We start from the raw sequence: 144,179 nt of genomic DNA, 5'->3' as shown, positions 1-144,179 counted from the left end.
AGCAAGAGACACAGGGTGCTGAGACTGAAGAGAAAACAATTTTTAATCGATTATGATAACCACCATCTAAATCAAGTCCCCTCCGCTCTCCCTTCCTCCCCTGCTGCACTCCTCCTCCTCTCCCTCACCTCTCCCACTCTCATTTATTCCACCCCACCCCAGGGTATTCTGCTTTCTTGGCAGAACACCGGAGCAAGCCACCTGCAAAACCTCCCCCCCTTCACCACCACCACCCCCCTTAATCACACATATTCACACACACACACACACGCACAAATGCACAACACACATACACACGAAAATGCAACTCGTTCAATCAGTCAGACACACAAGACAAAATGCACAGACATTGCAACATGCATTACGTGCGTGTGTGTGTAAGTGTGTACACAGTGTGCGCTGTTTCCTCTTGAGAGGCTCTTAACTCTCTTCCAAGATGTGGAGTTGTACACGTGTATAGTTTTTATCAGCACATCAGAGCCAAGCTACATGCTACTTTTTTTCCCTTTCCCCTTTTAAATAACTCCCTCCATTCAAACAGATAAGCCGTATGACACGCACTGAGACACACACAAACAGTGTGCAGTGGCTACCTCAGGCTATGACATGAGAAACACATCTGAATCTGCCTTCCAGCACATCCGAAAATCAACCTGTGAGACAAAGTGGGATTTTCCATCATAAATTACCTCTTTTCTCTCAGTGGCCATCCTCTGTTTTGCTCTTTCCCTCATCTTATCCCTATCCCATTAACCGTGTTTATCTTTTTCACTCCTTTTCACATTCATTGTCTGCTTTCTCTACTTCTTGTCCTTCTCATAGGCACTGATAGATGTCTGGATATTTAAAATCAGCCCTAAGCTGTCGAGCAAGGTCAGTTTTACCATTTACAGCCTGCTGGGAGAGTAACCCGATCGTACTAATATCTGTGCCTGCAGGTGTCTGAGGCAGAAGATCTACAATGTAAGAAGATGGCTGTTGATTTGATTCTCAACATCCAATCCAAGTTTCACATTGCAAGCATCAAGAGGATGGAGATATAATCCAGAGTTTTGTCTCTGGATTCAATAATAATCCAAACTGTGATAAGCACCATGCCACAGCTGCATTAGTCCTCCTCTACTGTCCCTGTGATGAATGTGCCAAATCCCATATGGCCCAAGTTACGAGAAAAATGAATATTACACTTTCCATGGTTTGAAATGTTTAAATTCCACACTGTCATCTCTTAGAGGACCTGTATCTCTGCCTGATGTACCAGAGGCGCTGAGCTGACAGGAACGGCTGAGACAGCCTCGTAAATGGGTCACGTTGATTTGCCGTGGGTCATGAGAATAAACTGACTCAATTTAGCAAAAGGCAAGGCAGAATGTCAGAGCACAGCGGGCTTTCGCCGAGCCGCCAGGCTCTGTGTAGTGTGCATAGCACAGTGTCGCAGGGCGCAGGGCTGACACGCCTGTGTTTGACTGATTATAAACCAGCGGTCACTGGGTAGTCTCACTGCTCTCTTTACTGCTTGGGACAGACACATGGGTCGGTGCATGGGCTCGTTCAGCAGCATTATAGCTCATCCTGGAAGACTGCCCCGTCTGAATGGGCGCCCAGGTTAGAGGAGCTGTTTACAAAAGACAGACGCGCACCTTTATTGTGTTTACTCTTGGTTCATCTGAAGTGTGTGTCCATGCACACATAGGTACAGATGAAAACTCATCAAGTGAACAGTTTACTGTTAATCTTGGATGGGTGCCTTTCTGTCAGAGCAGGTGGCGCTGGACTCTGTGCATGTGTGTGTTAATGTACAGTAGCATTATTTTTTAGCCTGCCTCAAGAGGCAAGATTTTTTTCTCAATATGTCCCACATTTGACTTGTTCTGTCTTAGTTTCAGAAAAATGATGCCAGTTATATAATAGACTAAAAACAAAAACACAGTTTACAGGCTGAAAGTGATATTTCTTTCATTATTAGTCAGTTGTAAAATTGCACTAATAAATTTTTCTGTTAGCAACAGATGAAATGACTATGTGTGATGTCAAAGAGGTTTATTGCTCCGATTGACAAAACTACAGAAAATTAACACCTCACTCTGCGGTTTCTCTTCAGCTCTGATAAACTTCTCTGGATACTATAACTGCATTTTACTCTTCATTCTAGAGTAAATCTTATCTTACATTCATCAGGTGGCCAGAAATAGGCTACAAATTAATGTTTCATGTTTACCTTATAGGTAAATGGACAGCTATTTGCTAACATGTTGGCTAATTCAAAATTTTAAGGTGTATGTATGTATGTGTATGTCAGTGCTGTGTTTACAGCTTGTCCTGCTGCCCTCATATGGCCAAAACAAATGACATCATGCCAGTTTAACTGTTAAATCTATTAAATCTATCCATCCATCCATTATTTAAACCACCTATCCTTAAGGGTCGAGGTGGGACTTGAGCCTATTCCAGCTGACTCTGGGCAAGAGGCGGGGCGCACCCCAGACTGATCACTAGACTATCACAGTTACACTCACATTCACAGCTACAGACAATTTAGAGCCAGTTAATCTAACTTGCATGTCTTTGGACTGTGGGAGGAAGCCGGAGAGAACCTACACAGGCACAAGGAGAACATACAAACTCCACGCAGAAAGGCCCGGCCGAACCGGGGTTCAAACCCAGAACCTTGTTACTCTGCCACCCCTGTAGTAAATCTGTTAAATATGTTTTAATAATATAGTTTTAAAAATAAAATGCCAATCACAATTTCCTTAAGATTTCTTGTTTTGTCCAAGCAACAGTTGATCCTCATCCAAATATTCAACTTACAAAAACATTCTTGTTGATTGATTTACTGTCAAATGACTGATTGTGGAATCCACTAATCATTTCAGTGCCAGTTGAGATACCAGCAAAACAAAACCGTAGCTGTAACTCCACTACCAGGTACTGTGTAATTTCTAGATTGAACCATCATTTCCACATCTCTGTCAGGATTTAAAAACACAGTGGGGAAACTTTAGATCCTGCAGACTTATGCATTGCCATTTCTCGTCCATGCCAGATGACTAAATCAAAGGATTGTTTCATCACCGCCTGCTAACCGTCTTACCCTGTAGGTCTTGATCCACACACAGTATGGCCAGAGGGTAGGGACTCTGGGGAGGGAGCAGGTTTCATCACTCACTCTGCTCCTCAGGTCCGCGTCCCACAGGGCAGGGGGGTGAGCGGTGGGGGTGTAATGAAATGGCTGTGGCTCGCATCAGTACAGAGAAAGGCCGGAGCACAAGACAGTACCACAGTGACTCCGGCATTCCTATTGAAGCATCTGCTAAGGTCATTCAGACTGGGCCCGAGTCCGAACCCAAAGCTCGCGAGCGGCTCAGGCTTTCATTCAGGGAAATCTGGAGGAGATTTCCCAGATCGGAATGTTGGGCCTGGAATCATCTCTCTCGGTTGTTTTTGTCCTGAGCCTGTACCAGCGCTGATTTTCTAATGTGTTACAGTGAGTAAGTATGTGAGGATGGATCTGTGATCATGAGAGCTGTTTTAGAAGCTTAGTGCTCGCTCTATGAACTGGAGCAGTTGCAACCACAGAAAAACCACATGAGACCAGAAGTAGTGACGCAAGACGCACGCCAGAGCAGAGCCTGGGAAACTGTGTCACTGAAAGTGCAGCAGTGCATCTTACATCCTCTTCAAGTCTGTTTGTGCACTGTAATGAAACATTTGGACATTTATGTTCACTGGTGTCAGCAAGTTACAGAGTTTATTTGCTGAGAGAGTGATCCCGGCTTTTGAACAGGTCACATCTTTTACTTTCCTTGTAATTGACTCTACATTAACATCATTAACATTAACAGTACATGACATTTATTAATTACTGAACATGATATGAACCATACTTTTTGGTGCTAGAAGCAACATAGTGCTTATCTGTAAGTCAGCGCTTATTTGTTTTTGTCCAAATAAATCCCGTTTGCCAGCAGGGTGATGCAATTCTGGATTTTTTTTTTTTTTTTTTATCAAAATGTGGAGGATGTACCCACAGTCATACTGGAATTTAAAACAGATGAATAATTAACCCTGGATTTATTTAGTCATTAGTTTACAACTTTTAAAAGAGAGGGCATTTAAGCTATAAAAGAGTGGTTGGTTACTTACAGCTATACAGCTCATATATTTATCCTATTTAATTAGACAGAGGCCATAAGCTGATGTGAAAATTCAAAGAAGAAAGCTACTGTAACAATTCACAGAGCAGAACCATGAGGTGTTTTCTTTGGAAGACACAAAACACTGTGAGTCAACATTGAAACTGGCAGGATCTGGGAATACCACAAAATCTGGTAAATTGTGTGTTATCATTGTTGTCAAGTCTGTGCCAGAAACAGTTTTAGAGTTTTAGGTATTTTCACAGTTGAGTGGGCACACTTCTTCAAATTCAGCTTCCTCAATTGTAGTTCTGTGCATGATTCTTCTCGATGATCACACTAAAATGGTAATTGTGTCGGGGTGTCTTTATGCGTATCTGTCTGTCTGCATGACATGTGGTTAGGTGCATATTTATGAACTCGTCTTGCACTTTGTAGTATGTGTGCATCAGTGAAGCAATTTTAAGAACTTTGAAGAAGTGAGTATGAAGTTTGATGTGAAGATTACATATTGTGCAAACAAAATATGTCAGAATTGGTTTTATTCAGCAGAAGCTGCATTATACAACAATACCATGAGTCGTATTATTCAAAGGCTGACATGATGCCAATTCGAAGATGCTTGTGTCATCTAAGAGCTGACCTAAAATTAAGTAAGTAAAAGCACTTCAATTGAGCAGAAAGGTTTTATTTAGGTGTATTTAAATATATCATTGATGACTCATGTCAGTGTTATCACCCACACACAAACACTCAGACTTTATTAGTTAAAGTCAGGCATGAACCCATCAGGTGTGACGTGAGAGAAAAAGTTGAGGGTGGGGAATACCACAAGTGCAGCTAAATTTGGTGAGGCACAAGAGGTTAAGAGTGAATGATGCACCACGGCTGAGATGGTTGATGTTTGGAGAAGACTGTGGTAATGGTAACCAAGGGATTGTCAAGTTATGGTTAAGGCAGGGAAACAAACACACACAAAAAAAAAACTTGGTTAAGATGGGGGATAACTGCAGGCCTGAAGTGAGTTGTGATTGTTGGGTTGGAAATGGTTAAAGCTATCACATGACACTCCCGGGCACTGCATTCTGGCTAAGCAGTTTTCTGAGTTTGGGATTAGTTTTAGGGTTCCAGAACTTCAAGGAGAAACTTTGTTATGATTTGGAATTTGAAGTTACCCAACTTAATTTTCTCTGGTCTTCATCTTAACAAATAAGTCCGATCGGGTCCTGTGTTGGTTTACCTTTGCTCAGTCTGTATGTCTGAGTTTTAGTGCAATGTCACGATCCTTCAGACCGAATCAAATCGATTTCAGAAAATAAAAGCAGTGTTTTTTTAACCTTGAGTGGAACAAGCAGAAAATCCAATGAGCAACATAAAAAGTGCGTGTGAGGTTTTGTGTGAGGCTGTGTGGTATGTATATCAGTGTGTGAGGGCATGGGTGTGTGTTTGCCTGAGAGAGGCCCAGTGAGTGGGAGAGTCGGGCTCTGCTGGGACTCACAGCTGCTTCATGGTGCTGTTCCAGGAAGAGCTGCTGGACTTGTTAGTGTTTACTGGCAGCCAGTTTGTGTGTCTGTGTGTGAGTGTGTATCTTTGCATCGATGTGTTGGGCTGGGTGTTGGTCCACTCTTGTTCGGCTGCTCATGCTCTCCTCCTCAGCTGCCCTCACACGGCACGGTTCTTCCTTTGAATTTCGCTGCAAAATTACACAGCAGCACTGAGCCATGACACATACTTACAGAACAGTGGAAGCTGTAGCCTGATTTTATCTAATAACATGGTTTAAAATTGGGCAAGACTGGTCCACTGGCAGCCAGCAGAGCTTTGGTGGCCAATTAGGAGAATCAGATTCTCCATATTCTGAACCTCTACAGTATTAAACTGAATTTTAAGCATGATATTTCATTAAACCATCAGGAAAAAAAATTTTGTCACTCACCACATCAGGGTGGAAGTACAGGGTCATCTGTAGGGCATTTCACACCAAGCTGATTCAGCATCTTGCTCAATTACATGTCAGCATAACCTTCAAACTGGAGAATAAAAGTGTAGATTTTAACAAGATATGCATACAGTAACACACACATATTCTCACATTCACATTTAAATGTCTCATTTGTTTGAATCTTTGACTCCGTAGCAGAGTGGAATATATTAAAAGAAATGTGGAGATACAAATATATTATACTAAATATAAATGTGCATTTTGAATTGTGTATGTAGGTGTAGACAGAAAAGTGTGTGTCAAGGTTTTTTTTTTTTTTGGTTTTTTTTGCTTAAAATGGTTGAATGTATTTTTGCAAGAATGAAGTGGGCAGATATTATTGCCTTTGTATTTGTATTGACCTGTTATTTGCTCAATTTTTGAAGTGTCTTTTTTCACATTTTCTGACAGTATCACATTTACACTCACCAAGCGATTTAAAAAAAAAAAAAAAACCGTATTAACACTGGCCTCAGCTTCAGTTCTTTGTGGCACGAATTCCCCAAGAATTTGGAGACATGCCTTTGAGATTCTGGTCCATGTTTTCATGACTAGACCACATCATTTCTGCAGATTTGTCAGCTGCACATTCATGCTGTGAATCTCCCATCCTATCACATCTCAAAGGTGTTCTACTGGATTCAGATCTGGTGCCTGTAGAGGCCACTGAAGTACACTGGTCTCACTGTCGAGTTCATTAAACCAGTCTGAGACAACTTTTGCTTTGTGACATGGTGCATTATTATGTTGAAAGTAGTCACTAGAAGATGATGAACTGTGAGCATGCAGAGATGCACATGGTCAGCAACAATACTCAGACAGGCTGTGGAATTCAGACCATGATTATTAAGTGTGCTAAGAAAACATTACACCACCACCAGGCTGGACTGTTCATACAGGGCAGGTTGAGTCCATGAATTCATGCTCGTAATGCCAAATTCTGACCCCACCATCTGCATGTCTCAGAAGTCCTGATTCATCAGAGCAGGCTAGATTTCTCTTCAGCTGTCCAGTTTTGGGGTTTTGGGCAGCCTGTGCCCACTGCAGCCTCAGATTTCTGTTCTTGGCAGACAGGAGCAGAACCTAACATGGTCTTCTGCTGTTGTAGCCCATCTGCCTAAAGGTTTGAAGCATTGAGACACAGTTAATTTAACCTTTCTGTCTGCTCCAACCAGTCTGGCCATTGTCCCCTAACATCTCTCATCAACAAGGTGTTTCTATCCACAGGCACCATTGAGAGTAAACTCTAAAGATGGTTGTTTGTTGTATTTTTAGAAATACTCAAACCAGCCCATTGGACACCAACAATCACTGTTAATGCCTCGGTCAAAATCACTGAGATCACATTTTTCTTCATTCTAATGCTTGATGCTTGATTTAATGCATTGCACTGCTGCCACATGATAAGCAGGTATTCAGATGTTCCTAATAAAGTGCCTGGTGAGAGTATATCAGCTCAGCCCACTTTCTCAGTGACAAAATATAGTGTTTACACTGAGTGACATAATTTCTTAAATAAATAGTTGAGTAGTTTTCCTTTAAAACCTTGAGATATCCACTACAATGTAAATAAAGTTCTGTGGCTTTAAATAGTGTTTGGCTGTTCAGCATGGTTTTGTACTGACTGTCCTGCCAGCTGTAAAGTAGGCTTAAGAAGGCTAAACTAGTCAAAGTATGGATTCTGTTCTTATTTCCTGTTTTATGTGCAGTAGATACAGTAATATATTGCAGGAATAAAATCAAAAACATGAAACTACAAACTCGTTCTTTTTCCAGCCTAATGCTACCTACAGTATATCACAGTGACAGAGTCAGAGTAAATATTCACTGAATATATGTCTACAGGAGAAGAGTTGTGAATCTATCATGACACTGTAAGTCACTGTAAGTTACTCCTCAGCCCCTCATGGGTCTTGTCACATTTTGAAAGGCCAGAAGAACAGACTAAACATGGTGAGACTGGCCTTTCTCCTCACTAAGCTCAGAGGTGTCTGGGCCAGGTGCAGATGGACTCAAACGGTGGAGTGTGTGTGCAAGATCGTGACTGCATCTGTGTGCCTGCTCTTCTCCAGGTGATGTGGTGGCGGTGGGGGGAGGTGGGGGTGCGATACCTAACAGGACATGATGTCAGTTGGAAGTCGGAGCGTCCGATATGACGGAGGGGCCTGCCATTGTACTGGTTCTCGTGGAATGTTGAATGTTTCTCTTCACTTACCGTCCGTATTTTCACTTGGTTTCATGTTCAAAGGAATTTCCCCTGAAAACCCTCTGCGTAACAAAAAAAAAAACCCACAAGGCTTGTGTGTGTATGTGTGTGGGAGAGGGAGAGACTGCTAGTGTGTTTAAATGGCTAAGTGGTCATTCAAGTTGTGTATAATTGGGGGAGTTTTCGAATTTCTATACTTTAGAAGCTATACCATTCTTATTTGAATAGAAAAAGGAAACACTACTCCACAGAAAGGAGATTCTTCTGTTCCTTTGGTAAGGTATGAGCCATAACCACACTTAATTGAAAGAGTTAGGATTAAAATTAGATTAAAGCAGCTATGACCAATGTTTTACAATAACAATGTATTAAATGACAATGTGAAAACAACGTGACAATATGAAAGAGGTTGCTATAATAAACCTACAGAGAATTGAAACCCAAATTTGCAGCTCTATTTCGCTTTTCCAAGCATCCTATTGAGCTGTCCAGTCCATGATTTTTCTGTTCTCAAAACATTGTTTGCAAGCTCCAAAAACGCACCCTACACTACCTGCTCAGCTCAAAACACAGTTAGAGACTATCTGGTGAGAATAGTGGAGTATTTAACAGCTAAAGAGTCAGATACTTCCCTCAGGAGATGGTGGAGACCAAAAACAGAACTAAAAGAGAGTGAATATTGTACTTACATACACCAGCTGGCCAGAAACATGACTCCACATGCTACATAAGCTAATGTTGCTCTATAACTGCTGTGTAAATAAGTAACTGTTTGCTAACCAGTTTGCCATATCAACTTAAAAAGTGACATCATACTAATGCTTTATTCACAGTTTGTTTCTGCCACCCACAAGTGGTCCAGAAAATTGTTTTAAAAAAAATAATAATAAAATAAAAAATGATATGCTGAAATCTAGTCACATGGCGACACCACTAAAAATAAGCTCAGTTGGGAAAGAGACACAATCATGCAGATTTTAAACAAACCCCTAAGGCTAGCTAAAGTTATTTGAAAGAGAAAGTGAGTGCAAACATTCAAATTATCTGTTGTTAACATCCGTTACTGTTTCCAGACCAACCTCTTGGTTCGTCTTTGAACTGTTGCGTTTGCCATACCTGTGGGAGCGTTATCAAAATTTCAGGTTTGCTCACTTTTGGTTTCACATCCAAATAAAGTGGTTTTGGGTATGTGGTTACACCGTTACCTTGTTTACAACCTGAAAGCCCATGTTTCTTCCCTATTCGGACTTCATAATGTTACTCTGTTCCCAGATCTTAACAATTACTTTGTTGAGCACAGTGTTATCATGACTGATACAAACAACCGAAACTACAACAGTATGACCCAAATTGTAATTCCTGAGGGGAACTGCAGAGTCAGGAGATCATTGTCTGTGGGTTTCTCACTATGAGCAACCTTGTTCATATTACATATGGCCATTTGATATATTATTAACATAAAATTATTGATTAGCGCTGCTTGAAGGTTTACAGTTTAGTCTAAAATTCATTTTAGGCTGTAATGTTGGTATGTAGTGAATAGGTTAGTGTTTTAAACTTAATGTAATAAAGTGCACTGTGATACAGGACCTCACAAGTATAGCAATACAAACATATATGTGTGTTCACTTCTGTGCATGCCTTCACGCTTGCATGCAAGTGTGTGTGCATCTGTGTGTGCGTGTGTATTGGGGGTATATGAGGTAGAGATTACATGGCGATAAGAGCAGCTAAAATGGCCTCAGGAGTCCTGCGTGGACCTCAGTGAGGGGAAGAGAGAGGAAATGGGTCCAGAGGCCAGACTCAGCTGTGTATATATTCTGCGGGGATCTGAAAGTGGCCATGTACCCATCCTCCCCTGCCTCCCACCACCCACTCCCTCATTCCCTCCCTCCCTCTCTCCTTCACTCTGTTGGCCAGCGCCACTCCGTGCGTCTCAGGGCAGATTTCTCCCACAGTTGGGAGTGCTGGGTTGTGTGGCGGCCTGTTTATACTGGAGCGTGGACTTCCTAGTGGCAGCCTGCACCTATCTAAACATCCCCCCGGCCGCTGCTCTGTGTTCCCGGCCTTGCACAGCCTCCCCCCCTCCACCCTCCACCTCCACCCGCCTCATCCCCACCCGGCTCTCTCTGCTCTCTCTCACACCCTCTTTTTGCTTTATCATTCCTACACTGTGCATCCCTACCCACTGTCCATCTTTCCCTTTTTCTCTCTGACCTTCTCTTTCTCTTCCTCATTTCTTGAACACTGTTTTCTGTCCTCTCCCCACTTCCATCTTTCTCATCATGCCCTTGCCATTGCTGCTTTTTCTTGGCATTCAGTTTCTCTTGCACTTTCATCCTTGGCTTTGTCTTTCTGTGGAAGAGAGAAGACACACTTTATTGTGAAAGACCTTTTTTTAAACTTTGACTTTACTTTTTTAAGGTGATTGCTTTAATTTGCTTTTACTCAGTTGTTGCTTATTATTTTTATTGCTACTATGTGTTACTTAATGCGTTTGTTTTTGCCATGCAACATACAGAGCAGTAAATAGGATGGGAATGTAATTTAAAACATTATAAATCAGACTACTGGGTAAATTGAAGTTAAGTAATCAACAAAGTTATTATCGTTCACCCTGAGGGGACCATGAATGTCTGCTCCAAAAAATAAACAAAATAAAATTGTTGTTGGCATGGTCAGGGGGTCAGCTAAGTCTATGCCTAGTTCTATCCCAATCTATCAAGCAGATGTAGACTGAGTGTAAATTTGACCTGTTGGTGGCACTAGACTAAAAGTCAGGGGATCAAAAGCATCATCCTCTGAGCACCATGAATGTTATGCAACATTTCATGGCAATACCTCCAATAGCTGTCAAGATATTTCATTCTGGAAAGTGGTGGAAAACATTGCCATCCTTAAAGCCTTTGTTTAGGTTTGAAACATCATGTAATCAGAAACTAGGAGTACAGATTTGCGTTGCTAAAAATTCACTCTATTCAAGAAAGCCGCAGCTGTGCAGATAAGATGTTTGTACAGAGTCATTTTTATCCAATAATCATGTAATTATCTTTTGATTACTGTATCTCTCTCTGTTTCACACACCCACACAGACACATACTCACATCAGACATATAACACACCTCCCCTTTGTTTGTTTATTTGTATGATTATCAGCCTCTGTCCAAAAGAGCAGCGGCAGGATATCTGGTGTAACACAATAGCAGGGTCTGTTCCCCGGGGAGCTCGCTCTGTCTCTGTACTCTAAGTCCACCCGAGCATTCAGCTTAGCATTATCGCTTTTTGTCTAGGGAACAGCGCACTCTCTGCAACAGTTGCCTTGAGGCGAGCTGAGAGTGCTGCATCGCAGGGTGTTTATGTGTGCAGACAACTAGTTTCGTTCCCAGCCTCTCCACCTTCTGCACTGGCGAGTCCTTATCTTAGTCATGGTTTTACGCTGTTGAAGAATGAGCTCTCTCAGGGGATCCCCCTCAGCCAGTTTTTGGCCTCTTTGGTTGCTGTGAGCAGTGGTGATTGAATGATTGGCTCTGGTGTAGTCAGGCTGAGGTGAAGTATATTGGACAAGCAATGACTGTTAAGTCTCCAGGGACCTGTGTGCATGTTCATGTTCACCCCGGGTGAAGAATGTATGTAGAGTGTGGGTGAATTTGCGAGTGTGAAGTATGGAAGTCCGGCGAATGCAGGGCCAGAGAAAGCACCAGTGAAAGCGCGCCCTTGCTGACAGATGAATTGCTCTAATTAGAAATCCATAACATCCTGCCACATGGCCGCCTTATCCCCAGCACACTTCCTGCTCTGGGCCAGGCTGACGACAGCCAGCCCCGCTCCTTCCGTCACTCCAAGCGAGGGAACGAATCGACAAACGAGTGTGGGTGTCTCCTCCAGCACATGCCCCAGGCACAAGTCTTATCTGTCAGTCCCCCCTTTTCTTGGACCACAAGTGAGCATATGTCAGTGTGTGTGTGTGTGTGTGTGTGTGTGTGTGCATGTGTGTTTGTGTGTGTCATCCCAGCCCTTTGTGTCTGGGGTCTTGCTCAGCTGGCTAGCTCTCTGTCTCTATCACTTCCTCTGTTTTTGCCACTCTCAATCACACTGCAGCTCTATCCCGACTGCCTCCCCCCCTCACCATTCCTCCTTTCCTCCCTCCCTCCTCCTCCACCTCCTCCTCCCAGGTGTCTGGATGGGGGGCATGAGTTGAGGGAGTCCAGAGACCAGCACAGGGAATACAGATAATAACAGAAGGTTGCAGGCCTGGCTTGTCTGTGAGGAGGGTTCTTGCTCTGGCAGGAGTGCCAGTGCCAGCTCAGTGGATACACAGCAGGCCAGGAGACAATCTGCTGTGCACATTAAGCAAGACATAACAGAGATCCATGACCCATCATAAACATTATGCAAAGCTTAATGGCCCTGCTGAATGCTCTGCACTATCTCTGGCCCATTATGAGATGAATAGCTCTAGAGTAAGTGTAATGGCCCTGTAGTTGCTAATCTCTCAGCTGATGAGGGGTTTCACGGCAAGTGTTTCTCATAAGATGGCGTTAATAGGTAAGCTCTTACAGGTAAGTGCTAAGGCTAAGAAAACAACCACATAAGGTGTCTTAATGGGGTGTCTAGCTGCTGCAATCTGCCAAAACACCTTCATTGCGCACTAGGGGGAAATTTACATGTGTCTGTAACACTTTAAGAGGCATGCAACATTTACTTCTGCACCTCACATCCCGTTATTTTATGTTTTATTGATGGTGCAAGAGAATGTCGTCTCAGGTGCAGCTCCTGAGTTTTGACACATTGACAATGGGCTACATGGCCAACACTGCCGGTGTCACCATTAACTATTGAGCTCTGTTTTTTTAATAGGCAGTATTTTCCTTTTATTATTGTTGTACATTCCTCACTACGACAGGAATGTGTGTTTATGTATTTCAGTAGTTGTGTTCACGCATATTACTGAAATTGGCAAAAGAAAATGTGAAACTATGTGTTTCCACAAACTTTCCAACATTTACAAATAAAATGTTAAAATGGCAGCTAACTCTGAGACATCGTGCTCATTGTAGTTATTTCCCAACTTATGTGGCATCATATTTCTGCAAAGATACATTCAAATGTCTGTTTGGATCTATACAGAAATTATGGATCAGTCAGGACCCTACACACACACTTCTCAAATCTCAGCATTGTGTTATGTGGCCCCGCTCATTGGTTGACCCAACTTCATGTCTGAAGTGGACATATTAAAGGTGCAAGTACAAAGAAAACCAACACATGAATGTCCCCAAACAACACCCATCCCCATATGCTTACATGCTAACGGATGGCATAGGATGGGATGGTATGGGCTTGATCCTGGGACAGTGTAGTTGCATACACCCCTGGCATCCTCATTTTTAGTTGACATTTTCTGACAGGTATCCTGTCTGGGTGAGTGCAGCAAGCAATAATCTATTTTGCATCATCACATCTCCTCTTATCAATATGCTAACTTTTGCACTGCAGCCAAACATCAAAACCTCTTCCAAATTTCTGGTCTTTCCGCTCAGAGGTGTTCTGCACTAAATTGAAAAGGCGTATGAAAACAGGTGGCCAGAAATGCACCTCATTACACCTTCCAAGTCACTCGTACTTGTTCAGCTGAGTTTAGAGCTTGTTGCTTAGCTTGCTGTGGTGTAAGGTTTACATTGTTTTCAGGCTCATCAAACTTTTCAGTGACCTCTTGTACCCTGTGGATAGAGACTCTGTCATCTTGGAGGAAAAAGACTCTAGACACTTTAGAAACTTTCCAAAGAATGGAAGTAATCACTGAGAATGGTATTGTATTTGTTGGCATTTATCGTGCCCTCTGAGGGGAAGATTAGACCGAAAGCAGAGTAGGAAAATTCACCCCACCTGCTTTCAATATACCTTTTTATCCTTCATTTTACACTGGCACTTATTATATTGCAGAGTATAGCTGGCATGTAATGGGTAGATTTAAAATGAAATGTCATGAGACAAAAATACTGAAGCTAAGCATCTTTTACAGCCCCATTACATTTTTGTGTTGATTGAATTGATGGAATTTCACACAAACACACACACACACACACACACACACACACACACAGATGTCAAATACAGCAGCAGCAGACATGCACACACATTCACAGAGATGTTGAGGCTCTGCAGTGGAACACACATACGATGCCGCAGTGTACAGTTCGCTGTGGTCTAAGCAGACTGGACCGCCACTATTGTTTTTATCCCTTTTGTCTTTTCAGTGACCCCGCTTACACACGCTCACACATGCAAACACGTCGGCTTACACACAAACACAACCATGATGTTTGCGCCCACACACATGCACACACGCACGCACACACACACATACTAGCATACATATACTTCTGGCTTCATGTTAAAAGTATGCAGTTTTTTTGTGTGTCTGTCAAGAAAAGTAACGGGAGGGGGGGGGCAGGCAACGGAGAAGGGAAAAGTGGGACAAGAGAGAGTCAGAGAAAGAGGGAGAGAGAGTTGAGCCACAGAACAACGCTGCTGCGAGCAGCTGTGGCACTCCCAGATTTCCCCCTGATTGCTTTCAGCTGGTACTTGAACCCTGGGCCTTTTGGGTTTTGGAGGCCAGCCCAGACCCCACAATCCCCCCAGCGCCCCATCCAGCTGCCTGACCCCTCCCTGACCCCGCGCCGAGGATAGGAAAATACGAGCCGTGCCAAGCCAGAGAGACTCTTTTATTTTGCCTGCTGGCATGCTGCCGGTGACCAGGGCTTACATAATGGGAAACATAGCAGGACCCAGGAGAAAGCAGCCCCTGCCCCCCTTTCTCTTTTTCCTCACCAATCGATCCTCCCCTTTCTCCCCCATCTCCTTTCTCCTCTTCTTCATTTCTTTTCCCACTCCGCTCCCCTCTCGCCCCCACTTGCTCCATCCTCTTCCTTCCCCTGTGCACTCTGCCTCCCCTCCTGTTTGTGATATATCTTTTTGGGCCCACTCGCCTGGGCACATTTATTACAGACAGCCTCGACACAATCCTGAAGCCGAGCCACCAGCAACACAACAGCACAGCGCACACACACAGACACACTCAAACGCACAGGCGCACACACGTGTGGGCGTGTGTTTGCATACTCTGAAGCATTTACAGCTTGTGTTGTGCATCCTTGTGTAGAGAGCTTTAATGGAAGAGTGCGCAATGATGTGGTAATAAAAAATGTTACCTCCACATTAGGACATAGCTAACAGCAATATATTATTGCATATAAGAGTAATTTTATGTTTTTACCACTTGTTTTATGTCCTCAGTGCGGCTATGAGATGTCTTGAGGTTTTTGTTTTGCTTTATTTTAGCTCACTAAAGCAAATTCCTATCAGCCTCACTGAAACGGCAATTAAGAACTGAATCTTAAATCATGAATGAGTCAGTTTTCTTTAAGTCGGACAGAGACATGATGCTATGTTTGGCACCCAGGTATTGTTTCCAATTCAAAATCAGAATCAACTATAGCTTCACTTTGGTAAAGGGATGTCAAATGGAGGGGCTCATGGTTGAATAACATGTTGATGTTTACCAATCTTCCTTTCACCTTGCTTTTATTTTAGTCAGCATACTTTGGGATCACTGTGGCCATTTATTGGGTTTCATTTTATGACCTCCCTCATAAGAATTCATTTGGAAGTACAAAGCAGTACCCAGTAAAAACGAGCACTTGGTACGTTAGCGCTCAGTTTTCTTTTCTGTCTGAACTAAAAATGGAAGAGCAGGGCAGTTTGTCAAACCTCTGAACAGCCAAGTAACCTTTTCACTCATGTTAGCCTCTCAATTTGGGAGCCAATTTGGAGGTGATCAGAAACCAATTAGTTGTGCAGTGTGTTTTTAGGATGACATCACCAGACCACAGTGCTCCGGTTAAGAGAAGTCTAGACCAGCTCGCCACAGCTGAAGCATACACTACAGAAATAGGTGGCTTGTCTGTCTGTAGGGACTATTAGTTCTATTTTAGCTTGATTCACGCTTGATTAAGAACCATTACAGTGCAGATGGCTGAAACAATGTGACAGTAAACGCATGATGGAAGCAGGCAGGCACTTTTTACCCAAAGGATAATTCAGATTTATTACAAGTTGGGCATTATTTTTATCTATTCATTTATTTATTGTTACATTATTGTTATTTTTGTATTGATAAGTCAGATGAGGAAAAAAAAACCCCTAGCATAATATTCAAATTGAGCTGTCATTTCATGTAAATAACATGGTGTTCGTGTTAGTGTTCATGTTCGCCACAATCATTTTCAGTTTTACATCGAGGCTGTGGTAGCAGTGATAAGCAGTTGTTCTCAAAGAAATAAGTCAGTTTAAAACCTGCTATTTCTATAAGTGTCAATCTCATTCAGACTTAGCTAAGCCGCTAGCTAGATATACAGCAAAATGACATCCCCATTCAAAATCCTATTAACCTCTGGTTGGCCAGCTGATTCTCCAGCCATCAGTACCAGAATCGAGGGCAGCAAATCAGATATTTGGAACCAGGCATACATGCAAGGTCAGAAGTTCAGATGGGTTGTGGACAAATAATTTCACATTTTACCCATGTTACCTAAAAAACCTTATCTGGAGGTGATAAAAGTGAAATGAAACCATGTCAGTAATCATTGTGTGCCCACAACTACAGATAGTACCATGAATAAACCAGGGAGTTGGAAATAGGTAATCATTTGCTGTTTGTTTGTTTTTTCTTCCAAATAACCTTTGCTAATGCGAACAGTGTTGCCACATTTCCAGATCTGGTGATATTCTGTGTTCTTCTGTTGTCAACAAATCCCATGAAAAGACCAAAACCAACAATGACTTAATCCTGCTAACAGGTCCATGCACCCAAAGTCTCCATTGTTATACAAAAAGCTTTAACACCTACGCACTGGGTGACATGTTCCTTCATTACAATAGGCTATTCATAGGCACTTAAGCCTATTTTGAGTTGACACTACCATAGCATCCTGCTGCCGTGCATCCTCGCTAGAAGACAAAATCCACAGCTGAAAACAATCCCCTACTGTACAATCCAACAAAATCCCTTTTAAAAAAAAAAAATTTTAAATGACACTATACTTTTGTGAACTGTTTTTAAAAAATGTACGTCTTCAGTAGGAAAGAATGGAACTGGGGCTGAGAGCCCAGATGGGGGAAGTCGAGACGCATTGATAGATGAACTAGTACATTGTTGGTTTTGGTATTTTCATGGGATTATTTGACACTAACAAAAATATAGAATATCATCAGCCTCATCCTCTGACTTGGTGAGTACAGTGTTATTAATACCAACAGGAAATACGGTCAAAAGGTGAGGTTCAGTTGCCATTAATCCAACAAGCTTTCTATACAAAATACTGCTATTCATTCTTTCGCTCCTCTTCTCCTTCAACTCCTCATCACCCTCCTCCCTCCATCATCTCCCTCTCACTGTTCATCTTTTTCTCTCCTTGTGTCTTCAACAAATCCTCGTTCCTGGGAAGGTCTCAGTAGAGCGGAATAAGATTAAGTCATGGACGGGTGTTGAGGGAAAACGCTGACCTCTTCTCCTCCCTTTTCCTCTGTCTTTCATTTTTCAGTCTCTCTTTCTTGGCTCTTTTCTCCCCTCGGCGCTCCTTTATTCTCACTCTCCTGTGTACCCCCCAGCCTTCCAGATTGTAATAATAGTAATAATGATAATAACGGTGATGGGCCTGGTGACGGTGATGTAAAGAAACTTAATATTAGAATAACAAACACTCTCTAACCAATGGCCATCATTTGACCTCTGTGGATGTGTGTATGTACGTACGTGTGCTCACACACTCACTCCTGAGCTTCTGAAACTCTGATTTTTGCGTGTGTGTGTGTGTGTGAGAGAGAGAGAGAGAGAGAAAACTGAGGAGAAAGAGGAGATAGAGAAAGACAGTGAGGGAGAGGGAGTTTGCTGGCATGCTGTATATACGGTCACTTCCTCTCCAGTTTAAACAGAGCAGGCTGTGCTGGCAACCTCCGCTCCCCACTCCAAATGGTTTGCATCATGTTTAAACCCCCCCCACCCCCCACCACTGCTCTCTCTTTCTCTCTCTCTCTTCCTTTCTCTATAAATCATCAAAATCTCAAACTTTATGTGTTTGAAAAAAACGACACCCCTTTGCTTTCTCCCTGCAGAAGGGCATAAGAAAAAGTCATAAAATGGTTCTAGGATCGCTTTCCACTTCAAACACCCCCACCCCTCCTCCTGCCTCCCTCCATCCCCCCAGCCCTCGGTCGGCCTCTCGTCACCCCTGTGTCCTGGTCATGGTGCTCTCATATCTGGCTGGGTAGACTTCCCTCCTCAAGAACCGACGTGGCTCCAGTAAAACACCACATAAGGGGAGCTGGTGGCCTCAGGAGGCAGATTATCTCCACAGACAAATTTCTGTAGCATGGTGAATCATGCTGGTCCCCTGTGGCAACTCACGAAAAACTGGGACATAAATGGCCCAAGTCTTAAACTCTGATAAGAATTCACTGATAAATGAAAACTTCAACAGGCCATGAACGGTCAACTGAAACATGAGCTGCCCTTTGGAGGCTGAGGCGGGGCTCAACAGTTCAACTGTCAAAATTATGTCAGGCAACAACAACAACAACACCCCCTCCCCCCAACACACACACACAAAAAAAAGTCTGCCCTACCAGCTTTAACCCAAGTTTATGTTGCAAAGCAGCCCTTTGCAGTTGTGCCAATGTTAGTTCATTCTTTTGACCAAGTGGGCCCAAGTTATTTCAGATTTCAAAAGTACAAACAAATGTTTACACTTACAAAGAAAGCCAGAATAGCAAGAGTTGATATGTGATACTGTGATACCACAGTTCAAAAAATCCTACATCTTGTCCTTGCCAGCCTAGTAGCAAAAGCAGCATGTCAGCATCCTAGTGGCACCAGCTGCAGTTGTCCATCAGTATCTACACTGGATCCATTCAGTCAGAGAAGTACAGAGGGGCTTTGACAGTGCTCACGCCTCAATTCATAATCACTGTGGTTAAAGCAACATTATGTAAATACTTGACCTTAAAATAACAGTTTCAGAATCATTTTGATGGTACACTGACTTGTAATAGGAAGCATGGTGCCTCTGTCATTCACCTCACCAACTTTGATGAGAGGGTACAAATTCATGTAAGAATTGCATGACCGAGTTATAGTTAGTGGTTTCAACTGCTAGGATCACCGTTCAGCCATGTTTCAGATCAGTTGGACTCTGCGGTCATAGCTCTTGTCAAGCGATTTGTAAGTTTTGTTTTCTGTTCATGAAAACCGCTTAACAACTCAGACTTGGAGCCCAACAGAATTAATTACCACTCATGGCTGCAGAGGCCACTGTTGCTCAGCAAAGTTCCATTTTGTTGCTTTAAGTCTGAAGAAAACAAACGTGGAGCATAAAAAGACACTCAGGTTTTAGTAATGCCGTTATGTGGCCACTGTAGACTGGTATTGATTCAAATTTTAACATGATCTCCATCTTCAGGGGCATATGAGATGGATGACAGAAAAACACAGTTATTTGACAGGAGGGTGCCATAGATGGCTGGGCAGGGAAAGTGTCTGACTATGCCTGCCCTGAATACCAGTATTTGTGTCTTGTCTTCTGCTACCAGTCAACACTTTTTTTGACCCTGAGAGTGATTTTTCCCAACATTACGCAAGCAGTTTTGAGTGCCTAAACGCAATTATATCTTAAAGAGAAGTGTTAAGTCAGGCTGAAAAGTGCTGTCCTTCTTTGCTTGAAAGTCGCAGTGATGGCCAGCGTGTACTGATCACACATCACTGCAGCAAAGTAAAAGTCGTAACCACTGGAGGTCAATAAAAACACAATTTTCAGCCGGGGTTAAGTTACTCTTTAACTATAGGGTGGGCAGATAACAAAACTCATTTTTCATTATGCACTTTTGGAATACTAATATGAATTGTTTTGGAAGTAAAGACATAGTATGAAGACTTATAGTATATGAAGTAGACAAATTCTTTCATTAAATCTTGACCACTGGTATACTGGAGTAGATTTGTGTGACCTGTTTATAACATCGAGTTTGATGGACTTGCAGTGCTTATACTGATGCTGCACCTCACTGCATGTGCACTCTCAGAAAAAAGAAATTATATGAGGTTTTTAAAATAAAAAGTGAGTAGACTAACCACAGTCAAGGCAGCCAAAATTTGTGGTTGACTGCGTGCGGTTTTGTATGCCAAGAGGATAAAATGTTCCTCAGTGAAATAAGTCAGATTTTACTTATCTATTCATTGTGCAGTCGATGTGTTACTTTGCTTTGATTTCTTTCTTTGTGTTTACGTTAAGTCACGTAGATATGACTGATCGTTTGTTTCGTGCTTGGTTGTTCGTGCCTACATAGCGTACGTACATACCTGTGTGCTTGAGTTGGCACCAGCTAAGTCATTAAGCTTGGCTGTCCCTGCACAGACCCCTTGCTGTCTTTAGTCATAAAGGGGATCTCTCCAAAGCCTGAGGAGACTCTATAAATCAGCCAAGATATTTTGAGTATTGTCCCAGCCTGCTGGCTGGCACACACACACACACACAAATACAAATGCACAGACACACATACACAGAGATGTAGTTACTGAGACAAAGCACACCAACACATAGAGCGTTGACTACATGGGTGGGCACACATTACTGTCAGCTCCGGCGGTAGAGCTGATAAAACAGGCCCTCAGTGCTGAAGATGAAGGGAAAGAGAGGCAAAGTGGGGACAACCACTATTAAACTAGTAGACACACATATTGTACACATACACACAAACACACATGCCTTGGGCTTTGGCTCTCCACTCTGTCTGGGCAGATCATATTTCAACATCTCACCTCCAGATAAGAATGTTTATCAAAGGTTTTAAACGTTTCTACTGAGCTCGAGTTTATACTCACACCTCACTGTAACACACTTTGTGCAGCTCCACACAAGCCTCTGATCCATTACAGATGGCATCCTTCCGCAAAAAAGAAAAAAGAAAAGAAATAATCTATTCATTTGGAATCGATTCACACTGATAAATTAGGAGGGGAATTACCATTGTGAGTCCTGGTGGTAGCTAGGAGAGGAAGAAGCAGCACTCATTTCCATTTCAAACAAGCTACATTGCCCTGCAGCTGCATCTTCACTGACTGAACATGTTCCTCACTCAGTGAACTGGACCTGAATCAAAACAAGTCTTTGATTAACACCATCCAAGGCCCAGGATCTCAGCTACTGAGGGCCAAAGAAACCACAGACCAAAGGTTGGGACCAGGTGTGAGAGGAAAACAGTATGAAGGGTGTGTGTGTGTGTGTGTGTATGTGTGTATGTTTGTGTGAACATGCACAAGTGCAATAATGTGGGCTGGTGTACTGGTGGAAAAACTAAGGCAAGAAAAGTGAAAGTGTTTGTAAAAGTCAGTAGATGTTAGTGGAAAAATCATCAGTGTACATGCAGAGATGCTAAAAGGGGGGAAGCGTTTTGAGTCAAGGAATCACAGACATAAATCTGACTCATGTGTCGGAAATGACAGTAATGTGAAAAAATAACAATTGCAATACAAATCTATTGGTAAATGGAAACTGGTAACCTTTTTTAACCATACATACTAGCATTTGGTTGACATTACTGTAGGACAATGCAGTGCTGCAGGACATATCAGTGCAGAGGCATACCATTCTATAAAATGAATCAGTGAAACCCTCAGCTTCCTTCTAAGTAACCTGGAACCCCATTACCACCCATACATTTATGGTAATGCTTAAAAACATAACACAACAACAGCAACTACAACATATTTTACTGTGAAAGTTTGACTTATTTCCTGACTGACTGAGTAAAAAGCATTCATAAACGGGGCACCCCAATAGCCGAATGGTTGGGGCGCATCCCACATGGGCCCTAGTGCCCTGAGCAGCTAGTGCCCAGATCGACTGCCGGTCTGGCTGGACCTTTATTGCACGTCATTCCCCTACTGTCTCTCCCTGTTTCCTGTCTCTCTCCACTGTCCTGTCAAAATAAAGGCGAAAAAGACCCCAAAAAATAATAAATAAAAATAGAAGAAGAAGCATTCGTAAAGGCTAGCTAGCTTTGGCATTTTTTCAAGTTAGTCGCTTAATTACTTCACCATATACAAACATGTTGGAACAGCACACCTTTGACATGTACACACACTCACAACACAGCAGAAACACAAAAAAATCATACTTGAAAAGAAGACTGTCCTGGAATGAAATTCCTCCTTAGGTCGTCTTTGCAAGCAGCTTTTTTCGACTCATAGTTACGTTGTAGCCTATTGTTAGACCTATTGTTAGGTGACCTCTAGTAGTAATTGTGGTGGGAGCAAACAAGGAAGTCAGGTGACACAGCATGAAGAGTGACAAAGTCTGCATTAGGAAGAGCTTGGGGTGGACAGATGGGTTGACAAATTACAGGCGACAGCTGTTCGTCTTATCTCGCTAGCCATAGTGCTAGCCTGGACCCCCTGTAGGTCACGTGACCCGCACTTTGTCCTTGCGTTCCCCCGAAAATCTCTCCACTGGGGAAATGAAGCAGATTTTTTCCGTAATGTAGCCAAAAGACTATGTGCTCCCACTACTGGAGACCTTAGGTATTAAGCCGCTGACTGCAAGAAAAATTATGCAACATTAAAACATATAATACACAATGATATTAGGCCATATAAAATGTCACTCAGTAATACATGGTTTGTTTTTTCAACCATTACTATTCCCTCTGAAGTTATACATTTTCTCTAAACCACTCATTTAAAAAAAATTGTATCAGCTGTACATATAATGCATGGCAAGAGGTTAATTTCAGTTGGTAAGACTAATAATATTTATATAATGTTATTCTTTTGGTTTTATTCCTCTTTGACCTTTAACTGTAGATCTTCTATTGTCCCTCTCTCATTCTCTTGCTTTCATATACTGTCATTCATGTCTTTCTTCATTCTCGATGACATTTGAGGTTAACAGGCGGGTGCAGTCTGATATATTTAGATGGGTCCCTTTTACTCCCAGAAAGAGACTGGTGGCATGTGGGAGCGCATCCAAAAAAAACTGTGACTTAAATAAAAAAGTATTCTGAGCAAGCAGCTTGAAAAATGACACACAGAACATGCACAAACAGACACACACCTCTGTATACTTTGCAGCCGTGTCATAACACACTACTGTGCTGAAGTTAGTGCCTGTTTTGTGTATTGCCTGCGGTGCAACTGTGGTGACAGGCTTCTTATTGCAATTATACCCTTGCTGCAATTGAGTCAATTGACAGTCCTGCTTTAATTAGCCAAATTAAATAGGAGTTTGTGCTCACTTTGCTCATGACTCCTCACTGATAATTAAAGGCGATGTGTCCAGAAACCACATGCATAAGCCTACTGCATGGTTGACTAAAAATAATAGTAGTGTGGGCCATTATTTTACAGTGAGAAATTTATGTAGTTTTTATGGATGCGGATACCACCGCAATGACCGGGTCAAAGGGTTAGTTTGTTATATATGTTTGTGTTCAGACACGCACATACGCAACCTCTCCTCTGAGGGGTTTCTCTTGAGTGAGTCAGAGCAAAAGGCCATCAATAGCATTAGTGTTTGTATCTAAACTTGGTGACTCAGCCAGGGTTAACAGGCTTTCAGTCTGCACCAAGTCAACCCCCTGAGTTAATAGAAAGCAGCTGACCTGAAACCTCAGAGAACTGCAGGTTACAGCCTTGTGCACTGACTAATGACCCCTTGTTTTCATAGCAAGCTGAGTGCCTGGGTGTTACATGTGGCCTCAATAGACCACGTCTACACACACACACATAAGGTCAGATGAAAGGAATCCCACCCTCCATTTAACAGCAAGTGCTACAAACTTTGGAGAGTGTTAAACGGGACCTCAATTGTCCACAGTCATTGTGAGATGATGCACAGTGTACAGTCATTGGCATTTTTAGATGCAGCATCCTATTATCCAGTCAGATGCTTGACTTGTGATATAAATATCCAGATGACACGTAAGTTTCTATGTAAGTCTGTTTTCTTCATTGCCCAATTCTGCATCTACCACTTCAGAGGAAGTGTTATCATCTCATCATGTTCTCGCTCTTTTTATCTCTTATATTCCAGTGGGTGGTTACTGATGCTGAGCTTGTATTATTTTCTAAAATGAGTGTTTTACTGCTGATTTATCAGTTGAGCTGAGCATTGCTTTCAATTTGATAATCTTTGGTGTCATGTCCTGAAAGGTTTGCAGAAATACCAGTCATGTACATTAACAAGCCTAAGAGCCCACATAAGCTCTTTGAGGGTGTAATGCTCAAGGGGGGAAAAACAAGTGTTAGGTCAAAAAAAGAAAAGGACAAAAGGACAAAATTGAAATTTTAACCTGATGGTGGTGCTAGATTGAATGTCAGAGCATCACCAGAGTTCACAAAGATCATGAATGTCTGCACCAAATTGCATACCAATTTTTCCAACTCTTCTCGAGACATTTCATTCTGATCTACAAATGTTGACCTGTTGGTAGCACTAGAGTAAGAGCCAGGAGATCACTAAAGACATTAGGATATATCATCTGTGGACCACAAATGTCTCTATCATATATTGTGCCAATCCATGTGGTAAATGTTGAGATACTGCACTTGACATATGACAATTTCGCCATTTGGATTCATCCTCTGGGCACAATGAATGTTCCAAATTTCATAGCAGATCATCCAGTGGGTTCCAAGATGTAACAACCTCATCATATTGTAAATCTATCAACCTCAAAGTAATGTAAGAGGCGATAGTTAAGGGATCACCAAAGCCAGAGGGATTCATCTTCTGGGGACCACAAATGTCTTTCATTACAGTTCATCAGGTAGTTGTTGAAATATTACAGTCTGCACCAAGACATAGAGTCATGCCATCAATGTGACTTACAAAAAAAAAAAGATTTTATCAAGGCATATGTGGAGAATTAATTTAAAGCTTTATCTGTTGATATCCACATCAATAAAAATGAGAAAAATTCACCACATTCAGGATCAGCAGCAGAAGGAAAAGATGACCTACCAAACATCAAATGTGAATTTACCTTTGTGTGTGTCCTGCTACGCTGAAGTCGGGTCACAGACAGACTCCTGCAGCCCTCATCTGGCCCCTCTGTGGCTACAGGTGCTTCACATTACAGCTTGTAAAACTCAGTGAAAGGGAAAAATTACTGCCACAATTTGTCAAAGAGGAAGGGGGAAGCATGGTTGGCGAGGGGTAGTGGAGTAGCACTGTATATGGATACAATATTGACATACGTGACTGTGTTGTGTCTGCTTAACACTTCAGCATTCCAATCCTGTGCCAGGAAAGGCCATATTGTTTTTGAATTGAACTCAAGTGTCATTTTCTGAGGAATGATTTAGTAGTGTGTTTGTGTGTGTGTGTGTGTGTTGTGTCACACGCCAGCTGGCACGCTCCTCGGCTGATGGTGTGTCTGCCATACGTTCTGGGAGGAAGGTTACAGGGTCACAGGGCCACAGGGTCACTGGGAGTGCAGTGCGGAGAGAGGAAACAGGCCTAATCTCAGAAAGGCTGGCAGCTTCCTGTTCTGAGTGGAGGGTACACAGAGGACACTGTCTTAGCTCGGGATACCCAGCTAGTGAGTTTACTATGTAATTCAATCAGGATTAGTCCACTCACTCACGCCCTCTAATAATAGTGAAAGGAGGGAGGCAGACTGTGCTTTAAATCAGTATCTCCTAAACCTGATTTCACATCCAGACATGGTTCTTTCTTGGCCTCACTGTATGTTGTTTTTCCATCTAGTTTCTGGTAAGCAAAGTCAGGATGAAACAATTTTACTGTGTAAGAAATGCATCCATAAAGATAAGTGTAACATAAAGATAAACAAGCCCATTATTTTTACTTTTTTTATTATGTACCCAATTTCAACAAAAGGTAAAATACCCTGATTTTTTTTTAAGGTAGTCGATTTTAATAAACAGATTTCCCTACAGATTTAATTATCCACCACAGTTGTTTCAGATTTCCTGCCACAAGAAGACACTTACACTGGAGTTTACAGTAAACTAGGTCCTCTTGTGGTGAGCACTGCTCAGAAGATACTTCCAGGAATAGAAAGTGAAATAATAGAAAATGCAAATGAGCTGCTGATTATTTAGCCAACTTTAGTGAATATCTGAGCAGACTGAGACTGAGCACCTCAACATTTTTCTATACTATATAAATTAATGTTTACAATATGATGTTTATACAAATGATGTTTATATATATGTATCTATCTATACAAATGACACTATGTATAGATAGATAGATAGATAGATGGATAGATAGATAGATAACTGCATTTTTAAATTCAATGTTACATTTTCTACATTAAAAAAACGCAAAAACACATAGTCTAAAAATAAGGACCCCAAAATATATTACCATTATCACCAACAAATTCTTATTCTAAATTAATAAATAAATTTTTCTAATCTTCACAATGTTATCTTGTAAAATTGTGGATAATGCAAAATACATATTTCAGAAGGGGAAGAACAGATTGGTACTTGGTGTGAGTTATGGCAACACAGTTATGTATTATGGAACAATTACAATTTCATTTTATTCTGTTAAGTTGGCTAACAATTAAGTATGGTCAGGGAAATTTGTAAACCCATGCCTTTTTTAGCCTTTAAGTTGACAATGGCTAATGTATACAGATTCAGTGAAATCCCATTTTTAAGAATGGAAGACCAACTGAGCAGCACTGCAGCAGATACTGTAATTTTTTCATTGACAAGAACTTCTCAGAACAGATGTTTTCATCTCTGGTTCTGTGTACAGTCATATGATCCAGTTTACTGGAGCTTAAATGTTTTGGCACTGTTTTTGTTCTTTTTGTTTGTTTGTGTTTATGAAATCTTATTCAAATTGTTTACAAACTAGTTAACTCAGTTAGCCATAAATAATTGGAGTATAGAGATTATAGCTCACTAACCAGCTAACATTACCCGCAAGAAATGTCTCTTCAGTTTTCAAAAGCAAGCAATTGTCAGTGACATAAGTCTTGTATAACTCTCTGAGTAAGCAGATGGTTCAGAAACCAGTGTTGCAACAGATCTCAGCTAAAATAAAAGATGTCTCTCTGCCAGTGGGATAATAACATAATAACAACAACAATCTCTTGATTTGTGTATGTGTGTTTTCATTTTGTGAATGTTTGAGGACATGCAGGATATGAACCTTGGTTCAAGGCTAACGGGTCAGGGTCGATTTGGAGGGATGGAGGAGGTCAGGGTTAGAGGTGGAGTCCAGGGAGATAGCTTTTCAGCCTATATCAGGATGTGGAGAGATACACTCTGCAGTTCTAACAAAACTGGGAGGAGGATGACCTAACAGAGAGAAAGAGAAAAAGAATTCAGACTGAACAGAGAGATGAGCAGAGTGCAGTAGTCAAAGGAGTACACTGTATAGGTTTAAATCATGGCCTGGAGGTACAGTGTGTAGGGTTGTGTCCTTGGTCGCCATGCAGACTAAAACCAGGTTAGACTATGGTTGGGGTGTATGGGAGGATTTAGAGATGTTAGGGCTAGACAAGACAAGACAGGCTGCAGCACTTTGGAAGAACACCAAGAGTGACTGCAACCTAATTACCAGACTAAATAATGAATGCAGATCATTATAGATCTCTTACAATAGGGAGGAAGGTGGCAGCAAGGGCTGAGTGGATTGATACCAAACTATCCATACACAGAAACTAATGGATCCATCCCAGTGAGATTATGTTCTAGCCACATCAACACTTTTGTTAGTGCATGAACTCTTTGCTTGTCTGCTGCTGTTGTGTGAATGCATGCAGCAATCAATCAATGTTAGTTCATAAAATTCACACAATAAATGTTTATTTGTTGCATCACATGCATCTGATTAAGAGATTAACAGAGAAAAGAAATGCTTTATGTTTTTCATTTGGTATTCAGAAGTAGCCTATTTATGTAGCATTCAACTCATAAATCGTGCCGCACAGCACTCCCTTACATGACATTACGATATTCATTATAATAGTGAACGCTAATTGTCTAAATAATGATTTTGAAACCTTGGGGCCCTGGGATAGCTTGATACTGCATAAAAACCAAATTTTGTCATATTTCCCACCCTTGGTGGCAGCGTGTGAGGCTGTGGGTTTCACTTGTTGGTTTTACTTCAGCTTTAAGTGTCTGTTGAAATTCCCCAAGGGTTGTTTACTTTGTCGCAGTTGCATTGTAATATTTGTGAATAAAACTCCACCTTTTCTGCAGGGTCTTTTATTCCTTCAAGTGCTGCATTGCTCATCATTCCTTTCAAAGACTGCCAGGGCCAAACTACACCTACCTCCATTTAAGTGACACAACAGACCAAATAACCAGATAGGAATGCCTGTTTTTTGGTTAATCCAATGAATGATGTTTTTTATCACATCAGTGCAAAAAAAAAGGTTGATGCATAACATCACCCATAAGGCCCAAATACAAAAAGAGATTTAAAGGCATAGCTACCTTGGTAGAAACGGAACAGATGAATCTAGTGACTGACAAATCTCTATCATCTCATGCTGTACTGTATCTTGCCAAATCACCCAACCCGCTGATCACGTCAACTCTGTGGGCATGTTCGTTTTCACGCTCGGTTCAGAGCGGAAGTGTCACAGCTGTTGATTCACTGCACCTCTGTCATGCCTCTATCAGCATGGCTATGTCACGAGATAAATGGTATCTTATCTGGCTAACCGTAATAACCGTTTATCAGATCGCATAGTCGTAATGTTATGACAATCGTTTTTCCTCTCTGCATCGAATTCATATGTGGCTGACACTTATCTGCAGTTAATCATCCAGTTGTGAAAAAAATAGAGTGGCAGTTTCCAGGAGTTTTCTTGGTTGATTTGCTACTTAGAATTACCGTTCCAGTGCCAAATGATATCATTCAGCCCTGAAGTGTGTTATTACTGACCCATGTTTTACAAAAGCCACTCTTGCTTTTAAGCAGTGTCTGCACAAAAACAGTAAGTGTCTGCGTTTCCTCCAAACTCACCACTAAAAACAGATCAGAGTGCTGAGGCATACCGGCAGTCAGATTTTTGGAGAAATCCGCTTTTTCAGTGCAGTGCTTGTACCCGGCACATGGCAGAGAAGTCCTAATGTCTAATAACACATCCCTACTTGTCTTTTTATTGGCCTGTACAGCTGGTTTTGAGCTTTAGTGGAATAACGTACAGTTCAAGTTCTCTGCAGATGATTACTGGGCCTACATAAAAGCTTGTTGAACGAGGAAATGGGTACCCAATTACCATTATGTGATCTCGGTGGATTACCGTAGCACTCAGCTCATATAAAACAGAACTAATCTAACATGAGAGCCTCGCAGTCATTGCTTGGGTTCACCTCCATGTCTGACTACATCAAACCCTCAACAGTGACAGAATGGCTCAGCCTCAAGCACAGAAAAAAAACAAACTCTGGCATGAAAAAACCCAGAAGCAAACAACTGTGAAAAAAAAAAAAATCTCTTTATAAATGAGTAACAAGTTTCACAGAGCTGATGCGGTCACTTACAGTGATAGGAGTTGCAGCACATTACAACAGGGTAGCACTTTGGGTCGTGTAATTACAGCATTACCACATAATGAGCGTCATTTGTACTAATCACAGGGACCATGTTGACTCTGAGAAGAGCCTCTGTAGGAGTAGGAAGTCCTGCTGGGAAAAGGTTCAGAATAGAGACACCATTATAGCAGAAGAAAAAAGCCTGTTTATTTCAGAACACCTTGTCATGCTGATGTCCTCTCTGCTGCTCTTGCTTCAGCCCATTTTCTCCTCTACTTCTCACTAAATACTTGAACTTCTCTGTCCAACTGACTACATCCACATTAACCTGGCTAAATCTTAAACAATGCTTGTCCACAGTAGTGTTCTGAAGTGATGGGATGAAGACTTATTTTTCTGGTTCTCCATTCAGTCCCCTTCATTACCTACAATACAGTTCATGTCTGTGATCCTTTATTACCTAATCTGGCAGTCCAAGTCAATGGATGACAATGTTGGTCTGTTGATCGGTTAGATCCAAACTGAAATATCTCAGCAACTTTTGGATTGCCTTGAAATGTGTTGCAGATATTCATGGTTTCCAGAGGATGAATCTTACAGGCACTGGTCATTCCCTGACTTTTCGTCTAGAATCACCTTAAGGTTGACCTTTCTGTTTTTCAGTAAAATGTCTCATTTGGGATGGATTTCCATAATATTTGGCGCAGATATCCATGACTTGACCACGATCCTCTGATTGTTTTTCTTTAACGCCACCAGCAAGGTCAAAGTTTTCACTAATCAGACAAATATTTCAGTATCTACTAAATGATACACAGTTCCTTAGGATGAACCTTAGGTGATTCCCAATTCCATAAATTTTGCTTTATGAGTAAGTAACTGTAGAACCAAAGCAATTCCTGTCAACCTCAGCTGTACTTTCAGTGCTAATTAGTATGCTAAATAGTAGGTTAGCCTCAGCCTTGCAATCAGTATCCCCATCCACTCAATGTAAGGTCAGCATTTTCAGACGTATCCACTCTGAAGAGCGTTTTATAAAAGCCTCCTTATTGGGTGTGAAAAACTTCAACTTAGTGGGTCTGTAAGTCCAAAACAGAGAAAAAAGTAGGTTCTTTCAGATGTAGCTGGCTCAGGGTAGACAAAATTTCAGTCAGCATCCTCACGCATCCCACCTTTATGAACCTTCCTAATCACTTTCTTATGCACTTAACCCATCTCTTCCCTCGTTTTACCTCAGGCCTGATCCAAAGGAGTAGTTTAGAGCGGGTGGGCAGCAGCAGGGCTGAAGTGCTTCCTGTAGGGCCTGTGGACAGGAGGAACCGTTGCTGGCCCTCAGCCTTCACGGGTGGAAAGTATGTGTCGTAGGCTGCGCTCCCACCTCCCACCTCCCAGCCTGGGAACGGAAGCTGGGAGCCGCCAGGGAAAACAAGCAGACAATCAGGTAGGGCCTAAGCTGGGAGAGAGAAAGAGAGAATAGGAGGGGAGGCGGAGCTGGCAGATACGTCAGGTCCTCAAGGACTCAACTGAAGCTCTAGGAAAAGCATACAGATGTAATGGGGTTTGGGACGGAGGTTCTGTTTATATGTTTGTGCGAGCATTTCCTCACCCATCAAAGAAAGTGAAAGGATGTGTGTGTTTTCAGAAGGGCCGGCACGAAGAGCATGTGTGTATGTCTGTATGTCGCACGCGCATGTGCATCGCTGAAACATAATCCGATATTAAAGTTCAGAGAGTGTTTGTACAGTGTGTGTGTGGCGTAGTGTGGTTGTGTGAGAAAGTCGGGCACTATGTGTGTGTGTGTGTGTGTGTGTGTGTGTGTGTGCGCGCGTGTGCGTGCATGCATGCGTCCCTTGCGCGAGCATGTGTGTGTTTGGTTAAGGACAGTGGCCAGCAGGGGACAGGGTGGGTTCAGGGCAGGGGAGAGGGGATGCCTAAAGGGAGGAAGATTGTGGTGTTCAGTTTCTACAAGGGGGGTCCTGTTGGCCTGCACGTAACACAGTGTGTGTGTGTGTAAGGGTGGGTGGGTATGTGGGGGGCATGAACCTTCTTTCTCTCTCTCCCTCTGGCTAAGAACAAGTGAATGAAGCTGTACAGTGTTTCACTGTAAATGAGCAGGGGAATGAATGAGGGAAATTTCCCCCTAATGATATTTTTGAATGGCTTTTGAAGTGAATGAGAGGCAGGAACGGACAGGACTGAAACATTTTTATTGGCTTGTTCCTGTACACATTAAAGTTATAATAATAAAGGTCCTGGTCAGTCATTTATAGCATATTGAAAATGCCAAAAGAAATGATTCAGCCTGCAAATTCAATCCTGTCATTGTCTGACCTACATTCACTTTTGGTTTTACATCTCACAGGAATATCTTGAATAACCATCCATTGTAACAGTCAGTCAGTGTCATGTCTCATACTGACATCTAATTTTTGCTCATCTGGGACCAAATGATTTAACACACTCTCTACCCACATTAAACCAGCTTTTTATAAATAAACGGCTTTGTCCTCATGTCAGTGGAGTGATAGTGATCCTCCTTTTTTCAAAATAATATTATGAGATAATTTTCAAGAAATTAGTCACATTTCTTTATTTCTTTGATCAAGCAGTTTGCTTTGTAATTTCAGTACATATATTTACACTTATATGCTGTTGCAGGAAATTTAATTTCCTATAAATCAGTGTCAAAGTGGCTTTTAAAAAGTTGTTTCTCATTGAAGTTCCTTTTTGACCTTGTAAACAGTAGGTAACAAAATAATATCCCCACAAGGTTCATTTAGTAGCGTTTTTGGAGCTTATGATCGTATCGCATGATCTTCCTCTGCAGATGGAGTTGTCATTGAGTAGTTTATGGTTCATTTTTCTGAGCGTTTGAAGGACTTACTGTTCATCTTGGCTCAGATTGAAAATTCATTCTTGACCTTGGAAACATTAGTTGTTTTTTTATATATACATATTATTTCTTGTTTTGATTATATGTAATAACATTTCTCTTGCCTCAAGGCTGAGCTTTTGAGCCATTACATGTTATGTATTTGTATTTTAACATCATCCAGGAAATTCAAAATAAACACTGTAATAGACCTTGATAATTGAAGTTGGTTTATCCATATTGAAACTGAGTTGTCCACTTTATAAATTGTAATCAACGTATTAAATGGTTTTGAGGCTTCCCACTCAAGAATAAACCAAAATCCTATCTTAAGGGAGTAAGCAGGCAATTTTTGTTTCGAGGGTGTGGTACACATTGTAAGTGAATGTCTCCAGGTCAAACATCAGCCCTGAGGGAGCAGCCGTGTCAGCTGCTCACTGCCACTCCACACTAATGAGTTTAAAAAACCTGTCAGCTTTAATAACTCTCCACTCTGAGCATAGACACTGGGCAGAATACAAACTATGGAAATGACACATATTACAGTAAACACTACAGTTATATAGACTATGACAGATGCCAGCTTTTTTTTCTCTGAAACAGGAACTCATACTATGTCATTAGCTTGAGGTGGCCCAAAGAGGTTGAGCATGCTTGAGAGCTCTTTATAGCCACATTTGGCCATAAATGTGTCACTTGACTTCCTCCCAGTAGTGATACTGTTTTTAAGACAGTATTGAATGCTGTTCACAAGCCAGCTCTTATGATGAAATCTGAGGTTTTGACAAAAGGCTTGTAAGTAAATCAATGGTTTATGAGCCAAAATACCGTCATAAGTGATGATAACTGATGTAAGCAGACAGTGGTTCACTTGCTCTACACCTGTTATTGTGAGCAATCATAATCATATCAGAAGTCATGACTGGTTTAGATCATGTGAGCACTTTAAGGAGCAGAGTTTTGCAGAGCAAGGGGTGGTGAGGTCACCAGATCCGGTGCAATACTTTGAATCGTGTTACAGCGTTTCCTTTTTTCTGTCGTATAAACTGTGTGCAAACAAGTGAATTACATAAAACAATAAACCAATTACGCTGTGTTACGGGATCACACAGTTGGTTATGTTGTTGTATTTATTAGCATTTCATTCCCTCGCTCTGCCTGTGTTACATAATTCACATGATTTATATTTACGGCATAATAGACCTGCATGTCAGTACGCTCGCCATGTATGTCGAGTGCCTGCGCGGCTGCCTTTTTGTCTGTGTTTGGTACGTGCTCCATTGACTGTCCCCGGTCACAGTGGGACGCCAGTGATTGAAGCCGAGTTGAGAAAGGGGACAGACGGAGGGGATAGAGGGGTGTGGACGTGACATCCCCAGCTGGCCTGTGACATCACTCCAGCCGGGACAGGAAGTAGGGGAGTTGGGAGGGTAGGGTACAGTAGGTGACATCAGGGCTCTGTCTGGGTCTCTTAGTCTTACAGCTGGGTAAACTAGAAAGAGAGACCCCACCACCACCACCACCACCACCCAGCTCCCAAGTCCCACCCATCCACTGACCCCTCCATCTCCGGCTTTGTCTCAAGCCCAGCACGCTTTTCTTCAACTCTGTCTTGTCTGTGACTGCGTTTACGTTCACAGACACTACCTGCACTCTCTGACGTATAATGCCATGTGTTTCCTCATGCAGTCTCCCCTTTATCTCACTCTCTCTTTTAACTGTGTCTGTGTGTATTTATGTTTGCGTGCATGTCTGCTCCTCATCCGCTCACTCTGAACTCACATCTCCGTTTATCAAACAGCAGTGGCCCCCTGCTAACATACATGTAAACACAGACATACATATACATGTGCATATATATGAGGAGTTTGCCCTTGTCTTTCTAAGGACCAGGTCTGATCAAGCAAACTAAGCACCTGGCTAGGGGCCTGTAGCCACCAGGGGGCCCTCAAACAAACTGGATTAAGTTACTCTGTTCATTTTTGGCATTCTTTATATATTTAACTTGATGATTTTTGTATATCCAGTATTGTCCAATAAGCTCACTATAAATATGATTCCAGATTTGAGGGAAGATTTTAGGACTATAGTAGGTAATTCATTTTAGGCGGCAATTTTAGATTTACATTAACAAATTTGTGCAATTTGATATGATGATTTAGGGGGAATTACAAGTAGCACATTTTGGTACCATTATACCAAATTTGGGAATAATTAAGAATTCATTTTAGTCATAAAAATAATAATAGTGAGACTGGAGGTGTTATCACATCCTCCTTGAGGCAATCAGATACAGGAATTCACAGTTTGGCAGCAGCCCAGTAATGGTTTCAAAATAGCCTAATCCAAACTGAAACTTGAGACCAGTGCAAAATCCGTTATTTGAAAAATAACAACATCATAAGGGAGTACATGAAATTTACATTAGAAACTGCCAGAAAGAGGGTGATTTGCCCAATTTTAACCTCAATTTATGTTTGCACTAGTGTTCATTAAGTGAACAAATTCATCTTCTTATGCCAAAACCTCAAGCAGAGCAAATCGGTAGCATTTCACAGTAGAGCTGTGATATGCATTATGCTACTCTCAGGTTTCTCTAGTTTCGTACTGAACCAAAGGATTCAATTCAAATCAGCAACAGACTGAATTTAGTACTAAAGTGAAGATGATTTTCATGTCACAGTGTTATGAACAATGATTACTTAGTGATGCAATCAGTTAGCAGGACCAAAAAAAACTGATTCACATATTGTATACAAATCTTTGAACTGAACTAAACAAAACTATTGGAATTGAGAAAATCTAATTTTCACCATTTCCACCTTGTTCAGCTGGGACATTCTTTTCTTATTTTGGAATAGAAGTATGCAACTTGATCTCATTCTTATCAAGACCGCGAACAGTCTCACTGAGCACACACAAACACACACACACACACACACACACACACACACACACACACACACACAAGTCATCATGCTGTTCTGTAAGTTCATTTCTATGACTACAGAGAGAAAGAGGGAGCGAGTGTGAAAGAGCAGGCTGCCAGTCACACTGAGTGGTTGGCTGTTGGTTTGCACATCTCTGCTTTGAATGTGAAACACATGTTAATGTGTGGGTGGGAGTCAAGAGAATAGAGGAGAGGGTATCCATGTCTCAATATGAAAACGCCCTGTCTGTCCATCTGCAGGAACATTTAATAAGACTTGCACACCAGCAGACCTTTTTTCCATCCTCTCTCTCTTGCTCTGTCTCTCTCTTCATCTCTGCAGCCTCGCACTCTCGTTATCTTTGATCTCCAAGCCCAGAGTCTTTTCTATGCAAATTAAGTTTGCTGGAAACTGAGAAAAGTGTGTTTCGGTGCAGTCGCAAATGTTTGCGCCTGTTTAATGTTTTGCTGTACTTTCTGTGTTTGTTTAGGTGTGTAAATGTTTGTGCAATGAACTCTACTATCTGTCACATGGTATAAGATTTCTCCAGCGTGTGTACTATGTATGCCCCACACCACATGTGTTTGTTTGAGAGGCATGTTATTGCGGGGCTGAATGTGCAATGGGTGGGTGGGGGGTGGTTGAGTGCGTGGCAGCCCCCCTGACTGTTGCCCCCGCCCCCCTTGGTGTTCTGGTGTGTGTCTCAGGACTCTGCAGTGGGTTTATGATGTCTGGCAAAGAGCGAAGAGAGTACAGATGGCAGGAGCGAGAGAGAAAAGGGGGAGGGAGGGAGGGAGAGGTGTGTGGTTGCATTAATATGGTCTGCAATTCTCGTTAGCACTAATCAGGGGCTTCCTGTACCGAGAGGAGCATGAGTTCACCTTCCCAAGTACCCCACCGCCACACACACTATACACACAGAGGCACAAGCATGCGCATTTTCAGAAAACATAATACACACCACCAGGCACTCACATGCACACACACCTGCACACACCCTTTCGATCCTGTTGGCTCTCTCACATCCCTCGCCCCCACCCCCACCCCCCTCACCCACCCTGAGTACTGTACGTCCATCTCTGTCTCTGTGTTTCTGCCCCCTCACACACTGGCCATCTATCCCTTTCTATTTGTTTGGCTCCTTATGCTCTGAAACTGGCCATAAAATGACTTGGAAGGAACTGCAAGCAACTGAAAGTGGAGCTTTTTCCACTCTCGGGGTGACTTAGCATATGCTCGGAGTCACGTGAGACCACAGCAAAGAGTTCACTCTCCCTCAGAAAGGCCCTTGTCCCAACGTGAACTCAGAGAGGTCGCGAACTTCAGCCGGGGGCGGCGCAGAGGAACTGGCACTCAGGGTGGAGATCGACAAAGACAGCCCAGTTGGCATAAAGGTAGCGCAGATGACATCCTGGAATGTGGGACACAATGACGCACTCTTGAGCGGTAAATCACTTGCTGACATTGGCATATTGCAGAAAAAAAAGCACCTAAGCCTGACAGGAATCAAGTCATCTGCAATGTGCGCAAAGTGTGTAATACCATCTGTGACCGTTTAGCAGCTCAGAGTCTGTGTGGCCATGATGGCATGTGGAATCTTTGGGCAATATGTTGACCACAGAAACAATAGAAACAAGATTCCACAATGAAAATGTCATAAGTACCCTCGCCCCTTTCCCTCTCCCTCCTCCCATCCCTTCCTCTCCTTTCTCCCAACTTTAAAAGAGCCCCAGGGTGAGATAAATTAATGTATTTAAGATGTGGAAATCAGATATTGAAATCTTTGCCCTCACCATCCTCCCCCTTCTTCCCCTGCTTCTCCCAAAAACCCCCAGCCTCCCTTACACCCCTTCTCCCTGCACTTCTGCTCTCTTTAATAGAGTTTAATAGTGCACAGGGAGACAGTGTGATAGATAGACTGAGAGAAACCGAAGAGATTTGGTTCAACGTTTTTTTTTTTTTTTCACAGTACACATTTTGTGTAAAATCTTTTTTTTTCTTTTACTGTGCCCTGGGCTTTGCAATTGATAGCCTACTCAAAACCCAACCACTAACCTCCCCCTCCCCCCCTTCCCTCCACACCTTCCCACCCCACTGAACCCTGGCCAGCCACAGCTGCCTGACCAGATGTGAAAGAGAAAGAAAGGGAGGAGAGGGAGAGATGGAGGACAGGGAGAGGCCACCTCCTGCGGGGAATGAGGATTGAAACAAAGTGGAGAGGGAAGAGATGGAGAGAAGGGGAGAGGGAGATTTGCAGAGAAAAGAGTGGAGGTATAAATAATGGTAAAGATGCTGTAATATAGCTGGGAATCTAATGTGAGAGCACAAGCATATAGCATAAATTATTCCTCTTTAGACAGTACCTGGCCTTGTCATTAGAGACCACCTACTCAGACCACACTTGGCCTCTATGTGGTCAGTCATCAGACACTGGCCAATTCACTCTTTCTTGCAGCTTCACACCTCTTTTCACACCTTTAATCATTACTGAAAAGCAAAATAAGAGAGGAAACCCTTCAACAAAAGTTACCAGAATGCAAAAGTCTACAGCATTTCATAGTTCCATCAGGCATCAGGTTAGCAGAGTCTGCATGTATCCAGGCTTCTCCATGGGCAGAGCTGATTTATGAAGCAGCTCAGAGCTCTAAGCCCCGAGTCCACGCTCACACCGTACTCCTGGGGGCTGTCTGATTAGGGATGGGGGAGAGAAACCATGCACTCACACACACCACCATTTGGTTCTCATTACATACATGTACATGTACACCCAGAGCACACACATACACACACACACACACACACACACACACTCACAAAGATGCAGATGCAGACTTGCGCAATCTCAAACACGGAACACCATTCTAAATTTACCTGTGTATTGTGAAAGAGGGCATTGGCATTGGGTTGTAGCACTAGATAAATGGAGAAAACAGTCAGATATAGAGGTGGAAAGGCACAAAAATAGTATACACTATATAGTAGTACGCTATAAAGAAAGAAGGCAATACACTTCTCAAACAATATTTATGAGGCATTATCAAAAAGATTCCTCATATGAAGGCATAAAGCGTGTTCTATTCTGCCTCTACAGCCCAGATTTTCTTGGTGGTACATGTTCAAATCCACTTTTCTCCGTCTCCTTCTTTTCTCCTCCTAGCACTGTGTTCTGTCCAATAAAAGCAATAAAATATTGTGGGCTGAAATAGTCCCTCCCCTTATGAAAAATCAAAGTTCATTTATTTTCTACATACTCTATCTCAAATGGGCAGACAGTTTGGAACTTGCCATCAAGCTGGTGGTGTCAAGCCAAATTTGTGCATTTTCCAAAAAAAAAAAAAACCCTGATACAACATGGTACCCCATGCTGTTTAACACAAGTGTTAATATGAGAGGACTGTAAACACTCGGCTGTAATCACATACCACAGCATGTGGTCGCTTTGACTGCGATGAGATGAGGAGATGCATATGTTAGAGGTAGAAATGAGAGAGGCTGAGGGGCGCAAGGCTAATTTACAAGACAGAATGCTGATTTTAACAGCTGACCAGTGTATGACGCCCCCAGCCGAGAGTGCGCGATCCACCAGAGTCTCAGGATCATGGGCCATTTGCAGCATGTCATTAAAACCTTGTTAAAAATCTCTTCGCCAAGCACCCCTACCCTACACTGTCTCCCTCCAAGACGGCCTGTGGATGCATCCATTCCTGACTCAGGTTGTGATGTTGCCTCCCTCTAAGGGCTCTCACCTCACTGCCAGCATCTCAAACAGCCCCCCACCCCACCAATCCCCACCAACCCCAACACGTCACCCCGAGTGAATCAGACCCCAGCAATGGGCGGAAACGTGTTACTCACGTAGTTTCACCTTGCCATGCCCCTCGCCAGGTCAGGGACATGACGCTGGAACTCTGATGGGTAAACCAGATGCACACATAGACAAACGCCCATACATACCAGACACACATTATGCACATACAATAAAGATAATACATCACAGTCCTGCTGAACATGGCGGAGGAACTGGGAGGACAGAGTTTAATAACAAAGTTAATCAGATAAACCAAACATAGGAAAACAAGACTCTTTACAGATATATTTGACTCCATATGATATGTATGTAATGTATGTAATAATTTATTACAGCAAAAGTTATTACAACAGCCCTGCACCTGAGGTTGGGTGTTAGTGAGAAGGGAAATATGAGATATAATTTGTTGTTGTTACATAAATATATAGGCCTACACTATACAGTAATTACACCATATTGTAATTTCAAAATAATTTATTAACGTATTTAAGTCAATATACTTATTATTATTATCAATATTACTATTACTTCTTAATATTATTTCATATGGGAAGGGGAGCTTGGGAGGAAGGAAAACTGAACCTGGGAGGCCCTTGATTGGTGACAAACACCATGTCTAATTTTTTAAGAACCCCTTTTATTGATATTCTCTACAAAGATAATATAGAATAATGAACTTATTCAAGAAGCAGGTCTTGAGATTTTTGTTCATGATAGTTTTAATCATTTTTTAAATCATTAGCATTGATATATTTCAGCCTGAAACACACAGCATACAAGAACAGCTAGGTCTGTTACTGTTACTATGACAAAGAATGTCTGTTTGTCAAGTAACAAAGCACCTGTTCAGGGATCTGCCGTCATTTCAGCCACGGTCCCTGGTGATCATGTTCAAGTGTGAAAAGAACAATGAGGTGGACAGAAAGGGATGAGAGGATTCTGCAGGGGGGACGTGGTGGAGACAGATCACGCTCTCTCTCCAAGGGGCAGTCGCTGTCTGACAGGAAGTGTAGGTCTGCGCTGGGCGTGCGCGCATGTGCATGTATGTCTGTCTTGTCTGTGTGGCCAGGTCTGCACCAGCAGGTCAGGGCTGTACAGCCAGCAGGAAATGACCCAAAACATGTGCATGAAGATTTAACCCCATGTGTGCAGTGTAATCTTCTTACTTGATATGATAACTACCTACTATCACTATCAACAGAGATCTAAATTTAAACAGTAAATTAGTAGTTAGTTGTCTGATTGTATCTATAAAATTAGCAAAAGTAAGCACTAAAATACCCTTTTTTACCTAAGGATTTAAAAAGTACAGTGAGTGCGTCAGTCTGCAGATAAAGCCTGAATTTATTAAGCGGAAATTTTTCAAATTATTGATGATTATCTGGCTACATAATGATGTAATTCTTGGAAATGGATGAAGTAACAAACTGTATACGTGAGCATCCAAATACACGTAAGAATATTTGGAATACTTGAGCGGAGGTGCTCTAAATTTAGCTTTCCCTTGACTTTCCCTCACCCCCTCCCAGCACTTCTGCCTCCCAGTCTGAAACAATAGACCCCCTATGTCCCTCCCCCATCCTCCCCCACCCCACACACACACACACACACACACACACACTCACTCCTTGTGCCATTATTGGATGTGCTGCCTCTCCCTGTTTAGGTGTGTGTATGTGTGTGCACTTGGAGTCCATCTGGCCTCTGGAGTCCCATAAGGAAGAGCAAAATGTTTTAACGGCTCCTGTGCTCACTTCGCAATGTGGTTTCCGTGGCGATAGGGACACTCTGCCTCTGTGGACAGGAAGTGACTCTCGGGGGGCAAAGGAATTCTCAGACAGCGGGCCGTGGCTGACGTTATAGGGGCAAAAATATGCCATTAGAGCCGAGCGTACGACATTTTTTGGACAGGATATCGCTGCCTGTCAGCAGACACGTTTACATCAGTTTTGTCCAACTCTGACTGACCTATTAACTCATCAGGTTATGTAAGCCACGCTGTGAATATCCAAAGGCACTATGCATCAGCTTTGTGTGGCTATCTGTGTGTCCTAACCCTGCTGCCACTCTGTAAGGGCATGGTTGTCGACAGTAGCACACACACAGGAGCTGATGGGGTGATCTAAGGTTCATCCTGTTTTGGTCTGTGGCTGCAACCTTGAAACATGTCATTTTCCTGGAGTGGCATGTTAAAAACAGACAGTTGTTATCATCAAGCCTCACTGGCAGCTCATTAGTTCATCCTCTCTTTACTTGTCTGCTCTCCTCTCCTCCCAGCTAATATCTTAATGTTCAACACCACTTCTACACAGGACTACCACATAACATACAACACCCCCCTTTGTTTCTCCTGTAAGCAACAGTTTCTAATAACACATTATATATCATTGTTGTTTAATCTGTACAAAAACCAAAGTATAAAAATAACAATTTGTAGTTTTATAGGGGGTTATGTGCTGAATTATCTCTTGGCCATGGCCAGTAGCTTCCTGGAGCCTCTGCTGATTGCTTAGAAACTGCTGCTAGCCAAGGAATATTTCAACATAACCTCCACAAACTGCTTTGCTTTTACATTTTGGTATTTGTATGGATCAAACAAACCAGATATATTAAAAAGCGAGTTTTACAGGTGTTGGTAGATGGATTTTGTAACTTTGGACTGAGCTAGGGTAACTGGTTCCCTGTTTTCCAGTCTGTATGCTAAGCTAAGCTGATAAGCTGCTGGCTCCAGCCTCATATTTAAAGTATTTTTCCAAAACTATTGCTTCACGATTGTTAAAACCCTGTTATTCTACACTGCCTAGCTTGGCTAGTTCCACCTGAAATATTTTGTATCTTTGGAAACTCTGGGCTCTCCTCTGGAATTTAAAGTAAAGTTCTGTGTATTTGCCCAAGCATTAGGTTGCGATGACTTTTCTCACACCAAGCCACTGCTTGTTAAGTTTTTGAGAAAGATGCCCTTTTCTGTAGCCATCCATGCTACCCTTCTGCCTCTGATTCCCTCTCATCGTATACTCTCCAGTCACTTCCTCTGTGTCGATGTTCTGCACTCACTGTACAAATGCGTGCATGTGTGTCTAAAGCATGTGTGTCAGTGTCCATCTCTCTGTGGCAGCATTCCAGTAAAACTGAGCCAGTGAGGGGTCTGTGTCTCACATCCCTCTTCAATCAAACACAAACACACACGTCCGGCCAGCCTGGCCCACGCTATCTTTCCCTGCCTCCTCGTGCCAGATGCACACACCCTGTGCTCTCCCTCTGTTGCTCTGTCCTCCTCCTCTTCCAACATTCCTCCCCTGCCTCCTCTCTCTCCTCTGCTTGCTTTTCCTTCCCCCTCCCGTTTCAGCACCCCTGTGCATCACATTGTCTCCCAGCTCTTCATCTTTCTCCACTTCCTGTGTCTTGCTCCTTGTGCCCCCTACACCCCCTCCTCCTTCCTACCCCGCTTCTCCGGGCTTCTCTCTCTCCTCGCGACGTGACTTTTAGCACAGACAGTGGGGCCGCTGCCAGTAAACTGGGGCAGAACTGGCCGAAGATGTACACTCGCTCGCTGTGATGTCCATGCACAAGTCTGACTGCGACACACTGTACACAAGCGGACACCTCGACACACAGACACATGTGGTTCTCACAGAATCATATTTCCTGTCTTTGCCCCTGCCATGGCATGTACAGACGGGTGACAAATTAACTGACTGACATTGTGGGAAATATGCCAATAGTTCTTGCTGCGAGGTAGACGAAAAGGTTGCATACATCCATTACAATTAAAGCTAGATGGTTACTTAAGCTTAGCATGAAGACTTGAAACAGAAACAACAGCTAGCCTGACACTTTCCAAAGATGAGAAAATCCACTTGTCAACACCTTTAAAGCTCAAAAATTAACATGTTGTCTCTCGCCAAAGTATAAAAATAGCATTTGTGCAAAGACTTCCCTCAGTAAATCACTGCACCTAGTCCTAGTCCTTCTGACATCATATAGATGGGCATTGATCTTCTCATCTCACTCTCAGCAAAAACACAAATAAAAATAAAGTATTGAACAAACATGGATTGCAGATGCTTCTCAGCAGGGAACAAAGGGCCATTGAATGCTATTGCCTTCACAATCACCTGATCTCAACCCAGTTAAACACCTACAATAGAAATGATAGATTTTTGAGCAATATATGTACAAGACTCTCAGTGTCACCATCATTAAAACAACAAATTAGGGAATAGTATTTGGAAGGATGATGTTTAATCCTCTCCTATAGAATTCCAGAGACTTGTAGAATCTATTTATTTATGTTACTTATTTATCAATTTCACAAAATTTTTATCAATTTTGTGAGCAATGAAGCAGTTCTGCATGCCAACATTTTATGTTGGTTCTTCTTCATTTTAAGTTTAATAGATGTTAGTTTCCAGTATTTGGTGTTGGGAATTGAATAATTCACTCTTTTATATCCATGATGCCAACAAGCTTCACTAAACAACGTGCTTTCATAATTTCCTAATATAAATGTACTCACTCTGTCTTACAAAGAATCCAATTGTCTTTTTTTACTTTTTTTTTTCCATTTGATACCACTTACAGTATTTATAGCCGATAGGGGCATTGTGCTCATGTCTCAGCTGACATTTTTTTTTTGGTGGGAAAGAGAGAAAATTCCCAATTTGCCTCAAGAGCGAGAGCAGCAGAGAGAAAGAGAGAAAGGAAGAGGAGGGGAGACAAGCTGCAGCTGGTACAGGGAGTGAGCGTGATGCCAGTGGAGGGCATGAGAGCAATCAACAGAGCGTTCCAACAGGAGACACCAGAGCTGCAGTCCACACACACACACACACACACACACACACACACAGCATAGTGAAGCATGGTTGTCCAGACAAGTTGCTGTGTGTTTGCATTTGTGTATGTGTGCGCATATGTGTGTTTTTGTGAGTGTTATCAGGAGGTTGAAGATGGAGACAGAAGACGTTCTGACCATCCCTCTCTCTGTGTTTATACTCAGTCTAAACAGCAGACCAGCCACTGAGGCTAATGGGGTTCTAATCTACAGCTGGACGACACACACATGTCATCTTCTGAGATTCTCAAACAGGCATGTAACCTCTCTGTGCCACATGTGCATTTACAACATGCTCTCACTCTTCCAATGACATACTTTTTATACATTGTATTGCTGTTCTTTTTCTGGTATTTCTTATATAGTTTACATTACATTCATCTGGCAGACGCTTTCTTTCCAAGCCAACTTACTTTTATCACCCACATGGGAAGCAATTTGGGGTTCAGTGTGTTGCTCAAGGATATTACCCACATGTGGACAGGGTGAGCCACAGATAAAACCACCAACTTGACAATTAATGAGCTAGCCCACTCTACCACCTGATCCACAGCTGCAGTCTATTTCTTGCTCGCTTTTTAGTACTAAACAAAAAATAAGGTATTTGCAAGATTTAATCTTTAGATGTAAATGAACATACACAAGCAGACACCCACTAAGAAAGAGATGGAGAGAGGCAAAAATACTAAAACAACACCCTTGCTATCTTCTCACCTTTAGAGTTCGAGTATCTACGCCCACTATGCGCAAACACACGCATACAAACATACACACACTCACACATTCACACACACACATGCCCAAAAAGTGAAAGTGATGAAGCACTTGGTAATTTATTACCCTTGTCAAACTGAACAGAGTACTAATGGACTGCTTTTGAGTGTGTAACTCCACACTGAGAAGGTAATGGACACCCTGTTCTTAACAGCTCAGTGACTTTCTGTTCTGTGACACAAGGAAACACGCACACACCCGTGTGTGTGTGTGTGTGTTTGTGTGTGTGTGTGTGTGTGTGTGTGTGTGTGTGTGTGTGTGTGTGTGTGCCCAGGCTTTGCCTGAGAGGCGTCACCAAACACAATAACATCAAAGTTCTAGTAAAAGATCTGGCAGTATCACCTTCACACTGTGTCATACGCAGAAGACATCACACTGCCAACGCATTCACACTCATGAAGTCACCCTCTTTAAATCAAAGGTCACACAACTTCTGCAACACACAGACCCTATATGTGTCTTTCAGAGTAACACACATACTTAGTAGATCACCTTCTGAACTGCAATTGTTTGCATGCCAGCTCATTAGTTTGTTAAACTTTTTCCCCTCCAGGCCTGCAGTATAAAGGCTCTCTCTAACTTTCCCCTATTAGATAAAGATCTCATTATTACCTCTAATGTTTGGGCTGCCTGTATTTATATATGTGTGTGTATGTGTGTGTCACCCAGCCAGGCTGGCCGTCAGCCCCTGTCCCCCAAGGCCAGTCAACTTTGTCCAGGCTTGTCTGGCCGCTGTACTCCTCTGTGCTAGATGTGCAAAATTTATGATGTGAAGTCCCTATTTGGTGTGTATGTACGTGTATGCTTCTCCCTATTGCTTCCAGCATCTGTGAATGACTAATTCATGAACTTCTTATACCAGTTTCTATTATCACCATGTGGGCTGGTATGAAACACAACTTTCGGGAAATTTTAGGTCATACTCAAGGTCAACTTATAGGTGGTTTGGGGTACTGATGCACCAAAGGCACAGTTTTTATACTTTTACGGATGTTTCTTCGATCTTTTATTTGCATGTTTTTGCAAAGCGTGTGCAGCAGCAGAAATAGCAAATGCATTGTGTGAGCTGAGAGAAACAGGATGGGTGGATTTGTCAGGGCAGGTGCCCACATGTTAGTCAATCTGCAGGCAGGAAATTGCACTGGCATAGATACACAAACACACACACTGCCCACAATATACACCCAATTTGTCACCCAGGCCCCCTCAGCAGCTGAAGCAATACTTCCTCCTCATACTTCCCTTGACCCTGCTCCGCTTCTCACACTGTCGTCAGTTCTCTACAAAATGCATCTTTGTCACACAACTAAACCCTCCAACTACTATCATAGTCCTCCTCGTCACTCAAAACAACATTCATTCAACATGCTGCTGCTCTGCAGTTGACTCCACTTCAACTAAGCTGTTTATTAGCAAGTTAAAAATTATACAAGCCAATAACAAATAATTTAACTGTTCCTCTGAAGTTCTGGCTGCCAGCAAAGGTAGACTTCACATTCCCTTTGGTCTGAAGCTCCCATATATCATATTCATGTGACCTTTACTCTTTTATTGGTATGATGAAGTTCTGAACTAATTTCACCTTGAAGTGAAACTGTCTAAGTATTGAACGGTGGCTATAGTTGCCACAAGGGACAATAACCGGATGATGACGACACACTGAATTTCCCTTTATTTCCCAAGATTCTCTTGAGTCAGTGGCTTTAAAGACATTATTGTTTGTTGTGATAAAAACCGGGCGTTACGGTAACAAGTAGAGAGAGGTCATGACATCAGCAAACTGACTCAGTAACATAAGTTAAACAACAGTGGGAGCTTTCTAAAATGTTAGCTAACATTAGCAACCATAAACTACCGGTCAAACAAAATCCAATGAGTTTACTAAATGAAGATGGATTGAATTGCTAATGAATTAAACAACACAGCCATAACCATTTTTTTTAATCAACAATGGATCAAATGACTACCTGTGTGTGACAGGGGTCACCCCCCTACAGACCTATGTTGTGACTCACTATTTCCAGCCTGTAACTATTAACTACTGTTTGGTTCACAGGATGGTTTTGTTTTTTCTACTTTCAAATTATGTATAGTCTCACTTTAAGATGAGCCTTAAATAAACAGAAGCACATGGTTTACTGACCAATTAACTTCTCTTTATGCCAGAGAGAAACTGGTTTGCAGTATGGGCACAAAATTAAAAAAAAAACAATGTCCAGTGCCATGATCATTTTCAATCAACAGAGACAAGAAATGCCAGTTTTAGTGTTGTAAGTTAGTCTTGTCCACGCTTGTTGGCTTGTTCATGGAAACTTTTCCATCATCATTTTTCTGAAAGATGACATCCTCACTCTGAGCACTAGAGGTATTTGAATTACTGATCAAATCAACACTGTGGGCAGTGATTCAAGAGGTCTGGAAACATGCTGAAGTTGTTTAAGGTTAATTCCTGACCTTAGAAACTGTAGTTAAACAAAGGTAACCTTAAGGTCCTCATTGGATTTTGTTTGACCGGTAGTTTATGGTTGCTAATGTTAGCTAACATTTTAGAAAGCTCCCACTGTTATATTTTTCCACTGCAGAAGTATAGTTTTTTAAATGAAACTTACAAACAACACGCTCCAACATACTTCATGCCCTAACATCCCATTGTTTTACAATGGTATCTAAGCACTGTTTTTATTGCTTTATGGCACCAGGTGAAATAGGTTGGGTATCAGGACAAACTAATAACTGACATGCTACTTAACTATATGCATACTTGGCCGTACAGCTCAGCTGCATTATATCTCAGCATTTTTCAGCTTGTCAAAAGCAGAACCAGCCATAACACCAGAGAATCACCAGGGAGTAGGGGTTGGGAAATGAATTCACAGAAAGGAGGAGAGGGAGACAGTACCATATGTGGGTGAGAAACATGTTCTCATACAGGCTGTTTTTCTTTTGTTTCAGCTGCACAGCCCCACCTTAAATGAGGACAGGGAGCAGGGGAGCACACTGGACAGAGGAGGAGAGGGGAGAGGTAGATGAGAATTCATTGAAGAATTGGGCATAATGTGCTCTGGGCAGTCCCCGACCCAGCTGTTTTCCATTCAGTGGGAGTCCAAGCAGTGAAATTTAGCAGGGGTGGGATAGACGAGCAGAGAGAGAGAGAGGGGAGCAGAGGAGAGGAGAAGAGGAGGAGGAGGAGGGAGACAGTAAAACATGGCGTGAGACACAACATGTAAAGGTCATGATGTCGGCCATTTAAGTGGACTGATGAGCCTGCTTCCCTTTTCTTTCTCTCTATGTTCTCCTCTCTCTGACACAAAGTAAAGTGAACTACAGACTCTTATGTTGCATCTATCACACCAAAACATTTTTAGATGCATGTACTGTACTGTATTTTACACCCATTAAATAGTTCACAGTGTACAGAATACACACCACTTCCTTCACTGGCCTGTGGCGCCCTCTCATCCCAACCTGGATAAAATTATTTTAAAAAGCATAAAATATACAGTCCTTTTTCATTTAAGATTCAACCTAAAAACTTTGGACACATTCAACGGGTCAAGTAAAGCATAGTTAGCACTGACTAACTATGCTAATCATAATAAACATGTTAAACCTGTGAAGAACGTGCCAAGCTAACCAGCAGCAGCATGAGTTGTGCACTCAGCCATTAACACCATACACATGACACATGATCATATTGATTTCCCCTGATCTGTCTGTGGATTATTTGTTTTGCTTATCTACTCACTACATTCAGAGGTTCCTGAAAGTCACTGACAAAACCTGAACTGTCAGAGTATGAGTCAGAAACATAAATGCAAGCCTTGCAAAACCAAGAGCTACAATTGCAGAAAACACAGATCATTTGCATCTGTAGTAAATGTTCGAACATGTTTATTGTCTAAAGTCTGCATATCATGGCTAAAAGCTAAACAGTGAGAACGTTACTTCTCCATTGTTTTTCTTATCTTTTGGATTCTATATAGATCTAATATTTCTTTTCTTATTCAAAAGCAGGATTTGTCACCTAGAGCAATGCAGTGAAGTTGAACTATAAAATCCAGTCGCACCCAAATACTTTATTGCACAGACAATCACCTGAGCTGTTTTGCTTTGGTTGCTGACTTGACTGAGGAGGGAGGAGGACTTCATGGAGGAAGTGTATTAGTGTGAGCTCAGAGAATATTAGCTGATGTTGAAAAAATTTACACAGATATCAGAGATGCAGGAAATTAAGACACATCATCCTATCTCATCTCGGTTCTGTGGTTTGTACTGGATGAGCCCAACTGCATTAAGACGAAACAACGACTGGGACCTTTTTTAAAAATTGTTAAAGATTATGACCTTTTTATAGTTCTCAAGTGGTTAATATTGAAAGATGCTACAGGAAAGGCCAGAGATCTTTTTTTTCTTACTTGCTTGCTTTTTTTTTTTTTTTTTTTCGTGGAATTCAAGAGAAGTCTCTAAAGTACAAAATGGGAACAAAGCTGAATTATGCCAGAATCGCTCTTTAATGACATCGACACACTCATCATATCAAGTTGTTAGGCACACAAATGCAAATGGACACGCACTTCCTGATCTCTTCATCTAGACATCAGAGTCCCTCATGGTTTAAATGACTCCGCAGTCAACACCTTTGCCCTTCTCACATCCCATCTACTCTACATCAGAAGCGCCAGGTTACGCAAACATCCAGTCCCCTCCAAACCCACTGATTATCAGCCTCATCTATTCATGTTTTACCTGATTATTCCTATTCAGGGTGAAAAAGGTCTGGAGCCTCTTCCAGCACGCATTACTGCCAAAGAGGGAAAACATCCGGAACTGTTCCATCACTGAGCTAACACAGACAGACAGGCAATCACTCACCCTTGCGTTCATACTTGTGAACATTTTAATCTGACTTGCATGTCTTACGGAGTGGGGGAATGGAGGCTCTGGGGGATGGCGGGGTGAGTAAGACCTGGCACCAGCCGTTTGCCCCATTGACATTACCAGGCTGGGTCAGGGCACCCACTGCCTGACACCAGACACTTCAGACCTTTGCCATTTAACATGCAATGCCTCCGAGTGGCAGAGAGGCAAAGGGGCAGGGTAGAGGCTGGCGTGTTCTGGTTTCTCAGTGTCAGCAATGGGCACAGAGGTTTCTGTCAACTGCCCCTGAGGTGAAGACATTAGAGGAAAATTCACATTTATTACATCTTGGGGTGTAATTTTCTTGGCATTTGGGACACCCTCGCTACAAATTCAGACAATTCTGTGGATTTCAAACAAATTCCAATAGCAGAGAGACTTAATTGGAAGAGAACAAAAAAAAAAATGGTAAAACTTATCGTAGAAAACATCCATCACAGTTTAAAGAATCATGTTCTGGTTCAACTTTAACCTCATGCAATTACGTTCTTTCTAAGTGCACACATAAGGTTTTCTTGTGCAGTGAGGGATTATTACCAACTTTCCATTTTAGGCCGCATTAAGCCGAATTCAGCTCTGCATTAAAAAAACAACATGAGCAACAAAAAGGTTGGTCTTGGCTCAGCTTGCAACACATTGCAACGCGACATCATCCAGTGCATTGGGCCAGTCAAATACATGCATGTTTGCCTCACAAATGATGTGACAAAACATTAAATAATTGTTGGTACGATAACTTTCCAGAATAGAAAAATCTTGTCTCTGTAATAGCCTTTTCTCTTGTATCTCAGTATGTTTGGCAAGTCATAGATCTGTTTCTCAAACTGGACTTCGTGGTTCATTTGTTACACCAGTACAACACACCCCAACCTATGCAGCCCCTTGTAATTTTTTTTTAACGCAGAGCTGTTTTGTGGTCTAAACATCCCATTGCCCCTAAATAAAGTGTTTTAGATGATCTGGCTAAACTTTTGGCTTGTTGTCTGATCGTCTGAATTCTTGGTCCCCATAGAACTTCATTGTAGCAATGTACCACATTCCCAGATCTCAGCAATAAATTTAGTGAGTTCAGTGTTCTCATAACCGATAGAAAGGCTCATGACAAGTTAATTCCCGACCTTGGAAATGCTTATTAGCTTTAAAGTTCTGGAAAAAGCTAGTAAGTGGACTTTGAGTTTGAGATTTTTTTTTTGTCAATCTTAGATATGATGGCCACAACTATGAAAATAATACCCACAGTGTAATAAACTGGAATTTTCCTTTAACTCAAGAGAAAACGGTGCTCATGTTCCAGGTTCAGCAACAGAACAAACCAAGATGTGATGGATGTCACACCGTTCCTTTTGTTTTCACCTACTGTTCAAACATCATCGAGCGGATGATGTCTATCATTACACCTGGTGAATATGATCTCGGAGGAAGCACCTTTAGTTCATGAACGTTGATGATTTACAGCACCTGAGAGGAGAAATGCTAATTTGTTTAATGTCAGGACGTAATTTGTGGCAAGTTGCTTGATTCATATCAGACATCTGGAAGGCACTATGATTTCTTATGTGCTGGTGATAATAAGGTGATTTTCACACAGTGGAAAAGGATGTGAGTGTGTGTGCCTGCCTGGCTGGTTTTGCTCCTGCTGACAGAGTAATGGATCTGTTCATTGTTGCATGTGGACTGTGTGTGATGTATGAGATTCATTTGAAATTCTCTGTCTTAAATGAGGCACTCACATGTCTCCATATGGGAGAATATAGACTTGAAGGCGAATGTATTATAGGAAAATGAACAGAAGTTGCTCATTTTTGCGGTCGTCATCACTGTGAAATGGCCTCCATCGTGGTCTTTTGTCTCATATTTTTCTTACAATATGAAACCCATATCATGCACAATAAATGTGTCAAAAACACGAATGGTTGCTGCACCACTCAGTTTTGGTATGGAAGATTCTGAAATGCTGTAAATCTAGCCTAATTCAATTCAAGAAAATATCCATTCTTTCATTTTAGTCAAATCTAAAAAATAGTTTAATGGAATGTTTGCATAGAAAATTATATTTATGTAGCATTATGTCTAATTATTTGTATTTGACCGTCAAAAAACATAAATATGTTAAATGATTTAACACATTTCATCATGAATCCATTATGCAATTCACTTTATTGCCAAGTTGATTTTGAGTATAGTAACAAACAAAAAAAACATGACATTTTTCACATTGGCTTTTAAAAAAAATAAAAGCCTTATCAAGACACCATAATTAAATGAAATTATCATAAAAACCCACAATTTAAATTTACACAAAAATTAACTATAAAACATTTTGACATGCAATAAATACATTCATTTCACTAAAGCAAAGTAAGATCAATATTGACATGAAATGCAGAAAATGAAAAAAAAATACTGTTTGGTTTAATGTATTGCTCTTAATTGTTTTTATGGTATAAACTGTGGTAAAACCACAAAACGAAACACTGGACATGCTTGATTTTTCACGCACATCTGCTTCATGCCGGCCGAAATAAGATCCTGTCTTTCTGTGATGTATGTGATGTATGTATTCTGTCGTGTATTGTTTTTTCCATTTATTTGTAGCTACTGCTGTCTGCGTGGCAGTCTGCGTTACTGCTGAACTTTCTTATCCCCTGAACCACAACCAGTCGGGTACAACCATCTCAAAACGTCACAGTGATCTTCATTAGATCATCATCCATCATTTCTACACATAACCTTTTCCAAAACCAGAATAGATGCTTTTGTGTGTATGTCTCTTGGTGAATATGTGTGTGTGTGTGTGTGTGTGTGTGTGTGTGCGAGAGGGAGAGAGAGGGAGAGAGAGAGAGGGGACCCTGAGGCTCTGTAATATTTTGGCACAGGTTTCAGTGTGTGTTGGGTGGAAGCCGTCAGTGGAATCGCCTCTTCTTTAATAATGGGTTTTTCTACAAGAAGCGACACTCCAAACGGAGCAGGGCAACCTAATTAAATCTGACCTAATCTGGAGCAGCAGTCTGCTATCCAGCTGTGTGTGTGTGTGTGTGTGTGTGTGTGTGTGTGTGTGTGTGTGTGTGTGTCTGCCTGCATGAGTGTGTGTGATACACAGATATACGATCAAATCTTATCCCTGACCAACTTTCTCTCTTCCAAAAATTCCTGCTTGTTTTGTCCTTGCTATTTGTTTGTCTTTGAATTTAAACCTCTGGAGCAGAGGCTGCATCACTGTAAACGAAAAGATCTGTGCCAAAGTCCACTTAGTCCGTCTTGTATGTGTCCAAGGTAGAGAAAGAAACAGAGATCCAAGCTAAACAGATGCAGCAGGAGGACAAAGGCAGCCAGAACCCCCTTTCCTATTCAACTACAAAGAGCCTACTGTGGGTCATGTGCTTATTGGGTGATAATTGTTAGGTCTGGAAAGAGGATGACATCTAGGAGGGCATGCTGACATGAACATTGGGAAAAACTTTGGCAATGACCTGAAGAAATTAACAATGAAAAGGAATAAGGGAAAAAAAAAACTTAATTTCCTCACAAGATAATTTCTTAAAGGATGAAAATGAAATAGAGTTAGCAGGGGTGAACAGACGCACAAAGCAACCAGTTTTCCTTTGTTATTTACTGAAGGTTATGACTATCAAGCACAAGCTATTTTTCTCTCTGTTTCTGGTTCTTTTCCTCTCAACCCTTCTCCCTTACTCGTTCCCTCCATCTCAGCGCATGACTTGGCTGGCGCAGCCGAGGCCCCGGCTCAATTGTGCAATTTCATACATGTTTACTTTACTGGCATCTTTCTGAGCATATTTTCCCCTGAACATTTCCCCTCACATTATTCTGCATTTCCTCTACAACGATATGCTGTCTTTAATCTCTCCCCCCTTTGTAAGCTGTTTCTTGGCTTGGGGGATCAGAATACAATAACGATGTCAGACTTTTTTATTTGGCCCATCATCTGCTGTATTTTAACACATGCCACAAAGTTCATTTTGGAAATTGATCAGGGCTTAAAGAAAAAGAAAGTAGCTCCTCACATAAACATTTAGACAACTGTCTTCTTCAGCATGAAAAACAGCTGGAAGTAAGTGGATCACGGGAGAAAGGGAGGGGGGAGGAGAGAGGGGAGAAAGGGGGGGGGGGGCTAGGCGGCGGGCGCTGTGGGGTCAGCGGTTTGTGTTGAGTGTAAGAGGAGAGGAAGGGACACAGAGAGAGAAAGAGAGAGAGAGGTGAGGAGGAGAGCTGCGCTTTGAGGTAACGAGAGGCGGCCGAACGAGCGCGGCCAAGCTCTGCGCTGGAGGGAGGAAGAGGAGGGAAGGCGAAGGAAGCAAAGTGCCAGAGGAAAGGCAATTGCGGGGACTTCTAGGGGATCATAAGGGTAATAAAAAATCACAATACAATGATTTTTCCAGAAAAGTGCAGTTCGGGGGAAATAAATCTAAAGCAGCTGCTTGTAATAAAGACTCTTGAAAGTGTCAAATCTCTCCCTTGTACTTCACCCCTGCTACACTGTGGGAAAGGCGTTCAGACATGTAGATGGACAGGTGCACTATGTACACACTTCAGAAAACCACACACACACACACACACACACGCACTCACACACACATATACATGCATGCACTCACACAAATTATTGCAACATCATTGAATGCTTGTTAGACTGAAGGCACGTTTGTATTGGTTGACTTAAGAGTCAGTTTATGGTTGTGATGCCAAAACAAGGCTTGATTATTGATATTATTTGGCTTTAGCTCACGAGTCCTCATAAAAAGAAATATGTACACTGGACAACAGTGGCATGTCTGCGCTCTGTGCTCTCGTGATTAGCCACGCAGATAATGGCTATCAAAACACGGCAAAGTCAAGGTTGGTCAGAAGCGTAAGTTCGACAACACAACCCATGGAAACTACAAAGACCGGTTGCTGAGTTTTGTTTTGAGCATCTGCGATGTCTGCTAAGTGCTTCAGTCCTTTTGGCACACAGCGTGAAACACAATAAATGTCAAACAGCGTTATGATTGCAGATCGGGACTATCCAGCCTGTCAGAGTCGCATAGGTGACCTCGGCCTGCTGCCGCTGGTGGAAAGCTTAAAGGCATGCTTTGCATTTTTTAATATTAAACCAAAGCCTGTTTTTTGGTCTATATGGGGCCACTGGAACTCATCCAGATCATTTTTACTTCTATAATGTTAGTGTTAGAAAAGTTACGGGGCCTGGGATGGTTGCCATTACATTACAAAGGAATGAAATGGTCTAAAAAATAAGGTAAAATAAAATAAAAAGATCAACCCACATCTCAAAGTTGGTGGTTTGCCTTACTGCACTTTTTTATATTTGTGTTCTTTCATTTTCATTATATTAATTAATGTGACTAATTGTTTTAAATGCCTAATGTTATTACTTTCAAAACATCTTCATCTAAACCACTTTGGTGGTAACAAGAAGTTTTTCTGAGTTGACGTGTCGTATAAATAACATTAACAAAGGCATATGGCATAAAACCCCATGGGGTGAGTGGCTACACCATTAAATTGAAACAAGCCTCTTCTAATTTTACTAACTGAATCAACCACAGAGCAAAAGAAATGCTGCCAGTTTTTTTTAAATTATGATTTACAATACAGTTTCTATGTCCTTCATATTGATCTGCCCTAGCCCCAAGTTTTAGAAATGTTCAAAACGTGGACATACTATGGGGGAAAATATTGTAATGTATTCCTGTGACCAAAAGGATGCCAAAAAAATTAATCCACAACATCCTCAAATTGTAACAAAATGTCTGAATGGCTTCCTCGCTGTGCAGCGCTTGAAAGGCCACGACATCGTATCATCGTGATACTGAACAGAGGTTTATTCCCAAAGAGCAGGGGGAAGGGGAAGGAAAAGAGAAGATACAGTCTACTTGTTTTCTGAATGGAGAGTTTTAGAAGTACGAACAGGCTTTCATACTGAGACAATGGCTCGTGTCCACCCCGCTGCGCTCTCCTTGCTCCTCTCCCTCCCCATTCTCCGTCCCCTTCTCTATCTGCCCCTGAGCAGAAACACACGGCACATCCTGCTCGACACAGCACACCAACCAAAAGTTCACTTCCTGCTCCTCTGCTCTTCTCCTTCACACCAAGCCTATTCCCAGGACGTGCATTAACAGCGCCTTATATGCTCAAATAGCATAGGGACACACAAACAGACAAGAAAACGCTTCCCTTTTCTATAGATACACAACCTTCCCCACCCCTCCCGCCCGTCACACACATGAATGTGACGGAGCAACTTTCAAACAGTGCACATCCTACAGAAATGTTCAGGCATTATCTTGCTCTTCCCTCCTGCACAGATTTGAAGTGACAGTGGAAAACACTTCATGTTATTTTAATGGTGTAAGGCAGGGAAAGGAGAAGACAGATTTTCATTTAAACTAGTGAATGAGAGGGAGTGAGGGGACTCAAAATTCCCACGACTGACATCCGCCACTTTTAACACGTATGCACATGTTTGTAGACCAAGTTTCTACTGTGAGTAATGTTGCATTTGAGCTTTTCTTTCTCCTTTTCTTTTCTTTTTTTTTTTTGGTTACAGAGCTCAGCAACAGAGTCCCCAAAAACTTGAAGCATCAACCAAAACAAGCAGGCTTCCTGTGTGTTTGTGTGCATGCACGACCTCAGTCTGACTCCTGCTGTAAGTTCACTAACCTCTGGAGAAAAAAGGTCAGTTTTCATACTTGCCCAGAAAAGCCACTGCTCGTCTGTTTAAAGAACTACTGATAATACATCGTGTCTTGTGGGCAAACACAAACGTTTACAAAACGCTACACTCGTCACCTAGGCTCAACCGTATGTATGTGGTTGAAACCAAAGATCAATACCAACATGCTCGCTAAAATGTGGTTCAGAAATTCACAAACAGCCAGTTAAGATACTACCAAAATGACTTATGTTACAACGATTGAACTGGTCAGACCACCACAAGCCTCTTTGAGGACACGACACAAAAGAAAATGTATACCGCATAGTATAAAAAAAAAAAACTAAAAACATGTTAAGACAAAATGTTAATATCACATGTTATCTCTTCACCATAAAACTGTAACAAGAAATTTATAAACACAGAAATAACCACAGGTTTAACACAGGACCACTGCCCTGTTAATAAGAAAATAAAAATAAAAAAGTGTGTGAGAGTGTGTATGCATGTGTGTCTGTGTATGTGTGAAGACAATGTTTCTTTTTCTTTTTCTTTTTTTTTTTTTAGAAAGTTTACTAAAGCTTAGCATCCCCATGCTGGGTTCAGTCCTGAGGTAAGCACCAGTTTCACGTGCGCTGCTTTCAGTTCAAATCAAAATGAAGTAAAGAAAAGTAAGTGACAGGAAACAACATGTTTGATATGATCATATGCTACAGAAAAGAAAGCCCTTAAATTATTGTTACATTTAAAAAAAAACAATCCCAAAAGTCAGGCACATTATCTCTGCTTTTTTTTGTAAGCCTTTAAGATTCTCTATGTCTATCACAGTGTATTTATGGCTTTAGTCTTCACATTCACCCACTGAGGTTGGCATTGGCACTATAGTGGTCAGACATTTCTAATCTGAATCAAGGACCAGAAAAAAAAAGTGGAAAAATAAAAAAGAGAAAAGCCCCAGCATGTTCTTTGGAATAAACATTCAAAGACAAGAATGTGCCTTCAACCCGCAACCTTTAAGTGCTCTTTTGTTTTCAAGCTGGAGGAACTGCTGGTCAGCCAACACAGAAATATGTCATTCTTTGTTTCCGCGTTTGATACCAGCGGGGGTGGCGGTGGAGAGGGGAAAGGAGGCAAGGCTGGGGGGGGGGGCATTTGCCGGGGCCCGGGATGTGATGTTAATACATGGATCAGAAGGGGTAAGATGGCAGGCATGAAATGGGACATCATGCCGGCAAGCAGTGTGAATTGTCCAGGAGAAAAGTGAGATTTCACAGGGATTACTGAGCCACAGCAGCTGGGTTGTTGCTGTTCACCCGCTGGCTTCCAGGGAAGACCCGCAAACCCCTTCTTATGTTCATATCACTGACAGATTAGCAGCCTGCTCTGTATATATATATGTGTGTGTGTGTGTGTGTGTGTGTGTGTGTGTGTGTGTGTGCGTGCGTGTGTGCGTGTGCGTGTGCATGGCGTGTAGAGCACTTTTAAGGCAAAAGGCTGAGTACAGCACTCACTTTGGCCTGTCAACAGTAGCAGGGCTCCCAGACAACAGACTACAGGGGAGGGAGGTCAAAAGAAAGGTCGTACGGTGGAGCGGAGCGCAGCATTTTCACTACTGCTGCTCCTCAATTAATCATCAGACCACCGCGAATTAAGTAATTCCTCTTGACAGTAAATGACAGATTTCTGTGTCATTAATTCTGACCTGGTCCTTGCCTCTGCTGCCTGCCTCGGCTGCATCCGTAATTGTAAATATTACACAATGTCAAGAGGCAACACCCATGCTTCGTCTACACCATGAGATGAAGCTACACTCATCATGAACAGGGATTAGTGTGTCATCAGTTGGGTATGTGCAATCATGTCCCAGTTATGAGATCACAGGGCTGTGCTTGCTGCATCTCAATAACAACTGAAAGCTAAGGGATGTTAGTCAAAAATACAAAGGAAGTTTTAGCTCAAGCGCTGAGTGTAAGGCTGATTAAGCTACCATTACTGTCACATAGCATGAGCCTTCGCCGCACAAATATGTGGGGGAGAGGGCAACTTTCAAAAACGTGGAGAAAATAAAGCAGTGGAGATTTTACCAAAAATGCTGAAGCAATTGCCCTTATCGTTCAGTTATTTCCTCACGACTTGTTGGGGAAGCAGGAACATGATGGGAAGAAAGCTGGAGGGTGAGATACATAAATTGTCCAGTACCCCAAAAACAGAAAAGAATTAAAAAAAAAAAAAAAAAAAAAGTATATCCTCCCATTACTTTAAAGTCCAGAAGAGTTGGCTTGTTCATTTAATAAAAGTTCCGCTCAGGTCTGGACACAAACCCTGAATCTTGTCCTTATGTGCTTTTTTTTGTTTCTTGTACACAGATGATACTTAATAGTACACAGGTTTAGGGTCTGATTGCAACACTTCCTTGCAACAGTTTCTCTTTGGATTTCATTATGATACAAAAATAAATAAAACAATTTCTTTTTTTTCTTTTTTTTTTTTTTTTGGTTTTCAATTTGTCACTTTGGCTCAATGGCTGATTTTTTTTTTTTTTTAAGAAAATGTTTGTTTGCATATGCTGTACATAAATACTGTACTTCTTTAAGTGAGTGTCTCTTGGTCATGGAATAGCACAGGCCCCCTTTATGAAGGAGGACTTTAAGATACATTAGATGCATAGAAAGGCACTTACAGTCTACACATTTTGGTGTGCATTAGCAGACCAATTCCTTTTGGCCTGAGTCTGAGGTGCAGAGGAGATACTGACTTGAGGTGAATGGCTTTTGAATACTGCGAGTTGTGTGTGCACACAGACCTACTGGTGACTGCCATTTATACAGGTCATATGTCTTAGCTGGGTGAGTAGCGGTCAATGGTGCGGGCTTCACTCAGGGCCTGTGGGGGAGGGGGCAGGGGTTGGCCCAGGACATCCATCTTGTCGTGGGGGAGGCCCAGGTGCTCCGAGGCCAGTTTTGACAGTGGGTAGAGGCTCTCTATGACCTTTGCATCAGCTACCAGTTGCTGCTGGGCTTGGATGAGAAGCTCGTTGGCCTTCTCCTGCTTCAGCCCCAGGTGCTCCGCTGTGTATTTACTCAGAGGATAGATGCCCTCTGCAAAGTCCAGCTTCAGTTTCCCATCCGTGGTCAGGCCCCCTCCAGCCCCTCCGCTACTGTGCATCTTCATGTGGCTGATGAGGTTGCGCTGCTGGGCAAACTTACCCCCGCACACCTGACATTCATAGGGCTTTTCCCCAGAGTGGATGCGCATGTGCTCGGTGAGGCGATACTGGCGGGTGAAGCGCATGCCGCAGGAGTCACAGGCGAAAGGTTTAAGGCCCAGGTGGCTGCGCATGTGGCGCGTCATGGTGCCACGCTGCGTGAACTTCTTGCCGCAGATGCTGCAGGGGTACGGCCGCGTCAGCCAGTGGGTTTTCTCGTGCTGTCGCAGAGTGGCTGGATCTTTGTAGGACTTGTCGCAGGTGGAGCAGCGGTAGGGTCGGATCATCTCCCCGATGCTCCCTGAACTCAGCCCCTGGCTCGACTTGTTCTCCAGATGGGACAGGCTGTTCAAGCTGTTGCTGCTGTTCAGGCTCCCATAACCGTTTGTATTGCTGGTCATGTTTTTGGTGCTGCTGTTATTGCTGTTCCCCATCTCCCCGCCAGAGTTGCCGTACAGCTCCTCTTCTGTGTGTGTCTCCACATGTGCGTTGAGCTGTTCTGAGCTCGGGAAGCCTTTGTCACAGGGAATGCAGACATACAGATTGTCCCCGAAGCTCTCCGGCTCATACGACATGTGGAACCTCCCCATCGGTCCCGTAGGGGAGGGGCGGCCTTCACTGCTGCCTGTCTCCTCTGTGCCTGACCCGCTCTTGTCATCCGCTCCTTCACTCTCCTCCCCTGCCTTGTGGTGGTTATGGTGCTGGTCTCCATTTTCACCCCCCTCCTCTTCATCCTCGTCTTCATCTTCATCCTCAGCTGTATATGACAGTGGCTCATGTTTCACCCAGCGGTAGATGTTGCCCATTTCTCTGCCTGCCTCTCCACCTTCCGTGGGGGTGTCAGGGCTGGGGGGGCACGGGTAGCAATCTGTGCCTTGGGAGCCTGAGCGGTGCAGGTGGGGGAGGTGTGGGCCAAGTGGCTGGTTAAGATGGGGGAAAGGCGGAGGAGTGAGGGAGCTTCCCTGGTCCGTCGACTCCATTTTTTCATTGGGGAAGGCCCTGCCATTCGTCCCCTGCATGGGACTAGTGCGGCCGCTCAGAGTCTTGTCCCGCTCCTCATCATTGTGAGTGTTTGCCAGATGGGAATGAGAGGGTGTGTGCTGAGACTGGGAGTTGGGGCTTTTCTTGGAGAGATCAAGGCCGTAGCTGGGGGAGCAGTTCCTCTCGGGGTGGGCTGAGCGCCCAAGCTGGGCAGGCAGAGCTGACTGCAGGGACGGGAACACCTGAGAGCCCTGGGTGGAGGTGGGAGCATACAGCTCCCCAGTGTGGATGGTTAGCCGATGGGGAACTAGCTCATCTAGCTGTGGAGCCCGGGCTGCATGGCTATTCAAAACTGGAGGGCAGGGCTGAATGACAGGAGTAGAAACCCTATACCTGCCACCACCCCCTAACCCCATACTATTGGGTCCCATCTTCGGGTAGGGCAGAAATGCAGGACCTGGGCGTGGAGGGTACTTGCCATGTCTTTTCAGCTTCTTTTTGCACAAAGCCACTAAGTCAAGCAGCTGAAGGTAGCTGGCTGCTGCCAAGACAGCCCCCAGATTGGGTTCAGTGGGAGAAGCGGGGTCTCCCTCACTGAGGCGGCCCGTGTAGATGTAGTCCAGAATGACCCTGAAGACCCCTGGACTCACCATCTCGTGGTCGAGGTTGATGAGATTGTCATGGACCACCAAAGATTTCAAGTAGAGGCTGCTGGCAGCCAGAATGTTCTTGTGAGCTCTGAAGAGGGCGTTCTGCACCACAATGATAACATCACACAGGAAGCCCTTGGTGCGCTGGCTGTTGAGCTGCAGGAGGAGATCCCTAGCATGACTTGGAACTTCCATGGCATCCAGCATCGTCTTCAGTCCGCCACCTGCAACAACAGATATCTGTAAAATGTCATGCAGCAGTCAGCATTTCAAGCCACAAAAACACAATCACTGTATAATCTGTATAATCTACGCCACAGTCACCATTGATGTATTTTATAAAAGGAATCAAGGAATCTATTAAATGTTATGATTTACACATCAGATTATATTGGAATATATATTATTACAATATTTTATATATTATTACATTATTTTTTATTATTACATTATTTTATACACACACACATGCACATGCACACACATATATACATACATACATATAAGTCATTAGAGAAACCTGTAGAAGTGATGTGGATATAAAAATAGCCTTTGCATGTGGTTACATTCATGAGGATTAATTCAGATTAATTAACTGACCGCAGATTTTCTTTTGAAATAGAACACTGCACATAAGTGCATTTTTATGCAAACTCATGATTGCATTTTTTTTTTCAAATTAACTTGTAATTAATGCTTTAAATATTAACATAATCATGTTTAATTCATAGATTCCATTTGATGGAACATGTGCAGAAAGCAGAACTTGTGTGTGGGAAGAACACTTGAAGGCCACTCAGCGAAAGTGAACTTTTGCTAAAGGTGAGCAGTTGCAATGGTTTTCTCATTATCAGAAATTCAAGTCTACGCGTTCACTTCCTCTGCAGAGCGAGCAAAAACAGAGAAAGAAGTAAAGTCAGAACCGCAGATATATATTTTGTAACTGCTGGCTTCCTGATAAAGTATTCCAGTAGTGGTGTGCAGAGTTTTAAACAAAGCAATGAGATGGATGTTTTACAATTATGATGAACAGCAGGTATAAACCTGTGGGGGGGGGGGCACATCCAAAAAAAGATGAGCCCTTCAGCTCCCCTTTCTGTCTAGTCATATAAGGAACACTGGGCGCGCAGGATGTAAATCAGCCTTAGATGTTTCAGTACTTTACATTGAGATGAGCTCCAGGGATCTAATGCATACACACACACACACACATACACATATGTACATACACACACACATTCACACACACACACACACACTTAAATATCAACACTGATTGTTCCATCAAGCTTAAAATAAACTGTATCAGCTGCATGCATGAAACACCATGTATTGTTCAATCAGTGGCATCTGAGGATAGTTTACTTAGGAGATTAAACGTCTCAAACTGTCCCTAAGGGCTTAGTCTCACTGATGGGAAACAAGCAACTAAATAAATATCATGTCATCTGTCTGATCACGGTCTTCCTGACACCATCTCATTCACTTCTTGTTTATTTCATTCAGTGTACGCGCTCAGCACAGGAATAGGGAAGTATGAATTTAAAAAAAAAAAAACCTGACAGTTGATTTACTAAGGAATTCTGGAGAATCCTGAGCAAAAAAAATAAATTATCATGTGTCTCTTTTTCTCTATCAATGCGCCGGCTGCTAAAACTGTGTATTACCGAAACTCAAGGTCGCTTCTTGGTACAATTTTAGCGTTGTATTGTTGTAAATGCATATTGGGTATCAGGCAGCATCATTATCACTGCTGAAGTGTAAAATGAAAAGACACTGTAAGTGTGACATCCAGCTAGTGATCATGTGAAGAACAGTCATCGATATGAAAGAAAAATCCATCTTTTAGATACAGTAGTTCCTCTGAGTGTTCATTTTGGATTTGTCCTCTTACCTACACGTGTGACTTGTGTGTTGTTTATTTCTTATTATCTGGCCCTAAATATCTAAAAAAAAGAAAGGACAGACTATGAATAAAAACACAAGTATGGCAGGTTTACGCTGCGTTTACGCTCCATCATGTCCCCAGTTGTCATCTAAAGTGTTTCCACTTCTGGTTTCTGTCTGGCTTTGATTACTCAACGGTCATACTTTACTATAAATTTTCAATGTCGGTCAGATCAAACATGTTTAGAAAGGAGTGCGATATGAGGAATAGGCCTAGTAATTTCCATAACTTGCTGAAATTCTGCAGAGGTCTCCATTGCACTGAGGGGTGTTCAGGTCACGGTTGCTGTTTACTGTGCGGCGCATGGTGACACGCTGCATACTCACATACGCACAAGCAAGTGTACATTCTTGTCTGTGTTCAGCCCACAGCGCAGTGTTATGCGATGCATTTCAAGTGCATCACAGAGCTTTACAGTAAATTAAACCCTCTTTATATCCTGATTTATGAGCATATGATAAATTTGATTCCACCTCCACAGCAGCCATGCGAATTTCGTGAGCTCTTTTGTGATAGAAGAAAAAACAACAGCATGCAAAAGGCTACATTTGTGTGCACCTGCAATGTGCTGTTCATACAACAATTTATTTTTGGTAAGCTCTTGTGGTAACAACTGTCAAGGTGGCTGTGGGTTTCCTATGAACACAATGAGAACCTCTTTTTTCTCCCTGCGACCAGAATGAGTCTTTTGAGAAATTACAACTACCCTTTTAAAATAGCTGAGCTTACTGTTTGATGACAAAAAGTGAAAGACCACAGTAAAACATGTTTTAGAAAACTCTTGATCTGGAGGGCATGTGTAAGCTCACTGCATCCTGTTAGGAAGCCAGCTATGATTGCAATGATATTTAGTCAGAGAGCACATCTTAAATCAAGCCTGCTACATAGAATATTCTTGTAAACACATTCAAAAGCCTACACCACAGCTTGTTAAACAGGCTAAATGAAATTATTTTTCTCGGCTGCACATACAGTCTTGGTCGCCTGAGTGAGGGTTACTCGAGTCCCACTGGGATGCAAGGCCGTTTTTTTTTTTTTTTTTTAAATCTGATAGCCTTATTTTTTTTAGAGACCCATCAGCATGCTGAGGAAACCTAAAAGATGGTGATGTCGTTTATAGCTACAGCAGCATTAGATTAATATTCATTGTCCCTGTGTTTTGTCTGCTTTGTCACTTTTGTGGTTTGGTGGGAGGGTGAAGCGGGACACTAAACTTCCCTACCTCTACATTCAGCCTCAGTCACATAAACACTCCACACATCTGCTCAAAACGTTATCTTGACATTATATTTTCTTTCATTTCAATTTGCTGCCCATGCTCATGCAGCCCTGTTTATTTTAGAACCCATTTGACCATGTTCACATTCAGTCCAAGTTCAATTTATGGGGCAACACTGCAGCCATACAAAGTCAGTGTAATCCTGCAATAAGACATTTTGCTGAGTTTTATAATACTACAATCCACCTAATTTATTTCTGTTATTTTTTTCTGAGTCACACAAACACGGGCTGGGGAAAGTTTTACGTGCATGAAATAGCAGGCTGGGAGTTTTACATGTAAGCGCAGCCTGGAGCGCAGATCGAGCAGTTGCTGCACACGTGAATAAGTGGACAAGTTGAGTTTTAGTCAGCTCAGCAAACATCATGGAGAGGCAGAGACAGTTTCCTGTTTGATCGTTGTAATCGCGCATCAAAAAATCTGCATTTATTAAATGCTGAAAAGAGTAACACGCAGCTTCTAGGAACCGAGGCAGGAAATCACGTGTAATCACATTATATGATATTATAATGATCAACACTTTTTGTTTACCCTCATTTAATATAGTGCAGGTTATTTCATTTTAATTGATTTTATTTGCATTACTTTCTTTCTAATATCTTCTAGGATGTGCCACAGACTATACATTTATTCGAAAATTAAATACAATTTACTAGGTATACATTTTATTTGCCTGCCTCTCGTTTCGTTAGGGAAGTCCAGGAGTCGTTTTAATGTCATTGCCTAATATCTGAGCACTGTAAGTCGCGTTTTGCAAGCAAGGCATGGAGCAGTCTGCTGACCTGCTGTGTCGCCGCGGTCCTCTCTGTCTCTAATCTGTTTTACTCTGCACTTCACATAGGCCTATTGTACAGTAAAACCGTATCACGAGTGAATCCATCTCTCCAGCGCTGCAGCGCCTCATCCTTTACCGTCTCCTTATCTCCCGTCAGAGACCCTAAATCACCTCCAGAAACAGGCCTTTTTCAGCTCACTGTACTTTTAAAGGTGTATCAGACAGCTGTTTCTTATACCAGCTTCTTTCCGTCGTTAGAGCTGTCAGCAGCACTCAGAAGCATCTCTTTCATGCAGCTGTATAAAGTCTCGACTTTTATTATGGAAGCTAGAAATCCATACACTAGGATGGCCCCCCTCCTCCTCCTCCTACTCCAAAATATTCCTATAATATTCTTTAGTGTGTCCGTGTTCGCCTGAACTCAGTGCTGACATTATTACGCACAACGATGGGCCTATTTTATAATCTTCAATAGGTACTTTATGATTTTGTTTGAACTTCCTTTATAAATTTATTACAGGAGAATTGAATAAGCTGGAGTTCCCTTTTAGCAGAGGTGGCTGTTCCCTTTAAACGTTACATTATCTTTTAAACTGTAAAAAAAAAAAAAAAAAAATTAAACTCGAAGTTCAGATGTTTTTTTTTAAGTCATGTTCGAAAATCTGATTTTGTAGCGTGACACAGACTTGTCTTGATTTGTACCCGAAACGTTTTATATAAATTCTGCTGATTTATTTCAAGCAAGATTTGAACTTAAAAACGCCATTTCATCTGGATGATCCTGAAGAATTTTACAAATAACTGCCTGGCATGTTTAATTAAATATTTGGAGGGGGGAAAAAATAGGTTGGATGTTTTCAATCGACTCGAATTTAAAGCGGATAAAAGAAAAAGCGAAGCACTTGGTCGCTATTACAATTAGACTGGAATAAAAAAAAAACATAATAGACTGCATGCTGTAAAGTAACTTCCACTAATATTTCAAAGATTCGATTAAAAAAGCATAGATTCTGTGTCGCAGCATACACTGTACAGTTTAATGGATAAAAACCTAAATGTCATCCTTCCCATCTCCTTGTTTGGGTGCCTGTGTGCAGCATATCAGCTCTTACCTGCATGCCCGATGTCTTCTGCCATCCGATCTAAGTCTCCCTTAATGATCATCTCAGCAGTCTCTAGGAGTCATATCTGACGTTTCAGCTTTGAACTGCCAGCCTCCCCAACAAACCATGCCAGTTTTCCGAGCGCGTCTGCCAGCTCTTTTTTTATGATTATTAATTGATATGAATTTCTTGTCGCTCCTTTAGGTCCGTCCTCCCACCCACTTTCCTCCCTCTCCCTCTTTCTCTCTGCTTCTCTGCCCCTCCTCTCCCCTCTTTCTCATCCCCTCCTATAAAAAATACGTGCTTAGACCAGCATCAGTTTCCTCCTATTTTTTTTTTCTAGTAATTTCCTTAGCTATTTTTGAGTCGGAGCAATAACGCGCACCGGGATGATAATGGAGCCTCTATGCGCCTTAAGTGTTTTAGCGCCCCGTGTGATGTCAGTCTATAATAAAACTAAAAGGTAAAATCGAGGGCAGGAACTTCAAGTGACCCCGACTTGAACTTCTCAACACATCGTCTTAAAGAGACAGGCAGCTATTGTATACACACGTATATACGTTCCATGTTTATGATCAGGCAGCCCACTTAAATTTGGGAGAGCAGTTTAATGATGGAAATAACTAGCTACATCAGGAGCTCTTAAATTTCTTCATGTCAAGGACCTTCAACGAATTAGACGCCCCCCACCCCCCCACCCCCAAACACCACCATATTTAATTTTATTTCGTCCCTGAGGCCAAAATGAATTCAAATTCAATCACAAGTTATGTTGCTTTTTGAGCACTCTGGGAAATAAATTCCCAGCTGTTGGTATTCTGTGATTGTGAACTTTTTTTTTTTTTTGTGATAAAGTAAAATCAGTAAAACGGTTAAATGAAGGTGGATCTCACCTTCCCTGCAAAAATTGCCCCCCACTTAAAACTTTAAAAGGAGGTTTGATGAAACACTTAAAACACTCTAAAACATCTCTCTCTATCTATCTATCTCTGTCTCTCTCTCTCTCTCTCTCTCTCTCTCTCAGGTAAAGCATCAGTCTCATCCACCCATCACCTGGACAGGCTGATTGAACGGGACATGACTGAACTGATTGAGTCCCCTGAAAACTGACAACACAAAGACATTAGGGCCTTTTCTGGCCGCATTTAAATAATGCGCCTGCGTACTTTAAAACATTTTATTCCTCCCGCGGAGCTTGATGTCAAAATATTCTTATGATAAGTAATAAAAGAACGCAGCTGTAGGGCGCCATAACATAGAGCCTGCTGTGGATCCGTGCTGTCCACTGCTTCCCAATTTTTTAATATAATTTCCACTCTCTGCTGTAGAACTTTACAGTCATCCTACTCAGTATTTTTTTACAAAAACGTTCAAAGTTAAATTAATTATTTTATGTGGCTTTTAGAAATTGTAAGCTTATTTCTTTCTTTATGCCAAACATCTTATACTGAAAATCTTCTTCACAAGACATCCAGCTACTTGGATGTTTTTAAATATGCGTATAATAGGGCTCATGATTTCAAAATAAATATATATATCAGATAAGCTTTAGGCCAGGCGTGACCATATGATCCAGATGCTGATTCCTTCGTCAATACATGCTTCACCAACAGCATCGGCTCACAACTAAAATACATTAGAGAGCATATTAAAGTTGGATAAGCGTATAATTGTAGTCCGCTAAATGCTGCACAGTGTGACACACTGTGCGATCACACGTCTGCGTGGATGGCATCCCTGTCTCTCTGCCTGTATCACAATCTTACCTCGGACTCATGTCTGGTGCTCTGGCCGTCTGTCTGCTGTCCTTTTCGGCATTCCCTCATTGAGATCTCCGCAGTTTTCCCTCAGAGTCCAGCTGTTTCGCAAAACTTCTCTTCCGCGTGAATTTGATGCCCTCTCTCTCTCCCTCACTCTCTCTCTCTTTCCGTTTTCCCCCCTTTGCTTTCGGGACTCTTCCATACACCGAATTTCTCACGTGTTAACGAGACTATCTGACACTTTAGACTGTGTTGAGGTCCGGTCGGACCAAAACCTGCCGGTTGAAGACTTTACGCGCACAGCGACACCCAATGGCAGCGAGTCCCAATTGGCCTTGTCAAGGTGGGCATGCTGTGCAGTTATTTGGGAGCAAATTATGGGGAAGCAAAGCTATCACCTCTTACTTGTGAGAACCATAGTAAAACACATGGTAACCTATAAACCTGTAATATTGATTAGATACTTGTTGGTCAACTCTTTGCAAATTAAAAGTACACAAATTTAGTTCAGGTGAATTAACCTTTGACGATGAATATCCTTCATATTCACTGTAAAATGTGCAGTGGTGGAAGAAGTATTCAGATATTTTACTTCAGTAAAAGTAGTAATTCCACAAGTAAGTAAAAGTCTGACATTTAAAAAGAAACTGAACTTAAACTTGCAATTAAAGTATAAAAAGTGAAAGTACTCATTCTACTTTTGGCACTTTTACCCCAGATAGAGTTGTATATTCTGTTATTGAATCATTACTGTGGAAGCATTAACATGTAAACCATACTTAAATGTTGTAATTAGCCTGGGTGGAGCTGATTTTAACTGATATATATAAAGCGTTGAAGTTTATTCTTATATGGGTTGATTTTATTTTTTGTGTGTAATCTCTTAATTTGAAAGTAACTAAAGCTGTCAGATAAATGAAGGGGAGTACAAAGTATTTCCCTCAGATATGTTGTGGAGAAGAAGTATAAAGTTGATTAAAATGTTTAAGTAAAGTAGGCCTACAAGAACCTAAAAAATGTTTTATTCAAGTACAGTACTTGAGTAAATGTTAAAAAAAAAAGTCTAACAATGTTGTAGCTTAATAAAATGGCTTGCACTGTTTGTAAGTAAGGTGCACTCCAACCTGTCATTGCAAAAGAAACGCTGCCCTTTGACACCATGTATGACATTTTCTTGTTGTTAATAATCACCACTTACAGCTGGATTATTTTCAATTTATATGATAAAAGTGAGTTGATTGTGTACACTGCTGCTAATCAGCTTCAGTGTGTCTGAAAAAGTACATTTTTATTCTGTCTGCAGACTGTAGTTGGCAGGAGTCATTAACGTTTTATAAACAATAATTCTAAGCCATATTTAATCCACTGTGTTTGGACTGATTATGTCAGACAGCGCCTCCAACTTCAAGTCTTTTCCATAGTCATCCAGAGTCTTTTGAAAGACCACAGAATGAAATAGATGAAAGTAATTATTTCACCATCACTGAAGTCATCAACAGACAGCCGATGTGATCCAGCAAAACACTTACCAGACTGAGGCCTGCTCATGTTTGTTTTGATCACAACAGCAGATGACAATCTCATAAAGCATGCAGGCTCCCTTCCTCTCGAAAATTATCCAAGTTCAAGGTGCTGCTGCTTCATTGAAGCGGGCCGAGCCACCCCGAGAGCCTGGTGGCGTGTAGGAAGGTATTGTCTCTCACTTCCATGTTCTCTCGATGAACTGGTGATAACCTCACAGACAGATGTAGGCAGAGCTGTGTGGGGAGAATAGACATGTTCTATCAAGGATGTGACAGCGTGTTTCAATTCATGGTCCAAAATAGTTTTTTCCACCAAGGGAAACACATAGTGATGTCATATGGTGCATGTCAGGTAGGTTAGGTCTTTTTACATAACTTTAAATTTACACACCTTTTAAACCATTGAAATCAAGGTCGGTGGTGCTGTTTTACCCTCACAGTCCTGAGTCAAAGACTGAATTCTTGTGTATTTATGTAATCATTAGCTCTATCTATTGTTTGAAATATTAATTTATTTTGCATTTTCTTTTTCAAGGTAACTAAGGCTATTTGAAAACGTAAGAAATATTTTATGCGTGTGTTGCATTCCATACAGGCCACCTGATAGACTGTACATATGTAAGCTTTAATCTTCTGTTATAAAATGTATTTTATCTGTATTCTGAGGGTGATAGCTTGGTGAAAACTGACAAGATTTGTTAGTGGTAGTAACCATGTGCATGCATTAGCCTTATAACCAACAGAAAACACAAAAGCAAATAACATGGTTTTGATATGGTTAACAGGCATGTATCCTATGTTTTACAGGAGGTTTTTTAATATAGTTTTTTTTTTAATAGTATAATAATGTATAATACTGTGAAACTAATGTTGATAAATCTCTGTTTCTTTGTGTGTCTCTGGGTACAGCTGTCGTCCTGCCTAGACGAACTTTATCTCACTAATCAATCAGCCTCCAGAGGCCTACGCTGGACATTAAACTTCAGCCTGTCAAAACACAGTTTAACATACCGTAATCTTGGAGCGCAGCAAACCTGAAACACTGAACTTTTAATGAACTGAAAAGGCCTCCAAATTGCAGGTTGTAAGCAATGATTCAATCAAAGCTGTGAGAGCCCGAATACAGCCCAGGCAGCCCATCCCAGAGCTATACTTCCCCCAAAAGACCAACCCTCGGTGAGGAACCAGAGCCGGAGATAAGGCAGGCTGAATGGCTAAATCCTTTAACAGTTTGCTGTCACCCTCTAAATCACAAACCTTTCCCACCATTTCTCCAAGTGTGAACGTTACAGGTTTTACATGTGACATATATCTTGCAGAAGCTCGGTGGATATGGAGACACAATGAGGGGGTGAATACTCTGAATGACTGTAGCCAAACTTTTTCAGACATCTGTGAGCAGATATGTTGCAGGGTCACTGTGTCTCTAAGGCCAGAACCACCTTGTTCCAATTCAGGTTTTGAGTGATGAGTATTGCAATCACCTTATTATTGCTCAATTTTGTCTGCCAGCAGAGAAACAGAGCAGGGCTGGACAATACACAGGACAGTATAAAGGTAATCTTAACACCTTGAGACAGACCATTTGAGCATAATGTCCCACAGTTTTCTCAACTACTCACACAAGGCCTTTTTGCTCTCTCTTCTTTCTTTCATTCTCATCAATCATCCCTCTTTTCCTTCCTTTCTTTCCTTCTTTCTTTCCAGTGGACATGGCCACACATATCTCCAGATGCTTGCTGTGACCGCCCCGCCATACCAGACACACGCCCCTCCAGCTCCAGATTCCCTTCACCACCAAAAATTGAACGGTAGGCTCAACATTTACACACAGACCTCTCTTAATTCATTGTAATGAGCAGTTTTGAGACAGCTTTAGAGCACAGGCGTGCAAGGCATGTCATTTGAATGAGCAGAGCTGTTGTGATGCGTTTGGTCGCTATTCTAGTTCACCCATCTGCTGGTGATGGACAATTATCATGCCATGATTAGAGCCAGATTCAATTTTGTTTTTTGTTTTTTATTCACAAAGGAAAACATGTATGAATGCAGAATGGTTTCTGGTTTTGAGAACACTCATTCTATACCATGTTTTATTCCCCCACCCCAATTTTTGATTATCTTGCCCTGCATAAGGGTGGTATATGAAGTTGTTTCCAGTTTGAATGTACACAGTTTAGCTGTGTGAATTTACACAAGAAATGTTTTAATGTAACAATTTTTAGAAAACAAATATATTATATATATATATATTGTAGTTTGACATTTAGGGTAAAACACTTATTGTTCTCTTGCCAAGAGTTCAATGAGAAGATCAGTGCCACTCTCATGATTGATGATGATGAGTGATATTGATCTTCTAAACTAACTCTCGGCAAGAAAACCAAAGAGATTTCCCAAAACTTTTGCAAACTTTTTAAACCAACCATGAGAACAACAGGTTGAATCTTTTCATTTGTCACCATGATGAAGTCAAGATAGCTGAAAACATCTGGGAATCACACCATCACATATTGATGTATTGCAACTTGTTTAATTTCCATTACACTGAATGTGAAATAGTGTCATATTTTAGACTCCAGTGAAATGAAACGGTTGACTTTTCACACCAAAGGGATAAGGGCTGCCATACATATGAAGAAGCAAGAAACAAAACAATCTCACCATCGGATCCATTTAGGTGCTGTTCTGGAGTTTTTGATCGTATCTCACAATTTTCCTCAGCTGATGTAATTTGCCAAGTTGTCATGGGATTCTAGATGTTTAAATTTCTTGTTTCAGGCACTCTGCAGTTAATAAGGGAATTAGGGAATTAAGGAAGATCATGTGATACAACCAAAAGCTTGAATAACAGCAGCGGACACAAGCTTTAGCACAAAATGACTATATTATCATCTTTTAAGTTGATACAATGAACCTGTTAGCAAACATCTGCTTATTTGCACTTGCAGCAGTTACATAACAGCATTAAAATTAATATTGAGTTGGGTTTCTGGTGAATGTAAGTACATCTTCTACTCTTCTTTTAGCTTTGTTTTAATGATTTCTTCTTGACTCTTTAGCGGCTAAATTCTCCATTTTGCTCATCAGGCAGTCACTAACTGTGTCTGTCTGCCCGCTGTTGCTAGGCAGATACTGTATAGTGGATTTCGAGAGGTCTCTCACTGAAAATGCCCACTTGTTGCACCTGAAAACGGAGATGAGACTGAATCTAAATAATGAGCTTTACTATTTAGCTTGCCAAGAAATAAAAACAATGAGCTGAAAGATATTCCATTGTTAATATGAAAATATTGATAATTGCAGCTTTAAGTTTCTGGCAATTGAAGGCAGCTCAAATACCTGCATTAATATGCATCAGCTATGTTTCAGTCAAACATAGCTGCAGCATGGCCTTGTTAGCTTAGTCCAGCTTCCCCCTGCATTGCAGTGTGGGTATCAATAAATGTGTGTATCTCTGTGTATGCATGTTTGTGTGCAGGCCAGTGCATTGGGCGCGTCTGTGCTGCACATGGCTGTCCGATGCATGGTCTCTGCTCCCTGGTCTCTCCTCATTAGCCTCACACAGTGCAGCCATTCCCCTCTCGCTCCCTCACCTCCCCCCCCACCCCTCCCTCCTCTCCCTCTCTACCTTCCACTCGCAGCACACACAAGGGGAAGAGCGAACCTTTTGTTTTCTGTGTCCGACCTGTGCCCCGTTCCAGCCCTCCTCCTTTTCTCTCCTTCTCCTCTCCACTGACTAAATCTCTTTTCCGGCTTGATACTGCTGAAAACCATATGGTGTGTGACATCATCAGGGCAGGAAGCAGGGAGAGGGGAATGGTAGAGCAGGGGAGAGATTGGCTTGCCAGGTCTCTGTGCAGTGATGTCAGCAGAAAAGCACTCTGGGAGGCCTGTTCGGGGGTGAGAGCAGAGCAGGTTGGAAATTTTATCCCCCCCCCTCTTTTTTTTACTTTTCACATTTCACTCCCACCTGGATAATCAGGGGCTGGAGGGGAGAAAGTAGAGTGGGAGCATACACCTTGAAGGGATCACCTTGTGATTTGTTCACGTCAGATCATTGACTGTTTGCCTAGTGCATCTATTTTACAGTTGTGTACAGGTGCTGCTGCGACACCTCTCCCCAAAGATATCCAAAGAATCTCAATTAGAGGGATTTCAGTTACAAACAGGGTCTGGGCCATCTTTAGATATCTTGATCTCATCCTGTGGTGCTAAAAACTTCTGCAGATCATCTGTCTACCTCTTCCTTTTAGTCACTGGCAGTCCCAATCTGCTCACCAGGCTTTATGTCTGTCAACCTCCCTCCCTCCCGCTTTTGTTCTCTGGGTGAACTCTCCAGCTTTGTTGTGAGATCCTGGTCTCCATACCATCACTACCGACCCATCCAGCTCTCTATCAGCACACACAGAGATACACATAAACACTCAGTTAGCCACTCACACAGTCAGCATCTCTCTCCACACACACACAAACACACATGCACTAAAATACCCTTCCCCTCTGATTAATGGCAGAGCTGGGGAGTGTGCCAGGCAAGGAGGGAAGGCATTAGAGGAGAGGAGAGGAAAGGAGAGGAGAGAAGAGGAGAGGAGAGGCCGCTGCAGCTGTGGTTTTGGAGTCGGTCTCTGCACCCCCTTGCTGCCCCCTCTCTCCATCTCCTCTCCGGCTCCTCCAGGGACACACGCCTTGGCCAGGCCCCAGGAACCAGGGAGTCAGGACCAGGCTAAGGGGGAGAAAGGGGGGAACAAGAGAGGGAAGGAAGGATATCACAAAAGAAAGAGAAAAACAGAGCTGACCTAATACGAAAGTATTGTCAGGCGGCATCTATATAAACAGTTGAGTGCATGAGATGTCCCCTAAGGGTTTTTATGGGCAAAATGGTAGAAAGCATCACATTTCCAAAAACACATGAGCCAGTAAAAGTTTGTTTTACTATTTGATACTAATGCTGTGATATACAACAAAATCAGCACTCGGTTTTCAAAAAGTTGAAAAAAAAAAAAGTACATTACATTACATATAGTACCATGAATAACTAAATTTTTGAGATAATAGAATTTTACTGAATTATTTCTATTTGAATTAATATTGTATTGTACTTTTTATATGCAAAGCACCAAATGGAACTAGAAACATGCTCACAAGCTCACTCAAAACTTCACATTTAGCAGGCTGCAAATTCTCCACAGGAGGAGCTGTTTTGCCAGACTTGTATTGCACCTATGAGCACATGTTGGTATGTGCAACCCACAGCACAGGAAAATCATAAGAGCAGCCATTTAGATCTGCGTAGATATGTTAATTTTGCCTCCAACAGGCAAGGAAAGTAGAAACTGCTACAGTTTTAACACTCACATCACCTACAGGCAGAAAGTTTTACAAATTGATGCCTTGTCTTCTGTGTGTGTGTGTATAGTTTTGTTTTACTATATTCATGGGGTCAGGAAACCAGGAGCCTGCTATAGGACATGCTATAGGACATGCTGGACACAACAAGTTTAAATGGTTGTTTGAGGTTTAAGACTTGGTTCTAAGGTTATGGTCAGACATTCAGTTGCAATGGTTAAAGTTAGGGTTGGGGACTTGGGAATGTATGTCAGTGATGGTCCCCACCAAGATAGGTGTACAAGGATGTGTGTGTGTATGTGTGTCTGTGTGTTTTTGTTACCACTTAAGGACCGTTAGTCTTCATGTGGACCAAAGCCCAGTCCTAATGAGGCAAAAGGTCATTTCAAAAATCCTGCTTATGTTTAGGGTTGGGCATTAATTGGTTATGGTTCAGGTTGGGGTTTGGATGAGGCTGTCCTCAATGAATGGAAGTCAATACAATGTCCTAAGAAGGATGGCTGCACAAATTTGTGTATGTGTGTGTGTGTGTTTGAGTTTGACACTTTATTTTGAATACTTTTGCCATACTCTAGTTAAAATAAAAGAATTCATAAATTGAACATCCCCTTTTTCACAAACATTCAACCATCAGACATGTGAGACAGACTGTTATCTGTCTGTATAAATAGTTACTCATCCAAAGCTAACGATTCCACAAATAACAGATGTGTAAATTACATGACAAATGAGGAATGATGAGGATGGAAGGAGAAATGGCAGAATTTATAGGCCAGTGGGTGGATGAACTTGAGAGAACAGACATTAGATGAACACGTGGCTGGCTGGCTTCTCTTTAATAATCTTGCACTCGTAATAAATTCAGCATTAATGTGTACAGAAGTGGAGGTGGATGGTGTTTTTTTTTTTTTTTTACATCTGTGTACAGATTGTTCATCCTTAGCAAATGCAACATAAACCTATCAGCTCTAAACTGCATACTAAGTTTTATTCAATAACCTATAGCTTTATTTGTAGCCAGACTCAACATATGCATGATGTTTGGGTATGCATGTGCGTGCTTGAACCTAAAGTGTGATCTCCTCACCCCTACTGCCCAGGCTAGTGTGTATTTGAGGCCTATTCTCTTTCTCCTTTCCCCCCACTACTCTTAGTGTTTTATGGGCTGTGTGCTGCGGTGCAGTGACCTCCCTCTCACCCCGGTGCCACCCAGCCGGTGCAGGATTCAGGCGCGCATGGCCCCTGCCAAAACCCCATAGCGCCACATCTGCAATCCATAAACGCCAGCCACTCTCGCTCTCCTACTCCCTCGCCCACACCGCCTCAGACTCTCACACTCCTCCATTTCACTCTCTCTCTCTCTCTCTCTCTCTCGCTCTCTCTCACCCACTAACTTTTTATTTTAATTTCCAAATTCTATGAATCCCCCTTTTCGCATTCCTTCAACTGCATCCTCCCACCACTTCTGGTTTTATTCATGCTGAACATCAACTGGCTCTTCCCTTATCTCTCACTCCCTCACTGCCCCTTTTCTCTCCTTCCGTTTCTTTATCCACATCCAACGGAAAAATCTCTCACCCATTATATCTTCAGTGGGAGCCAGCTAAGTGTGGTGGCAGTGAACTGGGAACCACAAGACATTCCTGATCCAAGCAGCACTAAGTCACCAGCGTTCACGTCTTCTGACGGTGGCCTGTGCCAAACACACACTTCACTTATCGGCTGGATTCAGCCTTACCACGTCGCAGTTGGTCCCCAAGCAGCTAAATGTTTATCTGTTTCAAATTGATAGTGTCAGGGAAAAATGTAGTGTATGCATCTAAATTCAGTTCCATTTTTGTACATGTGTTACTTTAAGAGCATTCTCCATCATGGGGATATTGAATTCCCCCTCCCCTCACCATGAACTGTTGGCCAGCAGTGCACACAACTCCCCTCCCCTCTGCCTTAACAAGATGTGTTCAACACATCACTGTGCCCTTGCCTTCGTACATGTAAAAAAAGTAGTAAAGTTGGAAATAAATTGAGTGTTACCACAAAACTGTCCAGAGCTCCCAGCTTGCCCCCCATGGGCAATAGAGACATTCATCTTTCTCGATTGTATTATCTTTTTTCTTCAGCTTTTTCCACTGTAATCAAATAAAAATGCACAGAGTGAACTTTTGCTCGCCTTCATTTCTTGGATCATGTTCTCCTCTCCATCCCAAAGTCTTCACCTTCTGGTTTCCCAGACATATTGGCATGCCTCTATGGTGCAGTCCCAACAGAGCCCCAAGATGGATCATGTTGCTGCAAGCACGCAAGAGCTCAGTTTTATGATAAATATTGCAATTCATAAATCAGTGTTTTCCTAAGTGAGAAAGCACGGGGCAGGGAAGGATGCAAAACTGTACAGCATTTCAGCTTCAGTTTGAAAACAACAACGGCGAGGTCACTGAGTGTGTGTGTGTGTGTGTGTGTGTGTGTGTTGACTGGAGCTAAAAAGGAGGCTCCAGGTCAGGGCAAGACCACCATGGTGAGAGAAAGAGCGTGTGTGTGTGTGTGGAGGGTTGAATACTACTGGTAGGAGGCAAAGTACTGTCAGTATTTCTATTTTTAGATGTTCATACAATTTTAGGTAGACCACATGTAAATTACATCAATGAATCACAGGGTACAGGGAAAATAATTATTTTTAAAGCTGTTTTTCCCCTCTTGCCCTCACACTAATGTCATGTTGGTGGTGCCATGTAGCTTAAATAGTTTCAACAGATTAAGAAGTCTTGTGTTTTGTGCTTTATGCTGTTCCGTACTGTTTTAAATTCATCCCAAGACTGGTGATTAATTAGATCTTGGTAGCCTCTTTTTTGCTAAGTCCACTTAGGCATGTTTGCGATAAAAGATTATGAAAATAAATGAACCCGGCAGCTGCTATTTGTCAAAATCTTTAAGGCCACAAGTCATTCATTGAGAGATTATGGACAAGAATTTCTGCTTAAAAGTACAACTTGGGAGTTCTTTTTCCATGATTAAAGTCCCTCAAATATCACAAACATTATCTATATAATGATTTTGTCCACGTTTGTTTAATGTTGCTGCAGGCTTGAAGCCACATCTGCATGACTTCAAAGAGTTGCCAGTGTAATTGGTTTGATACATGACTAATGCAAAAACTATTATTGACCTGCCAGTTGTTGTGGTCACAGCTCTCGCTATTGTTTAATCATAAAGTGCTCTGCACACACACACACACATTCACAGCTATTTTGTTCAGTGGAAGTGACACAAATATTTTTGACCTATTTCAAACAAAGGTGAGAGTTGCTTGACTCAACAGTGTTGAGACCATATTAATAGTTATTCATCACTGCCATCTACTGGCCAAAACAGATTCAGCAACAACCTCAAACCTTCAAAGCAGAATGGGACAAGGTAGCTCAAGATTAACAAGGAGATACTTTGGATCAAAATAGTTTTATTTAATACATATTACACTTTGTGAAAATGCCATGTGACCACAGTGATGTGAAGGGTTTCTGTCACTACATGTCCTGTGTCTTTCTTGCATTGTCGTGTTGTCCCGCCACTATTCCATGTCCTGGTCGTCCATCTCCACAGTGCCCTCTCTCTTCACCCAGGGTAAAGGCAAGGGCACATACGGGTCGTATGTCCAGCGAGGATACACCCTCTTGTACAAATTCATCAGGACAGTGTCTTGAGAGCGCAGCTGATTATCAAATACACACTTCATGTGACCGTGCGTTCCTGAAACAGTAAAATATGGCCGTGAGAATTCACAGTAGACAACAAAATTGCCTAAAGAGGCTGCTAACACCGTTTTATTTTTGCATTTTCTCACCTAAGGCCTCTTTGATGTGGCCTCTCCGACCCCACTTTGTTCGCAGCTCCACTGGCTTAAACCACATGATATCATCTGTAACAGGAAAAGAGAAATTAATAAACCATGAATTAAAGCCACAGAGAAGTCAACCATTTTGCTATATTGTGTAGCTGTTGTGAGAAAAACATGAGAGCATCCTCTCACCCCTGTTAAAGAACATGTAACGGACAACTGCAGATCGGCGGTTGATTTTGAACGGGTGCCCGCTCAGTACAATCCTCTTTAGCACAATGCGCTGTGGGTCACAGCTGAGCAGGCTGCCTGTAGCCACCAGGTCCTGGATCCCTAGAAGGGCACAGCACAAGCTCAAATACCACTACAGAATTAACTTAAGTGCATAATTAAATAAAAGAATCAGACAACAGAATGGATGGACAGATGTTTAAAATCAAGGCAGCCAGACCACTAATAAAATCTACTTATTTTCAAGTGTAAGCAGGACTTTTATTTTTTATATCTCACCATCATTCCTTTGTTTGAAAAGCAGGACTCCTGCAGGTGAAAAGGTGATAGGAGCGTACACTGACACCACGGAGGGGGCGTCTGGTCGGAGAAAGCGTTCCATCTTATGCTTGTCAGCTGGAGAAGAGCAGAGGTGAGTTCATTGTTCAGACCTACAATCACTCTGCTTTTGAATAGGGGTAACAACAAATCAAAATTAAGGTTCATATAGGAGCATGTTTGCTCGAGTTACGTGTTCTACCTGAGGTGTGCTGAGAGAAGATGGGAGAGGCCCTGAACCTCCGAAATCCACAGTGGAACACCAGCTCCTCTTTAGATTTGATCGGCTCTGTGTTGCCGGGGTGTCTCCTCACCAAGACGTGCATCACTGACATCTGCAATGATGTGGACAAAATGTTGGGGACAGAAAAGTCAATAACGATAAAACTGTACGGTCAGTGTGATTTTGACAGTGGATCATACCTTTTGTTCATGGGGCAAGAGGGACACTAACACCAGAGGTTTGCCTGACTGGACACTCTCCATCACAGAAAAAGGCACGTCAATGATGTGCAGTGTGACGTACCAGCCCACCTGAAATAAGAGCAGCAGTACAGTCATCAGTGAAGCCACAAATCTAAGAATCTAACAAAATGTGCATTTAACAAATGAAGAGTCTTTTTTTCTTTTTCTTTTTTACCATGGCTCCCTCTTCCTCAGCTGCAGCCTCAGCCAGTATGCGGCGGCGAGTGCGTTCAAAGCTCTGGAACTGGAAAATGCGTGAGTAGTTGAGAGGCAAGTTCTCCATGGGGTCCCATGGCGACGAGCGGAAACTTTTTAGGCCTCTGTAGCGCTGAAACCTAGACACAGCAGCAGGATCAAATGTGGTAATGAGCAAACTGTATCAAACTTCTCTTTGAATTGGTCTTCCTTCGAGCCTAAACTCATGATACTTGCGTATTTATTTGTCATCCTACATTAAAGCAGCAGAACTGACCTGATTTTAGCCAGAGTGTCAAGGGGTGTGTCCACCTCGTCCGGAAACATCTCATTGGCTCGAGCCTCGCGGTAGCGTTTTAGGCCTTCTTCTTCTGCAGCTTCGTCCATGTGCTCATCATAGCGCTGATCTGCTCCAGGTCTCTCTGTGGAGCATACCTCTTCCTCTTCCTCCTCCTCTTCCTCTTCTTCTGAACCACAACACGAACCAGGGTCCTGAGCAAGGAGGATACAATGCAAATCTGTCTTAATATACTGTAGCACTGAGCCCTGTCGGCAGAAAAGGCCTAAAGGGAGAAAGCCACTGAATCTTTGACTGCAAATGTATCTGGACTATTTAACAGGTTGATGTCTTTCAGTGACCATAACAAGCAATTTTTAAGAAACAGCCTGCTCCCTCGTTTGTGAATATCCCCCAAACTACACACATGGCAGTTACTTTAATGGTGGAAAAAGCAGAAGGATAGTTTTTGGCAGGCATAGGGTTGGTTCACAATAATAATAATGGTGGCAGTGGTAGTAATTATTATTGCTGGAAGTTCTTGTAGTTTTTGTTGTTGTTGCTGTTGTTGTAATAGTTGTTACCCCAGAGATTATAATGTTCAGTTCTTTTTCATATTACAACACCAAATCCAGACATATGATGAGTGGGTGTCTCTGCTATTCTCTCACTGTTCTGTGTTAATAGTAAGGTCCAAACTGTTGCTGCACTTCCCTATTACAAAGCAAACTTTATACTTACATTTACACTTTAAACTTTTCTCTCTCATTTACTAAACTGCAGCCTCAGTATTTTACAACAATGACCAGACGCATCACGTTGGGAACACAAGTGCTAGTCAAAGAGTTTCTAAGTATAGAAAGTAATTGTGTAAATGTAAACAAGACCAGCCCAGCCACATTAAGCCCAGTGTTTTAAGAAGGCTTGTGCTGTGTGTAATAGTATTTGAATCAGTATGTATGGGTGAATGTGATAAGGGGTTGCCAGAATCAAAGTATGGGAATCCTTATTTTGCATATATTTAAATTTTGTTTGGTTCCCAGTGTGTCTACAAATGACTGCCTCCAGCATCTCCAGACATGCACTCTTCGAATATCTGGAAATTCAACTTCCAAGGGAAATATATTTGTATAAGGAAATGAATCATCAAAGAAGACATGCTGTACAGTGCTCCCATGACTGGCAAATTACAGGAGGAGCCAGACACATGAGGGGAATGCACTCAGCATGGGGCTGATTCACAACCTTTCCAACATCCTTGCTACAGTAATAATAATAATAACCATTATCATTTGAAGTACTCTTTTCCCTATTGTTACCCTCTCCTAAATACGTATATTCCTGTGCGCTAACCTTGACATCAAACACATGCTAATAACAATTATGGATCGTAATGAACCCGTTCCATAAAGAGAGTTTCCCCGACTTCTTTTCAAGTGGCGCTGGAAATAAATAAATGGTCAGCCCCTCCTTTCGTCCAAGCAGGAAGTTCTTTTCACAGGACAGGAAGACAGGAGGCTTCTCTCGGGACTCCTGCTCCAAACACTATTGTTGTGGTGAGCAGCCTGGCACTACAGCCCAGAGACAGACACTGTGAAAACAAACAGTGCCTCCCAGCAGAAAGGTGTACTGACTGTGGGTCACGTATGCACCGCTCCAGCCACCGGAACCGCGGACGATTCAGGCTTCACAGCTTCTTCACAGATTACCGTCCTCGTCATCCTCAATATGATTACACTGTCTGACTGTAGTCAGACTGTTGCTATGACAACAAGAAGCAGCTGAACAAACTAACCCTGAAAAGTGTGTTCAGGCTGAAGTATTAACTGATAAATCGACTAAAAAAATGTAAATTCATTTTAAAAAGTAATTTATTTAATTATGGTGCCAACTAGTCATTACTAGTTATTTTTCTACTTTCTCAAAAATAAAAATACTCATTATTTGAAGGCCTATACTGAACACAAAGTCAAATTTCACTCCACTTTATTCAGTTGTATTTGATCACCAGTTTTTCAGTTTCACCACAAATTGCATGTTTGCTTGCGTTTGTCACATCCCCCCCCCCCCCCCCCCCCCCCACACACACACACACACAAATTTCAAAAGTTAACATGAAAAACCTCTTTTTTCTACATTCATTGAAAAAATTTTTTCAGACTAAAACATCTTTACTTAGTGTCACCCTGCATCTGTTTGTGTCTTGCAGTGTTTTTTTTTTCCCTTGACACCTTATGCAAATCATTCTGCCTCTTAAATTCAGCTCACATTCGGTCTGATCTCACACACCACTCTTACACCGTTGTTCTCAAGCAAGAAGTCTTGAGGTGAAATTTTAATTGTCAAACTACAAAGGTAAAACGGCCCCCTTAGCTTATAGGTTAAGATACTGACCATGACTCTCACGCCACTGGTTCGAGTCCCCTCAATGACCCTGGTTGCATCTCCCTATTTCATTCCCTGTTGTTTGTACGCTCTGTAATAAAGGCTTAATATGTCTTAAAAAAGGCTTTAATGTGTACCTGAGAGTTAATCTCTTCATCCTCTCCATCCAGGGCCTCGTCCATCATGTCGTCATCATCGTCGTCACTGCTTTCTTCATCCACCTCTCCATTCTCCTCCTCATCTTCATCAACAATCCATGTGGCCTGGTAGTCTGATGTTCCTTTGGGAACCTTCATCACACGTTTGTTTTTCCTGGCCTCTACACAGCAAAGAGACATTTAGAATACCGTCTTATTGTGGTAGGTTTAACTGTGTGTTTTTTATGTAACTGAAACAGTAATCAGTGTAAATCTGGCATCAGAGTTTACTAAAATGTTTAATCTAGTCAAACCAGGTGCGGCTGCTTTAACACAAGTTAAGCCTCACCCCCTACGATGAACAGTATATTATGTTGGTTCACCGGTGTCTTCACTTTATCAACTGTCTCATTTAAAAACACTGTTATTTGTGAATTCCATTTCTGCACCTTCAGCTTCCAGCAGCTCTGTTTCAGTCGGCCACGTCTGCTCTCCGTCCATGGGATCCACCTCAGCCTCGGTCTGCAGGCTCTCCCTGCAGGATGGGTCTGCTTTCATGAGCACCCGCACTGGAGCCTCATCTTCACCTCCATCCTGTGGGAAACACAGATGACTGGGTAAACGGACTCAAACATTTTTAAGAACAGTGGAGAGTTTTATATTCTTGAATTGCTTTTTGCCATCTTTGAGCCAGCCATTTATTACATTCATTTATTACACAATAATATGAAAATGTGATACTTAAATTTGCTCCCTCTTTAGGAATCGAACATCGCACATAGCAACAAGGTAGCCCAATTTTACTAGACTAACTTCTTTGGCAAAGGCAGTAGTAATATGACATACGTACCACAAGTGAATTAACCAAAGTGGCAAAGAGACTGTTACAAGCCACGCCAAATGGTTACTTGTTAATTCTGTTGAACTATGCATTGACACTGTTGTAAACATTGCGTCTCTGTAAGGTGATTGCGATATGAGTGAGACTATTGCAATTTAACTGTGCACACAAAACAGAAATTGCTCCAAAAATTTTTCTGAAATTTATTTTTACAGTTTTAAGCATAGGCCTGTTATCTCAGTAATCCATTAATGCCCACATGACTCGAAAGTGTCTCGTTTGTTTGTGCGTTTTCGTTTTGAAAAGCAGGCCTAAGGAGAGTGTGCTCCATTATTATGCAAGAGCAACATAACATTGATGAAAATAGAGGCTGACGTGATAATTGCTGTGGTGAATTACCTAGAATTACCTAAAACAAGTTCAAGTGTTTGTTTTATTTTATGCAATTAAACAAGTGCCCTCAATGACATACATGTCAGAAAACATTTTATTTCTGGGAAACTACAACTGCAATTTAATCTGTAAAATCAAAGCAATAACTTTGATTCCAAAAACACCTACCAACATGTCAACATCTCCTCCCTTGCCAGGCTTTGCTGGTCTGGGTGTTGTCAAGTGGAGGGGAAGAGGGTCTGTTGATGCATCAATCTGACTGAGCTGAAAGTCTCCGTGTCCACTGATGTGCACCAATCTGTCAACCCGTAGAGGACGGCCACGGACGTACCCAGAGACACAGAGAGTACCGAGGCCGGTGGGTCCACCGCCCATCCCTTCTGCAGGGCCGTTGGGTGTAAAAGTGACATGCTGAGCCAAAAGGTGGGAACGTCTGGAGCGGAAACCAAGCTTTCTCTGTCTCTGAGTGCCCAGGTGTCTGAGAAGTAAAGTGGCATCCTGCTCTGAATCCAGAGGGAAGAGACGGGCGTCAGGGAAACGGACCTCTGTGATCTTTGACAGGGCTCTCTTGGACTCAACCCTCTTCTTCACAGGGAGATCAGACACACCCTGACACACAAGTGCTGCATGGGATAAATTCAGGGACAGAAAGACAAGGGCTTAGAGAGTCTACACCAAGGAAAACAAATGTATAAAATAAATAAAAACCAATGGAAAAGACTGAAAGCTCCAGCAGTGTTTTCAGGTATATACCCACCATGGCTGGGGAGGCCTTGGGCAAAGAGGCAGGACAGACAGTAGTCTCCATAACTGTCCCACCCTTCAGCAGAGTCCAGCACAAATACAAGACTATCTGCAATCTTTGCCACATCCAGCAGGGAGTGCATGTCAGCTGTCCAAAGAAACCATGAGACAAGCTTCATAGTTAATAAAATGCTCATCACAGACAAAATTAGTACATCTAAGACATGTGATAGTTAAATACTTATTTTAAATTACTCTATAACAAGATTTTACATTACACCATTTAACTGAACAAGTGCCAGTATACCTGTGTTGTGGCTCAGGAAGGTGAACCTTTGTTTAAAACGAGGCAGGATCAGCCCAAAACTGTCACTGACGCCACTGACACACCGCTCCTGATGCACAACACCCCCAGCGCCCTCCCCGCGGAGCAGCCTGGTAACAGCGCCAGCATCGACTCCGGCATGGAGAGCCACCACAGCAACCAAATGAGGAGGACCGTCCCTACTGCCGAGACGTCGCTTCTCTGTCAGGACCTAAACAGATGAGGTACATGGAAACTCTGCAGCACCTTTCAAGGAATTAAAGGGCAACTGTTCTTCAACGTGGAAGAGAATATTACCATGTCCTTCTTATTCCTGCGGAGCTGGTTGGCTTTGTGCCTCCTGTCCATCTTCTTTTGCTCCTTCCTCTGTTTTTTGGTAAGGGCCGTCACTGACACTCTCCCTGTGTGACAGTTAAACACAAGGATTTATTACCATTGTATGCTAATGCTAATAACTTTCTGCTTTTGTGCTATGCTTTCTGGAACATTATTAATTTAAGTAACAATTTAATATTGCACCATTAGTTTAAAACTGTGCTGTAAGACAACCTTGCAAAACAAACCCATAACCTTGCAGTTTAGAAGATGCATCTTTGAGGTAAAACATGTGGTAACTATAAGCTGTCAATAAACCTGTGAACAAGTTATTCACATGGCTTTCTGCAGGCTATTGGAGTTATGATTTATGTCTACAATATCTTTGCTGCTTTAAAAACACACAGTACTTGGACAATATATCAAAAACAACTTGCAGATTTCGGCGCAATCCAATTCACTAACTCTGCAACAAGGACTGTCTTTACTTTAAGGCACTTCTAATGTTCATTTTTGCTTTAATTCTCAGAGAAGTATTGATTCAGTTGATCATTTTGGAAGCCATACTTAGTTTTGTCCTTGTGATAATGGACTGAATTACAGTGAACAGCGTCCACATTTCTTTGTTTCTCAGAAGTTTCCATGAATGCAAAGTAGTGAGACAAAAACAACTCCACATTGTATTACCTCAAAAATGACCAGAGTTCAGTCAGGCACCTCTCTTAACCATTGAGAACAAACATGAACACTGGAATGGATAGCTCATGTTTACTTGATATATGAAGATTTCAGATGTTAGTTACTTTGAGACTAAGACATATGGACATTAATTCAGATTCTGTGCACAGAGCTTTCTCTGTGAACATGTCTGAAGTAGTCATGAACCTCAAACACCTCTATGTCAAAAACTCAGTGCTAACGTACAGTGTGACAATATAATTATAGTATGAAATTATGTGATTTTAATTCAATTGTGAGGTGATAAAATACAGGCATGCATTGGGTATGAAAAGAATTTGAAATCAATTTAAATGTAGTTTTCTCCCGTGATACCTGCAGCACCTGATTGGTTCCCACATGCTTTAAATGGCTATTGGTCAGTTGTATACTCCATGTCAAGTGAGAGGCAGCACACGATCGGGTGTTTTTTTTTTTTTTTACTCTATTTCTTATAGAGCAGTATAAAAACACTTAATTTTCGAGCACCGCATTTTCTACTGAACTGATGCCACCTGAGAATCCACTAGAAAACTCAACACGTGTGTCTTCAGAGCCGCGACTACAGCCACGAGCTAACACAAGACAGCTAAGGACACACCTTCTGATGGCACGTGGCTTACCTTTGTTCTCTCTCTCAATTTCACCTTTCGTCCGGTGCTTGCCATGTTTGTGTCCTTTATTTTTCTGTTTGTATATGCCGGGTCTGTGGCCTTGTTGTTTTTCCCCATTCGCAGCCATTTTCACCATGTGGGAAACAACCCAGGCAATTTACTTCCGACTTTCAGACTTTCCGGAGAGTTGTTCCTTCAAAATAAAAGCCCGGTTTAGAATAGACTATGTAAACATCTTGATATTTGTGGGACACATTTTTTTGATATTACTAAATATTGAATTATATCAGTGCGTTTATTGCATACATTGGAAGCCTAGATGATAAGCTGCACTAGATAATAGTGGTGGTGGAAAGTAAGTTATTGCCATAGCAGCATCCTTTAATCAATGGGTCCCATTGTTTTACCCTATTCCTCTATAAGTAAGCCAGACAATTCTCCTACATGGCAACATTCAACAATAGCACTGCCATGGCGAGTATCCCAAAGCACCTTTTAACCCCATGTTGTGGTAAGAAAGCCTGCTACTCCTGTCACCTATATTCTTTGTGTGCCTGTGTAGCCTGTCACCATCAATTAATCCATGGGTTTCACCAGTTTAGAGAAAAAATAAGTCCAGTTTGCTCACTCTAAAATGACTCTAGGTGGTGGTCATCAGAACATCGACCAGATTTCTGTTCAAAGAATGGTGACACAATATCTGTCTTAGCCAAGCTGAGGATAAAGTGCAATGAATGACTCATCCTTGACTTCATCTCTTGCAGTAACTAAAGGCACAACTGCGTATCCTGTGTAGCCTGTGTTTTTAGGACAAATGCTGTGGTCTTGAAGAGGAAGTATTAGGAAACTATTAGGTATCAGAAAATAGAGAAATCAATAATCAGAGCAGGTGAAAGAGAGAAAGGAGAGGAATGAGAGGAACTTTAAAAGGGGGGAGAGTATGATACATATAGTATAATTACATTACTGACAGATGTGTAACGTGTCATGTGGAACGAGACTTCTTTCACATCCATTTTTGTTTCATTGTCATCACTGACATCATCGTGTGCAGTTAAAGTAAATTGTGCTTATACATTTAACACTGGAATTAAGAGTCCACTAGTTGGTCTGTAGTCAAGCCTTATATGGCCAGCTTCTTCTGCTTTCTGTTGTGCAGTTTGGTCAGGGCTATTATGGGCTCAAAACTACCAAATTTACTGCTGTCACCCGCAGGATCTCCATTCTTCAAATTGTGCAACAAGCACTGGTCACATGTGGCATCGTCTGAAGAGGAAGCACTTATACAGATCCAAAAGTCCTCTAAAAGCCATGTAGAACTTTGCCATTTGTTGGGTTTACAACAGACAGGTTATTGTACAGGCTGGGTTACCAGGCAGATAGTGATGTCTGGAGAGAGAGATTGATCTTGAAGGAGGGGCCACAGGGGTTTCTTCTGTACACTGTTACATCATGCACAGATCCACCAGCAGAGGATGCATTAGTAAACAATAGCTGACTATCATGCACTGCCTGAAGGGGATCCTTTGGTATATATGTATGATGTATCATTTTAGCACCCGTCATCCCCAGATGACTGAAAACTATCTATCTATCTATCTATCTATCTATCTATCTATCTATCTATCTATCTATCTATCTATCTATCCTGAGATTAAGGCCCTGGTATTATCCTGTGAATATGTCTTTATGTGTGTGTTTTGAATGGTGTTGTTATTAGCCAGGGCAGGATGGCCAAAAAATGACAACAAAACTTTTATTTATTTATTTTGCCAAATATGTAGATAAACTGACATCTACCTATGCTTATTCACTGCCAGTGAATATGCCCATTTTCTGACCCAACAGAAAATCTATATGAAAAGTAGGTTTAGGAATCAAAATGCTGAGAGAAATTTTGATGCTTCAAAAAGAATGAAAGACTGTGATTTTTTAGGTGCCATCATCAAGCCAAACATTTCCACTTGAATGTACAAAATAAATAGCCCTTGAAATAATAATAAAATAAAAGAATTTAATTGGCAGAGTACCATGAAATAGGCTTCAAAGACCACTTCCATGCTCTCCAGAGAGAGAAACTTTCCATTTTGGGCACTCTATGGATAGTTATGCCACCTTCAACAGACACAGTCAAACAGTCCACCATACCTATACATACCTATATAATGGTGTGAGTCGGAAATTTACAGTGCCCTGAAATAAAGATGGGGAGATACTACACCTTAAATGATTTAAAAAAAAAAAACTCTTAGAGTTTTTCTGTATGTTATAGGCTTTAAGTGTTATTTAATTATGCTCCAATGTCTCCGCCTCTGGATGCTTTTGGGTCAGAGAGAGTTTACTGCTACAGGCAGGGCGGAACTGCTGTTCGCAGTATGTCGAAGGAAGACGGACAGCCGAGCAGAGTTACAACATATCTATACAGCTAAGTTATTAACATGCCTCAGTGCTAGGTTAAATACCCAGTTTTGTAACGTCATCGCGGACACTATCGCTGCTTGTTTATGGGTGTTTCGGAGGGGTTTGAACTTCCCTCACATTCTCCCCAACGTATTTTAACGAAGGGAGGCGGCGGTGGAGCGCTCGGCAGCCATCTTTGGACCTGCCTGGGAGTGGGATTCGACTATTCTGGCACCCCAGTTACTTCAAGGGTGGGGATTTTAACCTATAATAATTAACAAATCGGTATGTTATAATCGACTGACAGCGTCAAGAACCACAAGGATTTGGCGTACGAAAGTGTCGCACCGGGGATGAAACAGGAAGAATACTTTTATAATCCCAAACTGTTTTGAATTAACGTTACACGACATTATCTGAAGCGCTGAAACCTGGCCTGTCAGAGGAGGGTGAGTTTCAGCTAACTGGCTAAGCTAACTTAGCAAACATCACATAGGTTAGCCTGCTAATTTAGCAGTTTCTGATAAATGACCCTTAAAGTTGTTTTAATTCCACATCATTCGTGCGGTTATTCAACTCTTCATGTAGTAAACACGCTGTGAATGTTGCTTTGATGGTTTCACCATATGACACGTAACTTAGCTTAGCTCACGTTAAGTTTGGTGTGTAGCTAACATTACAGCCAACGTTGGCCAGTCTGATTTGTTTGCGCACGCTTGTGAGTGTTGCTGGGTCTTTACATTTCAGACTTTTGTTCGTTTGACGTTGTTGTGTGACAGCTGAAACCGCTGATGGAAAGTGCCAACTTTCAACAAATCCCACTGAGTGCTCTCTCTAATTCCACTTGTGTTGCAACTCCAGCGAGGTGTTACTTTGCCACAGGTAACTTAGGATAAAACGCAGCAGGTAAGGCTGTGTTACAGCCTCAGAAATTATAGTTGAGGGTTTACTTAAAGGCAAACCATGGTCATATAAGTTTTTCAGAGCAGAAACACTACTGTATACAAGTGTCTACCTGCCCTAACTCTAATTAGGCCCAATTGTCAGTGTATTATATCAATGTACTGTAGTGTTGCCCTGTACATGTAGATAAACATTGGTCAAAAGATTGGAGTCCTTTGTTTTTGTTCTTTGACATGGGTGGGAAAGATATAAGGAACACTGGTGGTTGACAGTGTGATTCTGTGTGTTTTGTGCTATGGATTGGAGTGCCAACAGGAAATGACTTACCTGACCTACATCACTGATAAGTTTAAATTGCATACTGATTTCTAAGAAGTGATGTCAGTTGTATTTTGTCAAGATACATTATCTGTATGATATGAAGCTTTAAAAACTTTCCTTCACTGTGTCTAAAAATCGCAATGTCTGCCTGAAAGCAATGCCATTGTTGTTAACTCAAGAGAGATAATCACCAGTCAAAGTGCTCACCAGGGCCCAGTCCTACCTCCCTATAGCTGTGTGAACAGGAAATGCTGAGAAATGCAGCGCAATGAGGGCATACATTGGGAATTCCAGCCCTCCAGCTTTGTTGTCCTGTCCTGCTGCATTCTTGTGCATGTGTGTGTGCTAGTTGGAACGCAAGGGTGTTTTATGAAGGTATCAGTTATCATCACTCGCTTTTGTGCTCACGTGTCCACAGTTGAAAATGCCATCATGAGATATGACAACAAAGCTTATTCAAGAGCAACAGTGTAGTAAAGAACAATGGCAATAAAGAGGCGCAGTCCCACATGGTAATGAGGCTTTATTTCAGGGCCGTTGCTGCATCTGTGTGGAATAGTGAGTTGTTCAGTGTTGTTGTGAGACAAAAGATGTCTGCTTGAACTGGGGGCTGTTTCTCCCAGGCTGGGAAAGAAGTCTTGTGACTCTAGCGTCAGCTCTGCATCTGTTTGCAGCTGATCATCTGAGCCGCATGTACTCAGTAAACTTTGCTCAGTGATCTTTTACAGTCTACATCTGTGTTACAGCAGTAATGCTATAACACAAACTATTCAATGGGCAGCAAAGTAGTTGAAATCTTAGGTCTGATAGTGGACCCTAAGTCATATTTTGTTCATGTTCATTTCAGTTTAAAGGGTGAGTTCACCCTTTTCACCTATAAATGAAAAATACCAAATTTTTCCTGATATTCCTAGTGGTATCTAGTCATGCAGATAGTTTTGGTTGGTTTTATATGGTGAACTCTTGTTTAATCCACACACCCTACTTGGAATAGTTTCACTGGTGTTTCCGTTCACAAGAAAACATTTTACAATGACCGATGTTTACAGTAAGCTTGATGAAATTATATTGTTTGGAAGGACACGCTGGTGTTAAGTTTGTCAGGTGTAATTTTTCAACATGGTGAGCACCATAAACAAAATGTTAATCTGCATTGTAATAGGATGTTGTGGCGGTGGATATCTTAATTGAGAATAGGAAGGTGTAATGGTGTTTTGTGTGATTTTGGTGAACTGACTCCTAATCACTTGTAGGAAGGTTACATGGACAGTGTTTGGTATGTTTGAGAATGTGAGTTTACTGAGTACTTACAGGTTTAGCAAGTAGTCCGATCACTGGAATGCTTTGTTTCAGTTTAGGCATCTATCTCACAGTGAGGCAGTGTGCTGTTAACCTCGGTTTCTTTGTTCAAACTGGTTCTTTGTATCCTCATCACATCTGTCTGTCTACATACCAGCCACTGAAGGTGTGAGGAGAGGTTGTCAGGACACAGCCCACTGATTTCTGTACTGTAGTTGCTGTTACTATGGAAACTGGAGACTTATCTCTTGCTAGTTCAGGATTTCTAACTGGCCATTCTCCTCATTTGCACCTGACTTCATGGTTCAGTTTGTGTTTTGTGTAGCCTTCTCTTGCTCTGTCCGTATCTATAATATCAAAATCTATTAACCAGTCAGAGAGTTGTGGTTTTTAGACACAACTTTCACTTACATATTGTTTCACATTACCTTTCACTTTAACATAACAAGGTAGACAATGTGTGTATCTTGCCTCAACACATCCAGAAACCACTTTTGGAGCATATTGTGCTTGTATTTTATAAATAAGGAAGCCCTGTAATTTATACTAGGGACACATGAATGCCTTAGGTTATGCAACTCTGCTGATGGATTTTTTTTTCTTTGTACTCACTCTTATTTCTCCTTGTACTTTTAGCTCTGAACACATATGAGACCACTGTCCTGCAGATGAGCCATCAGTGGGGGCTTTCAAGTCGCTGTCGCAGACCCAGATAGTTGCTGGCGGCAGCGGCATTGCCCCCCAACTCCCCATTATGCCCAACAGTAGTCGGGCGGGGAGCCTGAAGGACCCCGAAATTGCTGAACTCTTCTTCAAGGAGGATCCGGAAAAGCTCTTCACAGATCTGCGTGAGATCGGACATGGCAGCTTTGGTGCTGTATATTTCGTGAGTATTTCACAATATACGGCCAAGGTCCAAGACTAAGCCTATTCTCATTCTGACACCTGAACTCTGTTTAAAAAAAATGCAACCTCCTCATTCATTTCAATAAGGCCACACATAGAATAGAATAGAATAGATCTTTATTGTCACTGTTTTTTCAAAACAATGAAACACCATATTTTGATACCCATAGGGGACCAGCAAAAAGGCGGTTGTCAGGGCAGAGAAGTAAACATTTCAGAATATTTCAGAATGACTCTAGAAGTGCAGCTCTGTTGTAGTGACACTGTCTCAGAGTGTCAGACAGCGACAGTCAACACTTTGAGTTCCAGCAAATTATTGAGCAAGCAAACTTAATAGTCTATATATATATATATATATATATATATACACATACACACACACACACACACACATATATATATATATATATGTACGTATACATGCATGATATATAATGTGTAAAGTAATATATAATGTGATCCCCATGGTGTGGGGTTTTTTGTCTCAGTATCTTTGAAAATGAAATCTTTTGGCTGTGACATGGTTGTTTTGTACAGTGAGATAGCTAAAATGGGTTATATAATTGCTGTAAAGTGGCTGTTATGCGCAAGCAGTTAGAACCATTTATTTATGTCAGTCAGCTTGCAGAGAATTGTATCACAAGTCCCAATTTGTTGTTATGCAATGCCACGATGTCCAAACAGCTGGACTGAGTCTTCAGTGTGGATCATGTAATTGAATATCAAATACAGATTGTGTTGTCATGATGGTTGGGTCAATGAATTCATATGTAGCAATTGTGGGTTTAATAAAATAAAAATAAAAAGAGAAAAAATGAATCATCACCGGTGCCATAACAAAGTGAAGATGACAACAGAACCAAAATGTAATGTGCTTATTATTCAGGCACGGGATGTGCGGACAAATGAGGTGGTGGCCATCAAGAAGATGTCCTACAGTGGAAAACAGTCCAGTGAGGTATGATAGCTTTCACTGACATTTTAACAGTCAAATGTTAACATGTTTACTCATTGACGTTACTTTATGTTTGTTGTTATAATGTTCTGCTTTTTACTTTCACAGAAATGGCAAGACATAATCAAAGAGGTGAAATTCCTGCAGAGAATACAACACCCAAACAGCATAGAGTACAAAGGATGTTACCTGCGAGAGCACACTGCCTGGGTAAGATTCTACATGAGTATCAGTAATGATGACCACACTGTATTAGACACTGATTGATAAAGAGGAAAAATAATAATTCACATAAAACACTTTTTATTTCATTGCAGCTGGTTATGGAGTATTGTCTAGGCTCTGCTTCAGATTTGTTAGAAGGTGAGTAGAAAACCTTTGAACTCATGATCATTGCTTGAGGCTGTGTGACTGCAAGCAGAGCGGGTAGTCTCCCTTTTCAAGTTTATCCTTGTTACTTTTCTCTTGATTTACGCATTGCTGTTGGTGAATGTATCCCTTCCAGTTCACAAGAAACCTCTCCAAGAAGTTGAAATAGCTGCAATTACCCATGGTGCTCTTCAAGGGTTGGCTTATCTTCACTCCCACAACATGATTCACCGGTGAGTGTGTCAAGTGTTCAGGAGCATGCACCAAGTGCTTCTGCCCTCAGGAGTTCTGTCTTCTGTGTGGAGCTTTAATCATTTCTTCTTATGCGTTTGACAGAGATATCAAAGCAGGAAACATTTTGCTGACAGAGCCAGGGCAGGTAAAACTAGCAGATTTTGGATCTGCCTCTATCGCCTGCCCTGCCAACTCCTTTGTTGGGACTCCATATTGGTAAGCTACAAAACAATTATTTTAAAGGTTTTTCTCAGAGGACTTTTCAGACTTTTCATTAACTTGCTATTCACATATTTCTATTGTGCTGTGTGTGCTTGTTTTCTCAGGATGGCCCCAGAGGTCATTTTAGCAATGGACGAGGGTCAGTATGATGGAAAGGTGGATATTTGGTCATTGGGAATAACCTGCATTGAATTAGGTACAGCCACTGTTGCATACTGCCTGATTCACATCTAACATTTAGACCTTTTTTATTTTTGCACTGCTTGTATCCATGCATCAGTTTTTATTCTTTCACAAACATCTCATAGCACACATTAAATGTACTCATTTATTCAGGCAATAACCAAATAATGTTGCTCTCTCTCCCTCACATAATTTCATTCTTCCTCACGTCCGACCCCTTGGTGTAACATGCTCCTTGGTTTGCAGCTGAGAGGAAGCCTCCACTGTTCAACATGAATGCAATGAGTGCCTTATACCACATAGCACAGAATGAGAGCCCCACGCTGCAGTCTAGTGAATGGTGAGTTTAGAATTTAATTTTTAAGTGCAGGTTTATTGCTTCTTAAACAGACTGAGTCCACAAAATAACAGTTATATTTGTCCATATTTCATCTCTCCACTTTAGGACGGATTATTTCCGAAACTTTGTAGACTCTTGCCTTCACAAACTTCCCCAGGATAGGCCGAACTCTGAGGAGCTCTTAAAGGTATGGATCAAAAAATGACTATGACAGACTTATGCTTAAAGGTTATAACATAACGTTACGATTCAGGATTTTAATGCAAGGGGTGTTTTCTGTGTCCTTTCTCCAGCATGCATTTGTCCAGCGTGAGCGGCCAGAATCAGTTCTAATAGACCTGATAAACCGGACTAAGGATGCAGTGCGGGAGCTGGACAATCTGCAGTATCGTAAAATGAAGAAGATCTTGTTTCAGGAAGCCCACAATGGCCCCACAACTGAGGCACAAGATGAAGAGGAGGTTTGTCATGTGACTGTTTCAACTGCTGCTAACCTGCATCTCTCTCTGTTGTCTCCAGTTTAGCAAGGCTCTGTTATATAGCTTTGTGCCAACCTATGCTATTAGAGAGCCTTGTTGTAACCTTGCTACCATCTGCTATCTATGTTATTTTTAGGAGCCAGAACACAATGTGGGTAGGACAGGTACAGTGAACAGCGTGGGGAGCAACCAGTCCATCCCCAGTATGTCAATCAGTGCCAGTTCCCAGAGCAGCTCTGTCAACAGTCTAACAGATGCAGGTGATGACAAGAGTGAGGTGGACATGGAGGGAGATCACACAGTCATGTCCAACAGCTCTGTCATACACCTCAAACCGGTAAGACGTTCAGGTTCCAGTCTGTTCTGAAGCCATGTCTTATATGTTTGAAATGGGTTATAGTAATTGTAATGTGTTTGTAATATGTTGTACCTCTGTGCCTTTTTGGTTCCCCCTCAGGAGGAGGAGACATATAATCAAGAGTCGGAACCTCACACCCGGCCAACTGAGCCACAGTCACCACCTGCCCACACTCCACGGCCAAAACGAAACCGCGAACACTTTGCTACTATACGCACAGCCTCAGTGGTAACAACACAGTTATTGTTTTGTTTTTTTCAGATTAAATTAGAAGATGGCTAAATAAAAAAAAATTGAACATCAATGGGTTGTTAATAGCCAAATATCTTTTGACATATTGTTCTTGTGATTATTTAATGCTTTTGCTTTTTGCATAAAGAGAATCGATGTCTTGTGTTTGTCAGCTCACTCGCCAGATTAAGGAGCACGAGCAGGATTCTGAATTAAGGGAGCAGATATTGGGCTACAAGCGCATGAGACGGCAGCACCAGAAGCAGCTGATGGCTCTGGAAAACAAGCTCAAGGCTGAGATGGATGAGCACAGACTCCGATTGGACAAGGAGCTGGAGAACCAGAGGAATAGCTTTGCCCAGGAGATGGAGAAACTGATCAAGAAGCACCAGGCGTCAATGGAGAAAGATGTATTATTTCATCGCATCCATGTGTTCATTCAGATTTATCATTTACTCTGGCTAGAATTTTGCACAAATCAAATTGATTATGATGTGTATTTCTCTATCAGGCAAAAACTGTTAGCAGCGATGAAAAGAAGTTCCAACAGCATATCCAGAGTCAACAGAAGAAAGAGCTCAACAGCTTCCTGGAATCCCAAAAACGGGAGTACAAACTGCGCAAGGAACAACTGAAAGAAGTAGGGAGACCCATTTGCATTCTTGAAAAAAAAAAGAAAAAAAAAAAAACACTAATTGGCAGTATGAAGTCAGTTCTACCAGTGACATGTAATCTTTATTCCCTTTAGGAGCTGAATGAAAACCAGTCAACACCCAAGAAAGAAAAGCAGGAGTGGCTGTCCAAGCAGAAAGAGAACTTCCAACACTACCAAGCAGAGGAGGAGGCCAACTTACAGCGCAGACAGAGGCAGTACCTTGAGCTGGAGTGCCGTAGGTTCAAACGGAGGATCTTGATTGCTCGCCACAATGTTGAACAGGACTTGGTGCGGGAGGTCAGTACTTTGTACTACTGGTTTTTAAATGATACAGATAATGATTACTCAACAAACTAAAACTGGTCCTTTAAGACTTTTTTCCTGAGTTATCTTTCTTGTGTTACACTCTTGTCTCTTTGTCGATTTGTCCTTACATGTGCAAATAATTAGGAGCTAAACAAGCGTCAGACCCAGAAGGACTTGGAACATGCCATGCTTCTCCGGCACCACGAGTCCATGCAAGAGCTGGAGTTCCGCCAGCTCAACACCATCCAAAAGACGAGGGCCGAGCTGATCCGCCTGCAGCACCAGACAGAGCTCACCAATCAGCAGGAGTACAACAAGAGGAGGGAGAGGGAACTTAGACGCAAACATGTAATGGAGGTTCGCCAGCAGCCCAAGAGCCTCAAGGTTAGAATAAGATTGTGAGCATGCTTGAATAGTTGATAGGCGCGCTCATTTAAATTATAATGGTAATAATAAAATGCTGCTCTGCATACTTGTTTAATAAGCAGTTCACCATCTGTCAGGTGGATCAGTGATTCATCTTGAATAAGCCAAGATGTGGTGAAGCATTGATTTGTGGAATTTAGAGCACAAAGACTTCATCAGGGTTTTGAATGTACATATTTTACCTTACCTGTAAGGAAAGCTGAACCATGTTTCTTATTGACTGTAAAACCTATTTTCCTGGGCCTACTTGCTTGAGCTAAGCCCAAAAATATTGTGATTGTACAGACCCAATATAGATAACAGGGGTCTGTATTTGTGTTGTTCAATGTTTGCCTTTCAATATAAAGAAATACATAACTTAATGACTTTTCTCTGCAACATAGTCCAAAGAGCTACAGATCAAGAAGCAGTTCCAGGACACCTGTAAGATCCAGACCAGGCAGTACAAAGCGCTGAGGAATCACCTGTTGGAGACCACACCAAAGTCAGAGCACAAGGCTGTCCTTAAACGGCTAAAGCAGGAGCAGCACCGCAAACTCGCCATCTTGGCAGAGCAGTATGACCACTCCATCAATGAGATGCTTTCCACTCAGGCGGTGAGTACGTAAATTGTGAATGGAGACCATGAAGACCATGACCATAAGGGTTCCACATGTTACATTTTGACTACAGAGGATGTGAATTTATTCTACTCCCTCAACCCTGATCTTGATCGCCTCTCTGTCCGTAGCTCCGTCTGGATGAGACTCAGGAGGCTCAGTGCCAAGCCCTACGTATGCAGCTGCAGCAGGAACTGGAGCTTCTCAATGCCTACCAGAGCAAGATTAAGATGCAGACAGATGCCCAGCATGACCGCGAGAAGAAGGACCTGGAGCAGAGGGTGTCACTCCGAAGGGCCCTGCTGGAACAGAAGGTTGCTATCCATGAATTATTCTCATGTGGGGTTTGCACTGGTCTGACTCCATGATTATTTGCAAGATTTTGGTTTTAAAAACCCACAACACACAAGTTTTAAGTTATTCTGGTTTATTAGAGCTGCTTGAAGGTAGGCAAGTCTATGTTAGGTCAGTGGACTCCATGTACTGATAAAAATGATAACGTAATGTCTGTAACAAGTGCAATGGAATTTACAGGAGAGTTATGGAGATGTCAATCAAGCAGAGTCTGTATACACTGTTGATGGATGGATGCCAGTAGAACACAGTGCAGCTAAGTGTATCTGCTTACTGTTAAACACGTACAGTGTGTAAAGATTGTTATTTATGTTTTTTCCATAGATTGAGGAGGAGATGATGTCCCTGCAGAATGAACGCTTGGAACGAATCCGGAGCCTGCTGGAGCGTCAAGCCAGAGAAGTTGAGGCTTTTGACTCGGAGAGTATGCGCCTGGGCTTCAGCAACATGGTGCTATCAAACATCTCCCCAGAGGCCCTTAGCAATAGCTTTCCTGGGGCTTCAGGGAGTTGGAGTCACCATCAGCAGCACCACCCATCTGGGAGCTCTCAAGGGCCGCACTGGGGCAGCGGTGGTTTGGGCGCAGGATCAAGCCACCAGGGCAGTCATCACCACTATCACTCCAGTCCAGGAGGGGCATCTATGCAGCAGGGCTGGGGGCAGGGCATGCAGGGAGGTGGGGGTCCAACACCGTGGGGCCACCCAGCAGCAGGACCACTGCTCTCCCGCAGCAGCGGAGGTGTACAGAACAGCCCCCAAGCAATGGGGAGGACATCCTCAGGAGGACGCAGTGAGCAGGGCATGAGCAGGAGTACCAGTGTCACCTCTCAAATATCTAACGGGTCACACCTCTCCTACACATAGATCCTCCCTGTCAGCCGTGGAGTCAGAGTTTGACCGTGGAGATGTAGAATCCAACAAACACAGCAGGACAGAGCTTTGGCTCAGTTCTGCTGCTCTGTCTCTCTCTCTCTGTGACACTTTCCCCTGCATTTCTCCCGTGTACAGATGTGGATGTGTGATTAAATAAATGTTGCTCAGGTCAAAAGGGCTGGAAAAGGCACAGCCCGTCCTCACGGCAGTTTATCAGCACACATACAGATCCTTAAATTTATGTTACATAAGTAATTTGAGTGTCAACACATAATACTCCCATTTGTTTTTATTTACAGCTCTCTCCTATGGAATTTTTAGAATATACGTTTTGTGCTATTTACAGCCATTGCTCTCATTTTGCACATGAAACACTGTTAAAAAGCCTTTGACATGTGTTAACTATGTACTTAGAAGTGTGGTATCAAACAATCACAGTTTTGTTTAGGACCCGCCCCCTCCTTGATTCACCCAAATCATATTCATTTATACACTGGCCGATTCTCTGATGGTGGAATGAATGCAGCAGACCTAACTAAAGACTTTTTTTTTGCTTTGCTGTTGTGATACCAGCCTGCTGTAATGGTCATTGTGATAAATTAGATGCCTCCTTTTACTTTTATTTCACTTGATTTCCTGGTCATCGGCCAAAATGAGACTTTACAAATTCAGAGCCAAATGAATTAATCTTAACTGTTTCAGGCTTATGCTACAGTTACAGTGCCTTTTAACCTTTGATCATAGAAATCAGTCTCAGATGTTTATAGTTCAATAGTTTTAAGTTTCATCAACCGTTTCTAATCAGTGCCAGTGTATGTTAAGTTCGGTCTATTTTAACACCTGTGATTTTAGTTCCAGAGGTCCCAGATACTTTTCTCAGATTACTATATTCACTGTGTATGCAGTAAAGTTGGTTTAAGTCTTATTCATTTTGGGAAATAGAAAATTATTTGTGCATATCAGTAACTATAGTTTTAGGTCTTTAGAGTGGTGGTATTCTAGGGGTGAACTTGTAAACCCCTGCGTTATGGAGAATGTCATTGTACACGTTGACAGGAGGAATAATGTGGGGGATAAAAAGGAGATTCATTTGCCTTCAAAACAAACCTACTATTGATCTGTTGATTTTTATTAGTGCCTTTTAAAACTGCTGCCTTTTTCAAAGCACTTTATACAGCTAGATACATGTAAAATTAATATCCGACTTCTTTTCGCAAAGCACCCAGAGGTTTTGTTGGTACGCTTGTTGTTACATTGAGGAGTCAAGCTAACCTGTGCTGTGATTTTTAGGAGCAATTTCCCAAATACAGTTAATAAGGTCAAGTGTATGGCAAAGTACAGTATATAAGTCAAAGCACCCCCACCCCCCTTTCTGCAGCTTTTACTGTGTTTTGAATGTGTGTGTTTGACTGTAGCTGTTGTTGGTCATCTCTGTGAGTTTATGCTGAATTTGAATGAATAGAGGACGTGAGGATGCTGCATCCTTTTTAGATATGTTTTGGCTACAATTTCCATTGAACCAACTCAACTGAGTTAATTAAAGAGGGTCCATTATGTGCAGGCAGGTAATGTAATTGTCATGACCATGACAGCAGGCTTGGCACTACTAAAAAAAAAAGAAAATCCTACAACACTGTTGAAAAATGTTGGTGCCCTGTTAAGTAACACTAAAAATTTTAAGGGTGCTAAGTTACAAATGTTACACCATCTCAACAGAACCCAGGAACAAGGGTGACTGAATCAAGCACATGCTTGCATGATGACATTGTAGCATATACATGTAAATGTAAAACTGAGTCAACACACATGGTGAAAAAATGGCCAAATACAAAATAAATGTGGCAAAAAGCACTTAGGTATTCTTTTGATAGCTCTAGCATTTCCTATCTGAATAATATCTGTTTCTGCTCACTCTCCTCTCTCTGGTTGATGAAATACCACTGGAGACGTTGGTGCCCTTTTAACCTAGCCTCTCTGTTCAAGTGAGGATTTCCATTTCCATACAGATAATTTAAGAACACTTTGATGAAAAAGCCTTTCAGAATAATTATCTCTTGATAATAAGGATCTATACTCCCCTGAATCACAAAGCTGGAGTTAAATGTTCATATGTGTATATTTTCTTAAAGAAAACATTTAAAAACTAAACTCACATTTCTAAAACTAACTTTATTTAACTGACCAAACACTCTGATATTAGCAAAATCTGTCTCTCTCAAAGTGGTGTTGAGTGGTTTGGACACAGCTCATTGAAAGATATTCTCGGTTTTTGTGTACAGAAACAAAATGCCTGTATGCATGTATTTGCTGTCATCTCCTTTAAATGCCACTTATTTAGTCACCCGGCCAGCTCTGAGCATTATCTCTGCAGAGTTTGTTCTCCTCCACTCTGCATATTTTTGACCATTTGCCCCCATTCCACTCTGATTCAGAGCCAATGCTTCAGATACTGGCTCTTTCTGAATGTCATACTGTGATATATTCCTATCACATTTGAGGACACAAAAATGCTGGGGTCTTTTTTTAATAGGTGGGATTTCAGTTTTCCATGTGTATATATCCTACCTAGAAAGTAAGCATTATATCAAGTTATATATGGTTTGGTCCCAAAACACTTACATTTTTTATGTGACTAGTTCCAGCTACTGTAACACAACAGGTTCCATTCATCATTTCCTTTCTGATTTATTGATATTTGATAAAGGGGAATGTATTTAACATTATTGGAATCTTACCTTAAGTCAAAAGCCAAGGCCAAGAGTTTGAATGTTAGGCCAATCGAACCTCACATACATGCCAACCTTAAGTTTGTATGCACAATTTTTGTTCACTTTTACGTCAGTGTTGTGTGTGAGGGAGTCTGGATGTTGTTGTCAATCATTGTCGGTCATAAGACCCTCTCAACCAACCTGGATCTTATTTGTTATTTGAATTATTATTGTTTTTTATTACTTAAACTTTGATGTCAAATTTTGTCCTACTGACTGAAAACGTATGGGATACTGAATGAGAATCTGCAACAAAAAAAAAGGCGATCCTTTCTATGGTCAAACACTGTGCCATACCTGAGTTGCCAAGCCCAGATACCACTGCATTGTCTCATCTCCATGGTTTAATCTATCACTGGGCTGATGGCATGAAATGGATGAAACATAGAAACAAGTTGGTTCTGGTCTAGTGCCCAAAGTAAAAAGGCTTGAAAAGATGATGTGGTGACAGGCAAATTATGAAAAGAGATTGCATTTCTTTGAAGATGTCAGTATTCTTCTTTGGCACATTACCACTACAACTCATAACCTGTATTAAAATGTATAGATGGTGGAACTTGTTCTTGAATGTCAGAGAGATTATGAAGATACTACGTAAGAGATGGTAAAGTACTAAAAGTGGATTTAAATTGTGTAAAAAGAATCACAAAACAGAATAAAAATAGGATCAAATTTACTATTTTGTTTGTATTATATTTACCATTGTGTTGGCAGAGGGATATTGAACAGAAATCAGCTGTAATAAAGTAATTTTAGTATAACTCGTCTTGTGTGTGTGTTTTTTTATTTACTTCTTCATTTTTGAGACTTCACATGTGCAGCGTTAGGTTGCTGTAGTAGTTAAATTAAACGCTACTACGATGGGATTTCAGAAAAGGCGTGGCAGGACTTCCGAAGATCCGCGGACCACAGCTTGGGAACCCGTCAACCAACTGTCGCAGAAGCGGAAATAGATGCAACGTGATATGTGACGAGCATTGTAAACAAAAGTGAATGTTTAGCGTCAGCTAGCTTGGAAAGGGAATGCTGTCACGAGAATTTTTGACTTGAGTAAGTAAATAGTCTGAAAACAAGACGCAGTGCTTATTTAGTGTTACTTACCTTTATATTGGCCCCGCTAGCAATATGGATATTTAACAAATCTTAGCTGTAAAACTTGAGTCGCACCAGCTTGTTTCTCTGTAGTAACCGTATTTTTGATTGAAATCGTTGCATTAACGATGCATTAATTAATTGTAGACGTTAAAAACAAAGTGTAACGATTAGCTGAACTAACTACACACACAGGTTTTAGAACAAGTAGCTGTGAGGTAGCTAGCTGGCTAGCACAGCTACTTGTAGCTCGACTTGAACTAGCAAGCTAAGACCCGTAAGACATCGATATCGTCTCTGTAACACTATATTTCCCTGCAATGAGGAAAAAGACCAACAACTGTGTATGAAGTATTGCAACGACACATAAACGTTAGTAACGTCGATGATACCAGGCTAGCTATGTATTGTATAGTGAATCATCGTCGACACTTACCTTTAGCTAAAATGTTTGGACACTTGATTTGCTAACTTTACTTTAAGAGCAAACAGATTAGTGCGAGGTTAGCCAGGTAAAGCTTACATTGTCGACTTCAAAGTGTACAAGGGAGGCAAATGAGGAAATATCTATTGTGTTTACTTAGTTACAATCTATATACTTCTTAACAATACGCACTTGATTTGGACTAGCTACATTATTAATAATGTTATAGTTTGATAGAACACGGTATGTTTTGTGAAATGTTAGTTATCCAAACACTGCTGACAGTAGTAGGCTTATTTTAAATTAGGTACTGTAGATAAACAAAATATACGTGGGTTAGATGAGCATAAACCAACTACTACAGAGGAAGAATTATGACGTATAAAGTATTTATTGCACAAATGACTGATGCAAGAAAAGGAGTTTTAATATAAGAAAAATATATTATAAGTTGGCTTGCCATGTCTGCAATGCATACTAAAGTTGCAATATTTATGTACAAAAGTTATTTACAATATTTCCCTTTTTAGTTGGTTGTCACACAAATTTGCAACATTTCCTAAACTGGTTTAATTCAACTAGAAACATTACAGTAATAATAAAAAAAATAGTATTGCAAAGTCTCTGGCAATAGACACATGTATACCATCTTATACTGTCCAACCCTAATTCAGAGAACACTTATTTCTACTGTGTGTCTGTTGTCTTCACAGAGCTCCAGGATGTTGTGTGAAGTCCTGCTGTCATCACTATGGTTCCTGTTTGTTATCTTCTGGGTCGAGACAATAAGTGTGTGGCTGTTTCTCTCCATGTTCTACCAGGACCGGGCTTTTTACCATTGGGGAGATGGGTAAGAGATGTTTTTCTGTGGTTAACTTTTTTATGTACATATTCATATTTTTGTTCATCCTCTGACAAAAAAAGCAAAAAATACTCACCCTGTACTATTTGATATATATAATAAATCCCACATTTACTGATATCTGTAGCCTTACTTTTGATATTCTGTTATGATTTCTAGTGTTTCTACAGCTTCTTATTCTATCCCAGTTATGTGATTACATTGTATAAATTTTTCCTCATTTAATACCACTTTTGCTGTCACACAAATCAATTTAAATACTTTATATTGTGGTCCTGATGATGTTGCTTATAGTTAGCACCTCCACCTCTTTCAACCCAGGGTTTAAAGTAAGCTGATAACCAACGTTGTGGCACTGGTTGTCCAGAATCACCAATGATAGGCTCAATGAAACCATGTAAACCAGAGAGAGGCATATTAAGTTCAACTTGTTTTGTGGTACAGGCCAGAGATCTGTTTGTTTTCATCACCAACATGTCTTTGTCAGCTAACTAACTACCTCAGGAGTAATGGGAGAGAGGAGAGCATAGAATGACATGCTTTGAAAAGCAAAGCATTGTCTCTGTTTCCTTGATAAACCCCAAAATTAGACCTTAAGAGTCCTCAAGTCCTGTCCTGAATCGATGGATGGAAAAACACTTAAGACCTAATGGCCGATGTCCATTATGGAGTCAGTCTTGTGTGCACTTGATTCATGGGTTAGTGAGCGTAATGTTTTAATGGAACCATTCTTTTGATGTCACAGGGTATTTGTAGATGATCCTGGACAGATGATATACATGTTGAGCAGGTATGTACTTTGTCTTGACCCCGAATAATTAAGTTTATAATTTGTTATTTTGAAATATAATCTGTGTGTCTGTAGGTAAGTTCTAATCTCTTGTCTCTCTCCACAGAGGTGACACTCGTATGCAGACAGAAATGCAGACCTGAGATGGGAAAAGATCAACAACTTCACCGGACGACTCTCAGTAGAGGGCTGTTGCAGTTATGTGAGAGAGGAACATATGATGGAAAGCATTAGCTGTTTTTCCTTTGCACTGACTGCCTTGCACACTGTTGTGCACAGTCCTTGTTAATATAGAAATATATAGGCCCACTTTGAATAATAGGTGGTGGCAAGGTACAGCATGAGTGAAGGCACAATGAAGACATAGTGGGAGGTTCCTCAGTGATTGATATGCGTCACTTCCACCTATGTAACATTTATATTTTCACTTTCAGATTTTTAGGAAACAGAATGAATGTAGCAGAAGAGTACAAAGGATGAGTTCAGTGCAGTTCAGCGAGATGATATTTTGATCACACTACCCTTCTATGCAACTACAGTTGTTGCTGTCTGCAGCTATATTTGTGTTTTAAATATAAGAGAGCAGTAAATCTGTTTCAAGTTACATGTATGAATGTTGCTGCCACTTATCAGATATTTTGGTGCATGTGATAAACTTTTAACAAGGAGCGAGTTTTGAATATTGGAGGTGGTGGAGCTGTGTTCTTGGGTTAAAATGTATGTAAACAGATGATTATCAAGTGTTCATAATTTGATCAAAGATTTTATATTTTTCACACTAAGAACGTTCACCTTCAGTAGACAAACTGGCAACAGGAGTTGAGCTTGAAGGCTTATCATTATCATTGGAAGCACCACTTTGTCCACTTACTGGAAGTTTTCCAGAGCTTTCAGCCACATCTTGTGTCCTTTATCAGCAGATGGATTTTGCTTTAGCTTTAAAACTCTGTTCCAATATGAGACCATTTGTTATTACATGATTGAAATTCCATACTGAGGTCATGTGATAACTGAACCATCTCCACAGCATGTGCAAAAACTCCCCATCTGTCGAAGATCACAAGATGATCTTTATGTGTGTATGTGTCTAAGGACAGAATAGTGTGAGAGTACTTTCTTGAGACAGTATGTCAATGATATATCCATAAAAAGGAATAAAAGTGAAATTATACGTTAAAAAAAACTATATCTCTTTGCAAGCATGTAAGATTATTGGTCTGCCAGACATTTTTGTATTTCCTCTTGGTGTCTGTCAATTAAAGGGTTAGCTTTTGAGCAAAACCAGCGGATAGTTTTGGTCTCCTTTTTGTAACTGAGACACATAATGTCAATGTTGTTTTATATCAATATGTTCAATAAATGGAAAGTATTTCTAAGTACAAGTTTTTGCTGAATATACCACTGACCCATATACCTTACATGCCAGGGCACTAGGGGTCGCTCTCATCAAATAAAGCAAATCTTGTACAAAGCCGTGAGCCTTCATCGTACACCACCGGGTCGTCAGCCTATTCTGCCGGGACAAAATAAAAAATGCTTTGTGGTAGAAGTTACATTTAACAGTCGTATGTGGTTTTATGAAGACCAAGGATTTTGTTTGACAACGGGCGCGTTTGTGTTGATTATCTGTGCAAACAAAGAACTTTTGTTGTGAGCAGTTTGTCATAAACATGGCTCCAACGATTCAGACTCAAGCTCAACGAGAGGACGGACACAGGTAATTAAAAAGCCTTTACGAGTTCATTAACCTAGCTGAATATGTACTTTTGACAAATTATAATAAAGTTAACGTTAAATCAGCTTTGAGTCGGTAGCATTTTCCAGGTTACTCAGTTTTCAGTTGTGTACAACATTAGCTAACAATGTCAGTTAGCTAGCTAAACAAACCAGCAAGCTTAATGTCAAGTTAACTTACTAACTTGCTAACCTGCCTGCTAAGGTAACTTATCCTATTATTTAGCGCCGGTTGACTAAATTAGAGAAATACACTTGGGCTTTGTGGGCAGTAGAGGCAAATAAAACGGCTAACTTTGTGTTAGAAGTAGCCAAATGTAGTGTAGGCTAGCCAGTGTTAGCCAGTCTGAATGCTAACAGTAACGATAGTAAATTGACGGAACAAGAATCTGCGAATTCACGTAAAGTTAGATAACCACTGGACAGAAAATGATACAGTACATTTCACTGCTCTCGAAAGATATTATGAATGCAGCTTACAGTGCACCAGAATATATTTTACGTTTCATTTTAATGGTACCATTGAAAGTCTACACTGAGTGACCACATTATCCATTCAACAGTGCATTCTAATGCAGTTTAATACAACAGCTCTGCCATTAACTCCACATTTCTGAACTTAATGTTCAGCTTTTGTTGACATTGTCGATATAATATATGAGGAAGACACAATATAAGAAGCATTATTGAATATAATGCAGTCCAGTACAGCACAACCACTAACTTTGACCTTGTTAAAACATGTAGTTGAGTTCTCCTCTATGGCAGTGTCAAAACAATCTGAACATTATAGATAAATTAAAAATAGAACAGATGCATTTGATTGCATTAGACTATGCAGTTGGCAATGCCTCAGGTACTACTTGGTAAATTCCTGAAATGTTTTAATCTCTTTAGTGACTATATTTTAGTACTTTAAGAGTACATTTTAGACTGTAATTAGAAGTAGTTAGAGACTTGGTAAGGTGTGCATTTTTTTCAAGATAAACATACTGTTTTGTTGAAGGAGGTTGAGGCATTACATCTTCCTCAATTTTTAGAGTTGAGTTCAGTCAGGAAATGTTGCCAGAATGTTTGCTACAAAGGAATAAACACAATGACATGGTTCTTCAGTGGCCTGCCTCAGTGACTCTCAATATGACAAAATGTAACATCCATCTATCCATCCAAATATAAGAGAAGGATAAAGGGAGTAGTGATTGACACAGTAACTCTTATCAAAGTCATAGGACTTTTATACATCACAATTGAGCAGTGGTTGACTGATGGCTGTTTTCTCTCTCAGTAGGCCGTCCTCTCACAGAACTGTCCCGGAGAGGTGGGTAGATTTAACGCTGTTTTGTTTTTGCTATCATGCACAATGATTTGAGATATGCATCCTTAGTGCATGCTATCATATGTGAAAATGACCACAACTGAGTTTGTCCTCGACTTCTGTGCCCACGACAGGTCAGGAGTTGTCTGTCGAGTGAAGTACTGCAACAGCCTGCCTGACATCCCTTTTGATCCCAAATTCATCACATATCCTTTTGATCAGCACAGGTAAATACAGACTGTCCCCACAGTCACTTACTATTAAGTAAACACTTCTAAACATAGACACATCTTAACATTTCTGTCTCTCTGCTGTGGCAGATTTGTACAGTATAAAGCCACTTCTCTAGAGAAGCAGCACAAGCATGAGCTCCTGACTGAGCCAGACCTTGGGGTCACCATTGATCTCATCAACCCAGACACCTACCGCATAGATCCCAACAGTAAGTCCCCAGTTGTGATTCTATGCCACATACTATTCTTCATTTTTTCAGAAACTGAGTCACTTAATCAAATGTCTGAGTTGACTGAGCCAATCTTTTAAATTGTCAGTATTGCTGGATCCTGCTGATGAAAAACTATTGGAAGAGGACATCCAAGCTCCATCCAGTTCAAAGAGGTAAGTCTACTAGTAGGCAATTTGATGCTGTTGTAAATTAATGTGGAGATTTTTTGTGTACATTTTTTCCATTGTCTCTGTCAGGTCACAGCAGCATGCCAAAGTGGTGCCGTGGATGAGAAAAACAGAATATATTTCGACAGGAGTTTAACAGATATGGCGTTTCCAATGAGAAAGTGGAAGTCAAGTAAGTTATTTTGTGTACCTTGAAATAACCTAGTAGTAGAAAGCTGTATGAATTGGGGTGTGTGTGTCTGTGTGTAACCTAGACATGTTTTGTGTTTAGGATCGGTGTATCAGTCAAACAACAGTTTACAGAGGAAGAAATTTACAAGGACAGAGACAGCCAGATTTCTGCTATTGAGAAGACATTTGAGGATGCACAGAAATCGGTGAGTGAACGCATTACCCAGGCTTGCCAAATCCTTTTTGTAATGGTTAGCTGTCAGACCCTAAATGGTCAAAAATGATTTATGTTGTTGTTGTTGTTTCTTTCCAGATCTCACAGCACTACAGTAAACCCAGAGTTACTCCTGTGGAGATACTGCCTGTGTTCCCTGACTTCAAGGTGAGCCAGCTACTCAACAAAAATAATTCACTCAGTTTATTGTGGTTTTTATTTTGATCATGCTCAAACTGTTTTTGTCAGTTTATGGTATTTTAACTGAAAAGCTGACACTTTAAAGGCTTAGATAATAATATTGTACACACTTTCTCTTTCCTCAGATGTGGATCAACCCATGTGCTCAGGTCATCTTTGACTCTGATCCTGCACCTAAAGACATATCAGGGCCAGCAGGAGTGGAAATGATGTCTCAGGCTATGATCAGGTGTCTGCAAAATATCCATTGTGTGGATGTGCGAATCAACAGTACCATTTCTGCAGAAATACTAATTCAGGTTTATTATCTCTTGAATACAGGGGTATGATGGATGAGGAAGGAAACCAGTTTGTGGCCTACTTCCTGCCCAATGAAGACACACTTCGCAAGCGCAAGAGAGACTGTGAGGAGGGTGTAGATTATATGCCTGATGATTTGTAAGTAAATATATTACATTGAGAAAATCTATCTTTTTTGATGCATTTGTTGAATACCAGGAAGTAATAATGCATTTTATTTTCTGTGTTTCAGGTATGATTACAAGATAGCCAGGGAGTACAACTGGAATGTCAAGAACAAAGCCAGCAAGGGTTATGAGGAGAACTACTTCTTTATCTTCAGAGATGGAGATGGTGTTTACTACAATGAGCTCGAGACAAGGTAAATCATCGATCAGAGACGAGACAAAAGGGAGATATGCTATTTACAGGAATGGTTGCAGCTGGTGTGTTAAGATCAAGCATCTTAGTGTTGATGTTTTAGTGTAGATTGCTATGCTTTAGAGAGTTTGGTGTCAGTTGTTAACGCACCACTGTCAATCATATGAGGCTTTCATGGGAAGCTGTTTGGCCTTGTCCTCTGACAGCCTTCCCTCTGTCCTACAGGGTGCGTTTGAGCAAGAGAAGAGCCAAGGCTGGAGCGCAGTCGACCACAAACGCAGTGCTGGTGTGTAAGCACAGAGATATGAATGAGAAAGAGCTCGAAGCTCAGGTGAGTGTCAAGGTCCTTTGTTTTGTGAACATCACAGTTTTTAGCATGTAATGATGCATATGAACTTGAATTATTTTACCACAAACTGGACACTCATTTGTCTATTGATTATATATAATACTTTTTTTGGATGAAATTAAAAGGTACTGTTTATGACATTACATCATACTGTTTCTGTTTCAAAGTATATTATATATAATTATTTAAAGTTGTGATCAAATTCAGTTGGTTTTTCTGCCAGACATTACAACCACTAAACAAAGTAATTGCAATACTACAGTATGGTATTGGAGGTGATTTGTCAGTAGCATATTAGTATTTGTAGTACATGTAGTCGGTGCTTGGTGCTCTCATGTGCATTATTATATTCTATGCATTAGATAGATATTTAACTGTGTTTTCCAGTAAGACTCAGCTAAGCAAATTATTTGATATACAGCAGCTATAAGCTTGCATTCTTTATTGATCCTCATACAGAAGTTGTTTACTAATGACTGATGATTCCCTTTCTTGTGATTCTCAGGAAGCACGTAAAGCTCAGCTGGAGAACCATGAGCCAGAAGATGAAGAGGAAGATATGGACATGGATAAAGACATGCAGGACTCTGGTCAGTTTTCTTTTATCCTCTGCCACTGTGTTTCCCATCATTTAATTGTTACCAAACTGGCTAGCTGCTACACCCCAGTAATGTCAGTGTGTGCTAATTAAATCACCATCTCTGCTCTGTGTGATACTTGCATTGTTTTCTCCAGGTGATGAGAAAGACAAGGGCAGCGGGAGTGAGGTGGAGAACTCTGGCAGTGAATCAGAGAGGGAGGATGAAGACCGAGAACAAAGGGGAGAAGATGACGAAGAGGATGAGGACAGAGGGAAGAGAAGGAGGAAAGCAAGCGGCAGCGGGAGTGAAAGCGGCGAGGAGAGGACCAGAGAGATGCGAGACGAGGAAGAGATCTTCGGCAGCGATGATGACAGTGACGACAACGAGCCGAAGAACAGGAGCAGCGGGGACGAGGGCAGCGGGAGTGAGGATGAAGGGAGGAACAGAGGAGGCAGCAGGAGTCGGAGCGCGTCTCCAGCACACAGCGATCGCAGCAGTGACCACTCAGAGGCCCAGGCTCAGAGTGGAAGCGGAAGCGACAGAGGCTCGGACTCCAGTGATGCCAGCGACAGTGAATAAGATGAGTGGTCCGGACAGCATGGTGACAGCAAACTATCTAATCTGTATGTTCAGCTATAAACATGGCAGTGTAACCCTGTCACTTACCTTAATAGTCAGTCTGGGGCAGTAATTTCTTGATTATTGCAAATACCCAATGAAATGTGCAAGCAAGATGCTCATTGGTTTTGGACTGGGGATAGCTCTCCTCAGTCCAGTTTTTAGGTTTAGCTCGAGCACCAGTAGATATTTGTACACCATTCCTCTTGTTTTCGTCTGCCAGAAATTCAGTACAGGATTATGTAAAAATGTCTTTGCTCTCTCAGCTTTGTGTTACAGCTTTGAAACAGATAATAAATTGGAGGTGGCATTTTTTAAAGAAACTCAGCAAAAATTGTTGTTTTTTTCTCTTTAAAAAATTTAGGAAACCTATAAAACAAAACAAGAGGGACTTTTTCATGTCCAATATGAGTATGGTTTTAATGCAAAAATTTCAAAACATGATTATGCACAGTAGAGCCATTTATTAGCAATAGCATACTTAACAATTCAAAATTAAAATCAAGGGGCATATTTCACAAAGAAACTGATAGTACAGGAAATATGGGAGATGCATATTCAGCGAAAAAATGACAGTTGGTTCTTCAGCCATTCCTCTGTCAAGTCATCAGCGTTTCTTGTTTCAAAGACCTAACAGAGTAAAACGGAGCATGTCCAATTCAACCACAGCAAACAAATTACACAACATTAAAAGTACAATTTGCTGAACAAGTGCAGGTATTAATTTAAAAATAATTGAGAGATTTCGATTGGATATCATCATCATCTTAAAATTGTACAGAGCACATCTTTGTGATTGACAGGCACAGGTTTGGAAAAAATGCCTGGGATTTCTTTGGTCGGAAAGTCTGTGATGTACAGTCATACAGAATATACAGTGTTCTGTGTATATTTGACAGATTTACCTATAAAGGCATCGTTCTTAACAGGAATAAATAACATTTAAAAGTAAACTGAGTTCAGTAGTTTATGCTCTAAATGACATTAGATGTATAAGATGTAGGTCAAATTTTGATGTAATTACCTTTGTGAGCTCTGCAGCTTGGACCAGTCGATTCTTGCTGCCTGCATACATCATCTGTTGCTCTGGCTTACATCCTGTAAAAATGAAGTCAGCATTTTCCTGAGGGATTCTTAAATTTGACCAATTAAACTTGCATCAAAAAATCCCAGCTGATGCCAGATTGAAAATCTGCCTGTTTAGGTATTCTTCAAGCAAGAGGTCGATCTATGCAGAACAATTAGTTTTGAGTCGTGAAAAGATTATCACTCACCCATTGGGCTAGAGAATATGAAACACAGAGGGTAAGACACCCTGCCATCAGCATGAACATATTTGTAGCTGTAGACAATGAATGTGCACTGTTGTCAAGGAATTCAAAATATGCATCAAACTGTAGTCTTATATGAATGCAACATTTACAATTATATGTAAATTTGAGATTTTTCAATATATACAAGGCATTTAGTGAGGATATCTGGGTTGCCGCTCTGGAAGTTCATCTCTCAACTGATCCAGTGAGATGTCCTGAAAGACAAAGTTGAGTCTAAGTGACTTTTAACTGATCCAAAAGAAATCAAGTAAAAGAGAAAAAATACAACACTAATGTAACACTTGCCTCGTATTCCTCCTCAAGGATAACAAGCTGTTTCTCCATGTCTATTTTCACTGGGAAATAACAATGATTATTAAGTCTTTTGGTTCAGTTTAATATTTGTCAATGCACTGATATATGGGATTTGAATTTGTGTTGATCCAGTTACAAATGTGTCAGAGTGGAGATGTGCTACTTACTCAGTATGGCAGCATTGTTGGTCTCTTTTCGAAATCTAAACTTTTTCAGTTTATCTTTCAGACTTTCATCCACTTCGCACACAACCAGAGAGCTTGACTGTAAAATATCATAAAAAATATGACTTCAGCTGTGTCAATCGGAGAAATATGAAAATGTTTCCTGATGTTCATGTGCTTCTGATAAAGTTAACTGGATTGGTCCACGGGCCATAAATAGAAACAATGAAAGAGGGTAAGAGACATCTGCTTGATCTGTTCAGATTTTAAGGTCTCTATCCACCTTGCATGGATGCATTAAACATTTACAACACTATTCTGACATATTGAGGGCAGGAAATGTTTGTGCTGCAACATGCAAGAACGTAGTTTCCTGTATGAAAGAACGCGGGGGATGGTCGACTTGTGTTGCAACGGTAAAGCAAAAAACATATAGGCAAATATGTTTGAACAACAATTCGTCAAATCCAGTAAATTTCAACAGAAAAGCAAAATGTTTCAAACAGTTGCATCAGTTTCACCTACCATTCTCAATGGATTCTTTTCTTTTCCTGTCTTCGGGGTGACACGGCCTTGCTGAAACAGTTTGCGACAGACTGACAGCTACTCTCAGACTGTCAAGAGATCCTCCTTAAGATGGCAAGGGGAGGACACATAGCACTGACATTCACCAGTGCTGCTTCCTCTTTTCTACAACACAAGATGATGCCGGCATGAAGCTCAGCTGTGTGTTGTATGTAACAGTGTGGTTATCTCTTAATGCATATGTAATACATGAAGGTAAAAATACACATAGCATACCTATAAATGTTAGTATAACAGAAGAGACTGGGTGTTTAAGTGGAATAGATCATACTGTTTGAAGGTTGTCTATCAATGTCACTTTACTGTGGGATTCTTCTAGTGTTGGTTAGGGTTACTTTCATTTCCCATTATCATGAGGATATCACATGGAAACATAGCAGAGGCAAGACAATATTCAAATCCTTTAAAGTAACAATGCCGCAATTTAATAATGCTCTTAAAATTAAAAGTCTTGCAGTCACATCTTTAAATCAAAGTATAGAAATATATGCAAAAATTGCACCTAAACTAAAAAGTATTCATAAAAAAGGGCTCTATCACTGTTATGCATTTTTGTTGCATTCCAGGATTAGATGTGAAGCAAGTGTAATCACAGTGTGTAATATATTAAACAAGATTATAATGTATCTTTTTTAAGCGTTTGATCATCTAAGGCCTAAATTTGTCTTGCACTTGCCCTGTGTTGCACTTTGGGCCACTTCCCTGCATGCTTCAAATGGAATGTGGCTCCACTTAGACACACACTACATAACTGTTGTGCACAGAAAAGGCTTGCAACTGGAGGGACAGGTTTACTCTGCATTACCTAACATTAATTCAGGGGTAGTTAAGGTATAGTGTCTTACTCAAGGACAAATGGACAGGAGGAACCAGACCAACCTTATACGACCTGCAAACTAGCAATGTTTCCCAGAAGGCAGGAGAATGCTGTTATACTGCTCCCTATTGATGGAAACTTTAGGCATGTTGCAACTCTGTCCACACCCCAGTCATTGATGTCACCACAGGTCCTCTGTTACTCATACATATATATTATGTACATCATATATATATATAATGTCAGAAGACATCATATTTAGAGCTATGCAGCTGCAATTTTCTCATCTTCATGATGTGGTATTGATTCACCTTCAAATATGAGAACTGCAGCCCTTTTCGGTTCCATTTGATATAAACAGAGTAGCTTGGTGTTTTGGTCTGACAAGACAAGCAATTTGAAAACATGATGCAGTGTTTTTTTTTTTTTTTTTTAAGTATATTATCTAAAAAAATATAAAACAAATTATTCTAGAATCTGAAAAAACAATCATGAGGTGTAGCCCTATTTTATTCAATAATGAGGAGTAAGGGTAAGGGCAAGTTACTCACCACAAAACCTGATATTATTTTTTTTATATCAAAACACATACTAGACTTAGACAGACTTTATTGGTCCCTTTGGGATGACTCCATCAGGGAAATTAAGTACTACAATATATACATAAATGTTTGATCAATGTTTTTTGACTATGATCATTTTTATTTTTTCCATATGACCATTCCCAGGGTGTCTACTTTTACTCCAAGACAGAGGTGTGTTTACCTGTCAGGATCTCAAACTTTTTTATTTACCAGACTGTGGGTGGGACACAACCTTACGTACCGCCCAGACGTATGACGTTGACCCCACGTCTTACGTCAACTCAAAATCGAAGTAGATTTCTCCAGGCGTACACTCTTTATTTTCTGTATTGCAATAAACATTTTTGTACGTATTCTTTAACATGGTATGATTGAAACCGCGGGAGCCTACCGCTGTAAAGGAATATCCTAAAGGAACACCACGTATGGGATCGAAATCTACGCTTCTTTCAGCTAAGCTAACGTTATTGCATCTATTAGCAAAACTCGCTAGCTAAGAAGCTAGCGCTAACAGTTAGCCATTCCTACCCTACCGTCGAGCTAGCTATGCATTAGCACGTTAGCCTAGCTCGCTAACCAGTGACAACTGACAAAGGTAAACAACAAACATTTTCGAGTGGGTTTATTGTAAATTCCCACTTTCATAACTTTATCTAGTTAACGGGCTTACACCTGCTGTCGATTAAAACAGCGTTTTAGCGCCCTTGTTTGTACCGTTAAGATTGAAGTGCGAAGCGGAGAAAAGGGGCAGCAACAGCGTCAACGAAAAACAATACAAATCCCGAATCCCTCATCACTGACTAGGCCGACCAAGCTAACTCTGGCTAACCGCTATCTAATGCTGGGCTGCCGGGTGTAACGTTAGCCTGTTTGAAGTTTAAGAAACCTCACAGGAATAATCGCAACAACAGTCTACTGAACAGAGCTCGTAGTCAAACACTCATGTTTGTCCTTTACGTTAAAAGTATAGCTCATAATGTTACAGGTGCTACCATTTGCAGTGTTGGCAGTCAGTAGTTTTGATATCTAACGTTAGCAATGAAATAAGTATGAAGCAGATAAGCTGTATTATAATTAACTGTTGTAAATCCATGGCAGTCCTTATTCTTTGGATTGCAGTCTGTGTTAGTGTTATGAGTTAAGCATCACTCTCAACGTAATTGTCATGAACTCGTATTCTGAATAACATGTTGGCACGCCTTTTGTGAATGACTTGCGCCTTTATCGTTTTAGTATGATTCAAGCAGTGTGGGTAAGATTGGCAAGAGTCTTTGTGAAGTGATAAAGTTCATTAGTAAAAGCTTACCTCATATAGCACCATGACATTACCTTGGACAATGATATCTCATTTTTTGTGCATCTGTTAGGGAAATTATACATATAGAGTCAATTTTGTAAAGATGGGAAAGTTATATGACTCCAGTCTGATGTTATATTCCTTATCACTGTCATTCCTTGTATATCATAATTAGCTGAAGCAGTTTGTTTGTCTTGTATTGGCTGTGTGTCACAATCTCTTATTAATCTATCATCCATGTACCTTTGTGATAAAAAAAAAAAAAAAACAATCTCCCACTATCATGGCTCCTTTAGGACAGAAAACAATGTTTCCAAATATTGTTAAAAAATTGTTGCATGATTACAGGGAGAGCATATTCCAACACTAAATCTGTGGCATGGAAGAACTTTATCCATCAAAGCACTCATCTTCACCAATAAAAATTTAATTGCTTGTCACGGTGGATGCAGAAAAATTAAAAAGGCTAAGCAAACTTTGAATGGATGTATACTGAATAAGTATTGGGTTGGTTGCCATTTTAAAATTGAAGTAGACATTTTGTGAATATATGATCTAAGATTTTTCTCTTTGTCTGTTTGTTGATTTAATAGGGCATGGATGATGTGATCCTGAATATGCAAGAGTGAATAATAAGATTTTCCTGATTGTGTCATTACCAACTACAATTGACACACACTTCCAGCCTTGCTTCATAAGACAACATCCCAGAGATCCACACGGCATCCCTGTCTGCAGTTCTTTCTGCACCTGAACCATGTGAGGGCCCCTCGGTCCAGTCTGAGGGGATCCCAGGACTGTTGCAAATACGACCCCGCTGTGCGGGGCCAGACTTATCCTGACTGTGTTTGAGAAAACAGTCTTTCCAATAGCCCCCTCCCCATTCACACATTCCTGTTCTCCTTACCAAGGAGACACGCCATGATGTTCCGAGACCAGGTAGGTATCCTCACAGATTGGTTCAAAGGCTGGAATGAGTGTGAACAGACGGTGGCACTGTTGTCCCTCCTGAAGAGGGTGTCCCGCACCCAGGCTCGTTTCTTACACATCTGCCTTGAGCACTGGCTGGCAGACTGCACAGAGATCCACATCCTTGAAGCTGAGGCCAACAATGCAGGTAGCTGAGAGTTTTATGAGCATGTTATGATGTGTTGTTGGTTATCTCTTAGTATGAAACACTGTTACGTCTATCTTTTTGAAGTTGATGTATATAAAATCAGAAATAAGAGATTAATCATCTGGTGAAAATCTCTTATTTCCCCTTGTCAATAGCAATTGTCAGCCAGTGGCATCAAGAGCCAAAGGAGAAAGTTGTGTCCTTGCTGCTGTCCCACCTGCCCCTGCTGCAGCCACGCAACAGCGAGGCCAAATGTGAGTACATGAAGCTGCTGCAGAAGGTGTTGAGTCACACTATTGAGAGTAGCCTGTTTGTGGAAGAGAGCAGACAGCTGCTGTCATACGCTCTCATACACCCTGCCACCACTCTGGATGACCGCACCTCTCTGGCCATGTGGCTGAACCACCTGGAGGAGCACCTATCCAGTGGCTACGCACCCCGGGCCCCATCCAGCCCATACCACCCACGCCAGGGCTCAGATGAATGGCCCAGCTCTGCTGAGGCTCTGGACCCTGGCCATGCCTGGCACGACAAGTCCCCATCATCCAGCACGTCTCCAGCAGGCCAGAATGGACACATGCCTTTCCCAGGCGGAATGTCCTCTCCCATCAACAGCAATAACACAGGTAGTGTTTGTTATTCACTTTTGTTTTGAAAATGGGAAGAAAGCACATAGAGGAAATAGACCACTGTGGATCTATCACCCATATTATGCTAACAGAGAGCATTTAGTTAAAGGCCCTTGAATGTTATTAATATATCCTTCCTAAGTATATATATTCTGTTATTCCTCATATCTGGTTTCCTTTGCCAGGCCTGGGTGGGCAGATGCAGCCCAGCCCTTTGAAGAAGTCCATGTCCGTGATTCCTTCCAGTCCCCAGGCTTGTGGCTCTGAATGGGGTAGCCAGGATGAGACAGGGGGACGGCAGAACTTCATTCCAACAGACCATGCACCCCTTTCACCCCAGAGTAGCGTAGCCTCCTCAGGCAGCGAGCAGACAGAAGAACAGGGCTCCACTCGCAACACTTTCCAGGAGGATGGCAGTGGCATGAAAGGTCAGAGTTCATTTCCTATCCAAGCCAAGGGCACTCAGGGCATTTGGCTCTGGTAAAAGCCGTGCACAGCCAACAGCTGTGGTGATATAATCTGAAATGTAATCTGACTTGGTGTGTGTTTGTTCTAGATGTTCCTGCGTGGTTGAAAAGTCTCCGCCTTCATAAATATGCATCACTTTTCTCCCAGATGACCTATGAGGAGATGATGATTCTCACAGAGCAACACCTGGAGTCGCAGGTTTTAATCCTCCCTTTTGCATACACTGGGGCCGGGCTTTGATTATTCCACCCTCCTTATCAATTGTTAGACATTACTGTCCTCAAACCTGATGATACATCAACTCTCAATGAGGCATGAAATTAAGCAACGCACCCTACAGTTATATCAAGCCAGTCACACATACAAATGGCGTGATTTTGCCTCTGCCCCTTGGCTTTAATGAAACAGATGGTGATTAGCTTTGTTATTAGTAACTGTATAAATTGCCCAGTGTTCCCATAAGAAATGACTTCCCTGCTTCTCATGCCATCTTGTTATTTTCCGTTTCCTTTTTTTAGAATGTCACTAAAGGAGCACGGCATAAGATTGCCTTGAGTATCCAGAAGCTGCGAGAGAGGCAGAGTGTGCTTAAGTCTTTGGAAAAGGTAATTCAGATGGGATGATGTTGTTCTTCTCATGCTAAAAAAAGGGCAGCAGTGTTTTGCCTCAATGAATTTTCACTTGTACTGATCAAAAATGTTCTCAAGTATGTACCCGCTGATGATCATGTGACACACTGTTCCATCTGGAAATTCCCATTCTTCTGTTGGCACAGAAACAGACGTAGAGCAGGCCTGGTAGGGATTCAGAATCTTTCTGTAAGACATTTCAGTGCAGCAAATGTTTAGCTCATAAAGCTTAAATGCAGATTTACAGTTTGGATAGCTTTCTCTATACTCACAAGTGTGCCTCTCTGAATATGCTTACATAGAATGTGACATTGATGTTGTCTCTTGTCAGGATATTTTGGAAGGGGGAAACCTTCGCAACGCCCTTCAGGAGCTGCAGCAGATCATTATCACGCCCATTAAGGCCTACGCCCCACCCAGTGCGGCACAGCCTGCCTTGGACACTGCCTCCTCCCCTTCAGAAGCCACAAAAACAGGAGCAGATAAGGAGCCAGCCTCAGAGGGCTTCCAGTCCCACAACCCACCTCCCTGTGATGGAGACTCCTCAGCCACACCCATCTCAGACGGCGACATTGCTGGTCAGTTCACCCGTGTCATGGGCAAAGGTAAGAATATGATGTTTTTTTGTTTTTCCTGATTAGCTGTAGATCATATAGTACAATATATAATTTGTCCATACAAGGAAGTGTTCATATGACGTCGTTAACAACCACATAACGATTCAATCAACAGCATGACAAAATACTGTAATAAAAGCTACTAAGACCTTTTCTGACTTTTTTTTCTGTGTCCTTCATCATGAAACCCATACATACATGATAAGTTATGTATATCTATCTACCTTCATATACACAAATCAACAGATACCCCTCAGATCAAAATTAACCTAATGGGCACTGGATTTTTTTTCAGTGTGCACCCAGCTGCTGGTGTCCAGACCAGATGAGGAGAATATCAGCTGTTACCTTCAGCTCATTGAGAAGTGTCTGACACATGAGGTAAGAAGCTGCATTTTTTAAAGAAGTAATATCTTAAATATGAATGAATACAAATATCACATAGACTAATGTACATGGAGTAACAGAGAATCTTGTAATCATCTATAGTTTTCTTCTTGAAATGAAGAATAAAACTCACCTTATCCTTTAAAAAAAAAACACACATTTCAGAAGCCTACTTAATGCTCTTTGAAAATGTGATGCCTTTTTTCTCTGCTGTCTCTTTCTCTCTCTGTCAGGCTTTCACAGAAACTCACAAGAAAAGGCTGGTCTCCTGGAAGCAGCAGGTCCTCAAACTGCTCCGCCTGTTCCCTCGGAAAGCTATGCTGGACATGCCTGTGTACCGACAGAAAGGGTGAGACTCTGCTGGCCTCCCTTTACCTTTGATCTCCCTCTTAAGCAGGGGAGATGTCACAGCAGCTGAATGTAATATTCTCCCTGCACTCAACCCTACTGTCTAACAATTACTTTGATTCTCTTTCCCTTCCCATTTCTCTTTCACTCTCTCTTCCTTTTTCTAATTAGAACTGTCATTTCATAAGAAATAGCTTCAGTACTTGAACATGCAGTTCTTGCAGTTGACTCATAGATTTTTATGATGTATGTTTCTTCTGTTTTTTTAATTCCAGCTGGACATATGGGTCCAACTCCCTCCCCACAGCAGGCTCTGTGAGTGGAGGTGTAGGGCGACGAGGGCAGAGGCAGTTCCAGATGACCCCTCGTGGACTCCCAGCTGGACGCATAAGTCTTCTGAGTCCCGGTGGGATTGGGGGAGCATCTCCACGCCACACACTCACTAATCCTGTGCTGACAGGCCAGGGTAGACAAGTTAGTATTCTGTGTTATCAGTTATGTTTTTCAATTTTTTTTATTTTTTATTGATTTCTTTTAAAATCTGAAAGAAAACTTTTTGTCTTCACTATACCTGAGGATATTGACCCACATGATAACATGTCCAAGCAGCCATAATACACCATGTTAAACATTTGCTCTGAAAGGAAAAGAAGTGAAAAACTAAGAGACCATGACAGTGTAATTAATATACACAAGACAGTGGGTTAGGCGTATATTTTATCATATCATATTTTGATACAAATTGATTCATTATCATAGCTTGAAGAGTTTTTGTGTAATGACTTAGCTGAGAGATAAGCAGCAAACCATGTCAACCTCAGAGAGTGAGTGGGAATTATGTAATGAGAACTTCTGTCTTCCTTTATAGAACTTGTGGTTTGCCAACCCTGGGGGCAGTAACAGCATGCCAAGTCAGAGTCGCAGCTCTGTGCAGCGAACCCACTCACTCCCTGTCCACACTTCCCCGCAAACCATGCTCATGTTCCAGCAGCAAGGTACTGTGTGAGGTCAAGCCTCTTTTATTCATCATTTACATGAGTGTATGCTGTCATGCACAGTCTTTTCCTATCCTTGACAAAATGTTATTAAAACTGTCAGTCACCTGTTAAGTTTTTACCACATAAATATAACCTATATGTTGCTAATCTAGAACTCCTTTTATTTTGAAAGTAAAATAATTTAAAGCTAAAGCTATACTGGAAATGGTTAATTGAACAGAGTTTATTTGGAAGTGGCAGATTTGAGTCAGATGCTTAGTTTTGCAAGATTATGTAGCTACACAACGTTTGGAGGAAAAAATGGCTATTTGGTCAGATGCCAAAATAGAGGGCAGCTCTCCCTCTGTGCCAAGGACAAAATAACAAGACAGCTTAGCGGCATGTTGCAGTAAACAATCAGTCACTTCATGCAATATACATAACCTTTTGATTGCCTTGTCTTATGTGCCAGACGCCACACACAAGCATTGCAGATTCAACTGTAATAGATTTGTCATGTTTTGACAGAGTCAATGTAGAAGTTGTCCATAACAGAGTTAGGTGTAAAAGACAAAAATTTTTAGCCACACATTGTTATTCCATGTCTTCAAGGTGCTGTAGCTACTTCATACTGTTGCTTTTAAGAGAATTATATAGAAATCTCAGTCTGGATATATAAGATACATATGGTTTAAAGAAACAATATTATAAGTCTTATAAAAAAATATATTTGCTCATAGCTTTTCAACCTGCATGGTTAAAAGTGGGGGAAAACAGTGGTGTCTTTTTACCGCCTCTGATATGATGTGTTGCTTTTTTCACCTTTCTCCACAAAGTGTGCATTAGTTATTAGAACTGACATGCCCAGCTCCCACACAACATGCTATGTACACCTTGTCAAATGTAATATTTTGATGTTAGTTTTAACTTTAAAAATCCTCACAAAATACTTTGCTGACTTTCTGACTTTTTGTGACATATTGCACTTCCAAATGGGTTGTTAAAGCAGATTTTAAGTATTTCATAGTAATTTTGATATTAGTAAATCAGTCATAGACCTACACTTAAAAATATCTAATAAAACCTTATCAGAGAAATAAAATTACAGAGGAATCTCATACATACATGTACAGAGAACACATACAACAAATAGGCAAGATGATAGAAGGCATTCAGTACTGAAAGATGTGTTTATCAATAAAGAGACAAAACAAAAGTATATCTAAGAGTTACAGTGTATTCCATTGGGTACTGCAAAGAATCAAACCAAAAGCTGTCTAGGCATCACTCATCACTGCACAGTCTTGCAGATGAATATAATGATCAGCCAAATGGTCATCGCTGGTTGGTGTGCTGTGGTTTCACTTTCAAGTTCACTCACGCTCTCTCCCTGCTCAGACAAGTATTATGTATCATGTCTGCGTCCACTTGAGAGAGATTGCAGTTTACACCTGACCTCAGAATACATCTCAAGTGCCTCTTGAGTGATCACATTTTGATTTGTAAGCAAGTGAAATGTAAGACGTGATTCGTGCTAGACAAAAAAGTACACACTTGACTGTAGACATATTTAATAAGGGAATAGGAAGGATATCACTCACATACATGTACATACAAAGTACATTTAAATTAGTTTCATGTCACATTAAAATGATGTTATCCTCTGGTTTTTGTTTGCTTTGGCATGAATTTGATCAAACTGATTATCAGGTTGTTCATTAATTAATGGCATGTTTCAGCAGTAGTTAGGATGGCATGCAGAGTCTGTTTCAACATGAGTGTATCTGACTGTCAGGCGCAGCAAGATTTTGATTGGCTATAAATGCAATGAGTAATGATGAAGTCTTACAGATGTATTGGTGTGCTCTGCATAGTTTGGTTCTGCACAAGTATTACCATTATTAGTCATAAACATATAGAAACATGTTTCATTACAATAATTTTAAGTAATATGTTCACCCATGTGAGTGTGACACACTTACTGGAATATATGCTTTTTAGTGGGGGCTTATTTTTTGTATTTTTTTTTTAGTTATAATATTTTTGAAGCTGTAGCAATACACATGCTTTATAACTGCTTCCATCATAATAAGCAACACAAATGATCAAAGGATGACCACAGTTTCAAACTAATTCCACTTTGAATCATTGTAATTTATTCAAAACAAAAGTGTAATGTAACTTTATACTGTATTGTAAAACTGTGTTATGAACAACTGTGGTCAGTTAAAATGGGAAATAACTGCAAACTCTAATAGACATTAACAACAGAGAGACTAAATAATGACTTCACAGTCAGTAATGTTTTCACTTACAATTAACTGGATTTCAATTAACTGGAGTTCTCAACACACTGTAAAATGTGCCTAAAAGTTGGGTGAGCATTCCTATGGCAGCCCAGTATTCAATAAATAATAAGATTTATAGAGAAATAAACTGTAGCTTTTATTTCAGTGTGTCAGCACCATTGGTTTTGATTGATCCTGATTTGTAACAGATTCAACACATTGAATTTTGTTTTGCTTGTTTGACTAATGATACAACTACTCAGTGCAATCAGTCAACCCGTTATTATTATCAGGTCAACAGATTATTTGAGCATCACATAACCATAATGATAGTTATTCTTTAGCACACATAAACTGGGTATTTTTCCCTTAACACAGATACAGCATACGTGTCTTGATAATAATAATAATAACTGTTCTTTTCCAAGTCAAATCAGCAAATGAATCTCTTTAGACATTATCTGTTTTAGAGAAAAACACACTTTTATTTTTATTATAAACCTTAATCTTCTTTTGGACTGACACTGTTTTTACTCATTCCCTCAGAATGCCAAGTTCCAGGTGCTGACCTGGAGATCAACCCCACGCTGGAGTCACTGTGCCTCAGTATGACAGAGCATGCCTTAGGGGGTAAGTGTCCTTAGCAGCCCTGACTAAATAAAACCACTGGCTGGTAAACCTCACACAGCTACCAACTATACAACACCACCTTATTATATAATATATTTAAGCAATGCGAGAAAGGATTTCATAAACAGACTGTGCCCATGAGGGAACTCAGTACATAGTAATTTGTTCACACACAACTTCCCCTGTGCAAATGAAGATGAAAAAGTCTGTTGACTTTTATAATTCATATTTCATTAGTTATATTTGTGTATTAATATTTGATAACATCTAAATTATACAATATCATTAGTCAAGTCACAGTCAGGTTCCCCTTGCAGAGGGAGAAAGGCACACCTCTGTGCAACATACTGTATGGTGTACTTGAGTAACAAAATTTGCATCATGTCGAACAAGCTAAAGGCTCAGCAGCTCTGTTTTATTTTTAAGTATTTTATGACTGCTAGAGAAAGGTATCTGGGTTGCATGAATTTGCTGTGAGTTAGATGGAATTTGGGGAATTTTAACTATTTTCCATCCTTTTCCAGAGACCGATAAGGTTATTGATGTCTTTTTATGTCCGTGTTTACAGTCTGGAAGTATGTTTAACTGCGAGTTTATCCTGGTTAATTAGTAGGAAAGCACACACTGCCATATATCTTCACTGCTGTTAAAATTAAATGAGATGCTATAATTTCAGTGTTTTAATAAGTTTCACTACATTGTTTTCACAGTGTAATATATACTTTCATTCAACAGTAAGATGTATTTTTCCAGCTTGTTGAAGGAGCTGCTACTTATCCAGAAATGTATCTAATAAAAATAAGATATGCTAAGTTCAGTGGCAGGCATACCATAAAAATGCATGAACAGCATGCTGTGAATGTAAAGATTAATGGACACATAAGAAGGCATCAGTAACTTTTTTTCTGCCCGTGGGAAGGGAGTAAAAGTAGTAGCACTCTCCAACAGTGAACTATCCCTTTAAGGGTAAAATGTATAAATGGTGCTGTATATTTTATGCTTGTAAATGTCTTGAAACATATTTCTTTCCAATCTCCTCCTCAGATGGAACAGACCGGACATCAACAATATGAACAGAAGAAAGGAATAATACACTTCAGTTGAGGCCTGTTCAGTTCCTCATCACCCAGCACAAAGATATACGTATGCTTAAGAAAACCAGGCAAAGCAGTCACTACAAAATGACAAAAAAACTGTGTATATGTTCTCTAATATTTTTGTACTTTATTATATACAACTAAGTTTATTAAAATGGAATACAGATGATCATTATATTGCAGGACAGAGAAAAAGGGTTAACTGTGCAAGCTGCTCCATGTCACCTGCAGGACTGTGACATGATATGCAGAGGCTCAGTTTGCCGAGGTCTGAGAGAAAAACGGTGGATTGGTGCTGTCTTTAAGGGGTTCTGCCCTATGAGTTACTCTTCTTTTCCTCCTGCCTTGGAGCAAGGCTATCTATCCAGAACACACCGACAGCCACAGCCCCCTGCACCACATAATGTGTAGATTCAGAAAATTGCCAGCCAGAAGTAAGGCACTTTTATTAAATTATCTCCAATATTAGGCACTAAGCTGTAATTGGCCCAAGGATACTCTCAATGAAAGTTTCCGCTTGCAGACAGGTGTTGATATACAGACGCCAATACATTTCCTAGCTACCCTAATTGTTCTGTAACCAGTGCTAGTGAGAGCTTGTGTTGGTTGAAACTTCTCCTTTCCTTGGTTCTTTTTATCCTCTTTAGAGAAGATGTTTTTGTGGCAAAGGCAAGAAAGAGAGGACCAGAAGGATTGAGAAAAAGCTTGTAATTCAACCATAGGCATACCTGTTGTCTTGGTTGTTTTCCCTGAACACGTAGTCAAAATAGAAATGACTGTCCTCCTCTAAACTTCTACAAAGCCAAAGAGAAGGGTTGTACGATTGTTAATTTGAGAAGGATATTTGTAGTGAAATGCAACAGAATGGTATAATTTTGTAAGAAAAAAAAGAAAAAAAGAACAGCAGTTTGAAGAATTTATGCCAGCTGCAATTTGTCTCTGTTATTTTATGCCCTACTACATAAATGATGATGAATCTCATTTTGTGCCGAGGAATCCCCAGAGGGGTGAATAAGGGCTGGTGTGGTTTGTACTGTGCGAGAGCTGATTTGATATTGAATTGATAAAAGCGAGGAGGGTAGAGTGTTTTCAATTTACACTCTAATGCTGGGTGAGAAAACTAAATGAAACCCATCTCAACCCTCTGGCCTGCTTATGATTGGCTCTGGAAAATGAAGCTTGATCTTGTAATAAATGCTCCGGAGCGCAGCACCTCACCCTCACAGTGCCCTCTTCCTCAAACGGCCAATGTGATGATTTGATGAATCATACTTTTTTCAAGGTGCTTGAAGATGTCCATATTTTCTGTTTGTGTCTCAATGTGTTTCAGTCTCAAAACCCTAACATTATCATGTGGTATCAGTGTTGAATCAAAAACTGTCTTATACAGCCTCTGTCTTTGAATGTGGCAGAGCGGAGGTGCATGTATGTGTAATATGGTCTTAACTTTTGGATCACTTTTGGTTGCATCATGAGGCAGGGATAACCATTCACATTTTATTTCAGCAGAGCCATAGGAGGTCTGTCTAGTAAAGATGGTTATTTACAGATATCTTTTCCAATTGTATTTTTTACTCTCCCTTGATATTGATAACTTATGCTTATTTTCTATAATCGCATGTTTTGCCACACTAATACAGCACTGTTGTAGATAGAGGACATGGTGGTTGATGGTGGCCAGTGTCACCAACAGCTAGAGAGCAGAAACCTTGCAACTAATGTTGTATGTTTATATCGCCTAAATGTCACTGTTTACATCTCTCTGGGATAATGCCCAATTCATGTTATTTGATGTCATGAATACTCCATTGTCTCACTAAGTAACACATTAAAGAACTGAAGCCTTCTCGCACATGAGGTGGCTGGGTAGAGCCTGAAAACAAAAGCCTTCTACCCTCTAAACCGTGGGCTCCATATGAGTCTCAGTAGATAACTGTACGAGGCATGTAACGCCTGCTTTTTCTGGTCATGCAGTGACGAGAGAGAGAATAGCTTTCCTGACTTTATGATTGAACTGTTAGCTGTCGTGTCCTGATGATCTGTTCATGTGGTGCCTGAAATGCACAGTGTCCTCAACAAGTTGATTTAATGGTCTTGAGTAGTATTCTAGTCATGGATTTCTTCAGAGCAGGCTCTTGGATAGATCTGACTTACCAAAAGCATCACACTCATGCCCGCACAGGACTTTAATTGAGTTAGCAATGCTGACATCTTTTAAGACTTGGCTATCTATTATTTTTAATTATTCACTATACTGTATATCAATTGTATTATGTTACAAATGGCTCAGATTATCCTTCTCATAGCCTCTGTAGCTTTGGATAGCCTACATATTACTGCAAATAGACACAGAGGTACAATGCAGTAGATTTCTGCAAGTGTCTGTGCATAATGAAGATGCAGTAGGGGATGACAATGCTTATCTGAGCCACAAATGATGTGATTATGAGTAAACTGAACACTAATAACAGGCCAAGAAATATGTTTACTCCATGTTTACATTCCAGTGATGCGAGAAATGAGTTGGGAAATGCATTTCAAAAGTTTAACCTGGTGTATTTTCGCATACCAAGCATCCACTAGGAGGTACAGAGCCTGTGTCATATGGAGACGTCAACCAAGTGGTCCTGAGATCATGATAATGTCCCTGCCAGGCTTAATTATTGAATTAATGCAGCCAGCTGTAGGCTACGTTTCGTATATTTGTCTTGTACAATTTATATTTAATTCTGATGACTCCCCAAACATTTTCTAATATTTTATGAACCTTTTGCATCCCATGCTTACACTCTACTTTTTTACTGTCACTCATATGTGTGAATGGTCTGAAGTGCAGCATCCGTCGGATCATTGACAGTCCAAATAAAGAGGTTCAGTTCTTTTGCAACTTCACTTGTGCTTTGTGTTTGTGTCTACTTGCCTTGTTACACATCAGACACGCCTTTTTGCAGCTGTCTATTTTTATTGCTCCCATGCTACCTTTATGTTCCGACGTTATCGAAGAAATTACTCCAATTACTTTTTACATCCGGGTTGCACGGTCTCAGCAGTTCATTTATCAAGCTAATGTGAGTTAGCCGCCTTGTTGTTGCCGTCATTAGTTCATCTAAGAAGAAACGGGGGCTCTGTCGCCGCGAAACTTGAATACAACTGCTAAGGTATGTTCCCAGCATATGTTAATGCTGTTGAGAAAGCTAAACACCGGTAGCTATAAGTACAACTTAACCTTTCCCCCCACAGGAAAAAGTACCCAAGTTAGCAGTTAGCTAGCTGCCGTGCTAACATAGCCTGCCGACTGTATACAGCTGCTTGCTAGCGACGTTAGCCTGGAAGCTAATATTAATGTTATCGCCTGATATGTGTGATAGTAAAGGAAGAGTGGAGTCGTCGATTTACCCGAAGAAATAAACGGTAACTAGCTTCAGCTGTCGTGGAAAAAGTTAAAAGATGTTTATTTTGACTATCCACTTTCTTTCGATAATGTGATTTGTGAGAGGACAGAGCCTCATCCCTTTTGCTGAGATGATGTTCTTTTTCAAGTCAAAAAGAGGAAGTGTGATTGACACAACTGGATAAAAATATCTGTAGTTCTCCAACTTGTTTTTTGGTTTTATCTCGGTCAAAACCTCCAGCCAACTAACTGCTCTCTGGTTTTTAGTTTGTCACCGTTGTATATAAATTTAGGTTCTAACGTAACTTTACGTTAAAAGGTGCTTCATATTGTTGGACATCAAAGCAAAGAGCATCACAGTCAGTGTTACTTATAGAGGAAGTCGATTGTTTAACCGGTGGTGGGTATACATACTTTCTATTTATCTGTGTATGACCATTTGTCAGCTGTGTGTTCTGACAATAGGCAGGATATACTATGATTTAATGGACTCCAATTACAATTCTGCTGAGAGCTAAGACAAACTAATACGCAGGCCAGACCAGGACAACTGTACAGCACTTCTGCTAGAGCTAGTGACCACACAGAGCCAACACAGTGATTTAATAAATCGAATCGGTTATTGGGCCAGTGCCAACTGTTGCTGTTTGCTTCGGTATACTCATGTTCACTCCTCATCTTAAAATATCTAAATATGTAGAAACACGTCTCAAAATGATACTATGCAATTCAACAACACCAGCCTCCAAACCCACCATTAAGTTGGATCAACTAGAGCTCAAACAACAGTCAATCATCTGAAAATTTAACATGCAACTATTCTGATAAAAGAAAGATCATTTAAGTCCTTTTGAAAAGCAAAAATGACATCTGAAAAGCTGAGTCTGGCTTTTCAAATGTGAATCTTATTATCATTTATTATCTTATTATTCTTATTTTCTTAGTCTTTTGTGATTTCTAAACTGCGTGTCTCCAGGGTTTGGGTGTCAAAACAGACTTTTGGTAATTGTGTGTCTGGATTTGAGTTGCCACTCTAGAATGAGCATCTCTAAAACAGCTTCAACAATAATGAACATCATGAAGGTAGAATTTTATGCTGAGCTGTTGTGGCACTACAGCTCTGTTAAAAAAAAAAAAAATTGCATCAGTTTTTGATATGCGCCGGTAAGGGTATCCCAGAAACTCACAACTAGGTGTGCATCACCAGAAATATGACAGAATATTTCAAAAACTCAACTCTGGGCTTTAAGCAGAATTCTCATTTTGTTTTGCAGGCCACAATGCATGAATAATGATAATGACACAGCAGACAAGGGATGTGGATGGGAAACTCCCTGCTAATAGCTAACTGCAATTACAAGTCATCCTTTGGCAACTCCCTGGAGTGGCGCAACTGTTGCCATTTCACCACATAATCCATCATGTCACTACCAAAAGAATCAGGGAACCGAGGGAAGGATCGAGAGAGGGGGGCCCGTCCCAAGGTGAGGCAGAGCCGGTCAGAAGAAAGACGAGATACAGGCGGCGGACGGAAAGTTGGGAAGGGGAAGAAAAAAGGCCTCGCCTCCCATGAACCAGCAGCTGAGCGGCCCGTCAGTGACGGCTTTGAGTATGGTGAGCTGTTAAGTGACTTAGAGAACAGGGACCAATCTTCCTCCTCTCCTCTCAAGGACAGCTGGCGATGGCAGGGTTTGGAAGTCGCCGCCTCTTTGCTAGGACAAGAACGGGTAACGGCCAGGCCAGGACTGGGAACAGTCAGCTCTGTCAGCGAGTTACCTGCGCAGAGTGAAGGTGACAGCAGAGGATCAAGCAGCAGTCGCACTCTCCGGCAAAAAATCCAAGATGCTATGGGGCAGTGTTTCCCAATAAAGACACACAGTGCAGCAGCAGCACCAGCACCACCTCCACAGGCTCTTTCGACATCAGCCACCTGTGCCTCCTCAAGGCGTAAGATCCATCTGAGTGAGTTGATGTTGGATGACTGCCCTTTCCCCGTAGGATCAGAGCTGGCTCAGAAGTGGTATCTTATTAAGCAACACACAGCCCCCATCACCCAGCCTCCCATGCTTGATTCCACAGTAGTATGCAGCGCCCCAACTTCAACCATGGCTACTGTGGTGGAGGACGTAGATGACAGGTTGCGAGAGCGCAGGCGCATTAGCATTGAACAAGGTGTTGAGCCACCACCCAATGCGGAGATCCACACATTTGAGGTGACGGCCCAAATTAACCCCCTCTACAAGCACGGCCCTAAGCTGGCTCATGGTATGAATGAGTTAGCCGGAGCTGACAGAGCCTCCACTCATCAGCAGCAGCAGCTTCTTCTCCAAAGACAGCAGCAGCACCAGCTTCTGCTGCAGAGCTGTTTGGACACTCTGGATGAGGTGGTGGCCTCAGCCTCAGCCTCAGCCTCAGCCTCAGCGTCAGCCTCAGCGTCAGCGTCAGCCTCTGTCCACACCTGTGATACTATCTCTGACCCTCTGGTAGACCCAGAGGTTACAGCGACCAACATGCCCTCTAGAGCCATACTTCCGCAGACTGAGCATCACAAATCTCACGATGGCTACCGCATTCACACTCAGATTGATTACATTCACTGTTTAGTTCCAGACCTGCTGCAGATCACCAACCTCCCATGTTACTGGGGGGTCATGGACCGCTACGAGGCAGAGACACTGCTGGAGGGAAAGCCCGAAGGCACCTTCCTCCTGCGCGACTCCGCCCAGGAAGAGTACCTCTTCTCTGTTAGCTTCCGCCGCTACGGCCGCTCGCTACACGCGCGTATTGAACAGTGGAACCACAATTTTAGCTTTGATGTGCACGACCCCAGCGTCTTCCACGCTTCCACAGTTACGGGATTGCTGGAGCACTACAAGGACCCCAACTCCTGCATGTTCTTCGAGCCCCTGCTGTCCAATCCCATCCACCGCACACAGCCCTTCAGCCTGCAGCACATCTGCCGAGCGGTCATAAGCAGCTGCACCACCTACGATGGCATTAATATGCTTCCCATTCCAAATGCTTTGAAAAAGCACCTGAAAGAATACCACTATAAGCAGAGAGTACGTGTACGGCGAATGGATACCTGGTGGGAATGAAGAACAACAAAAAAATTTTGACTAACAGACACTACTTAATACATTTTTAACGCAAGTCTCTCCTAACTGAACTGAACAACGAGTCTTGTTCTTCACTCTATCTGGCTGTATTAACCTACACTGCACTGTACTTATTTATTTTATTCCTGCTGTACATGTCTTAACAATTGTACTGAGCTACACTGATGAGACAATATGTAATCTGACTGATCTTGCACACTCCAAGTTCTTTATGCTCAAATTAAACAAACATATTTAGATAAGTGGTGTTCAGAGAACTACCCTCACACATCCTCTGTGTTTTCAAGTGTGGACTAAATCAGCTTAATTATCTGACGGTGTGTGTGGGGGGGGTGTCTTAGTTTGAATCGAGATGATTATAATAGAGTTGTTCATCAGTCATGTGCTGAGAAGGTGGAACACATACTAACAAGATTCAAGGACTGATTGTAAGGGGTGAGAGATAGGTGCATGTGCTACCTGTTCTTATTGAAAAGGTGAAGGCTTGCTCTAGAGCAGATATTTGTCACACTGAAGTCAAGCTTACATCCTCACATAAGTCTTCAGTGTTTAATTGCAGGGAAGGAAGCAGTGAGTTATGTAGCACAACTAGCAGTAGATGAATGTCATAGGCTCAAATTCTACATCATTCAGCTGCTTTGTTTTCACCCTGCATCATATAATGATCCATGGTTTCTCCTTTGAGATTGAATTGCATGTGGCTAGAGCCAAGTTTTGAAGTGAAGGATCAAATGTGACCTTCACAAACTTGTCAGCAGCAGTTGAAGCAGCTGTATTATCAGAATTCAAATGATGAAGCCAAGACATTTTTTAGACTGTATTTTGGTTAAAATCTGACTGCTGTGCTGTGCAGTTCTAAATTTACTGTTCCGTAGTCCAGAGGCATGAGGACCCAGATCCTTAACAAAAAAAAAAAAACAAAAAAAAAATCATCTTGTTGCTCCACTTCCTGCTGTGCACATTTTAAACAGGCGGGGTGTCTACACACTTATCTTTCATTCCAGCAGTTCAGTGACAAAATTACCATAGTGAATTAGCACTGATGAATCTTAATTAACAGGAAAAATGATGGGAGAAGGAATGTGTTTTGAGCTTTTTATGGAGCTTGACATGAAATTAGTTACGGGGACAAAAACCTGCAAGGTCTGAAAAACTTAGCAAAGATGAAGCAGTCCCAAACTAAAAACCCAAAGGCACTGAGGAGAGGTAAAGCTGAAAAATGCAGTTTAAGAACCTAAATCAAGGGGCAAATAGTTAAAGTTTAGTGTATGGGAGTCCAGGGTGTAGTGCACCATATGCAGTATACACCTGTGGTAAATTAACAAAATATGAAAGTACATCAGTGGAAAATATAAGCACAGACTCAACAACACTCTCACCAACATCTGATATGAGTCAACAAACGCAAGGATAAAATATGCATTTTATTAATATTAAAAGACCAAAATTTACATTTTTATAGAATAATGCTCTCTCTTAACATTGCAAATGGGGTTATTCTGCACAAGTACTGTAAATCTCTTATAAGGCAGACAAGTAACATCTTGAATGTACAAATAAACTGAATGCATCTGCCACAACACCGTAAATGCCAGACAGGCTTTAATTCACCTTATTATCTAGAGCTTATTCAAAGATTAGTTTCAAAATGTACCTATGCAATAGAGTCATTTACTGCCATGTGTGAACAGCATCTTGTATTAATGAAAACCCACATGACAGACCACACAGCCAATTGTATGCAGTAAGTAATAATTACAAAAGACAACCGTCCCAGTGTTAATGGGAAAGCATGGAGAATGGATCCCAGTTCATCCTCTGAACCACAGTGATGCTGTTTTTGTCTCCTTGAGATAGGCGATTTGATATGCAGAATGCAAATCAGTCCTGACAAGCTTTCATCCACTAATGAAGCTGCTATAATTTAAACAGCAGTTTCAAGGCAGCATTAAAGTCTGCATCCAAAATGCAAAGCCCAGACCTTTGACCTTTGTATACTTAATTAAGTCACTATAAAAACCAAACTATAAAATAAGATTTACTGTGTTGGAAGACATTTGACCTGCCATGCATACACAAGTGTGGCCTACACTATGAACCCTCTGCACATGCAATTTCAGTCCCTTGACAGCTCAAGGCCTTTGTCTTGTATCTCCCACTACAACATGATGCCCTGCAATCTGGTATTCTTGGAAGAGAGGATCCATTTATGTGTTTTTATGTCAGGGCAACATTTTAAGGTTTGTTTATTAGATATATTTGACATGTTTTCCTATAATTTCCAAAAAAGGAGATGATATTTAATTGTAATTTATAGTATAATATAATTAAATGTTAGTGTTACCCAGAATGTCACAGCAGGTCAGCTGGTCTACAAATGAACATGCAATCAAACAGAACAAAATGATCGATAAGAAATCAATAATGAATTATTATGTAGTTTGGTCATCAAAGCATCAACTGTTAATAACCTCAACACAACCTGTCTCAGATTTTGAACAATAACATGGGATATTTTAAGAAAGTTATTTGGAGAATACCATACACCAATATACAGTTCAATAGCTAATAATTATGCACGTTAGCAATTTATTTATTTTCCTGAAACAGCACATACAGGTCAATAGTTTTTCATTTAATAGTGTTTCAGTCAGTGCAAAATGCTGTATTACATGAAGCACAGCAGGTGGCTGTAAAGAGCTTCAGTGATGCTTTACATTGCTCGCTCACAGGCCTGTTAGTGCTCTGTGTGTGGTGCCTAGAGATGGTGGGACTGAGTGTGACTGCTGCAGCTGGCAGCACCGTGGCTCTCATCATGCAGGTATTACAGGTCCCCAGGGGGGAAAAAGAGGACTTTTCTTTGCCTGGATCAGGCAGGCCCAGAGGGACAGCATGCTCAAGCAAAGCAAAAAGCTGATTGGCTACACATACTTAGTGTGTTTGTGTCTGTTTGGACCTCTTTCTTCCCTCTCTTCCATTGAGGGAAGAGATTTTCCTCTGAGCGTAATCTCTACAGTTGAGCATCATGGGGGTGGAGAATAAGCTTGGAATGTTCATAACACCTGGGGACAATTACTTTCCCAAATAATCTGCCGGACATAATCTAACAAATGCTCCAAAAGGGCTCGACTTGGTACATGCTTGGCTTATTTGAGACCGAAAATATGCACGACGGCCGAGTCTTTTTGTAGGTCTGTGCTTTTGGCTGCTCATATGTAGACCCATATAGATTGACTACCATGACATACAGCATGTATCTAGGCCATTAATTCAGGGGAGGGCTTATCAAACTGATTTCAAATTCTTGCAAGACGCATGCAGCTAGACATGATTCTTCTTATCCACTCAGAGAGGAGGAATACATTTCTGTGTCTGAGGAAACACTGCAGCTGAGAGGGAGTTATTTTTGGTCAGTAAATGAATCCAGCTGAATTTCAACCTTGAACATTCTTGCCTATTTCGAGTCACACCTTTTCAAACAGAGAACCTCTTGTCGAAAACCAAGTAAGTCATTCCTGAGTTATTAAAGTTTCAGTTCTTCAAAGTCTAGCACACCCACCCCCCACCCCACCCCAGAAGCTACATTGTCACCCTGTGTCATGCTTACGTTTGATGTTTGTTTCCCTGGGAGCAAGCCTTTGACAACACAAGATTTCCTTTCCAAATGCACCCCAGTTCTATCAGGCACTGTAGTAACTCATATGAAGCCTTTGCCACAGAACAACACACATATTTTAATTTGAGGCTTGTTCTTCCTGCTCAATCTCTCGCACGCCTGTTTTTCTCTCTCCTCCACGCTGACAGGTTGTTGATGGAATAATGGAGGTGTTGGGCATGCCACAGCCAAGCCAATGATACAACACAGATTGATTGGATTGCAGTGTAAATGACACACAATAGCCCATATCCTAGGCTTCAGCCCATGAAGTCATTAACTAACAGCCTGGAAATAATACAGGGACATGCAGTGGACAGATAATTTTGTTTTATTATAGACAAAGCTTTGTAAATTAACATATCCTGTAATTTGATGTCAAAATGTAGATGTAATGTGTATCATAATGTGTTTGTACATATGGACTATAATGCAGCAACAGATAACAAAGATATAATTATAGATAAGCATTGTTTGCTTTGAGAAGAATGGTTAATTATAATAACCTCTCACAATGACTGCTAAAAACGCCCATGCATCATTGATACAAGGGAGGGAAAAATTTATAATTGCATAAATGATAAATTAAACTACATAACCCCTGCTCTCTGTGACTAATTATGCTGTTGCACAACAGCTGCATTGACCAGTGTGATACAGTGAAAAATTACAAATGAGAAAGAAACATGTAGACCTTGCCAGCTAGTTATTGTAAGAGTCATTCCTCACAACGGGCACCTTTTGGACCCAGTGATATTTTCAGGTATTCATTTTCCATCCTTGTAACATTTTGTCACAGGGTGGACAAGTTTAATTTGCAGGGAAACATGTTGGTGGAGCACAGGCACCTAAATTATCTGAACTCTAAGCAAATCACAAAAGCTGTAACATATCCACTGTGTTACCACCATGCACACAATTGCCTTGCAAATTAATTGCCCTTTACCCCTGAGTCTGCCATGGCGTGCTATATAAAGCTATTTGTTTGCCAACATGCCTTTTTACTTCATTAAATTGAAATACTTTTTTTGGGAACCATGTTGAGATGTAGTTTTTTGAGTCATGTCCCATTTATCTAATGGTTACATTCAGTTGGTTGGCCATAGACTATATAGTGGTGACATTTTAAAAGGATACAACATATAGTGACACAGTTGATGATGAAAGTTAAAATTGAAGTATATCAATACATACATAAAATGTATTTCTTAATACAACTTATTTGAGCTTTGTTTTTTTTTCACAGCGGATATTTTGACGTGTCAGGCAGGAAAAGCACAATATTCAGCTACTAATACTACTGACAATGGTTTAATTAAGTGTAAACCATGACAGTGATCCAGCATGCACAGTACTAGGACCAAAGCAGTGAGATGTAATTCAGCTGCCATTAGTTTTACTAATTAAACCTGTGCTTTTCCTATTATAACATATCAAACTGTCTTAGATGAATAAAACCTATTATAATGATTATTCTATCACACAGGTAAAAGGTAAAACAGACCTTTATTGATTTTGTGAAGTAAAGCAATTGATGTTTTAGTTCATTTTTTACTTCATCTACAATATTAATTGCCCCTGTTTAGAATTTCTGTCATTTTGTATAACAAAATGTCACCCACAACACTGTATGAGCTGTACCTGTAAATGTAATATAATATGAATAATATTATTTTTGGTTTATCAAAACATGTAGGCCTGCATGACATACTTGCAAAATTATACACATTGCAAATAACACAGATTTCAAAGAAAAAACAAACAAACCCAAAAACAAACAAAAAAAACAAAAAAAAAACAAAACAAAACAAAAAAAACCAAAAACAAACAAACAAAACATTTCCACCATTGGTTGGTCTTATTTATCCATGGCACCTGTCTGCATCAATTTTCCACTTACCCTGCACTACATTAATCCATTATTCCCTTATGCAGGCACATGTTAAGTGAGGATTTTCTATGGCCTGCTCGCCTGTGCCTCTCATGTAATCATTGTCTTACAATTGAGATTTTGTATTGACAGGTACTTTAGCATCACTCAGCTATGCATTTGTTTTTCTCAAATACACAAAAGGCCAACTTTGAAAAAAAAGGAAAAAAAAACATGTTATTTAACACTATTTCTAGCCTCCTCAGAGTCTCCTATCTATAACACAAACTGTCTCACCACTCATTTTGTACCCTGCAAGAAAAATATGAAAATATTCTTCCTTTTATTCTTTTAGGCCTAAATCATGATGTAAAATAACTGAACATCAAATAATAAGTTATGAGGTTATGTTTATGAATTCTTTACTAAATTAGCCAGATACTAACATTTCAGACTAGGCAGTGCAAGAGATCTGTCACTTCCTGCTGCCATCTTGTTTAGTGTAACAGGTGAAGTAAGTTGTCTATTGAGCATCCCAGGGGAGATTGTTGTACCAACTCGACGGGGGAGCCAGTTGAGGTCTGAGCATAAAGCGGCAGGTGTTGTAAAATGTTCCGCTAGGCTTTTGAAATTCCGGGTTGTATTTTATATTTGTGGAAAAACAGATGCTAGCTTTGTGTCTTGAGCTAAATGTAAAATTTCAACGCTGAAGTACCAAACGCAACGATTCATTGCGTGAGATGCACAAAGCGAAAGGGGTAGAAACCGCCCACCAACAACATATATCCTCTCATTTTCTAAAGGACATGGGAAGTCAAGACAAACACGACAACACGTGGTCCTGGCCAAACACAAAGGGAGGACGTTAGCATGGACAGCTCGACAACTTCACAGCACTAACTTTGGAACCACAGCTCCATGGACCTGATAGTTATTGCAAAGCTTGTTCACCCCTGAGATATAATGCCATGCGCTATGGAGACAAGAAGAAGACCGCACTAATGTCCCAGAAAAAATAAAAAATAAAAAAAATAAAGCACAAACTCGCCCGCAAAGTTGCGCAGCACATAATGGACAATTTAAATAATGAGACTCTGAAGAAGGTAAGCTGTAGTGCACGGTGACACGAGCAACAGCCCATTCAGATGCTTCTGACCCCCTTTGACTGTGAAGGATTCAGAGGACAAAGTAAGTAATGATTTTAAAATTATATACTGTATTGCTGTGCCTCACTGAACATTAGCTTCTCCTGTTCTTATAAAATGTACAGTGTGTGCGTGTGTGTGTGGAATATGCACTCATATGGTTTGGTTTGTTGATCAGCATTATTGTGGTTATTGATTGTTGAAGTGTAGTCATATTTTTGGATTGTACTCAGTTTGTTATGGAATGTTGTTTGGAATTAGTTGTTGATAGTACATGTGCCCTATTCTTGAGATGTGTGTGTTTGTCAGCATGTTCTCCGTGCATGTTGTTCACAGTATTTGTGTAATTAGCTTTTGTTTACATGACTGGTATAAAATAAGACCACACAATGTGTAAAATTAAGCTCTTGTACCACATTCAAAGCTGCACTGCCATCCAAACATGCTTAAATTGTACTGTCTACATAGAGTAATGTTTCACAAAAACACATTTATTTCACTGTTAATGGCAGCTGTGGTAAAATACAGCAGACATGACTCAAAAAAACAAAGGTAAATGTCAACACTGCTTTTAAATTTAGGTTGCCTCTAGTAACCGTCTGCTTCTTCAGTGCCTGTGGTAGCTTTAGGCACAGTTATTACCTCAAAGTAGGCTTTGTTCTGATTGGCGTCACACATGTCACTCAGTGGCATGGAGTGTTTGACACCTCTGTGTTCCAGTTATATTTCTGAGCTTTACTCAGTCTACAGTGCAAAATCCCAGAATGCCGAGTAAACCAATTTAACACCAAGTTGCAGTCTCAGCTACTTTCAGTTTCACAAGTGAAAAAGACTACAGATGCACAGACACAGTATGGATCAGTTAACTTTGTTTATGGACAGCAGATGGTCCCGGTCCAACATCATCATAATGACAGGGGTTTTTTCATTGTATTTATTTATTTATCTACCTATTTATTTTTTGCCTCTTATTCTACATTGAAGTGACTCAATTATGTGTATAAACTACAACAACACTGCAAAATGGATATACCACCCCAAAAAGATTTCCTCTGTAAATTTTGATGACGTCCAATTAATTACATTCACTGGGCATAGCAGGTGTGAAATAGTCTATAATTAGGTCTACAGTGAAAACCAGCAGGAATCTTTTTGGCATTTTGTCTGAAATCAGTCATTTACTGTTCCCTACATACCACAAACACTCGATAATTTTGAGTGAGCGGTAATTTTAGCTCTCAGACACTATAATGAATCATTATTACTTTGAGTCATCACTGACAGGTATAGTGTTGCATGACTGATTTTCGCATCTGTCAGATGTGAAGCTTTAGGTTTGCTTTGGCCTTTTGGCAAAAGGTAGTGTAAATGCCATGGATACTCCTTGTTTTGTTGCATTGCTGGAAAAAAAATGTTGAATATTCGGATACTGACATCAAGTGGTGGAAAGTAAACATAGTAAAGGACAAGGATCGGTATAGCTAAATGGTGCAGGCAAGAATCTTGTCCTACCAAGGCGGCAGGATGTCACTTATGAGCTTATTATAAAGACAGAGTTGAGATCCCACCGCTCTTCTCAGTCACTTTATGTTCTTCTAGCCTCTATTGCGCAGTGTACATTTTTATCAATCTTTGCATTAAAAAGCTAAGATGATACCGGGTTTTAATTCTATGTAGAATAAGCAGTTATTGTTAATTATATTAATAACACCTGTGCTGCTTCTATAATGGCAAGCCAAAATGTCAGCTGTGGAAAAAGGTCTATTGTAAGCTAAAAGGTCTAGCATTACTGTCAAGTAAAGTTGGAGCAACTCGTCATTCAAAGGCCCTGCATACCCTTTCAGGTGTTTATAATCACTTCAACTTCCACCACTCTGGTGGAAGTTGGGTGAAGCTGTGCTGGGAATTGTGAGATGTTTTTAAAAAAAAAAAAAAAAAAAGTAATTTGTTCCCTCCTAACAGTTGCAGCTAACAGAGGAGGAAGGGAGATGTCAATCAAACACTGCCTGTACCCACCCACACAGTCCTAGGAAGAAGTCTAATCATTCAACATTATTCAACATAAGTGAAATCACTCGTGTGGGTGGAGTATGGGGCAGAACCACAGAAATGTCGAATGCTATCAGAATAATCATTTATATCTTTTGTGATATTGTGAGGTGCTCAAATTTTACTATCAAACAGAAAAGCCTGTGAAAAACTGCACTGTTACAGTTAGTTGAAGAATAAATTTTACAGCTCTGCATGTTTATATCGCAGGTGCAAAATAAAAGCTGTGAACATGAATGTAATATAAATCATCACTGATTAAGAATGAAACTTCAAGCAGCTGTTAAACAGATATCAACTTAAGACCAACACAATACCATGAAGCCAGTTCAACTTAGTCTGGTGTTGTTAATCTTGTTAATAAGAAGAGACATTGTCAAAACCGTAAATGAAAAACTTGTGAGATGAGCTAAAAAGGTGATGTGAGAAGGTGTTGGTTATACCTTGCTTGGCATTGTGTTGCTTGGCGTGATGTTGTGTAAATTGTTGGAGAAAGTGCACGTTGCTTATTTACACAGGGTTTGCTAATGAGCAAGCTGTTTGTTAGCTTGCGAGCTTTGAGGCGCCCACAGTGATGAGTGAGAAGTGGCAGAGGCAATATTGGATGATTTGTTTGCTGCCAGTGGATGTTCAACGTAAGGCTATAAATAAGTGTAGGAATTCACCTATTCATTGGGATAGGTGTATAGATTAGTTTGAATGTTTGATGCATTTAAGAAAGTTCAAAGTAATGTCAGACTGTTTCTGCTGCCAAAGCAGAGGAGGAGGACAAGTAGTTAATGCCTGATGAAGTCAATCTGACTGAAATGATGTTGTTATAATTATTGGCAATGTTTGATAGTGTGTGGATTATTTTTCTAACAAAAGAAAGCAAGGAGTTTTTAGTTTTTATTTCCAGTTATCATCACAAAATTTGCTTTATTTGGTCTTGTTCTGCAGGGATGGAATAAATGCAAATGCAGTAACTTTGTCACCTATGAAAGAAACTCTCCTTTTTAAATTAAGATACACCTATAATCATCATTATTTTAATATTCTTATTATTGTGGCCACTCCTTTATTGGACAGAAGCTCCATTTTAAAACGAGGTTGTACATGGAAAGCCTGGAACTGTAAAATTATTCTACTGACCTGGAAAAATATTTATTGCTCTTTATTTGTCACTTTGTGTTGTGAAGTCTTGTGTGTATGTTGGGATCCCTTAGGAAAGATGACACAGTTTTTCTAGTGATCTGATTAGTCAGTGGTTGGACTGTTGACAGGTTTTGATCTGTCCCTCTGAAGTTAGCCCGCTATGGAGCAGGTAAGGCCTGCAGCAATATGGACTAATAGATTAAGTGGAAAACACCTGCACAACACAAATTATTACAATAATTGTTGTGTGTATGGTGACATGAAGACTGATTAATATTCAGGACAGAAACTGCAAGGAAAAAAGTTTAAAGGCCATTAAAAGTTTTTGTTGTTACAAGTAGATCAGGAGTATGGGACCCTGGAGTATGTGCAGGCTTGTCGGGGTACTTGCATATCATATGACTCTGCAAGGCCATTCTGGGATTTATATCATAGGACTATTTGCATTCTGTGCAATATTAAATTGGAAGCTGGTGTAGAGTCCACAGGATTTGGTTAATTTAATCAATTTTATCTGTTCTAGTCAGTCTGTCAGGCATGTTTTAACCAAACCACACACTTATTATGATTCACTGACACCAGCGAATATGGCAGTAAAATCTAAATGAAAATTGGGAGAATTTACAAGAGTTTCTGAGGTTGCTGTAGAAGTTGTTTTTCAGTCCAGTTTCATCTAATATGTATTGAACATCCAGAATAAGGACAGAAATGCAACCATTTAATTTTAGTCCTGTAGTCATTAAAAATATAATAATAAAAAACAGAATGTTATTTTTAACTTGCATTATAAAATACATAAGTAAGTGATCCCTGTTTGCCTGTAGACAGAGCAAATGTCTTAGACAGACATTTTACTGCCTCCTCTGCTTTGGTTTTATTGTTTATTTGTAAACATGTTATCCTGTATCTCAAATTCAAAGCAACAGGGTTCAGTGCAGACTTGGCCATTACATAATAGCTTGATTCAGTTCTGTTTCTCACAGAGAGGGAACATTGGGAAAGGAAATGCACACATTCATTTTTGGCCATGAGGTAAAAGCATAACAGTGACCTTTTTTAGGGAATAGAGTAATACCGAGGATACAGAGGAGGACATGACATTAAATGTTGTGGTTGTTACTGAAATGTAGAATGAGGACATCCTAAATTCAAGACAAACTAGGAAAAAATACAAAATGGACCAGTGCAGGTGTTTTTGTTGAGGAAATCAGCTAATGATTTGTTTGTGGTGGGGAGGACATGGGAAGCCTGCAATGCAGCATTTTGTGGTTTCTTGGCATAAAGAAATTTTTTGAAACTGTGCTAGCCAATGCCAAGAGGGGTGGAGACATACATTTTACAGTGGCAGTGCAGAGTAGGTGTGGTAGAGGAAAGAAAGGCAGATTTGATCTCATTATGACTTGGCATGATGGCATGTCCCTGGCACGTTGCAAGTCCAGTCCAGCTGCCAACTTCTTGCTCCTGTGGTCAGCAAGGACCGGTGGCAACAAATGTTCTTGGCACAAAGCATGTATTGTGTTTTTACCTATTAGGTCAACAAAGAAGAGAAGTGTGCAATGATGTACACTATTATGGATTGAAATGGGTGTGGTGTAGCACAGCTTCAACAGCTTTGCAGCAGCAGAGTTATGACTACTTCTATGTAAGGGACAAGTA

General features: G+C 41.1%; 7 protein-coding genes across 12 annotated transcripts; 4 read left to right on the top strand and 3 right to left on the bottom strand.

Moving 5' to 3' along the window:
* Nucleotides 1-52,179: 52,179 nt before the first annotated feature.
* On the bottom strand, nucleotides 52,180-68,685 carry hic1 (hypermethylated in cancer 1). 4 transcript variants are annotated; one of them, XM_018668231.2, is made up of 2 exons: nucleotides 68,419-68,685; nucleotides 52,180-61,787 (listed from the first exon to the last, which is right to left on the bottom strand). In XM_018668231.2, the coding sequence occupies exons 1-2, from the start codon at nucleotides 68,476-68,478 to the stop codon at nucleotides 59,550-59,552; spliced, it is 2,298 nt and encodes a 765-aa protein (XP_018523747.1). In that variant the 5' UTR covers nucleotides 68,479-68,685; the 3' UTR covers nucleotides 52,180-59,549. The 4 variants fall into 4 exon arrangements, with proteins under 4 accessions (XP_018523747.1, XP_018523750.1, XP_018523749.1 ...); XM_018668234.2 differs by having other exon boundaries at nucleotides 52,180-61,771; XM_018668233.2 differs by lacking the exon at nucleotides 68,419-68,685 and adding an exon at nucleotides 66,662-67,175.
* A 10,033-nt stretch (nucleotides 68,686-78,718) lies between these two features.
* Nucleotides 78,719-87,246, bottom strand: tsr1 (TSR1 ribosome maturation factor). The gene is made up of 15 exons (XM_018668230.2): nucleotides 87,083-87,246; nucleotides 85,725-85,828; nucleotides 85,410-85,638; nucleotides 85,116-85,250; nucleotides 84,527-84,981; nucleotides 83,574-83,718; nucleotides 83,125-83,306; nucleotides 80,603-80,817; nucleotides 80,306-80,465; nucleotides 80,089-80,199; nucleotides 79,868-80,000; nucleotides 79,627-79,743; nucleotides 79,309-79,449; nucleotides 79,123-79,197; nucleotides 78,719-79,028 (listed from the first exon to the last, which is right to left on the bottom strand). The coding sequence occupies exons 1-15, from the start codon at nucleotides 87,207-87,209 to the stop codon at nucleotides 78,850-78,852; spliced, it is 2,508 nt and encodes an 835-aa protein (XP_018523746.1). The 5' UTR covers nucleotides 87,210-87,246; the 3' UTR covers nucleotides 78,719-78,849.
* Nucleotides 87,247-89,411: 2,165 nt separating this feature from the next.
* Nucleotides 89,412-103,015, top strand: taok1a (TAO kinase 1a). Of its 2 annotated transcripts, none has more exons than XM_018668229.2 (20): nucleotides 89,412-89,724; nucleotides 92,633-92,882; nucleotides 93,789-93,860; nucleotides 93,966-94,067; nucleotides 94,175-94,220; nucleotides 94,363-94,459; nucleotides 94,563-94,676; nucleotides 94,787-94,878; nucleotides 95,112-95,205; nucleotides 95,311-95,392; nucleotides 95,499-95,666; nucleotides 95,821-96,021; nucleotides 96,142-96,270; nucleotides 96,447-96,683; nucleotides 96,785-96,913; nucleotides 97,022-97,225; nucleotides 97,379-97,618; nucleotides 98,044-98,256; nucleotides 98,391-98,573; nucleotides 98,938-103,015. In XM_018668229.2, exons 2-20 carry the CDS (start codon nucleotides 92,751-92,753, stop codon nucleotides 99,475-99,477), a joined length of 3,075 nt encoding a protein of 1,024 aa, XP_018523745.1. In that variant the 5' UTR covers nucleotides 89,412-89,724; nucleotides 92,633-92,750; the 3' UTR covers nucleotides 99,478-103,015. The 2 variants fall into 2 exon arrangements, with proteins under 2 accessions (XP_018523745.1, XP_018523744.1); XM_018668228.2 differs by having other exon boundaries at nucleotides 89,412-89,922.
* A 3,863-nt stretch (nucleotides 103,016-106,878) lies between these two features.
* Nucleotides 106,879-112,221, top strand: paf1 (PAF1 homolog, Paf1/RNA polymerase II complex component). The gene is given in 15 exon segments (XM_051065409.1): nucleotides 106,879-107,139; nucleotides 108,445-108,474; nucleotides 108,606-108,698; nucleotides 108,792-108,913; nucleotides 109,023-109,089; nucleotides 109,174-109,231; nucleotides 109,233-109,276; nucleotides 109,376-109,481; nucleotides 109,589-109,657; nucleotides 109,816-109,919; nucleotides 110,012-110,128; nucleotides 110,223-110,351; nucleotides 110,576-110,681; nucleotides 111,205-111,289; nucleotides 111,435-112,221. Coding segments are annotated over 15 exon segments (1,602 nt in total). The 5' UTR covers nucleotides 106,879-107,092; the 3' UTR covers nucleotides 111,860-112,221.
* Nucleotides 112,222-112,299: 78 nt separating this feature from the next.
* gmfg (glia maturation factor, gamma) lies at nucleotides 112,300-114,381 on the bottom strand. The gene is made up of 7 exons (XM_018668227.2): nucleotides 114,216-114,381; nucleotides 113,694-113,790; nucleotides 113,518-113,567; nucleotides 113,377-113,426; nucleotides 113,173-113,255; nucleotides 112,923-112,996; nucleotides 112,300-112,528 (listed from the first exon to the last, which is right to left on the bottom strand). Exons 1-7 carry the CDS (start codon nucleotides 114,216-114,218, stop codon nucleotides 112,457-112,459), a joined length of 429 nt encoding a protein of 142 aa, XP_018523743.1. The 5' UTR covers nucleotides 114,219-114,381; the 3' UTR covers nucleotides 112,300-112,456.
* A 1,534-nt stretch (nucleotides 114,382-115,915) lies between these two features.
* Nucleotides 115,916-129,052, top strand: LOC108877976 (protein Smaug homolog 2). 2 transcript variants are annotated; one of them, XM_018668246.2, is made up of 13 exons: nucleotides 115,916-116,099; nucleotides 117,567-118,090; nucleotides 118,246-118,716; nucleotides 118,905-119,147; nucleotides 119,276-119,385; nucleotides 119,706-119,792; nucleotides 120,148-120,421; nucleotides 120,729-120,814; nucleotides 121,054-121,169; nucleotides 121,444-121,642; nucleotides 122,037-122,163; nucleotides 124,980-125,063; nucleotides 126,108-129,052. In XM_018668246.2, the coding sequence occupies exons 2-13, from the start codon at nucleotides 117,895-117,897 to the stop codon at nucleotides 126,134-126,136; spliced, it is 2,022 nt and encodes a 673-aa protein (XP_018523762.1). In that variant the 5' UTR covers nucleotides 115,916-116,099; nucleotides 117,567-117,894; the 3' UTR covers nucleotides 126,137-129,052. The 2 variants fall into 2 exon arrangements, with proteins under 2 accessions (XP_018523762.1, XP_018523761.1); XM_018668245.2 differs by having other exon boundaries at nucleotides 115,916-116,271.
* A 115-nt stretch (nucleotides 129,053-129,167) lies between these two features.
* socs9 (suppressor of cytokine signaling 9) lies at nucleotides 129,168-132,912 on the top strand. The gene is made up of 2 exons (XM_018668247.2): nucleotides 129,168-129,318; nucleotides 130,826-132,912. The coding sequence occupies exon 2, from the start codon at nucleotides 130,973-130,975 to the stop codon at nucleotides 132,647-132,649; it is 1,677 nt and encodes a 558-aa protein (XP_018523763.1). The 5' UTR covers nucleotides 129,168-129,318; nucleotides 130,826-130,972; the 3' UTR covers nucleotides 132,650-132,912.
* The last annotated feature ends 11,267 nt before the right edge of the window (nucleotides 132,913-144,179 follow it).

The sequence above is a fragment of the Lates calcarifer genome, linkage group LG21, assembly GCF_001640805.2.
Source record: "Lates calcarifer isolate ASB-BC8 linkage group LG21, TLL_Latcal_v3, whole genome shotgun sequence".
Classification (NCBI taxonomy): Eukaryota; Metazoa; Chordata; class Actinopteri; family Centropomidae; genus Lates; species Lates calcarifer.
Note: the sequence above shows the minus strand (reverse complement) of the source record. Positions and strands in the feature narration are given on the sequence as shown.

Coding starts and splice junctions, on each gene's coding strand:
- tsr1 (XM_018668230.2), bottom strand. CDS start 87,209: ATGGTGAAAATGGCTGCGAATGGGGAAAAACAACAAGGCCACAGACCC. Junction 79,450..79,626: donor TTTCAAACAAAGGAATGATG/GTGAGATATAAA, acceptor GTGCCCTTCTAG/GGATCCAGGACCTGGTGGCT. Junction 79,198..79,308: donor TTACATGTTCTTTAACAGGG/GTGAGAGGATGC, acceptor TTCCTGTTACAG/ATGATATCATGTGGTTTAAG.
- socs9 (XM_018668247.2), top strand. CDS start 130,973: ATGTCACTACCAAAAGAATCAGGGAACCGAGGGAAGGATCGAGAGAGG.
- gmfg (XM_018668227.2), bottom strand. Junction 113,427..113,517: donor TCCTTGAGGAGGAATACGAG/GCAAGTGTTACA, acceptor TTTGTCTTTCAG/GACATCTCACTGGATCAGTT. Junction 112,529..112,922: donor AAGCTGCAGAGCTCACAAAG/GTAATTACATCA, acceptor TTACTCTGTTAG/GTCTTTGAAACAAGAAACGC.
- taok1a (XM_018668229.2), top strand. CDS start 92,751: ATGCCCAACAGTAGTCGGGCGGGGAGCCTGAAGGACCCCGAAATTGCT. Junction 93,861..93,965: donor GTGGAAAACAGTCCAGTGAG/GTATGATAGCTT, acceptor TTACTTTCACAG/AAATGGCAAGACATAATCAA. Junction 94,460..94,562: donor TCCCACAACATGATTCACCG/GTGAGTGTGTCA, acceptor TGCGTTTGACAG/AGATATCAAAGCAGGAAACA.
- LOC108877976 (XM_018668246.2), top strand. CDS start 117,895: ATGATGTTCCGAGACCAGGTAGGTATCCTCACAGATTGGTTCAAAGGC. Junction 118,091..118,245: donor AGCTGAGGCCAACAATGCAG/GTAGCTGAGAGT, acceptor CCTTGTCAATAG/CAATTGTCAGCCAGTGGCAT. Junction 118,717..118,904: donor CATCAACAGCAATAACACAG/GTAGTGTTTGTT, acceptor TTCCTTTGCCAG/GCCTGGGTGGGCAGATGCAG.
- hic1 (XM_018668231.2), bottom strand. CDS start 68,478: ATGAGGGAATGCCGAAAAGGACAGCAGACAGACGGCCAGAGCACCAGA. Junction 61,788..68,418: donor GCACCAGACATGAGTCCGAG/GTAAGATTGTGA, acceptor GACATTTTACAG/ATATCTGTTGTTGCAGGTGG.